This window comes from Apteryx mantelli, chromosome 3 (genome assembly GCF_036417845.1).
Source record: "Apteryx mantelli isolate bAptMan1 chromosome 3, bAptMan1.hap1, whole genome shotgun sequence".
In the NCBI taxonomy this organism is placed as follows: Eukaryota; Metazoa; Chordata; class Aves; order Apterygiformes; family Apterygidae; genus Apteryx; species Apteryx mantelli.
Genome location: NC_089980.1, coordinates 33188694 through 33332872, shown reverse-complemented (window position 1 = coordinate 33332872; position 144179 = coordinate 33188694). Strand labels below are relative to the sequence as shown.

Below are 144179 nucleotides of genomic sequence, written 5' to 3'. Positions count from 1 at the left end.
GCTCTAAACAATCTGTTCCTATAAACCAAATCACAGTAGGAGCCCAGTTACCTGTAAGTCAGTGGAAGAACTATACAGTTCACAGCAGCTTTGAAGTACATTGTCCTTTCGAGTAGTTTGGGTACAAAATTAAACAGATTCAGCTTTTAGCAGTGAATCTCTCCACTTTTTACAGAAATGATTGGGAATACTTCTGTTTACTCCTTCTTCTGTCTTCTGGGCAAAGACTGTAATAAGTTTTGGATTATGATCTGGAAGTATCTGATGCCCTCTGTTTAAGTGCAGTGGAGAACATTTTGGTATTTTGGACACTGAATGTTAGTATGAATTTAGCAGATCAGTTCTCTTTTATCTTTCAGACCATTGAATCTGACATATGTACTCCATGGGAAATAGAAATCATTTTGTTCCTCATGCTTGTGAAGTCATTAGACAGGCTGAGGTACATCTGTAATGGCTGTCCATTAATATAATCATTACATTTAATAAAGGGCAACTTACAAACTTGGATTTCCTTAACACTGTTATTGAGGAAAACTACTAGCCTTAGTCATTCTGAAGGACTATAGAGCTTTTGCCTTCCTTCAGATGCAGGCAACAGGAGATATCATGACACCCATACCACCTGAAGTACACCCCGCAGTGGCACTGGAAGTGAAATGTAACTATTAGACTAGCTGTTGGTGCAACCCATTCATGTGTTGATGTTTCTTGGGTAAGATTCCTTACCTCTCCATAATAACAATGTAGATATGAGTCTTAAGACAGAAATGGTGAGTGGGTGGTGGGGATATGAGCAAATTATGAAGCCAGTTCTGCTCCAGAGATGCTACCCGGATGGCAGTCAGAAAGGCTCATTATCACTTCCTAATGTCACATTCCTATCATCAAGCAAAACAGCTTAATCTAATGTGAACAACAGGTACAAGATGTTTGAGTGTCTGGTGTCACGCATTTGATTTATAAATATTTAAAAATTAACTTATGGGATATTGTTTTTCAAAAATGCAGTTCTGTGTTTTTCTAAGATACACGAGCTATCCATCTGCCTCAAGTATATATAAGCACTCATAATTTCTAAAACTGGTGTGTTCACATATAATCAAAAGAAGTTCTAGCTCATTTCTGAAAAGTGACTATAAATAACTCAGCTAATTTTCATGCTAGGGATACTGAGCGATGCTGTCTCCAGTGACACAGTCTCACAGTCTTCAAATTAATCCTGTCTATAGAGACCTATTGACCACAGTGAGTTACTGCAGCTCTAGCAGCAGACAGCATGCAGCTGATTCTGTTGATTCAAGAGGAACAGAATCCAGCTCTTAAAATCCTCCTTTGGCTGCACTGGCTGTATTGAAGTTGGCAGTTTGCAAGTGTGTATGAAAAGAATGGCTGCTTAAGGAAAGACTGTTTTTATGTTCTTCAGAGTAGGATGATCTTATTAAAAAAAAAAAGATTAAATACAGTACACAGCTGTAAGCTGCTATGCCTGACTAAGACAGGACGGACTGGAGTCAACGGTGTCCCAAATTTCTCTCCTTTTATGCTCCATTCTTTCCTCCAAATTGTCAGCTGTTTTCATGAACAGTCATTCCTTCCCGTAGCTGTTGGCTAAGAGGCTATTTCTAAGACTGATGCAATATCATTCAAGACAAGAGTGCTTTTCTTAGAAATATAAGTTGTTGTCATTTTCCTATCCTTTACCCTAGAATCTAAATACATCTGTATGCCACACGGTTCCCTGTAAAATGGTCGTAATAGTTCATTTTTCCTTCCCAGACTTTTTTGTAGCCACAGCATAAATGTTATTTTAACATGAACTTTGTGACTGCCAATATAGTTACCTCACAGTTGTGTAGATTTTCCACGAAGACATGGGGCATCCTTTCCTTGGGGTGAACACCACCTTAGCAAGGTAAGACTGCCTTACAACTAAAACTGTGCTAAACTACCTTATTACCTTATACTTCAGCCTCTTCTGAATCATCTCTTATTTGTTCTCTTTGCCTCATGAAGTAATGAACCTGTACTTCCTTTGTTTTTCACTTAATTCTGAAGTATTAATAGAATCTTTTCTTGTTGCTTTTATAATCTTTACTTTTAAAACTCATTTTGCTTCATAGCCTTTCTGACTTTGTCATTCTATTCTTCTGATGTTTCTTTACACTCATCCTTAATCTTGTGGAGTTTCCACACTTTTTATATGATTTCTCATCTTCAGTACTAATAAGGGGAAATTTGTTTAAGAACTGATACAAATTATTTCATTTCTCCTTATGTAACTTATGTAACAAGTACATCATTCTGGATATTCTTATAAAAATATTCACATAAATGTCTAAAAACCCTTTGGATCTTGTACAGTCTTGTCACCCTGAATGAAAAGTATTTTCTCTTCAGTTTTGAGTTCTATACCTTTTACTTTCACTGAAGCTGTGGTTGTGTGTCCATGTAGTATGATATTCCTACTGTGTAAAAATGTTCTTGTGCTAATGCATGTACATACATATCTGTGCCTTTAAAATATATTTTCCATCTAAAATCCACAATTCATTTGCTGTGGAGCTGTTTTCCCACATTTCTTAGATGAAAACAAAGTCATCATCATAAATAGCTCATTGTATCTGGAGTCACTGGTGCTATTAACTTAAACTGGTATGGTTATGCCTGTGATGCTGTTCAAGGTACGTGCATGCAAACCTTTGCCTTCCAACAGTATCAGTAGATAAGCCTTTTCTAGGCATTGCATGAGTTTTCCATAATTGATATGTAACTTAGGAACTGAAGTACAGAGCAGGAGGAGTTTTATTCCTATTTCTTCCAGTTCTGGCAGTCTTAGTATCTGCATCTGTAGAATGGGTTAGAATCGGTCTTGTCGTAATCAAATGATGTGAGATTGAATAAAGGCATTACGGAAACTGTAAAGAATACAGAATACTCGTTAGGTGAAATTTCTATGTCTTTTAAAGAGACAAATTTTTTTGTTAGAAAAAGAGTGTTTATTTCTAACTCTTACTAAGTTTTGTATGGGAAACTTTTCCAAATGATGTTTTGCTATTGTTTTCAAAAGGTATGGAATTAGTCTGTTATGAAGATTTTTTTATTATTATTTTTTTTTTAGAAAATACTTATTTTGAATATTTTTCTGATGACATAGTGATGCCACTCTTTCACTTTTTCTTTGTCTCTATATACGGCATAGCTGGTTTAGATATATAAAACATGACACTTTTAAGAAATTTACATCTTTGCAAGGCAAGGGAGCTGATGCCTTTAGTTAAGGAAAGCATTCAGGTTTAAATATTCTCAGATTCAGTCAAAGAGTACTTGGTTTATTTACCCAAGCTCAGTAAGCGCTTGCTTACTTACATGCTGAATTTGCATCTGCACTTCATGGGTTAGCATGTTTACAGTCTATAGCACTATTGTCAGGCATTGTGTCTGAAATGAGAACTGATAACTAAAAATTAAGAGGTAATAAGCAACAGTTTTTAACAGCTGATTCACTGTAAGTCAGTGTACGAGCGCTCCTCCATCTGTTTCAGTACAAAGTCAGACAGTTGAGGTAATATCAACTCCAGCGCTGCCAAAACTTGCCTGTTTGATTTTGTGTCAAAGCAGAAAATGGGCACACCTTCAGGTGCAACCAAGATGCTGTAAGAAGCTGCTGCATCTTAGCTGAGGACAGATTATTATTTTTTTCTCCAAAGTGGATTAGCAGCATTGACAGGATGAAGCAGGCAGATTTCAATAGATGCTGAAGCTGGGGAGCAGTTCCTAGGCAGGCTCCTGGTGTTGCTGCTCCGGTGAGAGCCCTGGTGCACGTGCTCCAGGGAGAGCGGTGGCTGCTGCACTGGGAGGCTCAAGTGCGCCCCGGCCACCAGCGGCCCTTGTCTCTGCGCCCGGGCACACTGGAAGCTCAGGGCCAGAGCCAAGCAGCCACAGTTGACCTCAAGGGAACTTTGTCCCCGCAGGAGATTTGAACCTGGGCGACATTTGGACATGGGCCACGTTCTCAGGTACTGGGAATTGAGGCCCATTACTCCAGCTGCGGAAGTAGGTGGATGTGTTCAGCCCAGCATCTATAGTAACTCGCTGGTGTTCATTGTCTTGTGATGTGAGAAGGGGCAGGCATGTGCTTTCTACTCCTATTTTTTGGTAGTTTGCCATGGCTTAGGTGTGAGACAAAGATCTGAACTCTGAGCTTTGTAAACAGGAAATTACTACCTTCTTCAGAGAGGGGCAATTTGAGTAATTTGTTTTATTTGTTATAAACTGTCAACGGGTTTATGTTTGAGGGTAGAACACCAAAAAGGCATTTGAAACTTTGGATGTTTTCTTATGCTGTCTTCTATCAGCTAGTGTAGCGCAATAAAAACTTCTCTGATGGCAGGCTGGCAACTGCTATTAGGGAAAATGCTTCTGGGGTCTATTCTGAGGTCAGGCGTATATTGCTACTATGCTTGAATACATAGATTTCTAATGTATCAGGCAATGCATATAAGAGATGTGTTTGTGGTAAACCATCCAAATTAACTATATTTTCATAATTTAAAATTCAATCAAAAAGAGAAACTTGGAATTGATTGAGTGTTTTGATGGAAAGGGAAAAAAAAGGTAGTGACATTTTGAGGGTTTAAGAGTGTTGTTAAACTGTATTCAAATAAATAATTCAGACCTTTGGAGAATACATTCACAACTGCAAATTGCAAACACACAGGGAAAAAACACAGGTAGGTGGTCTAAACATGGAATCAAGCAAAAAATATACCCAAACCATTTCATAAAGCAAGATAAACTTATGGAACTAGTTATTATTATTTTTAAATCAAAAATGGTCCTGTCTGATACAGACCTTCTGGGCCAGCTGATATAAATGTATTCTAAAGCAGAGTCTGAAGAGGTGCTGAAAAACATTTTTGGGGACAGGGTTGGAGATAAGAGGGTAAGGAAAAGAAAAGAGAGAAATAGCGAGGACAAAATAAAAATTAGAATAATATCTACTAGCTGTAATATTTTTTCAGTTTCTAGAAAATTTAAGTGACTAAAGGTTGCAGATTGTGAGAGACATGATATGAGAGTTTTGGATGTCTTGGACTACAAGTGAGATTTGCATTGTTTTGTCAAAGAAAACAATTTGATATGTCCTGTTTCTCAGTGGCTAACCCAAGCAGAATTCCTCTTCATCTAGGAATTTCAAGAAAACCTGTTCATTAGTCTCTGAATCACAGAGCCTGAATCTTTCCTCATGCTGGATTTAAACTAGAAGAGCTTCACTATCTGCAATGGACTCGTATTAAGTGGATTCATTTAATACATTCCTAATTATTGTCAGTACTCAGGTGCAGGCGCACTAGATTTACATAAAGAGTTGTGGCAATTGCTTGCAGAAAGGAATTATACAATTTACAGAAATGAGAACAGGCAATTTGTGTGCTTGTGTAATAACCAAATAATTAAAAAATGACTAAATAGAGAGAACTGATCATCTGAAAGTGTTTTCCTAGACATGCACACCAGGAAAATGTTTTCACTTGGAAAAAAAAAAAAAGAAGCCAAGTAACCAAAACAGAATTAGAGCAGAAACACATGGTATATGGAAAATCTCTCCTGATAATTTATGCTTTCAGATCACAGTGTCGGGCTTGTTTTGACCATCTGTGATGCTTCTTATGGTTCCAATAACTTCTAACCTTATTTTTGACTTAAAATTCCTGGTGCTTGGCTTTCTGTGGGATAGATTCTTGTTACTTCTTTAGTGGCAGCTTTTAAATGTTTGTTTTTCACAGAGAGACAGAAAGCTGGATCAAAAGATCTGTATCACTTCAAACTAAGTGGGAGCATAGGAGCATTGTGTATCAGATCTGTTACATAAAATGGTAGTTGCTTTCAGGGAAGTTGGGATCTTGTACTTTAAATACACAGAAATAAAAAACTTTTATGCCTCTGATGTCTCTAAATGTCTCCAATTTACAGAGCTCCTTACACTAATGACATATTAGCAAATAACAAATAGCTGTAGCAATAGTCTTGCTACAAGACAGATTTTCCTATAAAATGTAAGTATATCTACATCTTCAACTTAGCTGTTCAAAAGCTTAGCTGTCAGATTCCTGGTAAGTATAAAGTCTAACAGTTAATCAGAAATACTATCAGGATCTTGTTTTATTTCATCTTTGTCAGTTACAATTCACATTTCCAGCTCTGCACTGCTACCAAAAGGTCAAGAAATCAAAGAAAAAAGCCTGAGGTTCCAAAATCTTTCTCTGACTTTAGACATCAGGGCTTTAAGCAAAATATTAAATATTTTAGAGCTCCTGATGGAAAGTTGTGAGAGCTGGTTATGTGAAACTATGGAAGTATCTACCACAGTGACTCAGATAAAGCACATCTCCATAAAAAGAGGTTTTATGAAGATCTTAAAAAATGAACTCAAATTGCTGGCCATAAGCACTGTAATTGCTTTAATGCTATCACATATGGGTCTGTTTCCAGATACTGGGACCAGCTTACCAACCTGTGAAATGAAAAACATTCCCTTTTAAGAGTGGGATTGAGATCTCTGTAACACATCCTTCAGAGGAAGTGCTTTCAGATAGCTTTCTCTTTGTCTACAGGAGTTCATCAATTGGCCGTAAAAGATACAGAATTCTAAGTAGTGAATCAGAAATCAAGTGTGCAGAAATGTGTGGCTACAAGTCAGAGTCCCAAGGGTCAAGCCAGGTTTTCCTTTACTGAACATAACATTCCTTTGTTTGCAGATAGGTATCTATATTTACAAGTGGATTACAGCACAATGTTTAATGGATATAGTTACATTCATTATCCTAAAAAAGACCATATATTCAAATGTTTAATATTATATATCAAAAATTACAGAATAAGATTATATGACTGTTGTATCACTACATTACTTAAAGTAGTATTATGTGGCTGCATTTTGTTGGGTGACTATTATGACAATTACATTTTCACAAGTATTATGACAGACCAGTTTCTGCAGATTCAGCATAGTCTAACATTGAAACAATTTGCTGTTTAAACTGTAGATGAACATCAACAACAGTGTCGTGTAAGATTCCTACGCGATATGACTTTCCAGAATATGAAATAACTGTATGACCTATATATATTTTTCAGAGGAATTTAAGAAAAATAAAAATAGAGTATGCCTCAGATCACTGACATCTGAGTGCAACTGAAGCTAGGGAATAACCTGGGGTTCTTTTTAAAAGTTTATAATTGAAATAATCATAGTATCGGGACCCATGAGGAAGAAGAATGGATAGGGGAGATATCAAGAATTAATTTTTAAAAAGGTTACGGAAAATAAAATCAAACACTGTAAAGACCATAATACTCTCTCTCTCCCCTAATCAATGACTATTGACAGAGTTGAGAAAAGATGCTTAAAAGCTTGGTTTGTGCCTGCTACTTAGGAATTTCATAATTTAAAAAATAAATTGTAGCAATGTAAGCCTTCCTTGTTTAAAGAATGGAACACATGATATACTTTGAGGCACACCTGACTAAAGTATAATAGGAATCGTTCAGCAGCAACTAGACTGCATGCTGCATATGCATGTTTCATGTGAATGATACTTAGGAAGAATTAATGGGAACACTGATTTTGATCTGTTCATTCATAGTAAAGAGCTGTGGTCTTTTAAAGCCTTCTAGAACATTTGAGATACAATTATCCAATCTTTTAAAGGACTCATGGTAATTTTGGTTCAGGTTTCTAAGTGTTTTCTAACCTGTTCAATCAGCTGTCATTTGTAAAGTACTTTGAAGATATAAAGCATGATATAAATGCTGTGTTTCATAACTAGTAACTCACTGGTTTACTTTTATGTGTACATTGAGTATTTTGGACAGGAAATACAGAAACAGAACATACATGTACTTCGAAAGAGAATCTGTTATGACGAAATGACTTCTTCAGAAGATTACTTAGAGAGAGCCATAAAGGAAATGCTTTATCTAAGAACAAAAGCATGGTGACTTCTGAATATTACATCACCAAATGAGGAACCCACAAGCAAGACATAATTTCTACTGTAAGTACACTATTATAGACAAATATTCAAAATTTTATTTAATTTAGTTGAACTTTATAATTTGTAATCAGTTTTTGTGGCTTGAGATGGTGGACTAGAATGTAAAATTACATTAGTTGATTAATAATTAACTGAGAGAAAATGCCTCAATGACATACATATCAATTTTAAATATAAATGTCTTAATTTAGTTAATCGCCTTTCTTTTGAAATGTTTACCTCGTATTAAGATCTATTTAAACACAAAGCATGTGTCTGGATGACATAATTTACACAAAATTCATCAGTTATCCAGTATGTCATTACTGAGAATGCTTAGTTGGAAAGTTGAAGATGTCCTTAACTTTGATCTGATCACAGATACAACTGAAATACTGTGCATATTTATTTACATATAACAATGTGATGATTAATTTGGAGCCTGGGGATTGGGAAACTGTTGAGTAGTCTGATCTTTATCCAGTAAACCACTTAACACATGCCTTCACTTAAACATGTTAGTGTAAATAGACCTGCTGTAGTCAAATATTAGAGATGCTTGTGTTTTTCTTTGGGAAATTATCACGTATGTAAGTTTTTACTGGAAAGTTTTCTCAGGCCCTGAAGGAAAATCATAGCCAAAATTTGAGAAAGAAAAAAACCGCTACTCTAGTGCTTAGACCACATGTGACAGGAGAATCTGTTTTCAGAGATCTGTTCTGCTTGATTCAGACTGGGGACTTGGACCCTAGGTTTCTGAATCAGAAATGAGTCTTCCAACCACCACAAAATCAGCTATTCTGGGTTTAGGGTATTTCTTTTTGCTTTTCTGGGCATTTTTTTTGTTCTGTTTCGTGTCTTTTTGTGCAAAACTTTAGAAAATCTCTGCTTCTTTCCAGTATGATGTATGAGTGGTTTTTGTTTCTGAGCAAGGAAATTTTCTGTTGCTGCTTGGTTGTCTGTAGTCCTCACTGAGCATAAAGCTAAACATAATCTTGAGTAATTTTGTTGGACTGAGGATAAACTACTTAAGACCTTCACAATGGAACTTTTAGTGCCATGTAATGGATCTCTATTCTTTAATGCAGTTGTTGTTTACAGAGTTATGTCTCTCCATTGGATCACTGTTTACTGTTTAACATATCTGAAATTGTGCTAAAATTTATCTTTATTCTGAATGCTTAATTATGCTCAAATTATACTATCCAAAATACTTAACGCTTTTTACTGAAGTACCACATTTTCTTGAATTAATTGAATCCTTTATCACATATTCCTTTTACTGTTTTAAGACATGTAATATCAATGTAAATGTTCAGACTGGAATTACTGATTAAAAAGTCCAGCCTACGGTGATTTCTCCTTGTTTTACTTTCTTTCCTTCTTTGCCCTCTCAGAATATCAGTAATTACATACTTTCCTGTAGTATTATTTTAACATTGCTTTCTGAAACAACATCGGAGGCTTTAAATAATCTGGCAATTGTTAGCTCTACAGCTGAAGAATGAGTAGTTTTGAATCTTTAGGAAACTAACAAACTCAAACATTTAATTTTAAATATTGAAACAAACAAAAACCCACCTATTTTTATCAACTTTTATTGTGTGGTCCTGAAGAGTTTGGAAAGCAACCGAGGTAAGTTATACAGAGGTACCAAGATTGCTGTAGCACCCAAATGCACAGGAAGTGTGGCAGCTGTTCCGTAGTCTTCAGCAACACTACAAACTGCCCGTGACAAATGAGGAATACGTTTGTAAAGTTAGAAGGACACCTTAGGCAGGCAGAATGTAATTACGCAATGAGAATGTAAGTAAAGCCCCAGGATGACCTGGGAAGGAAGGTATTGCTTGCTGTGAGTAGGGTGCCAGCCTGTAAATGTTCTTAGAATATTTACTACACTGAGTAACCTGCAGTACAGTCATAATTTGAAATGATAGAACAATAAAGAGAAAAATGTACAGTGTCAGTAATTTTCAACGTAGTAATGAACCATAATGGAACAGAACCATCATGCTATATTGTACAATCTACATTTTATAAAATGTATGAATACAACTTCAGAGAAGATATTTGCTGTCTTTTGGGTGAAATCTCACCAACTTTAATATTTTTAAAAAAGGACTTTTCAAAAGAAGGAAGTAGCTGCTTCAGTCCTCTCTGAAATAGAAATTTCACACATGGACTTGGATTAACAGGATACAGTCCTTTTCTGTATCTGTGGCATTAAATCTGATGGGTATATTAGAGTACATCTTAGCAGACAATTGGTGCACCACATGTAAGAGAAATGTGGAAGTGAATATTGAATTTGGGCTGTAGCCCAAAACCTTGTCATATGAAAAATAAATTCTAATACTTATGAGCCAACCAGATCAGACATGATTTACTTTGAAGATGCCTCTAATAGACTTCTAATATGTATGTCTTTAGGGTTATTGATCCTGTTTCTGTTTGCAAGACAGGTGTTGTCAGGAAAGGCATAATCTAAAATGAGAGAGATGAGGTTAATAGCAGAAATAACGGAAAATCATGACAGTCTGATACCGCAAACAGCACCTCAACTTTGTTTTCTGAGGATATTGGAGAGGCTGAGGTGAAAGTCTGTTAGGAGAGCAGAAAAGAGAAAGTAACATATTTCTGCTATTTCTGAATGCCTTGGAAATAGGTATTATGTTGGAAATTGAAGGAAGAAAAGTAGAAGGCTGTCCCAGAGCTAGCACCAGTTGTTTGACCAACTGTCTGCTTTGCAAATATTTTTGGTACTGCCTAGATCATACTCCTGCCAAGTGGAAGATGTTATATTCTTGTAGCTTTTGTTCCATTATGCTACTGTTCTTCAAACTTTCTAAAGTGCTTCAGATTAGCCAAGGAGCTGCATCAATAAATATAGCCAGGCATTTGTCAGCCCCCTGCAGCTGTAAGGACTTAGTTTGCAGAGACTATTTAAATTTATGTATGCTTAGTATGCATGTTTTGTGTTTCTTCTGGCCTTTGGTGAGAATTCTACTCTGGTCAAGATTTTAAAATTGGAAGTGTACCAAGTGCAGGACAGAGGTAAGCTGAAAATTGGGAGAAGAGGATGAGACAGGGATTGAAGAAGTGTGAGCAAAAAAATAGATGGAAATTAATTCTTAATAACTGTAAAGTATGATGTCTAAAAGATAAACAGTACTGACTAAGCATGTGGGAGAAGTAGAGAGGCATCATATCGAGGTGAAATCGATTTTTCATATTCTTCTCATATTTTAATGCGATTGATTGCCATAAATGAAATAGTAGCTTAATTTCTTCATACATATAACCACTTCCCCTCTTAATTATTTTGTATTGAAAAGAGAAGATTTACTTCCTACTTCCTCTCTGGAAGAGAGGGGAACTGGTCTATGCTGGCAGGCAAATTCATATAACATTCAACATGGTGTAATGCTGAATCTTCAGTATGATGTGGTAAAGCACAAAATAACATGAAGACAAATACCTTTTTTTGGCATCCTTCCACTGTATTATTTATTGCATCTTTCTTTATTTTTGACTAACGGAGAGGAAAAAATACATGATTTAATGTAGTCTTGACCACTTACTAGCAATTTAGTGTTTTGAAACAATACTTACTACACAGAACATTATAGTAAATACATAGAATTTTCTATGCCTGAGTTTTGAGTTACTCTGTGTATAGCCATATGTATGTTTGAGAACATACCTTTCTTATGGGAGGCCAGAGTGGGCTGGGAGAGGGATGATTTTATTCATGTCATGTTTCATATAAAGATAAAATGCAGGTTAACATCAAGAAGTAATTCAGCAAATAGACCATAGCCCAGGATTCCACAAGTCTAGCATACATTTGCATTTTTTTTTTCTTCCTCCTCTTTCTCATCCCCATGAGTTTAGGCCAAGATCTAAAAATTCTTTTCCCAGCAGATCTCTCTGCACACTTTCACTAAAATAAAACTCAGTATACTATAGAGATGGATAGAGTAGCTAGAAATGCATCTTTGCAGGTGGACACTGATCTCCAGCTGTGCAAGTCATTTAATTTCTGTTGCTCAGTACTCAGTGTATAAAATGGGATCATGATGGCAACACTTGTTTTCTCTTGCCCTTTTTCTTGTTTATCTAGCTAGACTGCAAAGTCCCCATTGTTTCTCGATACATATTTAAGAAATAAAAGGGCTTTTCAGCTAGTCGAGACCCCCAGGTGCTAATATTCAAAGGCAAAGACCTACAAATAGATTAGAGAAAACCAAATTCAGCAACGTACTTCATTCTGCCAATCAACCTTACCACTGCAGCTATGAGTGAGAGTCTATGCCTCTGTGTCCATGCTGTGGTCCTTGAGATATGTGTGGCCCCTGTTCCTTGATGGTATTGCAAGAGCAGAAGTGAGGATGTGCTGGAGGGTGGGCGGACGGCACTGGTGGCCTTGAAGCCCAGCTGTGCACTCATCCCAGTCCTTCTCTGAAACAAGAGGGAGGCCCTGGAAAGCCACTGTCCTTTCCCTCCTGTGCTCTCTTCCCAGAGCTCCTACTCTTGCTTAATCTCTGATCAGTGTCTTGTCTTCTCAGCCATATAAAAATTTTGGTATCTGGTTTGTAGGGTCAGCTACAAACAGAGCTTGGTTTAGCTAACCAAGCTCTGTGCTGGGGCTCTAAGAGAGACAACGCAAAAGTCACACCTCAGAAGGCATGAAGTGGTTTTATTTTCAACTTTCCTCATCCTGGACTGCTCTGGGGATGCCGATATTTGGGACTGTCCACTCGCAGTCAACTTACATGGAATCCATAAGGTCTTGGCAGGTTCTAGTTCCTGTCAATACAATCAATCCCAAATGTTCAGGCAGAAGAATCGACTGTGATTTTTCTGAATAAAAACTGAGTAAAAATAGCTACAACTTTGAGTTTTGGCCTCCTGAAGCACTCTCACAATAGCAGTCTCCAAAATCAGTGGCAAAAGCTGCAGAGCATCAGGCTGTCTTCATTGTTCAGCTGCTGTTCGTTAGTGTTTTGGAAGGAGATGGAGATCAGCTTTCTTCGGTCAATATTAATTCCATGAAAAGGCACTTAGTAGATAAAGCAGGTAGCTCAAGTTCACTGTAATTTCTGTAACTGATAGGTGAAATGCTACTATGCAACAGTGCAGGGTTATGCTGCTGCAGCAAGGGGTTTTAGTCACAAGACCAGTGGCTGAGAGCTGGCAGTGATGAAGCTCTGCAGTGCTGAAGGAAAGAAAAGGCCATACAGCAATCAGCCTGGATGGATTGGGGCAGGGGAGAAAGTAACCAAGTACTGATCCAGGCAAGAGAGGCACAGTTCTCCAGCAGAGGGTATCTGGTGATAGAGCTTTTTGCAGAGAACTATTTAACTGTCACCTCTATCCAACTAGATCAAATTAACTTTAATGCAACTCTGTAACTTTTCATTCCTGTATGCATCAAAGGTTTTCTTATTTACCTAAAGGTACTGCACTTCAGTAAAATAAAAGAGAGAAAACTCTGACAGATTGGGTACTAGATTGCTCTGTAAATACAGGAATTATTTGCATTTCAGCAAAAGGATTAAAGCAACAGAGTTAAGAGTCAGTTTTGTCTTTATAAAACTTTGGTAAAATCAACCCTCGAAAAGGAAGAATGTCTTTTAATTCTTGAAATAAATCCATTGCATTGTAGAGACACTTAACTAAGTAATCAATATTTTTTATTTTATTTTTTTAAAAAGGGCTCATGCAGTCTATCTCTTATTAAACACTTCGAGGAAGATGAAAAAATCACTTTCTAAAATATACTTTACATGCATTCTGCAAGAATGTTCATTCACAGATCTATAAAAACATTCTGTTCTTAGGCATAAAAACAGAATTCCTTTGGCAATCCATAATGTTTTAAGCAGAAGCCTATTCTAACTACTACTTTTATTTCAGAAAAATATGAAATTAAAAACAAAACTTGGAATGTGCTAACCCACATGAGACAGCAAAAGCATTAAAATGCCAACCAGTGAGCTTGAAGCATAAAATTTTGCAAATTTCTAATTAGAAATAGGTAGAAAGACAATCAGGGCATTATTATAAAGAGCGAGCTTCATCTCTTTGTCCCATAACATCTAAAATGTTTTAACTAATGCCTAAATTAAAATGAAGGTGTTTTCTCCCATATTCTGGGGTGGGTAGTAAATATCAAGTTGGACAGAGTACCTCTGCCTTTTTTTTCTTAAATTATGACTAAGACTGTTGACCTTAGCTCTTTTCCTGGATGAATAGTCCTGTTGTAGCAGATAACTGTGCTTGTGGCCAGGGACCAGATAGTGGAGCTCGGAGGCATCTTTTCAGTTTTACCTTTGGAGCTACATCTTTGATTCTGGCAGGTGAAATGGATTTACAAACATACAAACAAAACCGACCAACCAACCAACCACCAACAACAATCTAGCTTGAAAGTCTGCTTCCAGCAGGCAGGAAACTGCATTCTAGAAATGTGTTGTCTATGTCGGTGTTTGTAAGAGTGTGAGACCACAGCGCTGATAACACTCCTGCGCGGGAAGGAGGAAGCAGGAAAAGGTGCCTGTGTGTGAGATAGGTGCATGCACTCTACCTGTTTTGAGTAAAGACAGGGATATTTTTAAGGAACTATTGATTTTAACAGACAATTCAATACATTTATAGATCCATGAACAGCACTTTTCCTTTGAATGAAAAAAAAATGTGTTAAAAATTAACTATTATGAAGAATGAAGGGTTGTTTTCCTTACTGCAGGATTTTTATTCTTGGAATTAATAGCCAAAGGAATTGTTATTCCTAAAAATGAAATATATGGCATTGGAGTGACAGTCATTGAAAAATTCAAATTTGATTCCCGAGTCAAATTAAAAGCTACTAACATCACCTGGAGTGTCTTCTTACTTCCATGGATTTTTGGGAAGACCAATATATCCCATATGAGTTATTTAAATGTTAAGATGACTCCTGTTAGCAGAAGAATGTCTGTTTCTGGCTGCAGATTACAAAAAAACTGTCACTTCTTTTTAATTTTGAATGTGCATGTGTAGCAATTTAAAATTCTAAAATATATCCTAATTATTTCTAATATGGATCTGTGTTAAAATTTTTTTCTTAGTCTTGGACTCTTTACAAGTTAGAGTATTCACTTATTTAAAAACTTGGTGAAATTAACTGATTCAAAATACATAAACTTAATTAGGAAACTACTATATTTATTCCAGGATCAGTTAAGACTGACTATAATACTTCTTTGCTGATGATAAATATGGGGTGTGGGGAGAAGCCAAGAGAAGAATAACATTTTTTCTGCAAAATGAATTAGCAGTTTTGAAAGTTGTAATGGAACAATATATTGGGTGCATGTAGATCAGCTAGGAAGTAATAGCTAGAAAGCAAATTAAAGGAGCTTATAACCTCACTTTTGCTTGCTGCCTGATAAGCGTATGAGTCTGCATAAATGAAATCTGAAGGATTCTGTACAGGTATAGCAATCCACTTAGAATTGATTGACATACAGAAGAAACACTGCCAGCCCTATGTTCCAAGCCAAATATGTTGCTTGTTTCTGTATTTTACATGGACTGAGCCTTGCACCAAAGCTGAAAAAAATTATTTTGGTTTCATAAGTTCCTACTAAAAACGTTATACATATAGGTTTTTTAGGGGGAAAATGGTTTTGATTCCTTCTCTTCCTCCAAGATTTGAGGTAGCGTAGGCTGTATCATATTATAACCTGAGAGTCCGTTAATAAAAAAAGATCTTTCTTAACAAACAGTCACTTGAATGATGGAGTGGTGGTTACTGAACTGTTCATTTGAAAACTCACTGAGTTGCACAGTAGTCACGGAACCTCCAGCTTTATTATCCTTTATACCATTAAGAAATGCCTGCTGTTTTGTTGTTTTGTTTTCATCGTATTCCAAACCAGAAATGTGTCATTGTCCAAAAATGTGGTGGTAGATAATTGAGAGAGGCAAGTGAAAGGTCAAATCTTTTGCAAACTGGTAAAACCACATAACTTAAATTTAAAAAGAAACCACAGTATATGATCAGAGATAAGCAACTTATGGGTTGTAGTATAATTTATAAAATAAAGAACATTGGCATTAAGGGCGCCTGGAACTGTAGCACTGAAGAATAAGGCAGAATTCCCTTTGACTTGCCTTCAGATGTGTGCAGGGTTCTCATTTGGTTGAGGTAGGGGCATTTGTTTGGACTTTCTCTGTTGCATCTAATAACCCTTTTATTTCTTCCCACTCTTCACAAAAACGTGTAGGAAACAAGAACTCCTCAGCGGGAAATGTGCCTACATAACGATTTTTTCTTGGTAATATTGCCATTATTCCCCCAAATAGCTCTTTCAATTTTGCCACCTACCATTTGCTTTACGTTTGCTTACAAAACAACCTGGTGCACCGTGTGCACTTTTGTACACACAGGAAAATTAGTAGAATGCTAAAAACAGTGCTGACACCTTGCTCTGCTTTCTCAGACTTGTAATTTTACCTCCAGAGGACTCTAAGAGGTTGCTTCAGGATCCTCTCAAAGTCTTGTTCTGATCCCACTCCTTGGCTGATGAGAATAACCTCAGAGATGTTACCGCAACACCAGAAGTGGTGGGAGGGATACGGAGGCTATAAACAGAGAACAAGAGTTCAGATCACATCCCTACCTATGACTGCCTGACCTGAGGCTGTGCAGCCTCAATACTTCTGAGAGCCAAATCTTCATCCCCTTTTTGGAGTCCTCTCACAGTGTAAGTTAATGGGCCATGGTGGCTGTTGTGGCAGTATGTGCTGAACCATGCATATGCTGGAAGGGATCTGTCCTCAGTCTCACCATTCCTATCACATGGAGAAAGTGGAGCCTTGAACACCTGGTTACACACTGATATAACAGATTGTATTGACTATTACAGTGCCAATGCTTCCCAAACCACTGCTCTACAACTGTCCTGTAGAAAGCGAGGCAGACCAGCAGGGCAGATCTGCAGTGTGCACATGTCGCCAGCTGTCTTGCATATGTAGTCTGATCTCCCAAGCAAATAAACATTTGTGTCCAAAGAAGTCCAGGCAGGCAGAAGTCAAACACTGGAGCTGAGTGCAGTATTTTGAAAATCATGATGAACTTGTATTATATACTTATTCTAAAGGTATGTTACTTCTAGTATAACCTCGGCTATTACTTGCAAAGAACCAAATCAAATATTGAAACTGTATCCACTACAAATGGAGTAAAGGTTTCTGTATTTTGTTTCTTCAGGCCTTTTCTAAAATATTTTGGTGTTTCATATGAGACACTGACTACTTTCAACTCTCGTTGTAATTATTCTTCAACAAGGAATTTTGAAAACCATTGATCAAGAAAAGCAGAAACATCACAGATGTAGAAATAATCTGGTCTGGGACTGAAGTGCACTGTAGAAAGCTTGCATAGCCCCTATTACTGTTTTTGCTATATATGCAGAAAAAAACCTCTTGAAAAGTGATACGTATCATTTTTGCTTTTGATTTGGAAAATCCCCGTAAAAAAATAAAGGAGACAGAAAGTGAAACCCTCCTAATGGATGAGTCATTTGGGTTTGATGACTTTTGGAATGCAATTTTGTGTGAATAGAGCAGTCACAAGAAAACAGCAGAGAAGAGCCTGACTGAAGAGCTCTTTTGACGTACCTCAGCCCTGTTGTAGTCAGTATTTCAGAATATGAACTGCTTTGAGCCATCTGTCTCCTGAGCTACCGGTGTCTCCCCTCATATTGTCAGCAATCATAGAGGCAAGACACTCGGAAGACGTTGCACTCTACAGCTCCTCTTGTTCTTTGTGTGTGCTGCTTGGGGTTGAGTCTGTTTTGAGACTGTGGCAATTACCATTTAATGTGACAGCAATGGCATTATGGTGGTTCTGTGTTTTACTGAGCAATGGCCAGGTCTTGGCTTGTTCAGCAAAAGCTACTGAACAATAGCAGAAGGTAACAGCACTTGTTCATGTCAAGGTTGGACATAATTCTTGCAGAGTGTATATGACAAAAGTAATTTCAGAAAATTAAGGGTAAAATTCCATTGAAATCAATACTGAAACTCAGTGAAACCAACATTTCACTGCAGATATTTAACTAGACAGTTTTTCTTCATTGTTGCCTAGGTACTGCACGTGAGCTGTGTTGCTATTCTGTATAACAAGTGTTCTGGAAATCTTTTCTTTAGCTACTTAGAGTTGTTGTGAGGGCATTGGTTCTCTCTCATTCTACATAAATGCAACCTAATATTAAAAAATCCCAAAGAAACTGAAATATAGCCTGTGCCTTTCTACTAAGGGCAAAAAGATTAATTCTATGAAAACCTCAGAGCAAGGATTTGGTAGGAATGGTATACTTCTGGTGTTCTTAAAACACATATATTAAAAATCGCATCTGAAAAGCCTGTCCTTGATGAATATAGGGGCAAAAAACTGTTTTATCATAACTAAAATCTTCATCAGAGAGAAGAAACCATGTGTTACTGACCTTGCAAAAATACACATTCTTCTGGCCATTTGTATGCTTCATTCCATTAATCCTCATACAGACTGTAAGGAGGCTGGGATACTTACATTCAAGAACCTGCTTCAGAATTCTGTATGCATTTCTGTTCAACTGTGATAAATATCAAGCAGAAGAAAACACCACCATGAAGATCTAACCTAGATTGCTACAGTATGGTAAAAAGAAGGCACAATGATCGGGAATGTAATTTTGTACAGAAGCCTTCTGTAAGATGAGTTACAGATGCTATTGCTTCCATGGAGAATTGAACGCTTATGCAAGAAGAACAACATCTTCACAATGCAAACATGTTTAACACTTGCATAAATGTAAAGACAAGGAGTAGGGTTGTTTAAAAGGTCAAACTGAAAACTGGTGGATTGGAAGTACAAAATGTCTCTCAACAGAGATGTAATGACAGGAAAGAGAAATGTAACTATATGCAGGAAACACTTCAGCAGGCTTTGCAAAAATGTTTGGGATTTCTAGTAAAATACAAGAAACACTGCTTTTCCACTGCAGAAATCCTGGTTTTAGCTCTGTGGGTGCAGAGCATCTTCTTTGGAAAGCACAAGTATGTTTAAAGCTATGGAGAGGCAGGACTGTAAGAGGACTGTGATGACAGAACTGTGGATGCCTCCAGCTATTTAATTTGAGAATATACAGTAAGCCAGCCTGTATGACAAATCTCTAGACAGAAAACTGTCAGCCATTATGCAAAGGGTCTATCCTGGCAGAGGCTGGCAGTCTTCAAAAGTAAGAAGGGATGGAAGTCTACTGTGATCTCTACTGAATTATCAACCATCCTTTCTAAATTCTCCAAATAGGTAGGGGGTTGTTTAGGAACCTCTGTGTTGACTTCTCCAAAATGTACTCACTGATCCACTGGGCATTGTACAATTTTCATTTTAAACTAACCCTAAAATGTGCATCAGACCTGTTTTCTATAGTCTATCAGAAAATTGTTAGGGTGGGAACTCATGTGCAGTTTGTTTTTACAAAGTTTATTCAATACTGCATATTGCCTTAGATATGCACAGCTTTTGTGTATGGATGTAATTATACCCTGTACTCTAGCTATGGGTGTCTCTTTGCATCACTGCAAAGTTAGCATATAGTAATGGGGATGGAGGAGGCTCATGGAGGACTAATGCCCTCATCCATATTGGTGGCAGACAGAACTAGACAGCAGGAACGCACATCTGGCACAGTAGGGACAAGGCTGTGTTGCTGTACTGTGCTGCCATGAATTGGAGCTAATGAAATGTTTTGTTTGAGGTGTAGTAAAATGTCTTTGATGACAGAAGCCAGTTTTTCAAGAATAAAACTCTCACAGGAAAGCACTGGTCTAATTGAAACTTCCCATGGGAACCTTCATTCTAGCTCCACCATGGACACAGTAGTGCAGCTAGCCTACTTGGTACTGCTAGGCTAACCAGGGCTCCCAATCAGGCAGATTAATGACTGGCTCGTGAGTCTTCATATACCAGGTAAGGGTACTGACCTACAGTCTAACTTCTGTTTTGGTACATGTGATGGTCTTTTCCTTGGTACGTCACACACACAAACACACACATACACACACAAAAACACACACACAAGTTTAAAAAGTCTTCATTCTTACAGTATGTGGAAGAGGACATTAGCATGTGTGGGGAGATCCAGCCCCTGACTACCTGTATTGTCAGTGCACACGCTGCCCACTTGGTTTAGCTCATGGAACTACCTGGCTCCTCAGATCATCCTCAACAGCCAAGAAGTCATATCACCCTCTGACACCCCTTAAACAGAGCAAGAAAGGTTTTTATTTACCCAAAGTAAGAATAATTCTGAACACCAAAGAAAACTGAAAAATACTGAAAAGAAAACATGTAAATAACCAAAACCCCACAATGAGCCCATGCCTACTCTTCTGCTTCATTTTCCTATATCTATCCACAAACACATATTTTGTTCCCTGTGACTGCAGTTCTAGCCCCAGAAAAGGTTGTCCTCTTTTTCACTATGACATTTCTTTTTCACATGGGAACAACCACAGCCTCTTCTGCAATTTCCAAGCACCTATTATAAACAAAAGTGTATGGTAGGGGAAAATAACCTTGCTAACCTATGCAAAAAGCAGAGAAAAGAGCATGGGGATTATATTAGAAAGGGTAAAAAAGGGTTGGTAATAGGAAGAAAGGGAAGAAGCAAAAAAAGGGTGTCCCCGGTGCTTTTTAAATCTGTCTTTAAATTATTTATTTGGCACTTTGACAGCCCACGATTTTAATTTTTTCATTCATCTTAATATTTAATGACAATTTTTAATTATACTAGTAACTTGAGGCTATCTCTTAACTCAGCAGTAACTTCATCTTCTATTAATAAATGGCACGTATTCTCAACTTTTACACTTACTTGGTGTGAGTGTTTTGGCTTTGGTAGAACATACAATTCAGGACACCATTATTGCCTTTGAAATCTTAAATATTCTCAAGTTAGTACAATTTTTTGCTCTGATGATGTGTTATCACTGTGTTTCTCACTGTTACTATTGTTAAAAATACAGGAAATAAGAGAAAAATCCCTTTAAAAAAATCTTATTTTAAAAGAAATTCTTACTCCAGAAGATTTTTCTTCTCCTTAGTCTGGAAGAGGAACAGCCTGATATTTGAGAGCTGTGGGGCACAAGAATATTACATCTCAGGATCTATGACTGAGAGGGTTTGGGATGAAGATTTTGGATTTCTTGAGCTGCATGCCAAATTAGCTCCCATGCTGGGGTTACAGCGCTTAAATAACAGTGGGCTGTGTTGGTGTGGAGGCTGCTGGGGAACGGGAGCCAATGTGCATGACTTTGTCTGGAATGCAGAGGCCATCCAGCCCAAATCCACGAGGGAGCAGTAAAAGGTCTGGGGACTTGCTGAGCTGTCCACTCTCCCCACAGCTCTCCAAAGCGTCTGGTCTGTGTGGCTCTGTGAAGATTGCAGAATGTGGCTTGTGGGGCAGGAAGGGTGGCCATCTCTCTGTTGAGGTCTGAGACCAATCTCCTGTTTTTGCAGGCAGCATGTCAGATAAACATTTTTTGTAAATTGACCAGCCTCTATTTTACAACGTTAGGCTTTTGTTCTCATCCTCCCTATTGAGAGATTGTTCCAAAATCTGGCATTTCTCATGCTTTTTCTGATTTCCAGCCTAAGTTTATTTATGGCATGGTTTTGATTTTGTGCCAACATGGTCCAATAGCTCAAAAAAGTCTCTTTGATATATCCATACACAGCAGTGTGAACTCTTCTCAGCCTTCATTTTGCCAGAATAAGTGAGCCAAGCTGTTCTAGTTTCTTCTGACACAATCCACCTAGAAGCTCCTATGTGCTCCACTTTGGGTTAATTTTTGTGGAGCAACAATGAGGAGAATTAAGTGCACTGTTCCCCCTGATGTTTCACCAGGTCCTGTGGGATAGCATGCAGAGTTCTGATAACACTTGCTGGCCACACCTCACCTCATATATATTGTTGATGTTAGCAAAAAATAATCAATACAAACAAGATGATGGATTTAGCAGGACACCTAATAAAATTGGTTAAAATAGACTAGAAGTGGCCCAGGTTACTATGTGGCACTTCTTTGTAGTCGTACAGTAATAACCTCAGGATCAGGAACCAGAACACACTGGCCTACATGGATAGTGCTTTTTGTTGGTAGGTCTGAAAGAATCAGTACCCTGAATGTGTGATGTTTGGTGGCTTTCTGCTCAGTTGTTACACACTTTGGATTTCTTTCTGGAGGGGCTAACTCTCCCAAGTCACTTACAGGAGACCTAACGTTCATAAGAATCTCACTCTTGTGAGATTCACAAAGCTTATTAGACTCAAGTTGAAGCAAGATTTTAAGTATAACTGGACCTTGGGTAGTCTCAGGCAGTCGTGTAACATTCCCTGTAATATTTTATTTTGAACCAGAACAGCTTGACAGAGAGAGAAAGAGGAAGACAAGGGTTAGTTTCCTTCCCTCATCAGCTTGCTCCTGTGTTATCTATGCTTGTTATATTTCTGTTAGTTTACCTGTTATTATTAGAAAGACTCATCATAGTTACAAGATCCAACCTGGGCATTTGCATCATTTACTGTCAAAGAGCACTACCTGAAGAAGGGACAGAAAAAAGAAACGTGCATCCAGTGTCAGAAAAGTAGAAGAAAAAGTGAGGAATGAAAAACATGAAAGAACAGCTAAGCACCACAGCTACTGCAGCTGGAATTCTCTAGAAATGCATTAGGTAGAGGGATTAAATGAAAATTTGTCTTTTCAAAAGGAAAAGTTTCTAAAAAGAAAGGTGGACAAAAGCTAGCTACTTCTTTTTCCAGTAATCTTGGGCCAGCAGTGGATATTGTTTAATAATGTACCATTAAAGAAGAGCAATCTAGTTACCAGTTTGCGCTAAAAAAAAGACAAGACAGATAACAGTCTTTGAAAGAACGAAATTCTGAGATATGAATTCTGTGTGAAATACCAAAGAGAGAAATTTATTTAATATTTGCAATAAACTCATGATTTTTTCATTGTTTATGGAATCCCTATTTTGAAATCAGATTGCAGTGGTGTCTGGAGACCAACACTGAGGAAGAAACATCATAGAAGATTCTGATTTAAATTTAGAAAAAGCAGTTTTAGTTTGCCAGGCTGCAGAACATTCTTGGACCAGAATGCAAGCTTTGGAAAGAAAAAAGGTGATGGCACAGTAGTTTGGGCTGACAAGTCTTCATAAAAAAAAAATGTAGGGATAAAGTAAAAAACTTCAACAGTTCATGTCATATGGAATGAATTTGCAAGAAGTAATGTGAAAGTTTACACTTGAAGGAAAAAAATGAGGAACTAAACAATGTCTGGCCTTTGGGCAGAGCTACTATTTTGGCGAGAAACAAACCTATTTGTGGAAAGTTGTACCTAAAAGGAAATGAAGTATAAGTGTTCTGCACAGTAAAGATTGTTCTGTGGAAATTGCTCAGAGAGCTATTTCAGATGACTGAAATGACCCCTTGAACATGAATGGAATTGTTGTTGCTTATAAATTGAATATTGATACACAGGTCAATATGAAATCTTAAGCCAATTTGAATACAAACAATAAAGGCCAAATCATGCAGTGGCAAAGTCAATTCCATAATAGCTGTCTACAAACTCAATGTAATTACAAAGAACAGTGTTGAAAATACAAAATTCTGCTCATTATTGAAGGAGACAGAGGCTGGAATTTTGTGTGGTACTTCATCTTACTGGGAGAATGTATAAGCTAAAAGGCCAAAAGCACTTAAAGATAAAAGGAGAAATGTACATTGAAAGAAAGTAGAACTGAATGAAGATGTAGACAGCAAAGAAAAAAAATTATAAGCAAAAGGCAACTGTTGTTACAGTTGTAAAAGTATATTAAAGAAAAGGTAAAACAAAGATCAGATGTTGTTACACATGTATGCATGATTGAGGAAGCTTTCTATCCGTCATCTGAAGTCGGCAGTGTTTTTCTTATATGATAGAAAGAATTGCATATTGACTTGGGACTGTTATTCTCACTGCCATTATAGCAGGGTGGCTAGAAGCACTCAGCATGTATATCCTCATGTCTCCAAGGTCCAAGGTGGAACAGGCTCAAGAAAAGACTGGATTGGATGGGAAGGTTATTCACTGGGGATCTTTGAGAGTAGCTTAGCCAAACAGTGTCAGGAATGATTTAGATATCATTGATCCTGCTTTGGGGCAGGACATTGGTTAGATGATCTCTTGAGAGCCTTTCTGGCCCTATTTTATATTAATGTCTAAGCAGGCACTGACCTTTATGCATCAGGGAATGTTTGTAGCAGGTTCAGTGAAAGATTTAAATTACTCAAAGGTGCAAGAGAGCTTTTTTGATTTTCATAGTGTTGAGACACGAATTTCCCAAGATATGTTTTGGAGATTTTAAAAACAAATGTCCATTACAGAGGAGAAGTGATCCAGTTGTTTGAGTGCACATTGACAACTGAGTAGACAAAGAGTGGAACCCGAACCTATTAAAAATTTCTTGTCTATAGGAAATTCCCTACATAATTTTGTCAAGTCACTATTTTCTGGGTCCCATTGATGAAAATGGACATAACAGCACTTCTCTACCTCAAAGGAGTAGTGAAATAAAGAACACTTGACAATGTTTAACATATATATACTATGGTAATAAGGCTAGTACACATACCTTAGCTAGCTAGACTTAGCAAGTGAGAAAATTTCCTGTAAAGACTAAAGGATAAAGCCTCTTTGAATAACTGACATGCTCCCCATTGTGAACTGTAAATTAATGGGTGACTGTGGTTAGGCTTGGTCCATACTGGCATACCTAGGAGATATTGCGGGTTTGGTTCCAGACCACTGCAATAAAGCGAATATCACAATAAAGCGAGTCACAAATTTTTTTATTTCCAAGTGCATATAAAAGTTATGTTTACACTATACTGTAGTCTATTAAGTGTGCAATAGCATCATGTCTAAAAAAAACAATGTACATACCTTAATTAAAAAATACTTTATTGCTAAAAAGTGCTAACTATCATCTGAGCCTTCAGAGAATCGTAATCTTTTTGGTGATGGAGAGTCTTGCCTTGATGTTGATGGCTGCTTACTGGTCAGGGTGGTGGTTGCTGAAAGCTGGGGTGGCTATGACAATTTCTTAAAATAAGACAGCAATGAAGTTTGCCACATCGATTGACTCTTCCTTTCACAAAGGATTTCTCTGGAGCATGTGATGCTGTTTGATAGCATTTTACCCACAATAGAACTTCTTTCAAAATTGGAGTCAAGCCTCTCAAACCCTGCCACTGCTTTATCAACTAAGTTTATGTAATATTCTAAATCCTTTGTTGTCATTTCAACAATGTTCACAGCATCTTCACCAGGAGGAGATTCCATCTCAAGAAACCACTTTCTTTGCTCATCCAGAAGAAGCAAGTCCTCATCCGTTAAAGTTTTATCATGAGATTGCAGCAATTCAGTCACATCTTCAGGCTCCACTTCTAATTCTAGTTCTCTTGCTGTCAGTTCTAGTTCTCTTGCTGTCAGCCTGTCCTTTGAAGCTTTGAAGCCAGGCATTGACTTCTCCTCTCTAGCTATGAAAGTCCTACATGGCATCTTCTTCCAATATAAGGCTGTTTCATCTCCATTGAAAATCTGTTGTTTAGTATAGCCACCTTCATCAATTATCTTAGCTAGATTTTCTGGATAACTTGCTGCAGCTTCTACATCAGCACTTGCTGCTTCACCTCGCACTTTTATGTTATGGAGATGGCTTCTTTCCTTAAGCCTCATGAACTAACCTCTGCTAGCTTCAAAATTTTCTTCTGCAGCTTCCTCACCTCTCTCAGCCTTCATAGAATTGAAGGGAGTTAGGGCCTTGCTCTGGATGAAGCTTTGGCTTAAGGGAATGTTGTGGCTGGTTTGATCTTCTATCCAGACCACTAAAACCTTCTCCATATCAGCAATAAGGCTGTTTTCGCTTGCTGATCATTCATGTGTTCACTGGAGTAGCATTTTGAATTTCCTTTAAGAACTTTTCCTTTGCATTCACAACTTGGCTAACTGGCACAAGTGGCTGAGCTTTCAGCCTGTCTCGGCTTTTGACATGCCTTCCTCGCTAAGCTTCATCATTTCTAGCTTTTGATTTCGAGTGAGAGATGTGCGACTCTTCCCTTCACTTGAACACTTAGAGGCCATTGTAGGGTTATTAATTGCCCTAATTTCAATATTGTTGTGTCTCAGGGAATAGGGAGGCCCAAGGAGAGGGAGAGGGATGGGGGAACAGCCGGTCGGTGGAGCAGTCACAACACACACAACATTCATTGATTAAGTTCACTGTCTTATATGGGCACGGTTCGTGGTGCCTCAAAACAATTACAATAGTAACATCAAAGATCACTGATCACAGATGACCACAACAGATGTAATAATAATGAAAAAGTTTGAAATATTGTGAGAATTACCAAAATGTGACACAGAGACACAAAGTGAGGACGTGCTGTTAGAAAAATGGCACCGATAGACTTGCTCGATGCAGGGTTGCCACAAACCTTCAATCTGTAAAAAAACGCAATATCTGTGAAGCTCAATAAAGCGAAGCGCAATAAAATGAGGTATGCCTGTACACTGACTTTTAATATTATGGATAAGTGTTTTTTTAGCATAGTTCAATTTCATCCAAAACCAAGCTGTGTAATGTAGCACAGATGCTTTGTTTTCAGGTATACCTTTTCACTGTTGCCATTTGTGCTTTCATGCAGTTAGGAATATTTTCCAAGAGGTGTGCTCTGTTGAACATCCATGGAAACTTTGTAATGTAGGCTACTTCTGTGTCATGGTACATGGGAGCCCATTTTCCTGGGCTCAGGAGCTGGCTGCATGCCAGTTCTGTACAGGGGCAAGACCCAGGCATGCGCCAATCCCTTGTCCCCACACCGCTTTGACCCAGTTCCCATGCAAAGGAAAGCTCAAGCCCACAGCCTGAGCATGAGCCATGGCATGTTCCAGGCAGGCGTTGGTCTGAACCATCTGTAGAGCAGGACCCTGGAGCGTGCCAAGGCATGCTTGAGAACATAAATATAGACATAGCCATAGATGATGTGAGAACTGATTGCCTCTAAGTTTTTAGTCTTCCTTTGAAGTTGATGGGAATTTGCCTGAATAAAGCATGTGTAAAAATTGAATAAAAGTGTTTAGATTTGGCTTGTTAGGACATGGGTGCCAATAGTTTTATTCCGTAAATCATCAGCAGCCAAAAATTTGGGGATTAAGAATACTCCACCCAATTGCTTGCTGGTTAAGGCATTCACAGGGAGGTAGAAGATGTAAGCACAAATCTCTCCTGTCTCCTGGGTGAATGCTTCAGCTACCAAGTTACACTGAATGGTGCCTCTTAGCTCTTTGGTTTCTCCTTTTCCTCCTTCCCTTCCCACTTTTTTACTCTGTCCCTGTCAAATACCTTAAAAAACCCTACCAAAACAATATCTGGAATCCAAAGTGTGGACAGATCCTCCCTTGAGTGATTTAAATCCCGGAGTGGGACAGGGTTTAGTACAGTTCTTTTTCTGTAGTGTTGCTTAGTGGCTAGTTCATGGCAGTCCCCGGAAGGCCATTGTGAGTTCCTCTCTTAGGTGACTGACTTTCCCTATATGTTATATGGGGAACTCAGGCTCTAACTTGGGACCACATCTGCTGCTAATGTGAAAGGTGAGTTAAGGTAGGTGCTTCGGCGCAGAGCGTGGTGACTAAAATCTTTGCATTAACTAAGCCCAAAGCCTGTAAGAGCAGAGGTAAAATCACAGAAGATGATGACCAAAGCTCAGCTGACTTCATTTACACTAATAATATAATTTTTATATATATATAATGTAACTCAGTGGGATTGCACCAATATGCAGGTGCTGAGAGGAGATGCGGATCTGGACTGGAAGAGAGCCTGGGTCACTTACCCTTGTCCTCTGCTATTGCATGCAATCATACCGTGTAACTCTTCACAAACAGGTTAGCCTTTAGCCATCAGCTTGACATTATAAATTTTGTAGCATTAAACAAATATGAAGCTAAGGAGCATAAAGGTGCTGACTTTACTACTGTAACATCTTGTATGTCAGTAGGTCTATAGCAAGGGGCCTTAGGGAAGACTTACAATAAGATATGGAGCCCTTTCCATTAGGTCAGAAATTCACACAGGCGAACATCGGTTTTCTGTTCAGCTAAGTGACAGCTCTGATCTTTGTTTGCATTACAGGAGTGTCTACACAAGGTCACTAAGCTACTAATATTTATTTATTTCATTATTTATAAACTGTTGATGTTATAGTAATATAAACTTTTTATATTATAATAATAATTAGAGCTTATGGCTGGTGTATAGATAATGTGTAGATAATCTAGATGTATACTTATCTATAGTGTACAAGTAATATATTGAAGTCTGTGTTGCTGCTAATTCATCAGTAAATGTTTTACAATGCTTTAATGTTACTATAAGAGAAACATGGTTGGGTATGACACTTTCAAATATAAAAAGTGTTTTTCCATCTACAGCTTTTTGTTAAATATTCTACACAGCAGCTAGCTTATGTTCTTCCGTAAGTGGTCATTTTGAATGACTAGTAAAGTATTTCAGCAGTTATTGACAGGTTGCTTTCTGGTCTAAAAATAGAGGAATGTGTGGAGCCTTGTACACAGCGGGTATTCAAGTAATAATGAAAGTGACTGATGATGAAAAGATTTCTTTCTACTTTTCTGTCATCAACAACCTATTGGGATCAAGAGAACACTGGGATATAAATTAATCTTCTAAACAGTCAACTGATGGGAGATTTCTTTGATCTCATTCAGTTGAAATTGATTAATTCTGTTAATTACTCTGTTTGAACTGAGTTAGCAGGAATTTTCTGCATGTTGCAGCATCCTTGATGGTTTGTCTTCTTGCATGCCAAACAAGTAAACTTGGTAAAGAATTCAAAGGGAGGTAGCATCAGTGTAGTGTTTGCTGACTGAGACTGATGATGACTATCAGTGATAAATATCTGTAGAAGTGATCAGATGTAGTTAGTTTCTGTGCTTTGATTTTTCATTGAAACTGTCATTACATAAAATGCATAAACAGTCCTTGGAGCAGGAACTGGAGCTCATGTCTTCCTCGCCCAAGTGAATACATAATCACTAAGCTAGAAAATGTTTTTTCTCTCTTTCTCTCTCTCTCTCCTTTTCCCACATCATGAATCTTTTATTCTATGGGAAGGACTGGGATTGTGCTAGAATTGTTTATGCCTGCTGGATTACAGCATTGTCATAAATCCAGGAGGTTCCCTTGAATCTCATGCCATTTCCTTACTACTGTGATGCCTGCTGAAGAGGTTCTGATTAACACTCATGGTGGGGGATTCATCTCCTACCAAGAGTCTGATTTTTTCAGTCACCAGACTGAATCTTACAAGCTAGAGGAGAAACCTGGGGTGCCTGGGTATTAAGAATAATACACTGAAGGATTTGCCACATGCTGAGGAACTAGCTACTTAAGGTTTGCTCGCCATCCTGAAATCCATCTTAGCTCAAGACTAACTTTGAGGTAAAAATAAAATGAATCTATTTTAATACAATGTTAAAATTAAAAAAAAAAATCAGTGACTATATCTGGAGCAAGGTATGAGAAATGAAACTATAAAACGTGTTGTAGCTACATGTCATTCTAGTTAGGCTTCAAAGTGATTTTTCTTTTCCATGCAGCTAGCAGGCACTCAAGTCAAAATAATTCCCCAAACAATTTCCGCAGCACTCTCGTGCTGGAATCCAGTCCTCCTGCATGCAGCCTGCCACAGTTTAGTTTTTGCTCTGTAAAGATGCCTTTGGAATGCCCTTCTGTGGCATATACCCTCAGCTTGAAGTCAGCAGCTCACTGACTCTGAAGAAACCTTTTATTCAATAAGGCAGCAAAACATAATGACAAGCTCAGTACTTTGTCTGGGTGTAAACAAATCATTTACCTATTTTGAGTAAAATTCTTTCTGATGATGGCAAGGGAGGTTAAACTTTCTAAGCAACCATGTAAGTGTATTACAATTTATAGCATCAGAGCATAAACCTTATTTTGCACAAGTATGTAAGTGAGAACAACAAATGCAGCTCAGTAATATTTCCTAGTGATCAGACACCATCACAGACCAACACTCTTGGGTACACTGATGTGTCTCTAAGTGTTGCTTGCTGGAATAAGGGGAGTCCCAGTGACAGGCTCTCTCGAGAAAGAAGGAAGATATGGATTTAAATTCCTTTATGCAGAAGAAACAACTGGAGCCCATTTCCCCTATATCTTGAAAGAGCTCTACAATGATTACACTATTGCATAAAAGCTGGTGGGGGAGTTTCTTTTATTTATGTTTTAAAAGAAAGTGGCAGCTGTTCTTAAGTTTTACATAAAGTTTGTTCTGCTAGGCTTTCAGAAAAGCCTACCAGATAAAATCCTCTGAGGAGATAAGTAAGGAAGGCTTATTTTTCTGGATCAATGGACATAAGAATGATGTTAGTGTTGAGCAGCATGGTGGGAAGTGTATTTGTGCCTAGAAGTAGAAAGCCTGATAAAGAACACTGGTGGAGAAAACTGAGGCACGTAGAAGCTATACAAGAAATAGAGTTTTTCAGGATCATTGTTTTGCATGTAGGCACCTCTGTCCCAAGTCAGATGGCATCTCTGTGTCTTTCACAATGGCACAGAAAAAACAAAAGTAGCTGAGATAGAGGTAACTCCAGAACAAGAGGCAACATAGGCATGCCTGCCATTGAACTGCTGTGTTTGAGCTAATTTGCCATGCTGGGGGTCAGACTAACAGTTCAAGTGTGTTGCTGTGAAGACCAAACCTACCCTACCTTCAGGACCTGACAGTATTTTTGTGTTGTGCTGCACAAATTTATGCCTGCAGTGGATTGCTCAGAATTCCCACAAGGCTCCTTGTGCAGGGTTCTGTTGTGAAGTATAGGTACATCCAAAATCCTTCATATCTGGCTTATATGCATTTCTGAAGATTTGCTGGCAGGATGTAGAACCTACTCCCTGTGACAGCGTAAGTTAGGATAAGAGAGATTTTTCCCACAAAAGTCTAGTAGTTGCAATATTGTGGTCATAGCTGACTTTCCAAAATATTCTATTTTTTTATAAGTAACAGAAATCATCACATCTTCCCTCTAAAATCAAGAAGGAAATTACCAATGAGTCCCCAAGAATATAGTATAATTGTTCAGCCTGAGGCTGCCTCACAGGCTGCTTTTGTTGTATTTCTTCCATTGAGATATTCTTACTGGATAAAGCCTTACATAAATTTTTCAAGTAGTAATCTCCTTAATATATAAAGTTGTTATGAGAGAGAACATGAAAAGCTAGGAACACAATAATTTCAGGAACTGATTTCTTTATGGTTCTTACATTAACTTCTCTTGGCAATCATGCTTCTTAAATTGGTATATTCCCATATTTTAACAAAAATATTAAAGAAAGTTTAAATATATTGTTACAGTAGGTCATTTGTGTTCTATCTATTGCCAATATACAATAATTTAGAAATAAGTAGTTTTTAGGAAAGAATATCTTTTACACTAGGATAGCTAATATTGCAAAATCTTACTTTCCCATTTATGTGATAGGGCAAGTGATCTCTTTGGGCAAGTGATTTTAAAAATATTAAGATATTGAGGATTTTAGAAAAAGAAAATCCTTCATGTGCAAGCTACTAAAATGTCATGGAAATTTCATAACATTCATATTATCTGTTTTATGTGAAGAGGTCATATAAAGTAACTTTCTCAGTGGTCACAGTCCTAAGTCCATTTGGTGCTAGTATATTTACATCTGGGGTATATTTTTATCTGCTATGCAAAGAGGAGAATGTGGGCCAGTCATTTCCTCAGAGCAATTTATAATGTTCACTGTAACAACTGAAAATAAAATATGAATCTGTACAAAATAATGGATATATTTCTCATGTTTAACATCGGTAGCACTACACAATTGAAAGACCTTATTTCTAACACAAATGTGAAGAGAGATTTGTAAGTATGAAAAAGCTGAAAAGATGAGTACAAACCTGTAATCTGACCATAGGTGCCAGCCCAAGATTCAACAACAAATCCAAAATTTGGAGGTCTATGCTTTAAAGAAAATGGAGAAAATGTGTTCAAGGATGGAAGTATTAAACAATGCCAGTGCACAGGGTATCTGAATAGCAGCAATTTATGCTTTTTGCTATCCAAGCACCTTATGAAATCTGTGCTCTGTTCACCCAGGCTGTGGCCTGCATTGTGCTAGTGGCCTCTTTGGCACAGTGGAAAGATTCAGTCACTGGAAAGGGCAGGTGATACTTTGCAGATAGAGCCATGAAGGTACTCGGGCAATTGTAACACTCTGATTCTCAGAGTCAGGCTTCTAATATAAAATATTTAATATTACCTCTTCACCTCTGTTTAGGTGCCTAAATGGGAGTCTAGGAGTTATTCTTTTGCTTTAGAGTTTTTGAATTCTATGCAACTTTAAATTAAATAACCATTACTTACAACTGCCATATTTTGACATTGGCATTAGTGCACAGCTTAGTTTCAGAGTGTGATCTGTGAGCTCTGTGCATGGCATGAGGGGAGCAGAAAATGACAAAATAATTGAGAAGAGATAAAATAAGAGGTCTATGCTTAGAACAAGCTATCAAATTAAAAAAATGACTACCATATCTGTCTTTCTATAAAAAATACATAGCATCTTTTCCAGACAGATCTCCATTCAGCAAAGCACTCAGAGACTGACAAAAACCAAGTCTCTTGTGTACATTTGAATATAATTCATATATTTCATTGCACTTTCTCTTATGGCTACTGCTGCGTGGAATAGGTCTGGTGCTTTTTAAAACATAGATGATACTTAATGTTCTCCTTTTTCATCTGTTCATTTGCGTTCTTTATTTCTGCTAGCAAGTTGTTTCATTATCCCTGCATGATACTTATCTAATACTGCTTGGACTATTTTCTCTTCTCTTACATTTGTTTGGGGCTTTTTGTTTCTTCTAAATTTTATTTGTGGATTACTATGCAAGAAAAGCACTAATACTATTTCAGGTGATTTCCAGTGTCTTCTGTCTGTATTTTATTTTATTTACAGATTGTTGTGCCATAGGACTATGTAACTATTTCCAGAGTGCCGTTAAATGTGCTTGTGCTACTATACAAATACAAAGATCAAATTCTGAGCTTCTCAAGGCATGGTTTAAAAGTAAGTGCCTGCTTCCTTACTCAAGGAAAACTACCCTTAGAGTTAACAAGAATTTGGCTATTCTCTTGTCAGGCCTAATGTGTGTAGTCTTATATGTAAGTTCTTTTTTTGTATGAGAATATTCCATGCTTTTCCAGTCTGCAGAGAGAATATAGAGATTAGGTTTCCACGTCATAAGTCATCCAGTAGTGCCATGAAAATCTATGAGGACAGTTGCATGATTTGTACTAATGGGTGTGGACAGCCAGATATAAAATCTAGATATGCCCGTTGTCAGTCTCCTATTTTGAACAGAGACCATAATTAGCAAAAATGAAAAATAAATTACAAAACAGCAATGGTAAAATATTTTGTAATCATCCCAGAGCAACACTAGCTTTCGCTCAAGGAGATTACTAATTCAAAGTAATAGTAAATTTTTCCTGTGCATAAGTAATCCATAATAAAGGTGACATATGGCAATCCCCATTTATCATTGATGAGAATGGCACTGAAAAATTAGTTATAATTGTCATTTCTGAAACTGTCCAAGCATAACAGATTTGTGAAAGCAAATACAAAAATACAGTGGCAGAACATGGGACAAATAAATCCCATTAGACCTGGTAACATGACAGAGACAGGCAGGAAACCCACTGGGAGATTTGCAAGCCAGTAAAGAAAAATACACATTCACAATATGAATTACAAGAGTGAATACTTTATGGATTCTAAAACAACTTCCCACTTGCTGCACTTGGATAAATAGATAAGAATTACTAGTGATGGAAAGAATTAGAGCCTAATTAAAACTGACAACTGAGCTGTATGAAAATAGATGGGCACATATAAACATTTTTTCTATGAATTGATGAAGTGAGAAACAATGGCTTTTCTGCTGAACAAATAATTTATCATACTGTAAAACAGACATTCAGGGTGGGTGTAATAGCTTTCTAGTGAGGTAAAACTCATTAATACATATAAAATTTGTACCACACAATGTTTAACTCATTTAAAAATGTCAATTAAAATGATCATATATATTTTTAAATGTTGGAGACTGATGGATGCAGTAGTAGTACAAGAAGTTTCTTACCGTGTAATTAGTAGTCTTACCAAAGGTTCATTCTTGTTTGTTTATGTGTGTGTGAGAAGGGGGAAGAGTTAAGGGAATGAAGCATTAAAAGATGCAAAATGAGTATAAAGTGTTAGGCCAGCCAAGATCTGACCAGCACTATTCACCAGTCATGTAGGCTGAGAGTGGGATTGGGAAATTCCCTGTATTCTGACTACCCTACAGTTTTCAGAGGTAAATGAAGGCTGAATATCACCTTGCAGTGCATGCCTCCTGCCCATTGCCTTCTCCCTGGCCGCCTGCGCTAGGGCTGGGAGGGGAGAGCACAGTTTGACCAGTTTGAGCATGATCGCCCTGAACAGCGCTGTGTCCTCAGTGCCGCTGACACTTCTGCGCATGGTCTGTCTTCTCATATGCTCAAAGGAGAAGCAAGCTGTATGCCATTAGTTTCCCATTTAGTGTAAATTCCCATAGCAGGATATGACTAATGGTTTAATGGCAGAATACAGTAACATGGCATGGCCTTAATGTCATAATTTTCCATAAAGAACTGACAGAGGTCTTTTAATGTCTCCAAAGAAGTCAAGAGAGTCATTTGTAAGTCCAGCGTATAAGTAAAATGAGCCTTAAAATTAACTTAGTAAATAAGTCCAGTAGTATTTCTGCTGAACTCTGTAGTAATGAAACTTAACTATAGTGAAGGTTTAATCCTTGACATTAACAGGGCCAATGATTTGGTCCATTTGAAGAGAGCCAGGCTGTGTTTCAAAGGTTTTGTGCTCTCATGTCACACACAAGTATCATTACCTTTATAGGGAAGGAAGGTGTCTCTGCAACAAGACCAAAGCCTCTAGCAGTACGTTGCTTGATCAAAGGCTCTGGTTCCCCGAGGCACTTTAAGTAGGTGCACATCTGAAGAGTGTGAATAGTCCATTGAAGTCAATGAGGTACTTGCATGCTCGAGTGTATTCAGGAAAGCCAGATGCAGATCTTCTGTACACTGCAGAAGGGTGGTAGAGTCCCCCATTCCCACAGCATCTAAGGGAGGAAAATAGGGCCTAAATAACTACACATGTGACCAAGCATACCCTGATCCTTAACTGACTCTTTGCCCATTTTTCCTTTCCTGGGTGCAGCAGTTATGGGGAGCAGTGCTTCTGTGAGGAAACCCAGATTTTGCCTTGCTTTGGGAATAAGTAGGGAGGGAAAAGTCCTCACTGGCAGCCCTGCCATAACAGTTTCTTGAGAGTGTAGAAATTAGTGGCAACTAAATAAGAATAAAGAAAGCTGGATGCTGTTGTGCCTTCTATTATGTAGCTGGGTGAGGGAGAAAAGAATTAACTGCACCCGGTGATGGGGAGGCTGAGCAAGTACCTTACTCCAGTCACGAAGAAAGTGCTCTTCATGGCCTTTCTGGGAGGAGATGGCTCCCGCAACCGAAAAGAGGAAAAGAAAGTGTTAGTGACATATAAAGATATTTTTTTCATAGGTCTTGTTCAAGTAGTCTTTCTAGGGCAATATTTTTCTGGAATAACCTCTTCTTTACAAGTGTCCTCCTGTGCTATCAAATCTATGTTTAGATCATCTACAGCTGTTAAGTGCATGAATATGTGATTGCTATGTTTATTGTGTAACTTTGACTTCTTCCTCTGCATCTGTGTGCCTGTCTCTCTCTGCTGGGCCTACTTTTAACATTTCAAAGAGCTGAGCAGCTTCCAGCAGCCACTGTCTGTGAGTAATGTGGCCATCACAAACTAATGCCAATTCATTTTTAGACAGCATTTGGCGGTCCTGTACTTTATGAGTTTTTCTCTCTTTTGTTAGTATGAAATAAACAAACCTGTATATACTTATTTCTTGTCTTATTATAAGCATTTAAGATTTTTTTTTTTTTGGTTTGTTCAGATTCCCTTTGGCTCAGCAGCAAGCCCATTTGCTTGGAAGGTTGAAGCTCTGTGCTGTAACCCCTCTTATTACTTAATCCTGTCCATGTTGGTTGGTGGTATGTTTTGTCAGTGATAGGTTGCATTTGAGTGTGTTTGTTTAGTAAAGTTCAGGACTGTTACAGTCCTGACACTTCAAACTGTTCAAATGTCAGTTCCAAATTTGAGGGCAAAATGGTCACACACAATATTCAAACAATGTGTGGTGTACATTACAATAAAAGTATTGGAGGGCATGACTTTATGGAATAAATGCTGGTGCTATATAAGGCCTCAAGAAAATATGAGCTGCTATACACAATAGTTTTTGTTGTACACCACAAAAAGAAACATTTTCCTCACTGGATTTCAAGATGGCTATCATTAAACATAGCATATCCGGAGTGTTTATATCTGTGTTAAAAGTGACAATGCATAGCTAAAATCCATTTTAAGTACACAATAAGCTCCAGATGAGAATTGTATCTGTGATCACAATAGGTGGAAAATACCAGCCAATTAAAAGTAGAATTTTTTATGTTACTTACTAGATAAGTAATGAGATAATTAATTTCACAGAGATGGCTTTTCAGCTCTTAGAGTAAGGCAACCAATGCAGTCATCCCTAGAGTAGGTCTCTTCCATTGCTCAAAATGGAGCCTACCTGTTTTATGGAACACTTAAATTCAGGGCCAGATCCAAACCCTGCTGAAGCTATTGGAAGGCTTCCCAATGATTTCAAATCGCAGGCAATAAGCCTGACACTTTTTCAGCATTTAATAATAATTCCTCCGCTCAAGAAAAAACAAAATCATATTCCAAATATTTAGATTGCTAAGAAAGGCATGTAGTACTATTTTCCACAACATTTTATACAGACACAGCTCAGCAAGGAAGAAAATTGTCATGCTCATTTTCCCATAGGATATTGGAAGAAATTGTATGAAATGATTCTTTTCCATGAGATAGGAGTAGACTGTTTACATAGGCTTATGAGTAACAAACTTTTGGGGGAGAAAGATGGTGGTCTTTTATGTATAACATGTTCCAGGCTTGAGAATCTTTTTCTTCAGGTATCACAGGGCCTGCTCCTGCCACTGCTTGAGCAAGGGAGTATCAGGTCACAGGAGTGAGCATGTCATTTCTTGTCGTTGTTTGAGGATAGGGACTACCTCAATGAAGTTGACCATATGACTGGAAGACTACTTGCAAAAGGATTTGTTGGACTGGGCCCAGCATCTCTTGTTACTCAACAACTGCTCTGGTGGTTCGCAGTGATGGGGAGTGATAGGCTAGAGCTCAAACTGAAATAGTAGATGAGGCTTACTGCCATACTCTAAGCCTTGTAGAGACATGAACACACTAAAGATTGGCATGATTGATGTTGCTGAAATAGGCGTCTGAAGGAACTCGGTATCACACTCATTTGTATTATGTCACACTGATATGGAGAAGTGTTAAAATAAGTGATTTCTAAAGTGTTTGCTGAGAGTGTTGCTGATTTGAGCAGGATTATAGCCCATTAAACATCCCAAGAATGACTGGCTTTGGCTATTTTACAGATACAGCCTCTGGTTTTAAATACTTGTGACTGATACCCATTTATTACGATGATTAATTTTTAATGTGTTTGCTGAGACTTTTTAGAGAGTGGTGGAAACAGGTTTTGGATTCTGTTGGTAAACACTTTTCTATCTCTTAGGCGACTGTAGATGTTAACCACTTCAGTGTGAACAACTGACCCATGGATAATGTCACATGTGGTAGATGACCGGGAAATCAAGGATTTAGCCAGTGGCAGAAATAGCAAAAATAATTTCAGGCTTCTTGGTGGGAGAACCCACAGTTTAAGCAGCGTTTCTGATGTATCTATCGGACTAAAATGGAAGGAGGCAGTACGTGATAGGAGAGCGGCTGCCATCCCTGACTCCTAGATCCCACCTAGTTAACTCCTTGCAGCAAAACACCGGATTCGGAGCAGACGGGTTAAAAACCAGGCAGCAGCCGGGAAGGACGAGGCAGGGTTGCTCTCCGGCCCCGTGTGCCGCCGCCCTGGCGGGGCTGCGCTGCGCGGCCCCCGAGCGAGGGCCGAGGTCTCCCCGCGTATCTCGGTGCTGCGGCGGGGACATTTCGCCTAGTTCAAAAGTTCACCGGGAGGCTCTGGCGAGGCGACCGCGCTCGGCGCCGCAGCGAAGACCGCCGGCAGGTCCCGCCTCGCCGGCGGGGCGGCCGGTGCCTTGCCCTCCCTCCTGCCGCCCTCCGCGGTGCTTCCTAGGAGAGACCTTTCTCTCTGCAGGTACCTGCCCGACTCCCCCCGGCCCCCTCCGTTTTTTTTCCCGGCGCCCCCGCGACATCTGCCCGCCGCCCGGCGCGGCCGCCCCGCGGAGGGGCGCGCAGCGCCGCCGGGCGGCCCGGGCGGCGGCGGCGGGGCGGGGCGGGGGGGCTGCCGCCCGCCGCCCCAGAAGAGGGATCGCGGGGCTCGGGCTGCTCCGCACGCCCCGCGCAGCGGCGCGGGCACGGGCACGGGCGCGCACACACACACACACACACACACGCACACGCGCGGCGATGTGCGATGCGCGATGTGAGGCACCTCGCACGCCCCGGGGCCGGGGGGAGCCCGCGGGATCCGCGCCGCCAGCCCCTGCCTCTCCCTCTCCCTCCCCACCAGACCCATCCATCAGTCTCTGCCTCTCTGTCTTTTTCTTTTTTTTTTTTTAATCTGGTCAAACCGTATCTACCCAAGCCCTGAAAAAATGCCTGCCCGTGGAGCGAGGAGAGGGCACCGGGCCGGTAAATAAGAAGTGAGTACGAGCACAATGGCGCGGCTCCCCGCCTTGCTGAATGCTGCATGCTCCGCGCTTCCCCCGCGCCTCGCCGCCGCGGCCCCGCGGGCTGTTCCGCGCGCGGGGGCGGCCCAGGCTCTCTGCGCGCCTCCCGCGCCGCCGCCCCGGCCGCCGCATCGCGCATCGCGCATCCCGCCGGCGCTGCCCGCCGCAGCGGTCCGGCCCCGGCGCCTTGCACCGGCCGCTGCCCGGCGCGGTGGGGGCGGCGGGGGCGCCGGTGCCCGGTGCCCGCTCCTTTGTTCGCCGCCGGCAGCCGCGGCGGGGCCGGCGCTGCCCGCCCGGGCCGGCGGGCGGCGCCCTCGGCGGGGCCGGGCCGGGCCGGGCCGTGGGGCCCCCGCGCCGCCGACACCATGTTTGGGGGCTCGGCGGGCCGCCGGGGAGGCAGCGGGGGCGCCCGGCGCCCCGCCAGGGCCCCGCCGCCCCGGGGGTCTCAGCCCTGGCTGGAGCACGGCCGGGGGGCGCCTGTCCGCGGCGGGGGGCGCGGCGGCCTGGCCGGGGGCGCGGGGGGCGCGACGATGGGACGTGTGGGGGTGCGCTGCTCGGCCCCCCAGAGGGGAGCGGGGTGTGGGGTGCGAGGCATGTGGGGTGCGCAGTGCCCAGCCCCTCGGGTGCGAGCGGGGGCAGGGAGTGTGCATGTGAGACTTGTGGGGTGTGTGGGGGGTGCCTGGCCCCTGCAGTGTGATCGTGGTGTGGGGTGAGCGTGGGGATGTGTGGGGTGCCTGGCCCGGAGGTGTGAGCATGGTGTGGGGTGAACGTGGGGGATGTGTGGGGTGCCCGGCCCTGGAGGTGTGAGCGTGGTGTGGGGTGAACGTGGGGGACATGTGGGGTGCCTGTCCCCTGAGGTGTGAGTGGGGTGGGGGGTGAGCGTGTGGGACATGTGGGGTGCCCGGCCCTGAGGTGTGATCGGGGTGGGGAGTGAGCCTGGGGATGTGTGGGGTGCCTGGCCCGGAGGTGTGAGCGGGGTGTGAGGTGAGCGTAGGCGACATGTGGGGTGCCCGGCCCCGGAGGTGTGAGCATGGTGTGGGGTGAACGTGGGGGATGTGTGGGGTGCCCGACCCTGGAGGTGTGAGCGTGGTGTGGGGTGAACGTGGGGGATGTGTGGGGTGCCCGGCCCTGGAGGTGTGAGCGTGGTGTGGGGTGAACGTGGGGGACATGTGGGGTGCCTGTCCCCTGAGGTGTGAGTGGGGTGGGGGGTGAGCGTGTGGGACATGTGGGGTGCCCGGCCCTGAGGTGTGATCGGGGTGGGGAGTGAGCCTAGGGATGTGTGGGGTGCCCGGCCCGGAGGTGTGAGCAGGGTGTGGGGTGAGCATGGGGGTTGTATGGGGTGCCCGGCCCCGGAGGTGTGAGCGGGGTGTGGGGTGAGCATGGGGGTTGTATGGGGTGCCCGGCCCCGGAGGTGTGAGCGGGGTGTGGGGTGAGCGTGGGGGATGTGTGGGGTGTCTTGCCCCTTGGAATGGCAGTGCCGGACGCCCGCGTGCCGCGCTCGCCTGCTGGTTCCCCTTTCCCGCGCTGGCTCCTGCCCCCGGGGATCGGGGCGGCAGGTGCCCCGGAGGCAGCTGTGCCGGGTGGAAATGCCATCGCCACCCTCACCATGGGGCATGTCCTGCCGCCCCGATCCAGGGGCCACTTTCATCTGCATTTAGACGCGGGCTTTTCCCACCAACAGCTGAGAGCAGTGTTGTGACCATTCAAAATATACTCGTAATTCCAAACAATTTATATATAGCTGGTATGGTCACCGCTGTGGCCGTCTTCCCACAGGAGACCTTTACCTGCACCTGATGTGGTGGATTCTTTTTTAGTACCTGTGTAGTTGCTGGTAATCACATGAGTTATTGAGATACTTGATAACACACTCAGCTGCTCTTTTCCTAACCTTGTGGGTTTTTGTCGCTGTAAATAAAAATACATGCTTTAACAAATAGGTGACTTTTCCAGTAAGCACACATATGTTTTAGTGGTGTTTTCTGAAAGATTAAATCAATATGCAGTTTAAGCTGGTATGATGAAGAATGTATGTTTTTATGGTTGCGCATGGGGAATTTGGAAGTGATCATGTAACTGTTCTAAGGGAACGTTTGTCAGAGTATGGGACACAAAATAGGTGAGAGAAAGAAAGATTTGTGGTTTTCTGCTACGTGGGTAATGCTGAGGTAAAATACAGCAGGAAAGCTGCTTAACAGTGCTTAAGACAGCAGAGGATGTAAAGAATCTCTGCAGCAAAATGCCACCTTATACTCATTCAAAGAAATGCAACAGCATGGGGGAAATCCTGCGTTTTGGAAGTGCTGGAGTATAAGGGGACAAACATTTTCTATAAATGTTGCAAGTGTGTGTGTGTGTGTATATTTATATATATTTACATATGTATATATATATATGAAATTAAAAAAAAGGGTAATACTACTCAGCAGTTTTGTTGTAACATAGCATGGGATATACGTGAAAGGTTCAACTATTTAAGAGTTCTAGTTTGAAGTAATAGAATTTCTTTAATCGTCTGGCAAGAAGAAAGTTCTGAAGAAATTGACCAGCACTATAAAAATTAACTTTCTTTTTCTGTTTTATTAGTGGCGGCACCTGACTTGCTGGATCCCAAATCGGCCACTCAAAACTCCAAACCACGACTGTCATTTTCTACCAAGCCTACCGTGCTTTCTTCACGGGAGGAAAGTGATTCAGCTATTAATGTTATGAAATGGAAGACAGTCTCAACAATTTTTCTGGTGGTAGTTGTGTATTTAATAATTGGAGCAACGGTATTTAAAGCCCTGGAGCAGCCTCATGAAACCTCCCAGAGAACCACCATTGTGATTCAGAAGCAGACATTTGTGTCTCAGCATTCCTGTGTGAATGCAACAGAGCTTGATGAACTCATTCAGGTAATCCGCACAAAAACGTACCTTGTCACCATGCCTTAAAGGACCGAATTATATATGGCAACGCTGCTGTGATAAAGGGGACAATCCTGTATTAGCAAAGCTCTGTGTTGGCCAACCAATACAGTGTTGCCTTAAGACCAGAAGCTGAGCCATAGCATTTTCATACAAAGCCTCAGGGTTGGAAAGCAATTGCTATTTTTAGGTCCAGTACACTCAATAGACAGTCTTTTCATTGAAGCCTCCCATTATGCTAATTAAGTGATTATTCATCAGCAATATATATAATTAATAGTTCACAAAGGAACTGATATATTGATTGTGCCTTACCAGGCTTGTCAATATTTGAAAAGCCTGATTCTGAAGAAGAAAATACACCATCCCTTGCCTTAAAGGAGTTCTAATTTACAGTGATTGTATCAAGCTAGCTTTCCTTCCAGTTGTATGTTTCTTTCTATTGATTTTGTTTTATGTACAGGACAGTACTGTGCACTTACTATTTTGATGTTAAATCTCAATTTTCCCCAGTTCTCAAAGGCACATCCACAACTCCTGTGAATCAGTGTGCTGCTATGAACATGACTTTATGCTTTGCAGATCGTCTGGCTCAGAACCGTAGGAAATATTTATCTGCAGTAGCACAGAGCTGGATGCAGAGCCTTATGAGGCCCTTTCAGGCTTAAATCCTGTGTTCCTGTGCTCTTACAGCTATCCGGTGGCTCTGCAGTGAACAGCAAGGTGCTGCCAGAACAAGGTCAATTCTGGGGAGAAGACCATGAAATGGGAGGTGGGAATGAACAGCCAAGAGCTGGCAAGGATCAGTCCCTTCGTTCAAGGGAGTGATGGGGCCATCTGGGTCAGCTGAGCCTGGTATGGGAAGGGGGAGAGGAGGGGGGTGTCCACACACCCATGTGGGGTGGCCCCTGGAGAGGCGCCAGTTGCAGTGGGCAGCGGAGCTTTCTGGAGGTGGTTTTTAATAGCAGATCTGCCTGAGGACTTAGAAGTTGTTTTTATCTGGGTAGAGCAATCTTGCCTTGAGCATGGCATTGGCGAGGACACTTGTTTTGTTACAGTTTTAAATACAGAGCTCTGATTTACCAAGTTATCTTCATGGCACACTACTTCTGAAATTTAAAAGTAAACCAGGGAAATTTCTTGCAGCTTGTGAATTTCTTTTTTTGCTAAAAAGTGTTCTGAAAGTGGCAACCTTTAAATGACAATTAGGCAATTCCTATCTGCGTGTGTCCTGACTAGGCAAGTGTGAGGAAGTGTTGTTGCTATGAACTGTTTTGATGCTGTGTAATAGATGTTTCAGTGGTTTTACCAACAGAATGTGAGGTAAACTTTCAAAGAAATATATACACACATTCTGATTAAAATAGTCTCTTGTATCTAGTATGAATTTCACCACATAAAAGTTTTAGGTCAGATCGTGAACTTGTGAATATCAAAATAGAATTATTGAAGCGATATTATCTTACATCTTCTATGAAATGGTCCTTAAGGCAGAAACTGTTGAAATTTGCTCTGGAGTACTTAGATATTTTAGTGTTTATGATTCTCTACCCAGAAGCACAGATTGGTAATAAAAAAACACTTCATCAGCATTCAGTGCCCATTTGATGGTCTGTGTAAAAGAAATGACAGTTTCAGTACAATTAGCAGTGCACAGATACCCGTATCAAAATTAGTTCTCTTCTTTGCTAGCTCCCTTGGCATGACCAGAAAGACAAAGGGTTTATAAAGCACAGGGGTGACACAGTCTCTTGCAGCACGTCACTGAGAGATGACAGTTGTGGGAAGAATTTGCTGTGCTTGCTGCTGGAATCAATGAAAAACTGAATTTCTCCTTGTTCCGTTCCGCTTCTCGCGGTGCTTCTCAGCACCTGCCTCAGCACAGTGAGCACCACCACATGCAGGTAGAAAGGTGCTGTTATCCTCCTTTTATGGATGGAGGACTGAGGCATACAGAGGCCAAGGCCTGGTCCTGCAAGTGCATTTTGGTGCCTTTCTTCTACCTGAATAAGTTACAATGCATGACATCAAGTTGTTTAAAGATCTGGAATTAAGCGACTGGCCCAAAGTAAAATGGGAAATCTGTGGTAAAGCAGACTCTTGAATCCACTTTTCCAAGTCTAGTCTGCTGCCCTAACCACTGGGTCGTATTTCTTCTCTACTTAGTACTTTGTCCCAGAAGCTAAATTATTGGAGGACATTTTGTCTCGCTGGGTTTATGTCTGACTGTTAGTACAATATAATCCAGTGTTTCTTCAGTTTTGATTGAATGCCTGTATGAATAGAAATAAATACTGTGTGTAAGGAAAAAAGTAAATGAAATTTAAAAATTCACCGAAATATATAAAGCTGAAAATTAGTATGTACTTGAGTACTAGGAAGCTGGAATGATTAGTGCGTATGAAGAAAATTACAGAGCTTACAGACTACAATTTCCTCTTTAATCAGGTGTTTACCTTGAGTCAAATTATAATGAAATTCATTATAAACCTTTCCTTTTGAACTTAGTGTTCTGGGAATTCAGAAGCTGTTTGGCTCTGGGTTGTACTAGTCATTGCTCGAGCTGCTTATAGTGCAAGGCTCTTTCAGTCTTCATAAATTTTAAAGGCCATTTAACCTTTACTCTCAAGCAGTCTTGAGCATCCAAAACTGTTAACTGACAATACAGTGTGCGATGGCTTAGTCAGGTGAACAAATTAGGAAGACTATTTTGAAAGCATAAATTCAACTTAAAAAAAGTTGTAAAAGTGAAATGAACGTCCAATTCACTAGCCCACAGAGGCCATATAGTTTACATTTTCTTTGCTAAAATCTTCCCTATGCCACAGAGCTGATTACAATGTACAAAATTGTCAGCTGCTATAAATGCACATGTGGGAATTTTCTCTTCTCATCTTCTCCATCCTTCTTTTCTCTCATCAATAACCAGAAACCTTCCTGGCATGACAATATATACTTCTGCCAACTTTTCAGCACACAGAGTTTTATGTTTGGCTTTTGGATTCCTGAAACCATATGTTTTCACATTGTCATGTGAACATGTGGCTCCTCTAGGTGTACTTAGTGGCAAATGTATTATACTTTTATATACTTCATATTCTATGTACATAAGAAACATGGGGCAATGGAGAGCTTCCATGCAGTATAGAAGCATACATAGTTAATGAAATAGAGCACTCTGCTGATGGCAGCCAAGTAGCCTCAGCTGCCTCAGAGCAATGACCTGGGTTTTCCTTATAACTTTTGGGAGATCGGCCCAGTCCAGCAGCATTTCTCGTGTGCTGACAAAGAGATGGTTTCTTCATGACCTTCTGCATCTCTGACTTCCGTGGTTCAGTGCTACAGATCTCTTTCGGTGCAAACCACTTCAGTTACTTTTCTTTTTTTTACGATAAAATATGCCTGGAATGAACAGCAGCAGTGTGTGACCCTGAGACCTGATTACAGATACATCATTTTTTGATATTTCATGAGCACTTCTGTTTAGTACTCTACTTAAAAATGTGCACAAGGCATGCACAGGGTATCTGTACACCCAAGAGGCCATTTTTAAGGCAATTTCAACTCCTTTTGCTGTAGCCTGAAGCCAATATTAGCAACACTATTAACTGGATCAGTGTGCTGTCCACAGCAATGCTGAGGTCGGCAGTGCACAGCAATAAGTGGTGGCGTACCTACAATCTATAACTAAGTGAATTTCCCAGGAGGGAAGCTTATGATCATGTAAATACTACCATGGAGAGTCTAATGAGGATACAACAGACCAGCAAGCCGTGCATGGTCTGATGTTAAACTCAGATTTTTAAAGTTTCAATTGGAAGGTCTTAAAAGGATCTCAGTTTTATTGACAGATGAGAAAGCAGTGGTTTGGTGGAGGATGAATAGGCCAGTGTATGGGGGTAAGGGGATGTGACCAGAGACTTTGCTACTATTTCTTCTTTTGGTTGAAGAAGAACTCTTGGCAGTTTATTGTAGATGTTTTTTGGTTTCTCTCTCTGTGCTTGCTCTCAACTTGGCCCTGCCATGCAACACAAAGAAATTGCCAGATGACAAACTGAAAGAGTAAATGTAGTTCAGTGTGGATCTTATGTGTATGAGAAAAATTATAAACCTGATCCTCATTTACACTTCTTTACCTCTCCTGTGGAACAGTTTTTTTCCTCACCACTGAGCTTTTTGTTGGCAGAAGCTGGTAGAAACCTGGGATTAATCTAGCTATACATACACAAATAACAAGCATTAGAGAATGAAAAAAATCTCTAATTAGAGAACTTGTATCTCTGATTATTTCAGTCTAGTTCTAGTTACCTTTTGGTGTGTGATTGTTCCCTGTAGTAAACTTGTTGCCAAACATTTGAAGGTGGTGGAGACAATTTCCAAACTCAGATGCACAAAGTGTATTGCAGAGTACCTAGAAAAATCCCTTGCTGCCTATGCACCTGTGCCTAGTAGCAAATGTTAGGAGACCTTAGGATACATTGCTAACGTTCAGGTTGCATGTACATACTCATGCAATGCTGCACAACCATGAAATATGTGTATGTACATGCGGAGTTCATGACACACCTTGGGGTTAAGGGTTTGTCTCTGGGGACAGGTGAGCCTGACTGAATATGATATCCAGCTTGGTAAAATTGTTGTTATTGTTGTTTTATACACCACATTCCTTCTGTAGGAGGAAAATGAGTTTCCTTTCCCCCACAGAACTCATATTCTTCTTAGGAGTTAAGGATGTCATGAGGGATGTTGGGATATCTGAATAGTGCACAATTTGGCAATGAAAGACAAATGTTTGTCTTCCTGCCAAACAGAAAACTGATTAAAAGAAGAGAAGAACTTTTTATTTAAACATCACCTAATTAGGCATGGCTCAGCAGTTATCTATTTTAATGTTGACCTTTATAAACCAAAATGAAAAAAAAATCCTTTTAATCCTCAAGAAGAAAGTAATTTAATGTAGCACCATAAAATGTTGGAAATAAGAGAAATTTCAGTTAAAGTATTTAAAATATCTAGAGTGCCCCAGCAAGCTGGTGAGAATTATTTTTGTTATTTTAGTGAGTTAAATCTGAAATCTAATAAAGACATTTAAAGCAAAGATAAGCTGAAACTTAATACATATCTCATCTCTGGTTCTTTTAGCACAAATGTCTTTCAAATATGTTTATCCTGAAAAGCCTAACAAGTGGGAAAAATAATATCAAAACAAACAGCACAAGCTTTTAACATGTTCAAAGTGCTGTTTGTGGTAACTTTTGTCTTATAAAACCTTCGTTTTGAAAGTTAAATGAATTTTCAGGCTGCTGCACCAAGCTGTCTCAGCAACAAAGGACTTTGTAGAATTTTAAGTCCGGCCCCTTTCAGAGTATGTGGCTTCTTCTGAAAACTGAACGCCCACAGAAATGTGCTTACGTTTAAAACAAAAAAAGAATTAATGAACCACCAGGATTAGCTAAATTGATCTTGATCCCACAAGTTGATCTCCTTGGGTTCTGCGTGGGCTTTGGGGTTACCATGAGAAGAATGGCTTGCAGTGCTGGGGTCCACGTACCTATATCCCATGTCTGTTTTCATCTTACATTTGCATTGGTTGCATTCTTCCTTGTCTGTCCATTCATCTTTTAGACTATGAATGAGACTGAAATTTGTTTTTTTCTTTGTCTCTTGAGGAAAACCTGACACAGTTATGGATGACATGGGAACAGCATTTCTTTCATCAAACTTACAGCTCCAGAATGTCATCATGACTTCTTATATGATTAATTTGTTGTTTAAAATATTTGACTTTAATTTGACTTTCTATATTTAGAGGGAGTGAGAATATATTTTACATTATGCTGCACCTCTGCCACTATTTGATTTTACATCTTTTTTATAAGATTTTTTGCAGCATGCGTCTTAGTGCCAAGAAATGAATTTTGCTGCATCCTCAGAAGTTTGTTGTTTTATTTTAGCCAGGTAAGCTCCTTGAGCTGAAACCTCTCAGAGTATGCAAGAAAACTGTTAAAATAAAGAAGTGTGAATCCTTCTTTCTCTCCCAGAGACTGGAAGCTTTTTGAGCTTGATGTATTGTCTTTGGACATAATAAATCACAGACTGAAGCAGAAGTTTTGTCCAGGTTGAGACAAATCTGAAATTTATTTATACAAATTTGAAATTTATTAGCTAAGCTTATTAAACTTAGATCAAATTTTATTTATTTTTTGAATCACAACAATTACAGGCATTCTCAGTCCTGTGAGCGGTAGTCTACAGATCCTCTGAGCAGGAACTTTTTTAAAGGAGTTTGACATGCATCAATTTTGACCCTAAATATTATTAGTCTCTCCCTTTTGCAATTCCTGCTAGCCTCCCCAAAACCCAGCAAAAAGCATCCCATGTTTATCTGGATCCTAGCCTGCAAACAGCAGGTGTTTATGCTTCATAAGCCTTAAAGCCTTGAAAAGAATGACAGATCAGCATAAAAGAAATTGATACTACAGCATATTTTATTTATTTATCTGGAGATCCAAAATGCCATTGCATCAGTTTTTTAACATTCAAAGCCATGCTGCTGCACTTCAGACATGAAGCTTATAAGAAATTGCAAATATCAGTAGTAGAGCTGCCTGTTGATTGTGGTTTGGAAACCACATGAAGTGAGTGATATTTGAAGTAATTAAAATGTGAAGTGCAGGAACTGTAGTTTGGGTTGTTACCCTACGCATATGTCTATCCTTAGTAAGGTGTCTGTCCATCAAAGCACTAGATATTCTTATCTTTAAGTATATAGATAGTCCTAACCTGTAAAATAAGATCCTGTTTCTCTTTTCCTCTTGTTGCTTCTGTAAGTATAGTATTCATCCTAGTATTTCCTGTGTGCTTCACTTTTGTCAAAAGTAACCATTCAGAAGCTGCTGTCTCATTCCACAGTAAAGTCTCCTAAGTTCTGCCTGTATCCCCCACTCATAGCACTGTAAGGTAGAGGAATATTTATTAAATAGAAGACCTCTCTAAAAGGCCTCAGTCATAAACTTACCCAGTCCTGTCCTCCACACAGATAACAACCTGTTGTGATTGACTTACTAAAACCCGGATGGGCTGCTGAAGCCTCTGGATTGTGTGTATTCCTCACTTTGGGTTGCTCTGGTTCCTGCTGTCCTCGTACAGCCAGATTCGGCCGTTCGGGCTCTACACCTGGCGCCTGGAGGAAGGACTGTTGTCAATCTCCCTCTCGCCCGGGAACATCCCCTTCACTGCACACTGGCTGATGAGAACTCTTTTCTATGGTTGTTTTCTTCACAGCAGCTAAACCAAAGGGAATTTCTCAAGCACACGCTCTTTACTCTTCATGAGCATAAGGACAATACGGATTTTTGGAAGAATAATAAATACATCCTGCAACTATCATTGTCATTTCTGTGTCCAAGCAGCGTGGATTTTAACTCTTTTTGCTGCTACTGGTGCTTGGGCTCTTGCAGGATATATTTAGTTCAGATGAACCCTTCTGTAGGACCTAGAACCTAGCTAGCTTGAATGTATCTGAATGACAGCTTTTGTTTTTGGAAGGGTGGTAGATATGGCTCATTGGTAAGTCAATCTTCCTGAGCAGCTGTCTGAATAATTCTTCCTGTCTTAGATCTCAAGAAGCAAAGAAAGGGCCTCTTCCCTAAATGTGTATACATATATATATAAATGTATACACACACACATAAAATGTATATGTGTAGCCTGTTTGTAATGCATATTAGAAATATAAATGCATTTCAGTATGTTTCTATATGCTTCTCATTCAAGCAGATTATGAACATAGGGTGAAAAGAGTTTTTCGACATATTGGGTACTAGTTTCCAGTGCAGATTACAATTGTAAGTGATACAAACTAAAAAGAAACGGGTGGGTTCACAGAATTATAATACAAACATCATTGCAGTCCCTTTCAACAGTAAGTTTCAAAAGCGTGGGCTCTTGGAGGCTTGAAAGTAGTTTGCTTTAGTGTTAAAAGCATCCCAGTGTGCCTTGTACAAAGAGCTAGGATTTCCTCCCTTGTAAACCACAGCTGAAATAGAAAGGCAGGATTCACGCAGTAGCTGTGCAATAAGAGACATATCATGACATATCATTACACTTGGAGGTGGAAGGAGAGAGTGCTCCTGCAAAGTGGCAGCAGAAGAGCAAAGAAAAAAATCCAGGCTGAGTACTGAGCTTCCAAAAAGTTGAGGCATATCTGACTTTTTGACATCGCTTGTTAGCGTATTGCCAGGAAAGACAAGCTAACTCCTGACAAGCTGGGTAACAGGAGAATACACATTCTATATTTTACCAGAAGCATAATTTGAAATGATTCTATTTTAATCTTTGGGTAGAATAGCTGAGAGTAATGAAATCTTGTGTTACATCATCTCATAAAAGTGAAGTGACTGCAGCCGACAACAAGGTACAAAAGCAAATATTTAGAGCCTCATGTGGAACAAGGTGAGGAGGATGAGAATGACTGGTTCAACATCTGCTCAGTTCTGCCCCTGTTCTCTGTATCATGCAGTGGTTGACCACCAGAGGCTACTCTTTTTCAGTTTATAAACCTCTCCATATTTCTCTGGTGGAGTTGTGAACCCCTGCTTAGTGAAAGGAGCTCTACTGCCAGTAGGCTTGCTTTTATCAGTCATCCTCATTGACTCCTCGCAGGTCCAGAGGACCAGAGATTGAGATCCCTGACCTAAGAGGATTGTCTTGTGTTTTCACAAAATAACTTTGCTGTTTTGAAAGGCTGTATTATCTCTTATTTTGGCAGTAGAGTCACACAATTTTGTGTACTAAGCTGTTAGGATAGCCCAGCATGGCCTCTGTGTACAGATATCTGTTTGAACACAGGCAGGTGATACTACAAAGCTGATGACTGTGTAATGTATTTACCAGAAAGTGTTTCTAAATTATATAGGAAATGAAAAGCTGGCGCTCAATTAAAATGAGGTTTTATATTGTCACTCCTGTGTTCCCAGTGTTCTGATTTCAAGCAAAAAATTACGACATGAATGCAGTGCTTATGTGTCTTTGACAGCTCAGGTCCTGGTTTTGAAAGTAGCACAGGTGATGCCTGGCCTAGCCACACTGGGCTCAAGTGTCTCTGCCCCTCTTCTCCAAAGCTTTCCTAAGGCTTATTCCTGAATACAGGTGTAGATCCAGGTAGCTTGGATGTAAGGCAAGTTAGGACCTGAACACGGCTCACACCCATGCCAAAGACCTAACCAAAGTATCCACATAACTTAAAAAAATGGGAATTAAGTTCCTAAAATTTTTAGATATTTGAAAACTTTATCTCAGTTCTCTGTACAGTCAGAAGAAGCCCCAAATTTATCCATTGGAAGGATAATTAAAGAAGAGCAAATGGTGAAAAACCTATTATTTTTATTGTAATCATGTAATACTATTATTTAAATTATTGCACATAGAGGCCTTGAAGGGGCTGCCACGTGCTGGTGACCCCTCCTCTGCTCAGTCCTCAGTCATCTCATTACCAAACAACTAGCAGACAGATATACAGGGAGAAGATAAGGCAAGTAGTGAAATGATCTAGACAGTGTAAGATTTGAAGCTGTCCACATCCCTATTCTAATGCTGATTGGTCCTGTATTGCTGAAGTGAATCTGATTTTTAACTATATGTATATGGATTAAAAAAAAAATTGCCACAAAGGCTATCACTCATCTTTCTTACTGTAAAATAAGTTTTTAAAAAATCAAGAAATTTCCATATTAAAATTATGTGAGGCATTTATAGGGTAACATGTGACTCAATGTTAATAAATGTACAGATTACACAGAGTTTTTGTGATTCTAACTTTCAGGATTAAGAATGCAGAGTTTTTAATGCTATTGTATAAGTTAGGATATGCCAAAGGGCTCAGACAACAGAAAAAAATTGCAAAGAATTAAAGAATGTCATGCCAAACTTGTGACAAATGAAATGGTTGTATTTGTTCTGATAGTAAAGCATCAGTTAAGAAAAAAGCCTGAAGACTGAGAAATAAAGCGACAGAGAAAACGGAATCTAACTAAGCACTGACAGTGAATAACATGCTGTTTAAACACTGAGGGTGAGATCCTGGCCCTCAGTGAAGTTAGTGGAAACCAGTTGTGTGAGCCCGAGGTTTTATTGCAAGTTAAGGAAATGTTAATATCCAGTATTTGAGGTACTTCTGTGCAGTGGTTGTAGTCAAAAAAGAGATGCTGCCCTGAAATTATTGCACTGAAATGTACATATGATAGGAATTGCATTGTGTATTATTTTGTTCTATTATTATGCTTAGGAATAGTCTTAGATGAGGATCTGATTATAGGCACTGACCAAACTTGGAAAAAAAGATGGCCTCTAATCCAAAGATTTTAAAATATAGCTACCCCCTGCAAAATCCCCAGGCAACATTGAAGGACTTTATGACATGGTATTATCGATTTCACTATACCAGCAACCTTACTGCTTTCAGATCTCTTGTCCATGTTGGTAGGGAAGACTTGCAGAAGAATTTGAAGGAATATAATGTGGCAGCTTTGTTGATGTTTAAGGGCAGCTCCTCCCAAGCATGGCATGGCACAAGAGAAAGCATGTTATTGCATGCTGGGAAGCTTAATAACCAAATGGTGAAGAAGGCATCATCTGGCCATTTATGACTAAAACTATGTTTAAAATAAAAATGTATTGAAATCAGTAAAGGTACAAAGAAAGTCGACAAGAAATACTGGCAATAAGGAATTGTTTATGTACAATATTCAATAGATTTATTTAAATAGATAAAGATATTTATTATTTATTAAATAAGACTCCTTAGTTTGGAAATGAGACAGCTGATGGGGTCATGAATCTACTGGAGTACATGAATAAGGAATGACTATTGAAAGATTTCTCATAAGAAAGGGACTCTATAAAATTACCATGAAGGACATGAAAAGCTCAGAAAAAAAGTGCTTTTTCACACAATCCCAAATTAAATTGGAGAACTCGTTGCCGCAGAATGATTTGGGTCCCAAAATACGAGTGGGTGTACTGAGAAGCTTGTTAAGACTGCCCATCCACTGCAAAATACTGAGTGCATTACTTCACATTTTGGAACCTCTTTCTCACTGTGTGAAAAGTATTTAGACAAATTTGTGGTAAAATGATCCACCAAAAACAAGATTAACACCATGATGCAGATGCAACCTCCCACTCAGAAAGTCCCTAAAACTGTGATTGTCAGACGCTAGGAGGGTGTGTGAAGAGAAGGCATCGCTTTCATACTTGCCCTGATATATAGTCCTTTCCTAACTAGCTGTTGGTTACTAGCAGAGGCATAATAATAGCTAATTGTCTTTTGTAGCCATCTGCTGCATTTTGGTTGGTCTGACCCAACAGAGCAGATTTGGGTTAAGTTGTATCTTTTTTCTCAAGTCTGAAGTTATAGTATCCTGTAGTTATGAAGTGCATAGCTGTAGTGGATCTTTGAACAGTTTAGGTTAACACACCCTTCATATAAAAGACATTGAGGTAGCATGGCTTGAAAAATTTGCAGTGATGATATAAAGCTCTGAAAACATTTTACATCTGGATCTGTATAAAAATTGGTCTTGTTAGACTGCCTAAACGGATGTGTTGCTCTGTATAGTGCATTCATGCAATACAATAAACTATAATAAAACGTGAATGGTCCCATAATATTATACTGATCCAATGCTTTGCCATAGGATGTTCTCACTAGGGAGCATGTTCCCATTTGCAGGTACAAGGATTTCTGATGAAAATTCTTAGTCCATTGAAATGAAACAATCCTCAAAATGTATTCAGTACTCTTTATAGTGCAGCACACTATGTTTTACAAGTCAAAGGAGTATCTGTAGTGTGTAAATAATAAAATTAATACAAGGGGTGATTTTCACATGCTGCTTAGTCTGATGAGTCCCTTCCTACACTGATGTACACAGTTGTCAGTATCGGCGCAGCTGTACTCGCTGTTGCCAAGTGGCACAGAATATACAAATGCAGAAAAAGTGTTAGTCCTCAAATCGAAAGCCAAGCTAAGCTCTCTTCCCCTTCCTTGCCCTTCTTCTTCCCCGGCAAGATTGAAAATTTCAGATCTTCGATGTCTGATTTTACAGTATTTTGAAACAAGTGAAAATTAAAACAGTTAAAGGTATAGAACATAAGACAGTGTAAAATCTATGTAAAGATACCCAAGCTGGCTTTATGTTGACAACTCTGGGTGTTGTAAATGGTTTAAGTGCGGCAGCAACGAGCTCTGTGGCTGCAGAGATGCAGCTGTGGACTTTAAAATGGCTACTTTGTGCATCTGAGCTTTGAAAATGGCAAACTGAAAATGGGGCACTAAAGATCTAATCAGGAAAAATTGATGGCCCAGTTATTTCAGCACTGCTATTTTTGTCATTTCTACCCAGATCAACTGACTTCCATGGATGCTGTTTGGAAACAAGGATTGTTTCAGTTTCAGATTAACACCGTATTTTGTAATTGCAAAAATCGTTGCTCTTGTGAAACACCATTACTCTGAAACAGACTGCCCACACAGAAAACCGTTCTGGGCTGCCCTATTGCTGAATACCTTTATCTGCATAATCATCGCTGGACAACTTTGCCAAGCAGAAAGCTATTAGTTAAATGTTCATTTTAGCATTGTACTATTGCTTCCTCTGTTGTTCTTTTCTTAAACACTAATTATCATTATAATGATTCTGATTATGAAATAAGTTCTGCTTTAAAGTTTCAGAATGAAATTATGATTTACATTCTGTAAAGTATTTATTGCAAGTTTAAAAATAATACTCTTTCTTGAGTAATAGCAGTTAACTCAAATGCTGGTATATATGTGCAATGGAGATAACTACACAGGAATAGTCTTGTCATAGTAATTTGCAGTAAGTGATACAGCTGAAATAGGAAACGTTCCAAATTTTTCAAGACTATGAAAATGTCACAAATGTCTCATGTGTTCATTTTATTTGGTAGAACTGAAGAGCTCAAGAACTACAAAGTATATAGTTTTGTAAACTTAGAGGTACACTTAATATGCATGTGTGTTTGATATCAACTCTGAATTTGTTATTAAAATAATGAAAGTTTCATGACCATAGATGTAATTGTAAATAATTATTGACTTGTCTTCTCTCCAAAAATGTTTTAATTAATTGGGGTTCATTTGATCCAAAATAATGCGTGGACATTTTTTCCTGGAAATTTAAATGACTGTGTTTTAAAAAATACATTTGCTTGCCTAACTCAATAGAGCTAAAGTGAGCAATATTTTGGGAAACTCTAATTTTAAATCTTTTTCTAATGCATATTTCTCCTCGACAAAATAGTTACAATGTTAAAAATAATTATTTGTCATCCAACTAAGATGTGTTTGTTACTGACTTTGTAGATTTTGCATTTTTCTTAGTTATCTAGAGTTTACAGCTCTACAGCTTGCTGAAATAGTCCTCTGTGTTTAGGGTATATTCTGAAGGTTAAATTCAAACCTGACTGAATGATCAAACTTGAATAGATCAACACTGATTCTTTTCTGTTTTATTGCTTGAATTTAATAAGTGACTTAATCTGTTTACTGTATAATGTATATTTTTATCATTGCTTCATGAATATTGACAAAAATCTTTTTGAACTTGCAGCAAGTAGTGGCAGCAATAAATGCAGGAATCATACCTTTAGGAAACACAACTACTCAGATCAGTCACTGGGACTTGGGAAGTTCCTTCTTCTTTGCTGGCACTGTTATTACCACCATAGGTAGGACACAGCTTATTATCTTTTTATAGTTTATGAGCTGAAACTCTTTTGATTTCAAATGTGTGCGTATATTTGTTAATGGTAAATCTTCCAAATCTGCTGGTTTAAAGTAGAGAGTTGTTATGTAGTTGTAGGGACAGAAGTGACAGTTGTCTTTAAGGTTCCCTAGATGAATTAATAATTCTTCAATAGAAGGAAAATGTTGCTGTAGATTTCTGTGAGGTGACTATAAGAGGCTGTGGAAATAATTTATGAGGAGAATTTGGTCAGCTGTGTAATCATGAATGTTAAATAGGGCATGATTTAAAACATATGTGCATTAAAACTTGACTGAGATGCACAGAATTTCAAATCTGTATAATCACGTTCTATCTTCTTGTTTTCTCTAAATTCCGAATGAGAACATTGTAAAGATTCAGTTCGGTTTAATTAAATCAGTTCAAAGTGTTGTATCGATAGGCAGATTCACACTCGAAGGCTTACTCTGAGCAAGCTTCTGTTGCATGGAGAAAAGTCCAAAGCCGTTGGGTGCTTCGTCCACGGTTTCATGCCCTGGGTCCTTTCTGCGCTGAAGGGCCTCAGTCCCTCTGAGCAGGTGTAACCAGGAGCAGTACTCGATCTTTTAGTTCCCTCCCTTTGGCTACAAGATCGTGCACTATTCAGAGATGTGGTGCAACTCTCAGAATTATCATCCGGTCATAGGAGGGGCATCCGCAGAGCTGTTTGGGAATTTGAATGAGATATCAGATGAGGAAAAGTGAGACCTACATTATGAGAGCAATGTGTAAGGAACTGTAGCACTGTTACAATGGTTACCTTTATGTAATATTTATATGCTTATTGTTAAGGAAGGGGATGTTCTCTTCAAGTGTTTTATGTACCTTTGTTCTTTCTTTAGGTAGTGTGTGCTATATTTATTTTTTGTGTGTTTGTGTATACACAGGTCTATTTATATGTGTAAATACTGTGTCTTTGTGCAATATTTCTTTCACATCTAGAGTGACTAAAATGCAGGTTTAGTGAAAACAAAAAGTGAAACTCTGACCTCACAACAAACTCATATTGATTTCACACCATCAGACCCACAAGGTAATAAAAAACAAGTATTGAAAAACGTAAATTTTTATCAGATTAGGCCAACAAAAACAACAGCCTTGAAAGGAGAGCTAGTTAGCCTTACATTATCCTCCTCTGATAGCTTAAACTTTACATCGTAAATTTAACTTCTATTCTAAAGATACATATTTATTAAAACTGATCAATATCTTTTGCAGTAGACTATGTTTTGTTTCTAAATTATGTATTTCTTACATTTTAGAATAACTTAATCAAAGCATATTATTGAAAATAAGTAAATATCCACAGTCTTGTGGAGAATGACTGTATTTCAGCATTTGTTTCAGTTCCAAATAAGGATAAAAAGTTAAACTATGAAATATGTTCAGGGAATTAAATGATTCAAAAAATTATTTTAAAACAATGGAACATTTTGTTTCATTATTTCATTTCTAGAAAAAATTTCAAGGCTTTTCTAATCAAAAAGTTTCCTGATTTAGGTTAGCGACCTGATTCTAGTGAAACATGTGTGAATCCTGCTTAGAGGAGAGAAGGGGATCTGTAAAGGGATCCAGGCCTCAGATCCACTCTTCATGAGAGGCAAGAAAACCCGGTAGGAAATATATTTGAAAATTAACCTTTCAGGTCATTTCTGCAAACTATAGTAGTCAGAGTCAGATCACCATAGACCACTCTAAATTCTATGTCAGATTTCATGACAGAAAACTGGGAAAATCTAGAGGTAGAAAATCTGTAAAATATTTTGGCTTTGGAATACTGTGTTTTTCATCAGAGAACGTTTCCGATGGGAAACTCCTAGCAGGTTACAGTTTGGAGCTTTGTTTGTTAGGACCCCAGGACTGCCGGCATACATCGATGCTTTAATATGTTTGACATTGTCTTACCTGTATAAGCCATCTTCCTGATGGTTCACAGTGCTTGCAGTATGTCAGGAAGCGGAGCTGTCGTGAAAACCCTTCAGAATTGTGACTGCCCCAGGAAAATGGTGATGAGCAGAACTGTTGGGTGTGTTTTCTCTTATTCTTTATATAATTACATATCATCAAGTGGTTTTGTGTTTTGAAACTACACTGTAATATCTGTTCTCTTCGTATATGAGTAACCTTTAGATAATGAAGGCATTCCTTCCAATCTGAGGGCATATGGCTGCCATATAACTTGATATTTTAAATTGTCAAGAGACTAAAAATGCAGATTATGAGCATCTCCAGAGAGTTTTCATAAGTCTCAGTCAAACACTACAGATATTCTCTATGGACCAAGACATGACCTTATAAATATATAAAAATGACTTTATGGAAGTAATTTGTAAAACTGATTTTATAAATATGAATAAAATTTATAAATATTTTGTCCTTGAGACTATATACCTCAAATAAGTCCTTGAATAGAGGAAAACAGAATTATTACCATTTACAGAAAATGATAGCTTTCCAGTGTTGCAGCAGATTCTCTACCTTTCCAAACCTCTTATGAGAATAATTTTACTGTGTCCTTTACCCCACACTCCTGGTGATATCTCAGAATGCAAGAAATTCAATTGGAACCAATAGTTTGTCTATGGATAGTGTTTCCCAAACCTTTCTTTAATGATAGTTCCACTTGAAATTTTTTCAAAAAAAACAACCCCATGGATTATCTTGCATCTCAGAAATATTTGGTCCCTGGTGAGAAGGAATAATAAATATAGCAATTAGTATTGTATTTGCCTAAGCAAAAAGTTATTTTTTTTACAATGTCATCATTTTATTGCAATACCTGTAAGCATTTTAGTGAAAAATATTGATCGTGTATTTTGGTAGCTATTGGCTGCAGTCAAGAACCATCTCTAGTTTTACTGACAGCTTTCTTGTTGTACTGGACCTCATGTAGGCTGATGAAAGGCTGTCTGACGGGGACATGCAGATTTATTGAGTTAGAAGCCAGTTACCAAAAGCAAAGGTAACACTAGAGAAAGCATGATTTGGCATTTATGTAACAACTTTTTTTTTATTCTCTTATAGTCCTTAATGTTAGACAATAAATGATATGTATTATAAAATTAATAAACTCTGTTTTAACAGAACATAGTCTGTCATACTGCTGTTAGATCTTTCCTGAGAAGTGGATTTAGTTGAGAGATCAGGGTCAAACAATTTCACAAGATTCTGTGTAGAAAAGATCCTTTGTAGCTTTTTTTGTTATATCTGAGTGGGTTGGCTTTTGCTTTGCATTTATTACGGTACAACAAAATAAAACTTGGTTCAAGAAGGAACCTTGACAGTTTTGGATTTGGCTTGCTTAGGTGTTCTCATTTGTGGATATGCTTTTAGAACAAATATGGCTCATCTCAGCAAAGATGTGTTACCCTGTACACATGGAACACAGTTTCAGATAATCCTTGAGAGGGAAAAGGGATAAGAGGTGGAGATGGAAGTACTAAAATTGCTTATAACAAATATTGTTGCAGTACTGTGGATGCTGCAAAACACAAAGGATCCTCTTTTTGCTACCTGACAATGCCATTTTTCAGTTAGTTCTATTCCAAGACCACATGCCAAAAGAAAAGAAAAAAGAGGGTTGAAAAGTTTGGAAGGAAAGCAAGAAAAAATGGAAACTCAATCATAAAGCTGGAGACGGTGCTGAGGAAGAGGTAGATAATCCTTTTTTCACCTCTTTTTATTCTGAAGTTTCATTGTTGCCTCTCCACATATGTTTTTATCCTTTAGGTCATTCCTTCAGTAAGAAGTTTAACTCAGAAGTGGGCAGATAGCCACAGCCCACGCCTCCCTGCCCCCAGCAGCTTATATTCTAGGTCTTGGGAAAATTTCCTATTGGCAAGAGAGTACGAAAGGAGACCTCTCTTGCTCCAAGCTTGAGCTTGCATCCAGGAAAATGAAAAAAAGAGGTAGACCTTCAGCTTAGTGGTCTTTTTCCTAAATGACTGCTGTCTCAGCACATAAATATGTCAGAAACAGTGTCATGAAAACCTCCACTAGATTCCTATAGGTCTTCCTCTCAATAATAGCTGTATTATTTCTGCTGTTATTCCAGCCAGTCTGCAGTGGCTTTTTCAAGCATCACAATTAGACAAATAGTAGAAATAATATTTAACAATGGCACATATAGGTTTAAATGCAATTTCACTGTGAGGAATACTTTTCTGCCCTTTTCCCACTGCCTGAACACAGGCTTTTCTTGTGCAGTCAGGACATTTTAAAAAGTCTTATTACATTGCTTACTCATTTGACTCAATAAGAAAATCCTCCTGCTAAATCTGTCCAAATCTGTCTCTTTTGGCACAATTTCACTGCATTTCTGAGATATGAAGTAACATAATAATGTGTTGATAACTAGAATGCACAAAATGTATGTTTGCTGTTATAAAAGTATTGTAGATAACCAAATGTATTATCTATTATATCAGATAATCATTATAAAGATAAAAGATTACAAATGATGTTAAAAAGTTTGTTTCCTTAGCTCAGATAAGTAAGAAGTATCACAAACTTGTGATACCATTGTTTTCTTTTTCTTGCATCTTTTTGTGCCACAAAATAACAAAGAGTTTGGCTCAGCTTTTCTTGTGCTTCTTCACATAATTTTCAGTAAAACAGAAACAGTAACAACCTTCTTAAAAAATTCAACTTTACATCCTCAAGTTTTCCCCCAAACTTCCCCCCAACAAAAGAAGACATTCATATTATCTAGAATACTGTTTGTAACCTTTTTTCAATTAGCAGGCCCCTAAAATTTTGCAGGGGAGTTAGGGACTCCTATGCTGAGAACTTAGGCCTTTATTAATCACCTTTTGTGGTTTCCATAGAAGTAACCCACATACACCAAAGGGTCCATGGACCACTGGAGCAAAAAATGTTCTGGAAGGCAGTTTACCTTTGTTCGGTGTAGAGGCATTCAAGGATGAACATAAAAGTGGAAGCAGTTAAGGCTGAACATAAAAAATTCATTTCAAAAGATTGCTGCAATTTGCCTACCTGAATATAGATGCTGGGATTTTTGTAGCTTGTATGTTTGAAAGGGAGGAGAGAAAAGCAAGCAAATGCACAGGTGACTGAGGAAGGGGTTGGTGAAAATCTCCTAAAAATAAATAGCATAAAATATATTTGGCTAAAGAATATTCTGATATGTTATTTTTCCCATCAAATTGTCATTGAAATCTGCATGGGCCTATTACTTAAACAGTATTGGTTACATGGTGGACATTGGAGTACATGGCTTTTGAGGACCTGTTTTTCCAAAGGCTCCTCAACTCAAAATAATCTTCCTTGGTTCCCTTTCCAAAGCAACAGGTAAGGTATCATTAAGGCAGAGTCATGGATCATATCCTCCACTAACAGCTGGGGTGTGTATCCAGATTTCATATAGCTTCCCATATGGGTATTTCTGGGGGAAAGCTGAAGATAACCAGTTGATAAGACCAGCTGCAGAGCACTGCAGAGACAATGTGGCTAAGAGTTAAGATTTGTGAAAATGTGATAATGAGAGACACGTTAATAAGATCACTAGGTAATGGGGTGGAAATGTTCCTTCCATCTCTTACTTTGTAGAGGACTCCACAAAAACCTTCTGTTTGTCTTACAGTGATTTCATATCATCCCTCAAAATGTGTTATGTTTTTAAATATGTATATCTCATCTGATCAAATGTCAACAGAAAGAACTATTTTCTAAAAAAACCCCAAAAACTGAGATTTCTTCAGAATTCAATCCTTCCTCTAGGTCAGTGTTATGCTTACCTTCCCATCTCCACACTGCAGTTCTTACAGAAGACATGAGAGTTAAAATAGCGTTTTAGTCTCTCTTTTTTCCATTTTAGTTTTTCTCCTTTGCTTTTTATTGCTCCTTTAAAAAAGTGTCTGAATTTGACCCAGTTATTAGCAATTGACAAATAGGGGTTCACTCATGCTCTGCAGAGACCTGTTAGGATTTGGCAACTGAATTCTCCAAATATTTCATCTGTACTGAGTATGTTCTCTCCCAGGACAATGGAGACTAAGCAAGATTTCCTCTGCACTTATTTCTCCCAGGACCAGTGAGTAAAGAGTATATTGCCCTCTATTTTCTCCTCTATTTGTTCAGGCAATATGAAACAGGGCTTATCTGACTTGAATGCTGAGGAAACAACTATTGGACTGTTCAGGCTTCAAAAGTAATAGATTGGGATAAGACTGCCGGCAGGTAGAGAACCTGGAACCGTGGTCTGGTGGAGGAAGGACTATGGTGAAAAGCTGAAAGGAAATGATACCAGCTGAAGAGTTCAGATACAGGGAATGAGAGCTTGTATATCAGAAAAAACGTGAATTGAATAGGCAAATCAGAGAAAAGAAATTGAGCCTCCCCAATCAAAAAGACTGAGACTAAGAGAAGGAGAGGGCCAGGTTTTGCCAGGACATGCCCAGAATACTTAAGGTTAAGGTTTCCCCTGAAAGTTGAGAAATACAAGATTCCTTGTGCTGCCCAAAGTCAAGCCACTTGTGAGTTTATTTGGTGATACACAGCTCAGCTTTAATTACATAGATATGTGCTAATTTTTTCTACCAGCCCCTTTTTGATACGCAAGCACCTGGTAAAGCACAAGCACTTGTATGTTCTGTGGGCCACACTCATAATAGAAAGGATGAGCTATTTCAGGTGGTATTGTAACTTTAAATTGTTAGCTATATTAGAAAAGCTTAGGGTGATGTAGCCTCTTAGTAGTGTGAATGTACAAAGGAATTCTTGTTGACCTGATGAATTCTGTATTCTGGAGAGGAAACTTTGTTATAAAGGGATGTTGCCTCTTCAGGGAAGGTGGTAGCATCAATGACATTTCGTATCACTTATCGTATCTTTTTTTGCACTGATCTTTTTCACACATTTTGGTTCTTTTAGTCCTGATTCAGAGCAATATTAAGTATTTACATTTCTTGTAAAACTGAGTTTCCAAATAAGTTTATGTTCTGGAATATTTTTCCAGCCATCTGGAATGTTTTTCAACATGGATGTGATTTCATTAAAAATTGTTTTTTTCAAAATATCCTTTTGTTTTCATTGATAAACTTCTGGGCAGCTCTGATAGTGTTATGCTGGTGTGGTGTTTATTGATGATTGAACCTTGCAAAGGGAGGAGGAGGAAGACGGACCATTTTTGCACTTTGATGTGCTTGCACATTCTGACTTTTTAATCTTTTCTTTTCTCCTCAGAATTAGCAAAAAGTTGTGTTAAAACTGATTGCTAGGTATGCAGCTTTCCATCATTCTTCTGCACCTTCCATAATTTCCTAAACAACAGACTATGCAGAGCACAGTTCTGCAGAAGTCTTGCTGTGGAGTGAAAAATGTCAAATTGTCAATTGTGACACATTCTCCAATTTACACTGCAAATGAGCACTGAAATTTTCACAGCTTACTCTGTTAATGCTCGTGTGCTAATGGAACTGGATTTTGTTTTCTTTATTTAGATTTCTTGCCACCAGCTAATCAGTCTAGAGTTTCTGAGCCTCTTTGTCATGTCCAGTTTAATTCCAAGTTGCAAGAGCTTGTTTATATCAACAAAGGAAAGGCTACTGGGAAGAACTGCTGAATATAGTTACATTGTTTGCAGACCGCTTGTAGGAGTGAAATTATTTCCTGCTTCCCTTTTTGTTTATTTTAGTAATTGCATGAGGAGTGGTGCAACTAACCATGAGAATCTCAAATCCTGTAAACAAACAGAGACAAAGGATTTGGGATCTTCAAAGAAAATTCAGAAAAAAAGCAAATGTTTTGTGCTTTATTTCTAGTAAGCAAATAACAAAATTGGAGCCTTTGAGTCACTGTGTGTGCGTAGGGTTTAGAGGTCAAAACAAAAGCACCTGTACATAGTATCTCTCTCCCCCCAGGACGATCTATTGGTAAGTTCCCCTTTGACCATGTTAAACTGTTTACCATCCTGGCTGCTTTATTCACAGCTGTTTGCACTTACTGTTTAGTTGAGTTGCTAAACAGGACCAGCTTTTAAAAAGAGAATGGCAGCCCTAATCAAAGCCAGACTTTTGGGAAGCTAACAAAATAATGTCAGTGTCTTGGGCAGTAGCCTCTTCTGAAAATGAAGCTGTCTCAACTGGAGTTCCTGCCTACTGATCACCTTTGACAGTAAGGCCCTTACTTAGATGCCTTTAGCACAAGTCCTGGGCTCTGAAAAACTGAGAATCTCCTACTGAGCAGTTTTACAAGTCTGGTGAAGTCTGGCCAATGCCATATTGGTTTATGAGCAATGAGAGCCTGCCTAATGTAATCCCTATACGTGTAGGGCAGTGGCTAGTGCTCACAGAGAATAGCTGGGTCTGGATTGTCCAGCATGGTACCGAATTGGAGATCTAGGACCTGCTGAAGCAAAGGCCCACTGGGTCAGCATAGCTCCCTCTTTGCTCAGGTGTGTGTTTGCAAGCTGGCTGTAACATCCCTAGTAGCTGTCACCTAAGTCCTGAGCTGGCTTTACACAGTGTCCTTGCCAAATGGACCACAAAAGTAGGAGATTCTTAGGCTGCGTCTGGGTTGGGAAGGTACCTGCATCAGAGAAATGTTTAAAAAGATGTGCAAGGAACTGGACAATAAATAAGGGTATAATTCTAATGTATATTTTATCAATTTGTTGCTCATTTGGAAGTGAGGATTACCTCAGGCTTGAGGCTGCTTGTTTTAGGTCAACATGATACTAAAATGCAAGTTCAGTTTCACTGCATTTCTCCATGATGTGTGGCAACCTCTTGAATGCATAAAACAGTACAAAGAACACCTGTTTTCTTTGTTATTTTTTATTTTAGTGATGTAGCTGGGGAAGCACAGGACAGAACTTAGTTCTGTGAAGTTACAAAAATGCTTTTCAGTCGCTGTTTCAAAGACACACATGGCATCAAAAATGTCAAGCTTATACAACCTGATATGAAATAGTACTTCTTAAGCTGATGGATTCTATTTCAATGATATTTAAAAGATAACTACAGTTTTTGCAAAGAATATGAAGAGTAAGTCAGATTGACAGCCTAGAAGGGCTTAAAGATTTCTTGAAGAAAAATCATCTGCTGGTAGTATAAAATCTGATGTGTTGTGCCACCAGCATTATGAAATAAAATAGCATTAAAGTATCACTATAGTACATTAGCATTTTATAAAAGTATTTCTTTTTTATACACTGAGAGCTCTATTTTATAGTTCTCACATTATTGCCAGCAGCTTGGTTCCATTAAAAAAACAACTGAAAAAATCAAAGGGGAAGCTGGGTAGAAATAAAGGCAAAGGGGAAATTAACAAAATCCATTAACTTTTTTCAGTGAGTCTTTTGCTGTCTTGAATCCTCTGGTGCTTTGGAAAAATCTCACCTTCTAGTGTTATCCTTTTTGCAAGTTCTGCGTCAATAGGTCTGATAGTAAGCAAAGATCTAGGTAGCTGAAGGCTTGATTTGCTCAGATCTCAGTGTGGGATAGAAATCCAGATTTTCTGGTAGAAAAGTTTATTTGTACAGTAAAATACAGATAATTTGCATATGCAATGCTTCAAGTGAAGACAGAAAAATTTTTAAAAACTACGAGTTGGACTGCTAATGCAAGTGAAATCGTTGGGTACCAAAGTGTACCGAACTGTTGGGTATTCTGATGACTTCAGTTTTTCACTTGGGAGTAAAGGAGACATTTGCAGAACACACTTGTGAATTGATAGTTGGTGGTAAAAAAAGACTCATGAAACACAAAGCTTAGGTGATAGCACAGAAAAATCTCGTATTTGCATTATCTGCCCTTTTCTGGTCATGCTGAAGTTGACCAATGAAGACACCTTTCCAGGTGTGTGTGGGGAATATAGGAAAGACAAGTGCCTGCTACACAGTAGCTAAAAATAAATATGTGGGATAATAAAACAGCCTGTAAAACTGTACATGATGAGTTGCTCTTTTTCTCTAAGTACTCTTGTATAGAGTACTATTAGTTAAAATTTTAGCCTGGACTAGTGCAGGAGGAGGATGAAAAATAACATCTTTTTCCTTCTAGCCATTTTACTTTCTGAAAGTCATCCTATTCTTGCTAAGGCAATCTCAGATTGAATTTTATTAAGAGAGGTAATTAGAAATACTCTTTGATATTACTAAGAGGTTAGCATTTATCTTTTGCTTTTATTAAGGCTCTGTGTGGGGACAAATCTCCAAGTAGTGTTACTGTTGGAACTTCACTAGAGACGTGCTTTCTCTCTTTTCCAGCGCTGGTGTGGAATTCTGATGTTTTTTTGCTGTTCTGGTAACCAGGGCCTGGAGAATGCCAAGTACTGCACAGTTGAAGAAAAGACATTGCTATGAAACATTTACAGTAAAGATGCCCGTATGAAGTAACCATACAAACTGTAAATTCAAGCCTCACTTGGCAGACAAGAATATGATGGGTAATCATAGACCCAGTTAGATCTCCGTCACCTGCAGTGATCCTTACTCAAAGTCAGACATTCCACCTGAAATCAGTGTAATTCAGTATGCTCAGATACAGTGGATATGTAAGTATTACTTTAATATTTAGATGAATAAGCAAGAAGTATCAAGCAGTCTGAGCAAGAAAAAGCATTCCAGTTCTGAGAATTAAAATACCATAGAAAATCCACCAAGGCTAAATTTTTTTTAGTTTGATTATTCTTTTTTTTCCTGCTTTGAATGTAACTGCATTTTTTCATTCCACAGCACTTGCTATTCTTTTCTGTTTGAGATACTCTAGTGAGATTCTCAGTTTAAATGTATATTTAAATTCTAGTAACCAATATTAAGACTGTATCTGGCTAAGGATGATGATATTGGAAAACATTGAAGGTGGTTCTTATCTCCAAAAATGTCACAAAGGTGACTGAAAGTGTAACCAAATGGAAGAATTAGGCACTTCACTCTGTGGTCTGCTCTCAGCTCTGATAGCCAGACTCCAGCTTTAACTTGGATAATTGCTGTCATCAACTCCTGCTTTATAGATTTTCCTTCTTACTTCATTTATCCAGATATATAATCTGAATTAAATACTTCTCAGGAATGTCTTGACAATATTTGCCACTTGGGGAGCTAGCAAATAAACTCTTTTCTGTCCCTGATGTTAGTTGTACAACTTACTTTAGTTCAAAAAAGTTTTCTTTTGGTAAAGATAAACACTTGCAGGACTAGATCCTTTGTATTACATTCTAGTATTTTGTTAATCCATGAAAACTTCTCACCATCTTGGGAGACTGGATAGAAAGGAGATATGCTCCTCTTACCTACACTTGCTGTTTCTTCTTGTCCAAAATCAGACTATTTTAGTTGTCCCGCCCCCCCCCCCAACCCCTAGGATTAGTCATAGTGAGAGCTATTGGTCAACCTGTAGTTTTTTGCAGACTTTCATTCTTAAATTACGTCCATTGGGCTATATATTACTAATGACTTGCTCGGTTTACCTGCATTTTCTGGGTAGTATGGCACAAAATACTTAACAGAAAAAACATGGATGGATGACTTCAGTTCACAGGCCTTTGAGGCTTTTTGCTGTGTGATACATCACAGCAAATGATTGTGGGACCAGCATGGTGCTTGCCATTCAATGCTGTGCTCATTTTGCTGCTGTGTTCTTTTGTCTGTCTTACTTTAAAGAATTTTTGATCTAAATAAACAAGTATTTTGGGTCATAGAGGTAACAACATGATCAAGTATCCCAAGTGTCTGTATTGTTCACTTTAACTGATGACACATTAAGGAAATATTTTACAATATACAGCTAAAATTGCTAATTTTTATTTCCTAGTGTGGAACCAGGAAATAATTCCTACATCAGTGTTCCCAGAGATTAAGGATTAATACTTCTTCCAATTTATGTAGTGTAAATTTTACATGATATTTGAACACTAATTAAAAAAAACCCCTAATATTCAAGAAGACTGAAACATTATTTTCAATGTAATGGTTGATCATTTTATTTCACTTTATAATATTTTAGTTAAATAAGATATAGTAATGGCAGAGGCTATTAGAGCCATTAGAACTTCGCCTTTTAAGTAGATAACATTTGCATGGTATTTGAGGTATTCCCTGTGGAAAATAAATAACTTCCGTAGTTTTAATAGCTTAAAATGGTCTTTGATTACATATTGTTGTTACCCACTCTAAAATCATATCAGTTTGACCTGCTGGCAGTTTGAGGGTAGTCGTAGATTTGGGCGTCAATATGCTGGAATGCATTCAGTGTCAGCAATGCATCACTGCTGGGTTACGACTTTTCTTCTCTTGAAGCTGACCTGGAGGTTTTAATTCATTCTTTTATTGCACCACAGTTTGACAAACTTTGCTCTAATCAGAAAAGCACAGATTATTTGCAAAAATCAGCATTCAGGCTCTTGATGAAGAACCATGAGAGCTGCTTGGAAGAATGGGTACAGGGGACTACATTTGCTAGAATTCAGGCAGTGTTAGTGGACCCGGAGCTGTTGAGGTGCTCTTGGAGACAAACTTTTGCTCTCTGGCTTGCTCTGTTCTTTCCCTGATACAAAAAGAATGGTGCATGTGAAAGGAGATACACTAGGAGCTGGAAACACTTCTCCATGTTGGACTGTAAAAGCCTGAGAAAGGAGAACTTCTCTGACCATATGTCTGTCTAGTGTCTGGTTAAGCACTGGTCAGAGAAAATGTGCTTACCAGAACCAGAGTCCATTATCTGATTCACTGTTCCATTATGGACCATCAAGACTGAAGAATTTTTAATTTTTTTGTGTCTCATTAGGGGATTTATTGGGCTTCAACTAAGCCCTGAAGTGATATTTTCTTAGGCTACATAAAAATGTAATTTAGTTTTGCATTTGCCTGAAATACCTTATTTTGCTGTGAGATGCTTCGTAGATCATCTGTATGAAGAGAGATCTATAAATTGGTAATGACTCATGACAGATTCTTATTAATATATTGTTCTTAGTAAATAGCTTTTGAATCTGCTCTTGCAAGGACCACATGCAAAATAATTGTTCCCTCTCTCAACTTTCCACTGCTAATTAGTCATTGCTGTTAAATTGTTCAAAATTTCTATGTCTACATACAAATATGAAATACAGATTTAATGTTCAGCTAAACTTGTAATCACTTTTATCCACTATAGGTCAGTGAAATTTTGGAGGATTCATTATTCTGTACTCTTGTTCTGTGTTTTTGTTTTGCAATGTTAAATCTATGTTTTTTATGATTGGTGAAAGGAACAGTAGCCAGCATGGTTCTGCAGCCATAAGTGGAGAGGAAATGAGTCAGAAATGCACACGCTCTATAACTGAGCAGTTGGAACTAGTAGGATATTAATCTCAACATAGTTTTAGATATGAATTAGGATACTGAAATGCAAGGATTAAAGGTTTCACTGCTAGATCTCTTGTTAAATAGATAGATTTATAGGTGTCTCTGAAGCTGCTGTATTACCAATAGAGTGTTTTTTGTAGCACTGGCAGAAAGAGGAAAAAAAAATTCTGTATCCTTCTACTAAACCAGTTGACTTCAGATTAGTATATGGGGCAAGATACCAACATTTTTTTATTTTCATTCACATATTTGTGGGAACAACAAGTGGTCTCATGGACTGCTTCAGTGGGAGAGTGAGAGAAAACTGAATCTCATGCACCACTATCAATTTGTCTGAGACTTTGTGCAGTAGATCTCTTTAGTACAAAAGAACAAAGGGTGTTGCAGAGATCATGCTTTATTTAGAAGGGTGAAATTGCAGGAGTTGCAGATGGCCGTCTTGGAACTTGATGTTTTAGCGTTTATACCAGAAATGATAATTTAAAATTGTAAATTCGGCCTTTTTGTTTCATTAAAAAATGATGCAAAGAACAGGCAGGAGTATAGTTCCTTTAAGTTTAAATGGCACAATAAGAGAAGTGCATTATGTCATGTCATGTTCTGCCATCCTTTGAAGTAACCAGCGCTGACAATTGCCCCCAGCAGTACTGAACTTGACCCTACAAGGTAATGTGGTATGACAGGTACTCTACCCTCTCCCTTAAAGAGCTTTACAGAGTTAAAAAAAAAAAAAAAAAAAAAAAAAGTATTAAGAGCAGTAATAGGGAAGGAGAAGTAGATGTGGACAGGAAAGAAACTGGGTAGTTCTTAAATTAATTTAAATTTAAATTTGTTTAAATTCAATTCTCAGATCATTCTAGTGAAGGCAGTTCATATACCAGAGAGTGGTTGTACGAAGCAATAGACAGTAGTAGTTTGAGGAAATATTGCTAACAGTATTTCTTGGTGATCTGTTAAAAAGCTTGAAGAGTATGTGTTATCTGCATTCTAGGGATTTCTTCTTTAATGAGTAAGTCTTATCACATAGTGATAAAACCACAGCATTTTATTATGGAGAGAAATGACTATAATGAATAGAATTCTATAAAGGGTGATTACTTTTTTTTGTAAAAGGAGGCAAGATTTGAAGGGAAAGGCAGTATCTTTTACTAAAGCAACTCAAACAGTTGGAAGAATGGATAAGCTTTTGGGGCCCAGTTGAGTAAGGCCTCATTTACCCCAAATACTATTGTTTTTCTATTTATATCACGTGCTCTAATAAAAAATATTACCTCACTCTATTGTCTTACCCCACTTATATTCTTGCACAATCTTGACTATAGCAGCACTATTATTATGCCCTTCTATGAAATGTTTGAACCATGTTGCAGATGATCAGAGACTTATGTCCCTGCTCTTGTAGTAGTCCTTTTAAAATGTTCATTGTTCTCAGTTAATTTTTAAAATGAGATTTCCATAATGATCTGCTGCTGAATGATCTTACAAATATCAGGTACAGCACTGACAGTGGAAATGTAGACACCCATCTGTGCCACTCATTTCTTTTTTTCACCATGTTTCTCATTTCTTTTTTTCACCATGTTTCATGTTTGATATTTAGAACACCTCAGTAGCTGTGGTTCTCCAATGTTTCTCCGTGAGTAGTAACTTGTAAAGACAGATTAGAAATAAGCATTCTTCCCGCATTATGCTGAAAACAAGAAGTGAGGTTTAGAATAAATTTAGAGGTATAATTCATGAAAGGTAACAAAGCAGTTAAAATTACTTATCAATCAAGAAAATATTTTGTATTACGTCAGCTTCCGCTTTAGAGACTGACAGGCTGTCCTGTGCTCTGCAGCCAAGATAGGGAATAGAGGCAGGGAGCAGAGAAAGGAACATGAGGGCTCGCTCCTATAACTAACAATGAAACAGGGATTGGGGACAGGATGAGTTTTCATCTCTCATCGGCATCAAGAAGTTTTGTATTTGACTTCAGCAGTAACTGACCTATAATGTTTAAGTCGGTAGCTTTACACTGTGATGCTTTGTCCGCCCTATATTTGATGTGTATGTGTATATAGATATATCTATGTATGTATAATGTTATCCATCATTAAGGTAGCTTGCCCACTTTAGGCATGTGTGAGTTCCCTGCCAGCCAGGATCTATGCACCAGTTCACATGCACCTTTGCATGCCATGAAGGGATGTACCTTTTTTGAGACTACATACTGTGATGTGGTTTAGAAACGCAGTACATATATTATGGCAGCTTGCCCTTGGTCATCCACGCCTGCAATCATAAGATGGTTCGTATGTTGGATGTAAAGATAGAACTTCATTCTCATCCTCATATGCTTCCAGAAAGTTCAGGATTTCGCAAAAGATAAATTCCTCTGATCTACTTAAAGCACCTATCTCTAATGATGGGATAGAGAAATTAAGGCTGTTGGAAGATGTGAAAGACTACCAGATGCTTGTTAGAACAGCATGTTGCTAAGCAGTCACACAGAGACAGAACGGGAAAGTTCAACTGCCATCCTCCTGCTCCATGAAAATGCTCCCACAGAAATCTGCTTATTAACTAACACCAGAAACATGGTAGGAGAAGATGAAAAACCAGCTAGGATAGTGAATGCTTTACTGAGGGACCACTGGACACAGAATGGAGTCGAGTATATTCCAGCTCTAGGGATGTGTTATGCCTCTTCCTGGCTTGTAGCCTTTGGGAGGAATTGCAAAGAGGAGATACCTACCACAAGGATCAAATCTGGGGTGTTCCTCTAAGCTGTCCAGAAATCCAAGGGACATTCTTCATCCTGTGCTGGCTGGCTGTTTGCTCCAGCACTTTCTCTCCTTTTCTCCTCATCTTTTTCTTACAACCTTTTCATCTCAGCTTCATCTACACATGCCTTTCTTGCTTCCATCTCCACCTGTCCCTCTCTGAACTCACCTGGAAAAATAACCGCCAAACCAACAGAGCACCTTGGAAGGGAAAGCTGCAGTCTGAATCTCAGTGAGGGAGGGGCTTTGAGACAGCATGTGATGCCATTTGAAGCTGTTGTCTTTTTGTCATGAAGCATTTTGAAATTATTTAGTTCTGCTGATATTGGGCCAGGCTAAGATATCCTGTGTGTAGTGTGCTAAGGGCTGAGCTCTGTGCTAAGGACTGAGTTACTAAAAGGGGGGGGAAAAAGGGAAGAAAATAAAAGAAATTAACAGAGCTAACTTGTTTTAAATGCATTGTTTTTATAGATGTGCAGTATTCATTGTACAGTGGTTACTTGTAAGTTCATTCAACATCTTTTTTGGATCTCATGAAGTTGTCCTGGGTGAGCCTACTGGAAAACTTGCTACTTGAAGTGGTTCCAGATTACATTTTTTTTCTGGCCCTGGTGTATATAGTAACTATAAAGGACAATTAGAAAGGTGACTTGGCACCTTGTCCCTTGAGTAAATAAGAACAGAGGTATCTGTTTTCCTTACCAAGATTGTCAAATACATCATAGCAAAAGCCATCAATATTGGTTAGCCCAGTTGTGAACCACTAGTAGCGAATATGTCATATATAATGTTTCTCATACGGCATTATCATTATGTCTAAATACTAAAGCGCAAAGAAATTTCAAGTGACATTAAAATCAGAAGGTGCCAGACAAAATAGATTTGATAGCATTAGACAGCACAGCTATTGTATTATATGTATGAATACGTATATGACTATTAAATCTATACAGTAGTTGGATGCAATGTTATCCATCCAGGAATGTTTAAAAATAATGCATGTGTGAAACGTGATGTAGTTAAAATGTTTGGTCCTGAGCTTAAAAATACCTATGCAGATGCCTAACTTCAAGAATGTGAGGAAATTCTTTGAATGTCAGGACCTTGGAGAACACTTGCAAAAAATCAGTAATTTTGAGAATGAGAGGACAAGATGTGCCTGGTGTTATTAATGGATTCAGTATTTGCTAGTCCAGTGAGGTCTAACCCCAACTTTTTCCACTTTCAGTTTTCTTTCTGTGGTAGTAGCATATGCTTCTACAATCTTTTTGTACTCATTACATTCTGTGTTCCCTGTGAGGCACTCTGATAATATTAATATAAATGAACTTAAATACATTGGAAAAAATATGTATTTTTTTTTCCTTCAATGGGGTGAATGCCACCAGGGTCCATTTTAAAGGTAATTTTCCTGAAACTATGTAATTTCTAGGTTACTTGGCTACAAAGTCTTTAATATTTCTTTATACCATTTAACCAAAAATTATAGTTTTCTCTCTCTTAGACTCATCAGAATCTAGTATCTATCTTGATACTGTCCTCTTTGACGCTCCTTCTCTTTTCATTTATGTGTCAAATTTCTGTTTTTCACAGAAATTGAATGTTTTTATTGACTTACAGACTTTCAATCTCCTTAAAGCATGCAAGTCCAACAATTAGCTGTTATGTACTTCCACTGCACCTACACTCATATTCTGGACACTTTTCAGTAAATCACTGCTCAAAACTGATGACTTGCCACAGTGCACAGATGTGGAGTTCAGACCTCTGCTGCTTTTTGAGTGCTGTATATACTATGCCAGCTAACAGTGCAGACAGGTTTCAGAGCCCAACCTACAAAGGTACTTCTGCACTGATAGGTTTCAGGGATTTTCTCTCGCTTGTTCTGAAATGGAACAATTTAATTCCTGGTAGCTATGGTGTAGGGCCGCCACAGTGTTCCCATAACTTACCTGACCTTGCTCAGAGCTAGTGGGGGTTAAAAGGACTTCATTGAAGCAGAATAAAACCTCCAGAAGGATAAGCCTTGTCGTATGTGAGGATGTGAAGACTTCTTGATATTTCACTACAATATCACGACTCATCCATGTGCTGCAAAGAATTGTATAAGAAAAACTGTATGCCATTAACTACTTCTGTTCTCTAAATGCACAAATAACATATGTATGTGTGGATATGAACGTATGTTTACACATATGTATTTGCATCACGGTCATTTAAATATCTGGCATCTCTACAAGCAGTATGTGGCTGTACTTTTCAATATTCCCTTACTGTTCCCACCTCCTGACAAGTAAACATATGTTCACATTTTTTTGCTTATGAAGAGATTTATATTTAAATTAATTCAAATAGAGCTGACCAGCTCTGAGAAGTCAGATCTGTCATATGTAAATTGTGTATGTAAGATCTCCTTCTGGTTGTTGTTTGAGCGTTACTTCTAATACAGGTGATATACCTTGGTTACTGTGGTATGATGTCCATTGAATATATATGTCTCTCTGGGATGCAAAGATATGAATGGTCCCTTCAGCTGGTGTATGAACAGACACTGAGTTATAACCTCAGGTAGCTGTAGTTCCAGTCTGAACTGGGATAATGGATGGTTTCACAGCCAAATAGCTGCGCCAGGACTCTGCAACCCAGAAGCTCATGGTGTTTTAGTGGTGCTAATGTGATGACCCCTTTGGTCCTCCTCCTCTTTGCCCTGATCCGTCCCCATCTGGTGTAAGGAAGTCCTGTGGCACTCTGTGTTCTGCAGTTTTGTTCTTTTTTACCATAGCATGCAAGCTGATGGCAATAAGGAGATCTGTGTGTTTGCAAATCAGCTTGAGAGCAGTAGGGGGTAAAATGAGGGAGACTAATAGAAGACAGCTCCTGACTGACAGGTATGCTTGACTGTCTGGGAAGACTTTTGGTTTGAGTGATACTAGAAGTCATCTGGGACGTATATTAAGTTTTCAATCCCCTTGAGCATGGTGTGGTCTTATGTAACATCTCTCAGGGATTTTTTCGGGAGGTTTTGGAGCCCTGAGCAGAGTTGTAGCTTATACAGGGCAAATCTCTGATGGAAAAACTAAATACATCCAGCTTTCATAAGACATTGTCTTAGGAGCTTTGAGAGGCTCTGTTCTGTGGTCCAAGCCTCCAGGTTAGCACTGAACGCTGAGCTCATTTTTTGTGGTCACAGAGGTTTTAATGGAGCTAAATTTCCCCAGGGCTCACTAATTTGTCACACTTCTCTGAAGAGGCTGTTGTAAAGGAAGTGTAGAAGCAAATAAAAGAAGCTAAGTCAGTTAGCTTGGGAGAAAAACTTCTGCTTTTTTTTTTTTCTCCTCTCTGTTGTTGACATTCTCCCTCATTTCAAGCCTCCTCAGCTAGGACATCCCCTGTCACTTGGCTATGAGATCCAGTTACCTCCATCACAGAATCACAGAATGGTTGAGGTTGGAAGGGACCATCATGTCAGAAGGTAAGAAGTAGCACAGAGAGTAGTAGAAGTTGAAGCCAGAAATAATTATATTGATGGTAAAATCAGGGGAGGTGAGTTATCCAGGTCTAGCCTGTCTGCTTAGAAATAAGGGGGTAAAAAAGATGCAGTTTGTGAGAAGGACCCTCACTTGGGCCTCCCTGAAGAAGAGGAATGGAGTTAGCAGAGCGTCTGGTTTTCTTGAGCATGGATAACATGGAGGAAACTTAAATAGCTGATTTTGCTCATCATAGAGCTCTTAAGGGTAGAGGTTGTGTTATCCTTTATATTCTTAATTAATCTTATTACAGGACTGTCCAGAGGCCAAGAGTATCTATGCAGCTTAGAGGTCTGAACTATACAAACATATGCAAAGTGATGCAAATGTATGGCAATAATTCTGTAAGGAGTATGTTTGCAAATCAGCTTGAGAGCAGTAGAGGGTAAAATGAGGGAGATGGTAAAAGAGAAATATTAGTTACTTTGAGAAATGTTCAACTTTGTTTTTGTCTGATCTTAAAAACTTGGTTTAGGATTTCTTCACTCTTCTCTACTTGCCCAGTTTCTCTAACCTAGTCTTCCACCATAGTTACAAGCAGGCCTACATCCTAAAATACTCTAAAATGCCCTGATGAGCAAACTCATTTCTCTTCATTCTTGTTGGCTAAATGCTGTAGTGTGCGAATAGGACACACTGGACGAAATTTCTGGTTTTGAGGACATTTAAATGTGGAACTGGTTAGCTTCCTGTATCTTCTGGAGTAAATTGTTCAACTGAGTGTTCAGTTTGTGTGGCAGTTTCTAGATTCTCAGGTCATCAGAATGATGGACAGTTGCTGTAGGAAAAACTGGCCTTGTGCCAGAAGTTTATTAGAGCTCCACAATGTTTTTTAAGAGTTTATGAGTACGGAGTTGTATGACATAGCTGAGGCACACACTGGTTTTTGACGGAAGATAGAGGTTGCACTAAAAAACTCCGTGCCAGCATCTCTTAAGCACAGTTTGGATTCTTCCAGTGCAGGCATCAGATTTAGAATTCATTTCTTCAAAAATCTTCTGCTATGTGAAATGAGCATCTGTAGGCTCTTCTTCAGGATGGAAGAGGTAGCATCATGTGGCCTTAGTCATATGCAGTTGTTTTTTTTTTTAAAGTAGTACAGGGAAAGAATATGTATGATATGTAGAAGCAGCTCTTCTACTCTGTAATATTCAGTACCATTATTTGCAGCTCACAGTATGTTGTGTGCTAGGAGAATTGGGAGGGGCATCACCTCCTCAGTTATCTTATGAATCAATATAATTTGTTAAATGTGTAGTGAAAATGATCCTAACTTTACTTATGTATCAATTCACATATCTGAAAAATATACCTATCTCCAGAAAAATAATTTACCTTTGAGATTATCTGAGAAAAACTGTGATGTTCATGTTTGAAGTGTTTGAACCTTAGGCTTGATATCTTTTGGAAAGGCTCTTTTTCCTTACCTAAATAAATATACCAATATGCATGCATAAAAATAACTGTTAATGTTTTTCTGGAGCACTTTGATTTAGTATGAGCTTGTGTCTAGGGCAATTTTCTTGAAGTGAGTAACAGGAAGGGAAGGCACATGTGTTTTACCTAATTAATCTCTTTGTGTGTGTATGTTACATGAATGGAATAAAATACATGGAAGCAATAGGTTGCTATTATGTAGAATCTCTGTGTATTCTCTGTTTTCTGAAGCTGACTTCATGTGATTCCTAAGCCTGTTTGTTTTCATCATGGCTATTCCAGTTAAAGGTAGCATTGGATCATTCAACTTTACTTTTGTGCTTTCAACTAGAAGGCATATGCAAGCATTTTATTCTATTAGAAGAGCGCATTTGGGAGTGGTATTTCTTTTGAGAATGAGTTTCATCCATAGGCATTTCACTGATTTTCAACAGATTTATTTATGTTCAGTATTTTTTACCTCTTTTGACCATTCTGAACATACTGCTTTAGAACTGAGTGCAAGTTAAATTTACATAGAAATATTTGGAAAAAACTTCTAGTCTGAATATTTACCATTTTAATGCATTTTAATGTATGTATCACTGTAGTATCTAGCTACCAAATAAATAATCTAAAATGCCCACAGTTCCTTCTGGGAGAACTGTTATTGCCATTCATTCATTTATAATTCTTGCTGTAAGGGGGTGTTCCCATTTTTTGCATGATGGCTTGCACAGAAGAATGCATTTTATATTATGCTCTGAATGCTAAGGTACTTCTTTATATTGATTTCAGGAACTATAGTAGGGAAAGCTGATAAGTCCCAGAGTTTTATCCTTTTGATTGGAACTGATGTATGTTGGACTACAGACGCAGCTAATTTTGTGGCCCAATTCAGGGAAAAAAATTACCATGTGCTTCAGTTCTTTTGACTTCAACTTAAACACCTGGGATTCAGTAGAGATTTCATTTGTGCATTATTAGCCAGTTGAGTGTTTTAAAGGTTTTCGGTGTGGAAAAATTCAGAATGTCAGGTGATAAATATCATAAGTCATACATAATCACTTAAAGAAGGGAATCAAAAGACTTACACTAATGAATCCCACCGAGTCTTTGGAAATATGAATAGGCATATGATAGTTTAGCTTTCATCTATTCATGGGCTGTTTGTATGTTTTTTGTTTTTTGTTTTTTTTTAAAAAAAAGACTTCATCTAGTGGTTCTTTTTCTACCAAAAGTCACAAAGCTAAGCTGAAAAAACAAAATAACAACAAACAAATTGTTTTCCATTTTTGTATCTACAATGAAACTGTGAGATATCCAACTGACAGAGATTGGTCTTGCATGTATTTCTGGCCCCAGAAAGGAAGCCGTGGTTAAAATCAAGATAAAAATCTTTAGATTTTAGTTTGCAAGAACTTAATTACTTGCTACAAAATTAATTATGTTACAACCAGAGCTTTATGGCGTTCTCTTGAATGAATGGTGTCCGGTGGCATCCAACAATTACAGTGTCAGCAAATGAATTTAGATTTTTTGGGTAGGTTTTTTAAAAATGTTCACTGTTCTCCCAGTTTTGGTCCCAATTAGATTCCATTCTGGTGGCTCTAGAAAATCAGATCCTGTAAGCAAAAAAGGCTGGAGTTAGGAAATGTCTTATGAGTAGTAATCTTTTCCATGATACTTCCATATGAATTAAATAGGAGAAATAGTATTTTGTTTACATATTTGGATAAAAACTAGCTGCTCATTTTACCTTGTTCAAACTGAGTGAAAAGAAAGCAATACAGATGTCTTGTTCTGATATTTAGAAGAGTGCTTTTTAAAAGTCATTAAGGTTTACTGTCCTTAGATTGCATAACTACCGCACTGTCCATATCTCTGTATGCTTTAACGTTTCATAGGAGAAACACAATATCATTTTATTCAGGAAATGTTTTTTCTTGTCTTTCTGTTCAAAGAGATATCATGCTTTTGATGAAATGGGAGAAGCTTCTTTTTTAAGGTTTACTGACAAAGCTATGTTTACGGAGTCAGATGGATTGGTTTACACTAACTAGCTCTTCATGTTCAAAGGCAAGGTTTTTTGGAGGATAGGGTATTCAAAAATATTTGAAAAATATTTTTACATATGGTTCATTTTGTATACATATTCATTTTATTTATTTTCCCTCTGTGAACTGATATGCAGGACTACATAAATTTAAGTCCTTTAACTGAAAGACTTGTTCTGTCTCATGAAATGTTTTGTCCCATTTTGCGTTTTTTCTATGTGCAGGTTAGATAAGTTTTCCAAAAGATTCTCCCTATTTTGTTCAAGAAAAATCACAACCTATGTATTTAAAAGTGAAGTGTTGTGGAGAAAATGCTTGTTCTTGTTTTTTTTTTACTTGCTGAAATTTGTGTCCACTGTCAATCATATTGGCTTTTTTCAAAAGCAAGATGGCATGTAAAACCAAAGTATTTTAGCATACTAAAACCACAAACTTGGGAGTTTGTTTTGCACTACTGGATGCTAATCTTCTTATTGGTTTTCATCATGCACAGGGTGACAATTTTATATTCAATTACTCTTCTGTTAGGAACTTTAGGTTAGAAGCACAAACCTTTAAGAAATTTATTCCTTTCCAAATATCCCCATCTTTGGACTTTTGTCTTTGCCAAAGAATTAAGTGGGAATCTCCACTGTGAACTCAGATGCTCGGTTTGTCAAGGGGTTTGGATGAAAACAAGCAGCTGTATGGAGTGACCCCCACTGCTGTAGAAGGCTGATGAGCAGTACGGCGGTCAGATTGCACTGCCTTCAATTGAAGCTAGACTACTGCAGAGATAAAAACCCATATGTCTATGTAATTTTAAGCCACTAAAAATTGCAATCTAGGGAAGCAGAAAAATAATTATTGCTTCTTTGAAGGATTTTAAATATATTTGCAGTCCTTTAATTGCACTTTGTTCACTTGCTTAGATAAGACCGTTATAACAGAAGATATTTCTGACATACAGTGTGAAGTTCTGTTTTAACTTACAGCATCTGAGAGCATGATTTCCAGGACTGACATCTGCTACATCGCAACACTTGAAAATCAGTAGAAAATCTATTTAGAATTTCATTTGGCAAAATTTGTATGTGTTTTTTCATCTTTGCAGGTGTATATATTAACAGTATGTGTATGTTTTCAGGTACTTAAATACTTGCTGAATAGAGATGAATTTAAACATTTGAAGTTGAGCATATACTTATTTGCTTTGTTGAATCAGGGATACAACGCATAAGTAGCTAGAAGCCAACTATGAAGTCAGTAAAAGTTATTTATGTATGGTGGATCATTTTTTCCCTGTTTAGGATCCCAGTATTAGTCTTAATTGTAAAGATTGCTTGTACCTGCAAAGAAATTAAAAATGAAAAATAGGTGACTGACCTCATCCTTCCAGATATTTGGTGGTGAGTCTCGCTAAGAAAAACTTCTTTCCTTTGTCTTTTTAAAGAAAATAATTCTATGAATAAAAATCCTTAGAACCTTTTCTTTTAGAAATTTGGTAGTTGTTTCTAACCTTAACTCCTTCAAGGAAATAGTGTTTGTTAATGTTCAGGTGTATGATAGTGCTAGCTAATTTGGGAGGCATTTTTATGAATAATAAAATAATCAAGTAATTGACATTACATGAAAAATAACCTGCTTTACATACACATATCTATAAGCACTTAGATATTCTCTTGAAAACTCTCCTTCCTATCTGCCTTACTAAGATTAAACAATTCTGTAGTTGAATATGTCTGCAATATACGAGGGTCTCTTTCCTAATGGCTTTCTCACCTCCCATCTCCCCTGCCCTGTTCATTCTCCTTCAGAATTCCTCTGGTTACCCCTGATTCTGGGAAAAATTATCTGGCTATATGGGTTATGTATGTGTGGTTTATAAGCGGAAAAAAATAGGACAAACTGTTTTATTTCAGTTAACCTGACAGAAAAAAATCATGAGGTGAAATATTTTCACTGTTGGACACTGAACTGGTGACAGTTCTGTAACAGTGAAATAGGGTGTCTGAAGAAGTTGTTCGAAGCTACAGAGAAAGACATAACTCACCTAGCAAGTCAGGGTATCTGCATTCATTTTGGCCAGTTGTACCAGTGTAAGAGGAGCTGAGCTGAGAGTATCCTGACTGTAGCGTTATGTGGTTTTAGTTTCTGTCTTGAATGTGACTTCACTGAAATTAGTTTACAGAATGTCTAAGTTCACAGTTTGCAGAATATCTAAGCTGAAAACTGTGGTTGCCAAGGACATATTTCGTGGAAGAGGCTGGATGTTCTTACCTCTGCAAATAGTAATGCTGCTAGAGAGAAAGGGCAAGTGGTGGAGACTAAGTATTTTACCTGTGAATTTCTCATTTGTTGCTGTAAGTCTGCCATAGTCCTTAATTTACTAACATTTTTGCCACATTTTATTGTTTGTAAGAAAGACAGAAACATGTACAGGCTGCGTATAGTTTGACTTGGCTGGAAAGCAAACGTATTATTTTGTACTTAGAACAGAGAGGTCAGCAAGAGCTTTCTTTAGCTGGCACTAAAAACTGCTTTATTTGTAAACAATACCCAAATGAATCTGTGTCTTCAGTTACTTACAAGGAATAAAAAAGAAAGGCATTAAAGAAAAGAAAACTCAGAAACCCTAGAAACAAACTTTCAAATCTCTAGTAAAGTTGCAGTGTCAGAAATTTACTCACGTCCGTGTGTTGTTTTTGTCAGTAAGTCTAAAACTCGATTTTTTTTTTCCATGGACCATCTGTGTCAATGTATTTTATCTATATGCTAAGATTGTTGATGACTTTGCAGAATGAGTGCCATTTTGTTATATTTGGTATGTGTTTACACTTGATAAGAATATATAGGTAGTAAAAGTTTCATCATATTCTGAACTATTAACTTTTTTCTTAAGTACATTTGGTTTTTACTAGCTGTGTTAGCCAAGCACGTTATTCCCAAGTACCAATCTTAGTTATGGGAAAAAAAATGGTGAGTGTTTTGGGGTTTTGGAGCTGATTCCATTCTGCTAGAATTAGAGCTAAAATAAATCCATCTTATAATAACAAAAACAGCAGGAAAGAAATAACTGAAAAAGGGACAAAGTCCCAACTACTGGTGGGAAGTAGTTATTCTTCACTGGGCAAAGTGACAGCTGAATGAAATGAAGAACCTGTACCAAGAGGCAGAGCTATCTGAATTGATGGTTAAGCTTTTAAAAGGCTTTTAACAATTATTATCCAGTTCCTTCAGAAACTGCCTTGGCAACTGAATGTGAGTTACTGAATACTGCAATGGCTTCTGGACCCATACAGAGACGTTTTCCTTAAAATACTCCTTCACCTCTGTAGCGTAGCACTTTGACTCAAAGGAAATTTACTTTCTATGAATATTTATATCCTGTTCTTTTAAAAAGTTGTTTTGATTTGATTACTGCTCCCACACAACACAAATGAAAAGAAGCTACTGAAAGCAGATCAGACCTCTGTTTTGTCAATTCTTGAATACTACATATTTTATTGATATTAATCTATGTTTCCACTTGTGGTTGAAAAGTAGAATAGGAGAAAGTTGCACCTTTTGGCAATGAAGAGCTTTATTATAAAATGCCTTTTTTCAAGCTTGAGCCAGAGCATCATAACCTTCAAAATAACATACTGGCGTTGTTCTGACACTGAATTGTGCAGTAGTGCTAACAAAAGCCAGAATTTTGTAGGTTGGAATCCATATCATACCAAAGGCAGAGCTGTGCTCAGCAATGAACTTCCATTAATAGCAGTATTATATGACAACATGTTTCCTAAAACTCTTAGAAGAATTCACTGGCTTCTAGAAGCCAGTGACTAGTAAGGAAATTATACCCAACTTTTATAAGACAGATTTTCAAACTGTTTCATAACAGACCGCAGTTTAAAACAGAGGTATCCTGACCTCATTGTCATTGCACAGGGCACTTCCTTCAGCAAGGTCCCTCCAGCAATTTCATCAGCTGTGCGTATAGAGAAGTATTTAATTTTTCCTAGCTGTACTTTCACTTTTGTAAACGTGAGGAATTAACTTGTAAAAGGATGCCCATAACAAAATCCATGGGCATCAGCTTATGAACAATGGCTGTAAAAATCATGAAAATGGCTGTAAAAATGGCTTGTATGTGCAGGTGTGATAGGATTTATGTATATATGTAACACAGAACTATCATGTGCTCTACTGCAACGGTACTTCAGTTCATTCAGGTATTCAGATTTACAAATAGTCTTCCTTATTTGGCCTTTAAATTCTGTTGCACTGTATGCCTGAATATGTGTGCATACGTACGTGCATGTGTATGTGCCCTGACAGAAAGGAGAGTCCATTGATACAAGTATTTACTAGCAATTTCAGTGGGGCCTTGGACAAGTTAGTTTGGCTAAGGTTCTCTGAGGAATTCAGATGACAAAATTTCACTAGTTAAGGGTAGTTATAATCTAATTGCATAGTCCTTGACCACAGATTCAGTGTGAGTTAGAGGCTGAAATGCTGTGGAGAGTTTTGGACTTTCCTTCCTTCTGCTTCGGTTACCCATTTGTAAAAAGGGGCAGTAAGAGTTTTCTAGCTACTGAGCAATGTTGGGAGAATAAGCACACAGAAGACTGAAAATGCCCTTATGCAATACTAACCAAGGCCATATAAAAACCTGAAGTATTTGTTTGTAAATACATATGTATATGATACAGGAGCACAGAAGCATATCACATTTTGATGTGTAGGACAGAGTGGAGCAAGGGAAAAGGGATCAGTGTAAAAACAGTCATTTCTGCCCAGTGAACATGAACATGCAAGTTTTTGAATTTCTACAGTGCATGCAGAGATTTGCACACAGCCAGTACGGGTACATACACTGCCTTTTTGCTTGATGATTGTGCCCGGACCATTATGTATGCTAAAATGAGTATAAGAATTTATCTATGAATGAGTATGTATCTTTGTCTTGGCACTGATGCGCAAGCATATATTTAAATGCTAATCTCTTGAGCCCAAACAGTGTTCAAAAGGGGAAAAAATATCTTGGCTACCAGAAGTACAGCCAGGTACCTTTCATAAAGATTTGATCATATAGTTCCTTGGGGCCTGGAGAAAACGTCTTTTGATCTCTTCAGATCAATATGACATTCAGTATCAAAACACACACATGCCCTTTGGAAAGGGTAATCACTGTAATTGAGCCGCGTAGTCGGGATGGATATGAACCTGCGGCAATATCGCCACCAGCTGCACATAACCCAGGCACAGCCGTGCGGTGGCTCAGGATGAGGCATGGGCAGCCGGTCCCCTGGCTCCAGCCTCGTGGCTCCAGAAGCAGCAAGGAGCTCAGTGTTTCTTCTGTTTCGATGCAACCTTGTCAGTGTCAAGTTTCTGTAATCCATTTCACGCATTTTTGAGTAATTAAGGATGTGCATGTTCACCAAATATTTATCCTTTAGTATTAAACTGCTGCATAAATTGCCTACGTATCCACACCTACGGCTTCTATTAGTTTCTCATATCTCAAAATATATGATGTTATTTTTGTATAACTTTCACTTTGCTACCTGATGAATGATGTCTTATGTGATCTGAGATACGTCAAAAACCGTAAGAAAACATTTACTGGCATCTGAATTTACATTTTCTTGTTTGGAAAGAAAATGTTCAAAACCCTCCCCAGACCTTTCAATCCCACTGGAGCTGTTTGCTATAAATGAATCATAAGTGGTGGCACCCTTTTCCAGTCAGTTTGCAAGTAAAATCTAGTCCTAGAACTCTCAAAAGTTCCTGTAATCTCTTGTATGAGAAATACTTAATTGCAGCCAGCTAGTTTCAGTAGATGCCCTGCTTTGTCTAGGAATCTTCCATTAAAATATATTCATTTGGAGTCTCTATTCTTCTAACTCTGCTTTGAAAATGTGGATCTAAAAGACCTTTCTGAAAGACTGAGATACCAGCTAACCAGAAAGCAAAAAGCATCTTTACTTGCAAAAGAAATCAGATTTTTTTGAAATTAATTGCTAATCTTTTTTTATGAAGGCTTGAATGCAGACAGTTTTATTTTTCTAGACCTGAACAAAAGTGAGTTTTGTCAATACTATGAGAATTTCTGGCATTTCAAAATTTTCATATTTACAATATAAAATATTGTTTGTTATAGGAAAAAACAACTAGAAATTGAAACTTGAAACATTTTCTGCTTTGCTCAAAACCAGTAATATGTTTGCAGTCAATACAAAGTTACTTATTTCTGCTCAATAGTGGCCTATTTCAGATGGAAATGTTAGACATTTTCATCCTCAAATAAATATATCAAAGAAACAGGAGAAGTAAAAATCAAAAATAATTCATATACAATCTCTTGTTTATTTTTTCATTTAGCTTACCCTTGCTTCAGCCCATATAGCCAACCCAAGGGGTGACTGAGGTTCCTGTAAGAAAAGTGTAGTTTGAATCTTGGAGGCTGTAAGGGGTTTGGAGCTGAAGCCATGAGTATATTATTCTGTTGAATGGAGCAAAATTATTTACAATATATTTATAGGGATCTTTTATTCTTAATTCATTCAGGAATTGCTGGAAGCTCCTTTTTAAAATATATTTCTTGTCCACAGCTGCCTGTCAGAGACAACATATTCTAAATGCACAAAATCCTTTGGGTATTAAAGGCATGCTAAGCATTCAGTAGGACATGAAAGGGATTTGGTGAAAGTAGGAGGCAAATTGTGCTGCCAGTGATGAAAGTGAAGTGAGAGAGGGCATTGGGGATGGAGAGTCTGAAAATGGCCCTGGCCTTATCTTGGGTGAAACCAGCCTATTTCTGGAAGTAAAATCTTGTATTCCGTAAACTGTTCGTTGCAGATAGGGTTGGTTAAAAGCTCTTTGAGGGAAACTTTCCAATATATTTAGCAAGTTTAAATCAAGTACTTTGTTCATTTCCGTGTACAAAAGCAAGTATGTTGGTTCCAGTGGTGAACCGATTGGTTCTAGGAGCTGCCCATTTCATAGAGCCGGGGAAGGGAAAAGCTGCCCGGGACAGAAGTGACGAGGAATAACTGAGCTCCTGCGGCCGCTTGCGCTCGGGGAGTATGTGCCTGCACAAATAGCCTCCACCCATCCCCTGGGGGCAAGCAGTTCGGAGGGAGCGAGGAGTAGGAGGAAGAGGAAGAGCAGAGTGGGGCTGTGGCTGATTCCCAGAGGTTTCTCGGTGAACAGGAGCGCCCTGCACAGACTTTGTGTTGGCTGCTGGAGCAGCAGTGGGAACTGTGGCGTGGCAGCATCGCGCTAGGGAGCAACTCCAGCAGCGCTGCGTGCTGCCGCCCGGCGAGCCCAGAGGAGCCGTGCGGTCCTCGGAGAGGTGTAAATGGAGTTCCCGTGGCCTCGAGCTCTTGTCAAGACTTCTGCTGGTTTCCTAAGGAAGGAATAATGCTTTTCTTAGATGAAACCCTCAGGACTTAAATCAACTGTATGAAATATAAATACATTTCCTCTCCCATTCCATAAATGATGCACTAGCTTATCGCTGGAGAAACCAAGAGATGGGATGCAGGGACAATGTGCGAAACTCAGTATAGGCTGTGGTGCCCAGCAGCAGACTGTTATGAAACATGACACCGTAGGAAATACAATTCATGTCTGACAGAAACCACTGGTAGATCAGTTCACTAAAGCACATGTTATATCATGAAAAAGTCATGGTTTGAATTAAGTGAATTGAGCATCTGGAGAGAGAAACAGTTCTGCTTGTTCTTTTTTCCAGTAATGTGTACATGAGTTTTCTTTAAAGGGTAATTAATATTACAAGACCACCTCTGTCATTTATGGAAGAAAAGTATTTGTCATTTTTCAGGATGAAAAGCAACAATTTGCAATGATAAAAGTGAAGAGAAGTATCATCCTTTTCTTGAGCAAAATATGACTCTAATTTAGAGATGCGGATACATCGAGCTGAACATGGACTTCGTGTTCTCTTAATGATTAGTAGCAGATAAGAAGTATGCCACAGCAACAATTGTCTTTGTAATAGCTGTGGGATGCAAGAAAATGTCAGTCTGCTTTATAAAGTTAAACAAGTAAAATTGACTTGTGCTTGGTTGGACTGGTATTTTGTCACCATTAAGAGACACCATCTTTTTTTTTTTTTTTAATTAAAAGGAAAAAAAAAGAGCTATTTCCAAAACTCATAGTTTGAGTTTTATAAATCTGATATATCCATACTGCTGATTCTGAATTGCATTAAGACCCCACAAGAATTATGCTCTGGCAACTGTTCAAACTCCTGTTGTTGCATACACAGGCAAATTTATGAAAACAGAGTAGCTTGGATCTGTTTGTCCCTTTTTGTTTTGTGATGAGTTAACAGAAGCTAATTCTATTTTAAAACTCAAGGGTCTTTTTTGCTTGGCACATGAAGGCACAGAGTGAACTCAGTGGAGTTGAAATTTCCTGAATCATAATCATCAATAATTTTAGCCCTGGCTCTAGGAAAAATACTATGTTATACTAAAGGTGTTGTAACTGTATTCCACTTTACTGAGTCACACTTTTTTTTTTAAATGATATTACTGCAGAGAGGATGCATAAAGTTGGAGGACTCCAGGACCTGTATGTGGTGATGTTCCTTGTAATTTTGTCCTTTATGTTTAATTTGGGAAGGCTTATTGGTCATGATTTTGGGGAAATTTTAATATCAACATCATATTTTTTTTACCTAGCTGAACTCTATCGTACCATTGCTTTTATTGTTTGCATAACTATTATCTGGAAGCAGCAGATATTGGGGCAAAATATCTAGGAGTGAAATGCATTCCCAATGTGATTTCTTTTTTCTTTAATGAAGTTGAGTGAGGGACAGTTTCGTCTCCTGAGTACTGAAAGTAAAAAGTAGTTTTGACACAGAGCTTTGGTTGTGGCTTACCTGCATGAGAGCAGAACCAAAAATTAAGATCTTATGTTTCAGGAAGAAAATCTATATTTGTACGAAACCAATATGCTCCAAATAGCGAAACAAAAATTCAGATAAATAGGTAAGACATTCATTAAATGTGCTTTGTATTGTGGAAGGCTACAGTTGTCAGTCTGCATAAATACTAAGCTATTTTTAGAGGAAAACTGACATGGCAAGTTGTCAATAGAGCTGATAAAATTTGCGCACTTAAGCTCTTTTTCAGTGGAAAATTGGATTTTCATTGAATGATTTTTGTGTGTATATGGAAAGCATCTATCTTTTATTCAAAATTTTCATATTTAAGACAAACAAACCAAATTGTCACAACTGCTTGCTAAAATATTTTGCTCTTTTATTTACAAGTTAATAAGTTAATTTTTTCTACACAAATGTTGTTAATTTTTTTAAAGGCTTTTATTTGATTTATCCATGGAAAATAAACCTTTTTCTGACAAGCTTTCCCTCTGACCTCCCTGGAAGTGCACGTCAGTGTGCTGAAAAGTGAAATAATGTTGAAAACACTGGGGTGTTACTATTACTCCCCCTGCTACTGCACCCTCAGAACGTGAGTGATTCTTGGGAGGAGAAAACCTTTTGAATTAAAAGAACTGATGCTCATGAAACTTGTTTGTGGGGTTTGCCCCATCTTTCCTGTGCAACATTGGACAAATCACTGAAATACCAGTCCTGGGAGATGCATTTGAGGGCATTTCACAGATGTGAAATAAAGAGCCTGTGCTCTTTAGGTTTCAGTTTCTCCATTTTAAAAGGAACAGCAACAATCAAGGTATTTTAGGCTTACCCAAAGTGTTTTTTTAGAGAACAGTTAGTGATAAAATGATTCATGTTTTCAAATGGACAGAGCCATGAACTATAAGTTATTTTTCTAAACTTTGTCTGCAATACTGAAAGAACCTAAGAGATCCCCATTTTGCTCATCCAGATGGCTTATTTCAGATTGCTTCCCTTGAAAAAGCAGCCCGTCTGAAAGAAAATTGCACCGTGTTTCCAAGTACTGCAGCTTGCAGATTATAAGTCCGGTAAGACACATTTCCAGGTAGCAAAAGCTAAGGCAGATCTTAACCAATTGGTATTAACTACATGTAATAGATGTGGAAAATTGTCATTTCTAGGAAGTTAAAGATTATTTCTATAGTGAAGATAATCTAATGACAAAGTTTTCCTTCTCCTCAGTATAATATACAGTATTGGAAAAAAAAAAACTGGTGAATTGTGCAATACTTTAATTTTACTTGAAAGAGGATAATATGACATACACTTTCATTTACTTTTCACAATGTTCGTTGTATCACATGGTTAACCAAGAAGGACCTGTTTGCAACTGTTCTGTTCCTGCACTCCTCTTAAAATGTATACTTTAATATATGTAACTTCTTTTTAAACATCTCAAGTTGTTTGTAATTTAGGCTTTGGAAACATCTCACCACGCACACAAGGTGGAAAGATATTCTGTATCATCTATGCCTTACTGGGAATTCCTCTGTTTGGTTTTCTGTTGGCTGGTGTTGGAGATCAACTAGGAACAATCTTTGGAAAAGGAATTGCCAAAGTAGAAGATACCTTTGTTGTGAGTATGCTGCCTGCGTTGTTCTTCATGTTACTTGTTCTAAATTTAACAAATTAGTTGAAAAATACAGCAAATGGCATAGCTCATCATTATAACCAGATATCTAGCAAAAGATAGGAAGAACTTTAAAAGATCTGAGCATGTTATTGAACATTGTTAATTGAGAATTGTGTGAAGTTCAACATGTTAGAAATTCACGGGTTATTTTCTTCAGTAATTACGATTAGGAAGAGCAGCAAGATCCAGAACAGTTAGTTCATTTCTGCTTTGCTCTTAAAATACTCCTAAGCTTGCTACAATGTTTGCCTTTAAAGGTTGTAATATAGACTGTAAAAGGAAATCACTGACAGAGAGAGGGAAGAGTGGAGCTGCAGGAATGACATATGGAAATCATTGCTGCTGCTGCTTTGAGTTGGTTCACAGAAGGTCTTTGGTGTCTGAATCTAAAATCACAATTCTCAAAATCCCTACTCAGATGCCATCTTACCTGGGGAAATGCCTATAGTCTGTAGGACCTACGTTTCCAGGTTTAGAGTTCTGCAGGGGATTAAAGCTTTGACCATTCATGGAGGCAGGACAGCCTGCAGAGCCTGTTGGTGCTTCCACAACCCCGGACTCCTACCCATGTTCTCCTCACGAGGCTGTAGGACAATCTGGAGTTGAAAGTGGTGTCATCCTCTCTGGCTCTTCCATTTGGCTGAGCCTAGAGTTTCATGCTCTTTTATTTTTCTCTGGCCTATGGATCTTAAATTGTTCCATGTGAAGTGGCACAGCTTCAGTGCCACTGAAGAGAAAGAGACCCATCGAAGACTATAGGCTTGTGCAGATATCAGTAAGGTTAAGCCATAGCCAGTCCTTAATGACCAAATACCTTGAGTAGCAGAGGTGCTTCATTACTTTACTTGCAATCTCTTAGTTTCACTAGCACTAGTTCGAGTTCAGCATCAGAAAAGCTTATTAAGATTGTGTTTTGCTAATAGTTATTAAAAATGTATTTACTGAGTTTTTTGAAATATAGTGGAATAAATGACGCAGTTTAATAAAATTAATTATTGAAATGCTTTAGTAACCTGTAATAAAAGATTGTAGGTTTAACTATTACCTAATGTTCAAAGCATGTATGAAATAGCATTTGTCTTTTGATGTGTAAAGTATCTCTCCTATGACATTTTCACGGAATAGTGAGTAAGCAGCCTGAATTTGTAGCTGTTTGCATCAGCACTGCAAGTTTTAGAAGGGTTACTTTTCTGCAACAAGCAGTAATGTGTAACATGCAGGACACTGTTTTTCTATATAGGAAGGGTCTGCCATGGCTTTATTTTGATGCAAAGCAAGCTGGGGCTGTGCTGAGTAGTCTTATTCAGTAGATAAAATACAAGCATTAAAGATGTTAAGAAGGCACAAGTCTCTGGCTCAGAGACATCAGTTCAAATCCAGACAAGTTATTGGTGAATAACATCCATTTGCACTGAGAATTGGCTAAAAAGGCAAGAACATTTCATGAGAACATTTCATTTTTATCCTTTCTGCTTTTCTATTCTAACTACCTTTTATATTTCCTTTAAAATTGCAAAAGGTTTGAGACCAATTATTTGCATTGCTTAGCCCACTGTTCATAGGGATGATGGTTCTTTTTTTTTTTTTCTTTTAATGGACATATCCATACAACAAAACCCCCAACATAAAAAACAGCAGCTTGCCCTTGCCCCCTTATTGCCAATCTCTGTATGAAAATGCTGATCTATATGTTTAAATCTGAAATACTCCCTTGTTCTGTTTACTAGTTCCTCAAAAAAGGGACTGGGAGACACTGATAGGTCAGGGTAGGGAATCTCATGTTGCCATAACCTGAGCTACTACTGTGATTTGGGTTACAAGAGCTGGACTTTGGTCTTGCTGACCTTAAAACGGTTTTCATTGGCACTAAAATACAATAAAATATATATCATGAACAGTCAAACACTTTTCTGATTTCATTTTTGATCTGCTTTTATGGAAGCTTCCAGTTTTGTGCAATTCCTTGCTTCCTTTAATTTGAACTAATGTGCTTGGATGGATGGAAAACTCTTTGGAAAACTGTACAATTTGGAAATTTTCAGTGTTTCATTGTCAAACTGGAAGGGCATGTCAAGTAGGATTTTGCAGTGGTCTATTCTAGTGTTGGTATGGTTAAAATTTTCATTAATACTTTAGACAACAGATAAAGCTTTTTGTTCATTAAATCTGCAAATGATCTCAAGCCGAGGAAAACTAAAGATTGGAGAACTAGAGTTAGAATTCAAAATGATCTTGGAAAATTTGAAAAGCAGTCTGAATATTTAGGTTTCAATTCAAGAAGGGCAAGTTTGAAGTACTATATGTTGGTATAATAAAATATTCCCTTACATGTCAGGAAAGAGTTGATTAGGTACAATTTTGTAGAAATGTTCTGAGGAATCTAGGGGCTCTTAAGCTAATATGGGTCAATGTCATACTGCTGTGAAAAAGCATACATCATAGTTAGAAGTATAAATAGGAGTGTAAAGAAATAAACAGGTAAAACACATGAAAGGATCCTTTCATTATATTTTGCTCTAGGATGTCTTCAGTTTTATGTCTAGTTCTGAACACCACACCTAAAGAAATGTGTGGATTTCTTGGGTGGAGCAACAAGAATGGACAGGTGAAGAAAGGAAAATCTGAAAGACACATCTTTATTTGGTCTCAAGAACAGATGTCTGAAAGAAGAGCAAAATAGTGAATTACTCCCTCTGTCTGCCTTGGATAAGACCATAAATAGTAGACTCAGATTACAGCAGATGAGATCTAGGTTAGGCATTAGGAAAACTTTCTGATGAGGAGGAGAGTTGAGCATGATCGCATATTGCCTGGAGGCATCCATCAATCTGTATCATTGGAGACTTTAAAGAGTCTGGACAGTAATGTGTCTGGAATGGCTTAGGTGGAGTTGATTCTGTCTTGAGGCAGGTTTGGAAGAGATGATCTCTTCAGGTCCCTTCTAGCTCTATTTTCTGTGGTTCTGTTTAGCCAGTTATCTAATTAGAGAGAACTGTATGGTCAAAATTCAACAATTTTGCTCAGTTATCTGCGGATGCAAAAAAGCAGAGACGTGACAGGTGCAAACACTACTTGAAGCCCACTCAAATGTAGCCCAGCAAGCCAAACTTTAGAATGATCAACTGTTAATATTTATGAATGTTGCACATGCCATTCACTCAGACCGCAAATCCAGCCACAGTGAAGAGGCCAGCACTGCCCTGCACTTCTTGCTAGCATATGTTTGCTTGGATAGACACGCTTGCTTTGAAAACCCTTTCAAAATCAAATCTTGCTTTGATTTTCCTGATTGTCTGGGAATTGTAATGCACTGTTCTCTTGAGCAACCATAATGGTCGTTGCTGTGTGTGATAGGTGCTTATGCACGACGGCGCAATTTTATTAACGGTGGGTTTCCTCTCTTTCCCCTTCCCTCTCTCTTTCTTTCATAGAAATGGAATGTGAGTCAGACAAAGATTCGCATAATTTCAACAATAATATTCATACTGTTTGGCTGTGTGCTGTTTGTTGCACTTCCTGCAGTTATATTCAAGCACATAGAAGGCTGGAGCACACTAGATGCAATTTATTTTGTGGTTATCACTTTAACTACCATTGGATTTGGTGACTATGTTGCAGGTAAGGTTTTCTCATAACTCATGATATTTTTCACAGGGATACATGGTTTGCATTTTTATTTGTTTTGGGGTGGACACAACTCTGATGTATGTTGTGGTGGAGGAGTTCGTGCCTCTCTCTCCCCATTTTACCCTTTATCATTCTTGTGTCAGGGCACATGTGATGACCCATCTCCACATTGGATCATGTGGCAGTGCAGAGACAGGAGGTGGGACAATGAAATACATGGTTTCTGATTCTGCCTACTTAATTTTTTCTCTCTTGTACCCTTTCAAAGATGCTTTACTTAATCTTAGGTAGATTTTTTTTTTGGCCTTACAGATTGAGAGAAATGTAAGAATAAGTACAGTATTTTAGTCTGCTGAATATTTATTGCTTTTACTGAGAGTCACCTAAAGAAAGGTCTCATATTGATGAGTTATATGACATAAGTTTTGTGTGTAGCTCTTACTTTTGAATATTGTTCCAGAGTTGTGCTTCTGCTGTTGCAACCTCTCTGGTGGTGTCCTCTCTTTCTGTGCTTTTTCTTTTGTTTGCTTTGTGTGCATTGTCCATGTGTATTTTATAGTGTAAGCAGAAGGTTTAGCTTAACACATAGATACTGTGTCCAACACTTATCATTCTATTAGCCTGGATTAGATTGGTTGAATATAACTTTGAGAAACCTTGCTAAGAAATGCTTGTGCCAGTTGTCTGCATAAAGTTGGTTGGTTGGTGATTTTTTTTTTTTTGGGGGGGGGGTGGGGAGGAGAAAAATAAAGAATCTTGTTCTGAGGAGGGTCCTGTTCTCCCTGTTCTCAGGCCAGAAATGAGTAAGTAAGCATGTGTTGTCTGTGTTGAGAAGGTGTGTTGACCCCAGGCAGTGAAATGAGGGACAGAAGTTTGAAGCTTCATGCTGTGTGTCTGAGACTTGCTCTCCTGGGCCTGATCTCATGCTCCCTCTGCCCCAGTACTGTCATCTCTCCCTCTTGTGAGAGATGCCTCTCTCCCACGCCTGGACTCTGTGTACCAGGCGGAGGTGACTGAGAAATCAGCTTGCTCTGCCTGCAACCTGCAGTGGGAGAGAGGGACAGCAGTGCTGAGCCGCAGTCAGTGAACTCTTCTGCTGGAGGGAAGAGCAGACTGCTACACAATCCGGTGCACAGCTGCCCCATGGCCCAGCATGTGGGTCTCGCAGGTTGAGTAGCTCCTCCTAGTAACTTGCAGGCCTGAAGTTTGCCTTGATGACAGAAATGTGATTGGTCCTGTTGCTGTCAAACATTTTTCAGGTTTGGGAAGTCCTGCAGAGACCTCCGTTTTTTGGCATATTCATAAATGATGTGGGTAAAATGTGCAGAAATTGAACTAAAGTGTGGATGACATTAAGTTATTCAAGCTGTTTAAAAAAAAAAAAAAGACATGAGAAGAGTTGCCTAAGGTTCTTATAAATTACAGGACTGAGCTATAAAACAGCAAATGAAATTCATTTTGATAGCTGCAAATAAATGTACCCCCCTCCCCCCCGGTCTTCATGTGCAAAGTGAGGAGCTCTAAATTTGAACTTACCATTCAGGAAAGAAAGGCGCTGGATGACTGACTCCATGACAGCATCCATTCAGTGCTGGGGTGGCCAGCTAGGCAAATGCAGTATCAGGAACGGCTATGCAAAAAATAGCGCACAAACCAGAAAAAGTATTTATGCTCCCTTAAAAATTGATAGCTTTGTGTACCTCTTGAATACCATTTGAAGTTCTTCTTCCTGCATCTCAGAAATGATACAGTAAAAGTAGAAAAGATACAAAGAAGGGTATCAAGAATGATCAGGAGTATAGGATGTTGCTTGTATGAAGAATGACTAAACAGCTTAATACTCTTCAGCCTTGGAAAGGAGGTGAGCCTGAAGGACACCTTTAGACCTTTAGTGGTCTAAACAAGGTATGAAGGGAACAATTGTTCGTACTTCTCACAATGCAAAAGAGCATTGAATAAAATTATGTGGAGCCCAATTAAAAACGGACAAGAATAATTGTTACATACAACTTCATGTTAAACTGTGGGATTCACTGTCACAGGATATTGTGAGTGCCAAAAAGTCCACAGGTGTGATTGAGAGATTAATGGTGAAGTCCGTCAGAAACTATTAAACAGAACTGCATCTTTCTCTCAGAGCCCCTGAGCATTCTTCTCTAGGCAGCTGATGTTAGCCCTATTGGTGAGAGGTATGGGTCGAGCTGGCACTTTGTTGTGACTCAGTGCAGCTATATTATTATGTAGCATTCCAGGAGGGGGAAGGAAAAAAATGTACATTTTCATTTTCTGGTTTTTACTTGCATAATGTGGAAAGAAAACAGTTTGCTCAAGGAACCTTAATTCTGTCTTTTTTTTTTTTTGAGGTCTAATGTCCTTTGTAATATTTTTACATAGTTTTAGGGAATATGTAATGTCTCTGTATTTCTTTTGAATGTGTCTGACTTTTCCCTTTCCCTTTTCCTTCTCCTTTCCCAGATTGCTGTTCTTGCTTCCATTTTTGTCTTCAGGAATTTGTGATTCTGATCAGATTCTGACTAACACCAAATCAAAAATTTATGCTGTTTCAAAGCCAAAAGTCTGGGTGTTTTATACTTGCTTTCTTTTTTTTTGAGAAGTATGTGTGTGGCAGGGAATAAAAATAGTAGTGTATAAAGGCCTGGTTGTATTTACTGTAAGACATTATGTGAAATGGCCCACTTGGCTCTAACTGGAACACTGAGTACATCCATCATTACTCTCATTATGAATTTCTGCAGAATTTTCTATTTGTAGACCACTTGATATAATAATTTGTTCCTACAGGATGTCCCTTTAAAATTTTACTGTGAAACACATTCTCTTTCTACAGAATGTCCTTGAATTGTGGTGTTCTATAGCTTACAGCCTTTTATGGTTCACTTCATATATATTGATAAATTTAAAATTCCACTGTACATGTGGGCATGATGTCAAAATGGCATGAAAGTTTTTATTTTCTTTTAGAGTAACATGCACAAGAGTTGTATTCATACTGTAATATATTATTGACTTTGAGAGTTTCATTGTGTAGGAACTGGATTTGTACTTGCAGTAATGATGCTCAAGAGAACAGGGCCTGTGCTTTTTGGGAAACTGGATTAGACTGCTAATGCCATCAAAATGGTGAAGTTTAAAATGGCCATCAGACAGCATTTTGTCAGAGATGAAGTTGACAAAAAGTTGATTCATCATTGTCTTCCTTGGGTGAACACACACATACTCAGTTGATGGCAGAAATTTGAAGGATTTTTCAAATAGCTTGTTTTTTCTTGTCATTCCAATAGTTAATTGTCTTAAGGCCTAGGTTTCCTTGTTATGAGAAAGTGTGCAGAATCTTTGGAAGTTAATGACTTAGTTGTCTTCATGATTTTTGGTTTGCTCATTTTTCTTTTAGATTATTCAGAACTGGCTTACAGACACTAAGTGCCATTGATATACTTCACCTGTAACTTGTAGGAGAGAGTGCTTTGGAACAACTGACTGCTATAAACAGAGCTGGAACAAGAATTTAGGCTTAAGGCATGTATTTGTGTTTAAGGATGTAGTAGAGGTTGTCATGATAAGAGTATTTCATCTGATGGAAGCATCTTAAATTGTTGTACCTCTACAACATGACATTTCTGGGGTGTGACTTGTCACAGTGAGTCATGCAGCATGCAGAAAGGAGCATTAGTCCACTTCTCAGTGTCTAGGTGGCAGTGCATTTGGGGGAGGGAAAAAAAAACAAAAAAACCTCACACTGGCACTAATTTATTCCCTTTTCTGATTTTTCTTGGCAGAAGGGCATGCTCCTTAAATTATATTTAGAGTATAAATTTCCTTCTTCCACGCAGAATTGTAGTTAGAACTAAAGCAGAGTGGTGGGCAGTGGTTCTTCAATTTGCAATTATAGCTGAGTGAGCTCTTTTGCCAAATATTTTTTTGGCCAATTCTTGTAGCATACTGGAGCTCTGTGGGATATTTCATGATTCTGTGTCAATTTTGGCTCAGAAGGTTCCCTCAAAAACCGAAGTATTCAGTACTAGCTTTAAAAGATTAAATATTCCATTCCAAAAATGTTTGTCTTAAAGTACTTCCATTATGTGTTATTTTATTCTTAATCCTGGAAAATAATATAAAATGTTCTGTATCAACTAAAGCAAAATGTTTCATTTGATGCAATATCAAATTTTTTGCTGAAAATTTCAAAATACTTTATTCTGAATTATTTTTCTGGGAAATGTCATCCCAGAGAAGAAAAATTATATTTACAAGCCTTATATGCAAATCTAATGCTCATGATAACATGTGTATTGGGGATAGAAAATTTTTTTTTTTTTTTTACAATATGTTGTCATTTTTCACTAGCATGGAACTCGCTATGTTTTGTTACCACTGGACTTAAAAGCTGAACAGAAGCCCTGAAGAACTTTTTGGGAGGTAAAGAGGAGAGTGTTTCAAAATAGTTGTTCCAAAAGGGAGTCAACAGAAGAACTTAGGCTTAAGGAATGGTGTTAAAGGCTGTAGTGTGGGTTGTCACAATAGAAATTCTTGTCAATTCTTCAGAATTTTTCTACTAGTTTATCTGTACTGGAGAACCACTGTTTTGTTCCCAGGAACCAGCAGGCTAAAACCCCCTTTTGTATTTAGAATCTAGGTTGTCATTTGGATCCTATGGAAATGTTAACTGCAGTTTCCACCAGCAAGAGAAATCTTAAGGCAAATATAGAAGACTGTAATCATTCAAGGTGCATGCAAGGAAGGCAAAGATGAAGAGACCTTGCATTGCAAGTGCAAGAAAATAAGTGTACAGTATTCCAAAAAACAAAGTTACATTTGTCTTGTGAAAGGGATTTTTTTTTTGGTGCCCTAATGGGGAAATAAATCACTTTTGTAAATGAAGAAAGTGTACTACTGCAGTTTTTTTGCAAAGAAAATGAAGTAAGAAACTGTATTAAAGGATTAGTCACCATCATCTTTTGAAAATCAGGACAGACATATTGTGTCAAACATCCCTTCTCTTACTTTGAAGTGAAACCATTGACTTTAATACTACAGAACAATTCAAGCCAATATTATAAGTGTTCTATGAAAGAGAAAAGCAAGAAAACTTTGTGTCAAATGTGTCATTTTTCATGTAATGAAAGATATTCTTGGGCACTAAAGTTAGCATCAAGGCCAAAATATGTATAACATGAGAATATATTTCTCATATGCGCAGATAACTGCATTGTTAATTGCAGCACAGATTGGAAAGTATTGTCAAATTTCTGAGGGAGATAAGCTAGCAGGTATCAAATATAAATTAGATTAGATGTCCAAAATGACTAAATTAGGTGGAGGTTGGAAATGTTAATAGCATATCAGTAGTCTGTTTCACAGCGGGCATAATGACATTAGAAGCTTACATTGCAATCAATCCAATTTAATAAATTGTGGAATTTTGCAAGTCTCCACTTTGAAAATGTATTCGAGGTTTTTCTCCTATTTCATCTTTGTTTTTTAGCTATTACTTCTTCACTGGTTTTGGCTGTAAATGAATCTGGTGTATTGCCATTTTAATTCAGATATTTGGGTCTGCACTGATCAGAAATGGTTCAAGAAACTAAGATATGTATTTAAAGGTAGTGCACAAGAGTCAAATTGCTTGGCCTGAGATCCAATTTGAATAGTCCTGATAGATTATGGTCTCATTTAAAGTCACAAAACTGGAACTCTCTACCTCTGCTGGCCATAGTGGTCCAGCTGATCTTCTCTCACCGTGTGATATTGCTTACCTCACAGAAAGGGCTCTGCAGAGGGGAAATGCAGTCGTGCAGAGCAAGAGGTGCGCGTTGAGCATCATGTAAGAGCGCCGCATGCTTCCTCCAGCAGGTTTTGCACCTTTTTGGTGTCCTAAAGTGCTTTTCATCACCTCAGGCCTTCACTTCTCTCATAAGTGGTGTGAACCATGTAGGCTACTTTAAACTTAAGTTAGTGTATGGTGTCTCACTCCATTTCTGTATGGAAGAGTGTTTTATAGCTGTGCTTTGTATTTTGAAGTAGCTCTCCATTTTCCACGGAGTGGAGTCAAGTAACCTGTATGGCCTACTTCTTATTATATTCTCTCTCACTGATAATATAATATTATCTTGTCCCAAGCATGCCACTTTTCCAAGTTCTGCCTAAGCTAGCCTTTCAGCATCCCTTTTTGCAGTCCTCTGAGATAGTTCTTGTCACGTTGCAGGGCCAAAACTCTGTGTCTCTTTGGAGTGGGACAGAGGAAGTTTCTTGATTAAGCCAGTTGCCAGTAGTGCCAGGTTTGAGTGATGGACAGCTACTTGTTAAACTGCCATTAAAACAGTTTGGATTTAATCATGTCTATACTCAGAATAATTTATGTTGTTGATTAAAAATAATACAGATAATCCCTGGCTTGAAGGTAAGCTTCTGAATAAATTAGAAGCTTGTGCTGATATGGAATTGAGATGCTCAACACTGATAGGACTTTCTGTTCTCTACTTCTACTTCTGAAGCAAAAATGCACACAAAAAGTGACAACCTCACAGAAATAATTGTATTTTTTTTTATTTTAAGTCAAAGCTGGCTATAGTAAAGATGGGGGGGGAGTGCCAACAATAAAGAAAATTATTTACTTAAAATGTAATTGTTTATATAAAAATGTACTTTAAAGCCCAACCCTCTACCTGATAAACGGAATCTGTCCTAATGCATGCCTGAAATCTTCTCTAGTGCCATCCTTCACTAAAGCACAGAGCTTTTCACTTTGGTAAGGAATAAGTGATTAGGCCAAAAAAATCTATGCCTTCCAATGTCTTTGTTGTCAATGGAAAACCCCACGTCATTTAAAAGTGTAAGAATAGTGGCAGCAGCAAAAAGATAGAATCTGTGCTGAAGATGGATGGGAAAGCCCTTTGATTTCTGAGTTCAAGAGTGCAAAGAGTCAGTGCACTCCAGTAGACCAAATCTCTGAAAAAGGAGCTATGTTTCTTCTCTGTGGGTTTTATAAGCCATTGCAGGCAGATGTGGAACACAGCTGGACAAAAGTTTTGTTTATTGGCCCACAAAACTAAATTTGCCAAACAACAAAATGCAGCTTCTTGCTTCTCAACATTTTGCCTCCTAAGTGGCTATATAAAATACTCTGCTTTGCAAAATGAAGATGACAGCATTATTAAGAAAAAAATTATGCTATGTAAAATCAATGTAGATGTATCATATGTTGATATGCTTTTTACAATGTATTCTGGTAAATTCATTTGCTGAATTATCTCATCCATTTCAGTACAAATACTTTCAAAGCCATTTATGTGAATTGTAATTCAGCAGTGATTGAATTCCATTTAAATTCAGTGCATTTGGTTTCAGTCCTGTTTTCCTATCTGTGGAATCTTATTTAATGACATTCCCCACAAACTGCGTTATAGCGCTCCATGATGTTTAACCACGTGCGCTGAAAGCTTCCAACAGTCACAGGAGACAGCAGTGGATTTCAGGGCAAACCTTTTTCTCCCTGCTGTTGCACTAAATTCAGCCCTCATCGAGGACTCCCTGAAATTCATAAACCCGATAGCTAATAAAGATTTTATCAGTTAACCCTTTTCCTGGAGGGTTCTTGACTGCCCCTTTCTGACTTCAGAAAAGCTGAAGTCCTTTGGGCATGGCTAGGTGGAGCCACCTCCTGGCCAGACGGTAAACAAAACTGCTAATGGAATATGAGTACGTGCAAACCCCTGGCCCGGTAAGTAACCTTGCTGTAGTGATTATTATGTAATTATCGTGTAATTATGTATGCACTGTGAAGGAAATGCTCCCTGCAGACTGACAGAGATAGGTTCCAATTTCGGCATATAAGCTTTACACACCAAGAATCATAAATCAGGCAAGCAGATACTTTCTGTAGTACTCTATACCAGCATATGAAGAATAGCAATGCATGTGGCTCACTACTAGCTCCTGAGAGAGCTAAGACATGGTGATAATCAACATCTTTTGTATGGCAGTAAGTTTTGGGCAGCTGTCCTCAGCACGATCCCTAAATCCTATTTTACTGGATTGGGGGATGCCATGACATTAATAAATTGGTTTGTCTCTGATATTTTGTTTGTCTTGGGGTGTGACAATCTCGGCCTTTTGGTGGTTAGCTGACTTCTATTCCAGACAGAGTCCTAGCTTGTACCGTACTTGGGACTGTACAGATGTCAATGTGTCCATTTTTGCATCATGGATTCAGCTCTTTGGAAGCCAAACAAACCATTACAGCTCAAGGGTTTTTATTGATAAAATGGCTTATTGACATGAGAATGACAAAACATCCCTCTATGAGGGCTGCCACACAAAAATAACCATCAGTAAAACTGTGTTCTGTTGGTTATTTGTATGTAACCCATGGAATGATTAGATAATAACTAGGAAAAACATTTCTCTTTATGAGAGTTAATCTTGGCAGTATAACAAGGTGCTTTATATTTTGGGAACAAAGAACATTTTCCTTTGGTTGTTTCAATACAGGATGCAGATAAATAAAGCAAAATATTAGGTACCTGTACCTACTTAAATGTTCCTGAAATGTTTTTAATGTAGTCTTTCAGTTAAAGGGAGATATGTAAATCAAACTTATACTTGCAGAGACCCAAAGTAGGAGCCTGATTTTATTTATCATGGCATAGCTGAATTGCTGCGTTTAAGGCTTATGTTTTGCTGTTCTGCAGGATGTGAAATAAAGTTATTTTGTGTTGTCTGAGAGCTCTTGATGAACTTTTTTTTTCTTTTTTTTGGTGGAAATGAGGCATCTGTTCTTTATAGCTGTATTGGAGCTAAAAGCTCAGTACAGGCATCTCTCAGATTTATCCTGGTTTACTTTAACATGTGAAAGGAGGGAAGTGTCTTGTTCTTAGAGCAGTGGGATTCAGCAGAGCTGCCAGCTATTCTGTCCACATCTTTGAATATGATCAGTTCAGCTCATGTCCCTGTACCCTGCTTTCCTCCTCTGTAAAATGGACATGATAATGTTTGCCTGGCCAACAGGCCTAGCTGTTAATGCAGGTGCTATTCTTTGTTGCTAAGGTGGGATTAGCACCATTAGTGTTGCTAATGTGGGATCCCATACTGAAGGGATTCATTTAAGTATTAAGATGTGTTCGAAATCCTTGCAAAATCAGATTTCTCAGGATATGGACATACTGCTTCTGACACTTAAATTTGCACAGCATAATTATTTGAATCAGTTGGGAAGTCCTTTTGTTGAAGCTCTCCTGTACAACCTTTGAATCAGTTTGTGTTCATTTTTAATTATTATGAATGATTAGCAATCATTATTTAAAATTTATACCTTACGTAGTAGCAGTGATCTCAAAACTGTTTTTTCAACAATGGACGAATTTAGATCATGACGACTTATTTGAATTCAACAAAATATTTAGCTGTCTGTTTTTGCATGGATAAGAAAATAGAAGAAGTCATAAGAAATATAACTGCTATTTTAGGAAAAACTCATTTACAAACAATTTTGTGCCTATGCCTATTAAGTCCTCTTTATTTTTAACTTCATTGTTTTTCAGGGGGATCAGATATTGAGTACCTAGATTTTTACAAACCAGTGGTGTGGTTCTGGATCCTTGTTGGGCTTGCTTACTTTGCAGCTGTCCTCAGCATGATTGGAGACTGGCTAAGAGTCATATCAAAAAAGACAAAGGAAGAGGTAAGAACATTTTAAAGGAGAAGAAATGCTCCTCTTTAAAAATTCTGGTTAGAAGTAAGGTGAGCATGTAACTGCATGCTCTTTGGGCTTGTGTCAAAGCTATTTAGGTGTGAAGTATATCATGGGGCTCAAACAGAACTGTGTAGCTGTCTGGTCAAACATACAGTGCTTTTTACATGACTGCATATTAATTTAGGTAAAATGCATTGTTAATATAAGTGTGTGTGTGTGCATGTTTGCACCTGACTTGCAGGAAAAATTTCTCTACAGGAATTATTCTAGATAGTATAATGAAGTCCTTAATTTTTGAGGCAAAAAACATTCTGCTTCAATTGTTTCTATATAGGATGCAGATAAACCAAAAATATTACATCATTAAATAGTTATATTTAAGATACCTTTGATCGTCTTATAATGATAAGAGAATAAATGTCTCTCATGTAGTGCAAGGTATTGGAATAAACTATTCAAATATGCCTGGGTGTATTTTACCATAATGTCTTCAGCTGCATGCATCGTTATTTGTATTCAGGTGCACTGCTTTCAGTTCAAATATATTTCTCCTTGTAAATGTGCATCTATCATTCTAATGATGATACAGTATTTTACTTTGAATTTGTCATTTAACAAAATATTGCGCTTTTGGAAAATGTTAGAGGATAAATAAAATTTTCTTTGATTGCAGTTAGCACTGCATATTAATTCCCTCTATTTTAACTTCAGTTCATTTATGCATATCAGTTCATTTGCATTACTCAAATATAAAGAATCAAATTTCTTTTCAGTGGAATGAAAATTTCTCTGTTTACTGAGTGTCAGACCACTTGCATGGTGTCTTAAATTGTTGTACCAGCTGTAGGGCATGGCATCAATGCCCAGGGGTAACTTGGCAATCCTCAAGTTCCCAGAGCTTGCCACTATATACCTTCACTCATTACAGTCTCCTCAGGTCCCTCAGAGCCTCTTCCTTTTCTGGAGCAGAGGGCAGCAGTGATGGTGACCGCAGGCAGAGGAGAGAGCGCTGGGGGAGGGCACTTGGGCAGGAGGATTATCTTGTGAGGCACGTGAGGCAGGCAGCCCTTTTACATTGCCCGTGCTATTCTCGTAGTTCTTTATAGTTAGTGGTAGCATTGTGGCAGGCTGCTACAAGTATATTTTTGCACTTATTCAGATAAAAGAATTAGCAGCTAACCAATAAGAGGATGTATATCTGAAATGGAGGACAATATTTATTTGTTCAGTTTTAGTTGAAGAGTAAGGGAATTTTGTCTTGCCCCTGCCCTGCACATTTCATATGATATTTAAAGTTTACTCACACAACTAACTTTACTAGTATTCCTCACAGAAATGGAGCAGGAGGCATCATGCAGGTGTTCTCGTTTGCAAGTCCCCATCTTGTGTTCTGGGAAAGTGCTGGAGGGATCTGTAACACCTAACCTGCGAGACTTGCACTGGCTGCAGGAAAACCAACAGGTCACTTCAAATGCTGTGAATCTGCATTGTTTTTGTGTATTCTCTTTGAACGTAAGAATTGTGATACTAGTTCAGAACAAAGGTGTATCTAGCCCATTAATCCCTCTGCCTTGAGAGAAAGTAAGGACTGGGCAAGCACACATGATGCTTCACCAGTGCACTCTCTCAGGCAATAACTGTTCTCAGCTTGAGGCATTTCCTAAACTGAATTTAGTTTCCCTGGGTTTCTTGTTTCTGGATTCTTGAAAGAAAGTGGTGGTATGACTGAGGTGCTATGACTTGGGAGTATGCAAAAATCAGGAATCCCTTGGTTTTGCTGCATGTTCTCACAGAACAATTTGGTTCTCCTTCACACTGCTTCCTAGAATTAATCTGGCCCTTACTCTCTCTTTTTTCACACTCTTTTATTAGACTGTAAGATCACTGGATAAGGTGCTTTTTACTGCATAAGTGTACATAGCAGAAGTCCTAGCACACAGAGAGCTTAATCTTGTTTGGAGTGTCTCATGATCCATGTTATTCCAGTGACGGTAATGTATTACAAATGTTTGAATTTTGTAATACCTTGCTTTTATTTTATACTGAAGCCATTTCAGTGTAGACTTCTTTAAAGATTTAAAGAAGCATGAATTGAATAGACTTATGGATCCCGTTAGCCATTAAGTATTTTATTTTTATTAAGCAGAACTCCATTCTCCAGGTGGTGCAGCACAGCACTATGCCAAACACTCTCTGCTGAGGCACCAGGCAGGAATGCATACCCTATTTCCTTTTTCCATTCCTTCTCACCTTTGTAGCCTAAATAATCATATTCATTTGTCTACAGAAGAAAAACCAACTCATTCTTCAGGTATAGCCAAGTTCTCTTGGCTGACACTGGTATTCAGGATTTTGCTGTATACAAACATTTCATGTGTTTTTAGGTCAGATTAAAGACAGACATAACATTCATACCATTTGTTCAATTAATCATACCCCTGATGTTCTGAAATGTTCCCCCATTTTTTTTAACTCATTGCTCAGTCATGTCTGAGAACATCCATAGCAGACATAATGTTTTATCAATAGCTGCTATAGTGTCAGAAATGACTTGGGACCAATTTGAGAAAACTGAATTATGGCATAGCACAAATTGTGCGCTAGTTATAAAACATGAAAAATTGTGTGTTCTGTTCTAATGACATTTTGTAGGAAGAAAGTTGTATATGGTTATATCATGTTTTCTGTTAGATTAACTGCATTTGACTGAACAGAAGCATTGTGCAAATATTCACTTTATAGGTAGCATTATATAATAAAAACAGCTTCTCTCAGCTCATCTGGAAGCTGTCTTTGCTATCTGCCTAGGAAAATTTGAGTGAAAAAGCTGAGGGAGTTCAGTGGAACTGTAATCGTCAAGTCTCCTCTCTGCCAGCAGAAGCCAGAGGAGACTCCTGAATGGTAGTAGCCAAGTCAACTAACCTGTACTAGAGGCCAGGGCTAAGACAGAGAGGATGCAAGTATTGAAAAGCCCCTCTCTTCCTTTCCACCTCAAAAACTAAAACCATATTTCAGCTGAGGTGTTTGATCATCTCCTTTTTGCCTTTTCCACTATCTGAAGTAAAACACAGTTTATCATTGCATGTTTAGGCTGTATATTGTGAAAGAAAACCTCAGCATTCCAGAAAGTGTATGTTTGTAGCAAATATTATGTATATCTGTAGTCCTGTTAACTTTTTTCTTTACTGATGCAATTGCATTTTACTTGAAAGCACTTTACATAAGACTTGGAGGGAATAATGCATTTCACTGTTTCAACAAAATGTCTATTTTTTTTTTTGAGGTACCACAGGAGAGTTTGTTATATGCAAGTGGAATTGAGACAAAAATCTGTACGTTATTTTTTGTTTTAAAGCACACTGTCAGTATCCAGAATTATTTTGATGAAATATTATTTCACCACTGACAATTTTAAATCACTGATACTCAATAACACTGTATTTTAATAATAAAATCTGATAACCAGAAAGTCTATGACTTGTTCAGGTGGCCTATGTCTCCTGAAATGCACTTGAGTTCTGATTGCATCAAATGGAGAGGAAAGTGAAAGACAAGTAGAGACAGAGGTGGGAGTTTTAGAAAGATAGATCTGTTGCTAGAAGCAGTTCATACAGTAAGATAGATGAAGTGTCAGAAAGTCATTGGAACATGCTGTGTGCTATAATCTTAAGTAGGCGATCTGTCTCTGAAGTTCAGCTTCAGCTGTGCTAGCTTGCCTTAAACTCCCTCCTCCTCATTATTCTCTGTACTCTGATTACTCAGAGCACTTACAAAGTCTTCTGATTTTAGTCTCTTTGAAAGGTAAAATTTCAGCAGGATTTTTTCCTTATCTCGCTCACTTTTACCTCAGTTTGCAGCTGCTTCTGAATTGCAGTGTTTTCTGCAAAAATACCTGCCCAACCAAGAATCTTAGTCATTTAGGCTATAAATTTCCAATTCATGTTTGTAAAATGAAGTGCGTACGTCCTTTGGCCTCACAATATATTTTAGTAGAGCCAACAATCTTATATACAGAAATTAAAAGGGTAGGTCAGAGCGCCTTGGTGGTAGCCTGTTCCTATAGAAAACACTGAAGCAGAGAAGGATTTGTGGGAGGGAGTCTTAGTGGAAAAGTAGTTGCATGTGAAGTCCTTTTGCAAGGCAATAGTTAATAGGGGTGACACAATTTTAGGATGTGCAAGCAGGGGAATGTTGAATAGCTGTAGGAAAATGGTGTTATTGCTACATATGTTATTAGAAGGACTGTTCCAGAATATAGTTCATAGCTCTGTGGCCTAAACTTCAGAAAGAATGCAAAGGGCTATAAAAAATGGCAAAAGAGCTGTTTGAAGACACCACCTCCTAGCTAAGAGTTTTTCCAGTCCATCCAAGATATACAGAAAAGTGTATGTGAGAAGGAAGTATCCCATTCAAAAAGGTGGTTGTTTCTAAGAATTTCTGTCAGATGGGGAGAGATATAAAATACTACTCAGCTCATAAAATATTTCTACAGTAAATACAGCCATAGGTCTCTAGTCAAACTAGACCAGAAACAGCACAAAGCTACTACCAAAACCAAAATGGGAAGGTATAGTCCCTCCCTAACTTTTGCAAGTCTCTGAGAAATATAGAGAGTGCCGTTGGTGTAAAGACAAGGGAGAAATGGCCAAACTGATTTTGAATGAAATTTGATCTCTTCCCTTCACAAAAAATCACGAGTGTGAGTTATACTAGTGTTGTTTTAGGTTCTGCCCTACCAACAGTCCATAATTCTGAGTTTCTGTATTGATCACCCTTTTACAAGTACACTCTAGTATTAAGTGCAGTAATGAACATGAAAGTACATGCTGTTCAGATATTCCCGGGAAAACCAATCTGCTGAATTTTTTTTTTGGCACTTTTCTTTTTGAGATTTCTTTCATCATAATTTTATGTACTCTGGACACATGATGCCTACCTAACTTTTTAGCTTCAGATTGACCGCATACACTTAAAGATAACAGCTACAATATTTTGGTGTGATTTTTATTTATGCCCCATCTCTTAGCTGGGCATATTAAATCCCTTTAGAGACAACTCTTTTATTATTGTATAGGAAGTACCAGGTCCCCAAGTGATGCTCATACCTACTGGTCTGGGATTACGAGAGACATACCTTTTTTTTCCCTTTTTTTTTTTTCTTTCTTTTTTCCCCTCTCTATTGGCAGCCCTGCCTGCTGTGCCTGCCAAGGGAAGGTGGGTAGCACACTTGGCGTGCTGCCAGCTGGCCCCTGGCACTTGGCCCTGTTCTTTGAAATTGCTCCCAGTTGCCTCACCGTGCTGACTGGACAGTTCAGTGGAGATAAAATGTCTCCAGCTCAGGCTTATGGTTCTGCATATAACCAGATAGTGGTGGTGATCTATTGAATCTGCAAAAATAAGGCAAAGCAAATTACTAAAACTTCATAGTAGGACAGAAACTGATCAAAATGAATTCAGTTATAGCAATGACTTTTCTCAGAGTTATTTGCCCATGAAGATTCCCTGAATGGCCATTATCATGGCTAACATTAGGGAATCTTGCTTTATTTATTTATTTATTTATTTTGGAACAAGATGTAAGCGGTTCTTTAAGTTACTGAGGCAAATTTATCTGTGATTTAATTCTATTGACAAAAAGATACTTAATCTGGAATTTGTTCAGCCCACATCTCCATCTTTTAACATTCCTGAAGACTTTACTTTTTTCTAGTTAATTTCAGAGCTTGAATATTGTTAGGAAAAGATACCAAAACACATTATTAATAATGACTGTGTGTGTATTTGATACCTTTCTTGTGGAAGGGTCCCCAGACAAAGCCAGTTCAGCAGAATACCCTTGCAGCTTCAAGAGGCTGTGTTGACAGTGAGGAAACTGTTTCGCAATAACAGATAAGAGGGACTGAGGAAAATTTGGAATACTTTTCTTTCAAGAGATCAGTGGAGTTGCAATACTCGTGTAGAACAACTAAAATGGGGCCTTAATATTTTGTACAAAAATGTCTCCAGATATTGACATTGGAAAGTCAAAGAATTAAACAATTTTTACTAGGACTTGTCCATTTGGTTACAATAACCATTCTCTGCTCAATGCTGTGTCAAAATTAAGTCTTTCTAAATTGTTCTCTTTAGCATATCTTTAAGCAGAAAAGACCAATGAGTTCATAAAACAGTCATTGTCTTTTTCCTGTAGGAGGAAATTGAGACGCATGTCCTTCAACTATTTGTGCCTTGGGTTTCATTATACTTCTAGTGTAATTCTTAAAATATGTGCCATTTCTGGCTGCAGCAAAGTTATTGGCTCTATAGTATTGACAATAAATACATGTTTTTCTCCTGAATTACCTTAAGCTCCACTGACAGAACATTATGCAAACCCGTATAGCAGTTTCTTCTGGTTAATACAGGTAGATAGATGTCATTTACTCACATCAGGTTGTAAGAGAGTTTGGAATGGCTCTCTGAGGTAGATAAAATGGTTAAATAGAACAACTGATTTTGACAGGAAAATGTAAGCACCTTTTTTGTTTTCCTCTGAAGCTATCAATAAAGCCAAACATTAGGGAAGAAGCAAATCAGGCCAATAGTTTGTGTACAGTATTGAGGCATACACATGCAGCTGATTGCAAAGACATGTCTGTGCAATTTTCAAGAGTAGCTCCTAGGAGATACCTAACACTAGAACAGGAGTGTTTATATTTCTGGAAAATAGAGGTAAAACAGAATAGAGAATTTCAGTGTCTGTAAGTATGTTTCACTCTGTCTTTATAGAGGCAATTTTTAAAATTTTGTAGGCTACCTGCTTTTATTTTGTTGAATCAGACCCTGATATAGCGAAACTGCCATCTCTACATCTGCCATCTGTCACATCTCTACAAAACATACTCCCACAGCTGCCAGCATAGATGGTCCTCCACACCAGAATAATCAAAATTCATGGGCTGTGTGCATTCCAGTTGAAGAATGTGGTTGATTTTCATCCAGGGCATCTGATGTGCTCATGGAAATTATGTGGGTGAAACCAAACAGTTATTGCTCACTGGAATGAGGTAACAAACATTATTTATTAAAGGACTGAATAACCTAATTACCATGGGAGAGCATTGTTCCCAAAACACTGCTGACCACCATGGCTACAAAAATACTACTCTCAATGTAAATGTTACTCCAGGAGATGGCTGTTTGGCAAAATAAATTCCTTTCCCCTGGGATAATTGTCTTAAAGATAGAGGGACACATTTGCCAGTCAGGGGAACCCAAAGAGAGATCAGTTGTTGCTTTATCTGAACCATTCAATGTCAAGTTCAGTGGCTTAAAGACCTAGTGTGGAAGAGCTCTCAGCTACGGAGCTGAAGTCCTGAAAGACTGAAGGAACAGAATATAGTGGTTAGGCTCCTAGAAAAGCTCAGCATAGTATCTCAGTAGTGCCTGTGGCCTTTCCTCTCTGTGTTGCCTTCTGCTACTGTCTTATTTTACCTTTAAAGACAATGGAGCACTGTCTTCTGTAAGTATGTATTCACAGGCTGTAGCACAGTAGGGGGTTTGGATACTCTCTAATAATGCTATAACTACAATAATAATGCTATAACTACAGATATACTGAGCGCCAAATGCTGGGAGTGGGACTATAAATAGGATCCTCTTAGTATGCAGGAAATACATGGGCTTCAATAAAAGTGTCTGTGAAGCCTGCCTTTTCTTCTTCTGTACTCCGGTAATCTCTAGCTGATAGAGAACCAATCTAGTTACTGTAAATTTGTGGCTAGCATAGCTTGGGCAGGAAGAGATGGCATGTGCTTGCCCGTAACTGCAGGAGAGTGAGACTTCAGATAGACAAACCCTCCTGCCCGCGCGGAGAATCAACCCACCCAGCAATTGCATTGTTAAATCCATCAAGCCTTAGCTGTACCCATATTCTTTTATTTCAAATTTTAAATGGAGATCTTCTGATAATTTCTGAGAACACTGGATGAGTTTCTTGAAAACTAAGACAAAAAGTTATGTCTTAGTTAGCAGCAGAGGATCTGCTGCTTGGATAATGTGACATGTGCATGCTCTTTCTAGTTATCTCTTTGAGTAGCATACCATGGAGAGATTAATTGGATGTGTTATTTTTAAGTAACAGAAAAGTACGTTGGAGAGGAAAAATGAAACTGCTAAACTTTGGAGAATGCATTACTGACAATTGCTATAAATTATATACTATGGGGCATGTAGAGCTTTAAGAATATCTGTAAAGAAGGCCACGTTTAATTTTCTAAAAGGCAGTCAGATATTTCCAGCTCATCTGCTTGCTATTTAATCCATTTTTTTGGCTTTGCACTAACATTAGGGCCATTGTAAAATGACTGAGCCCTGTATGCCAGAGAAAATATCGTAAAGGTGAACCATAAAGTTTCTCTTATCAAAGAGAAACTAGACAAATTATTTAGAAATATGTTATTCTCATTTTCCTGCATGACATATGATGTCTATTTTCTTTCTTATCTGGCAGTTATTGGTGTACCTCCTCCCAAGCATATCATATCTTTCATGTTGCATATCTGATCTTCCAAGCAATTATATCCATCTTCCCTCTCTGTAAACAGAAGTAAATTGATTGGTTATCCTGTAATATTGGGATTTTTAAAAAGTGACTGTGAGAGAGAAGGGCCAAGCTAAGGAAAGTTAAGTTAAAGAAGTGTGTATTCACTTCAGTGTACTTAAGAAGGTCCTTATTTATGCTTGTTTTTTTTTTCCTGTTAGGAAGTTTTAAAACCTTTTTCATTGCTTATGCTCAGAGCTTTGTGTTCATCAGTTTCATGTTTTCAGTTTTACTGAAGTGTTATTAGAGGTTCTGTTGAAAAAAGATGACTTCCACGGACGGACAGTGGTGTATGTCACAAAGGTTTTAAATTGATTTTCGTATATGGGGAGCCAGCCGAAAGAGAACATCCTGGCCCAGTGCTCGCAATAACCTGTGCTGCTAAGCAGATGGATAAGTGTTCTAGCAGTTGGGGTTTAATTCTCAGCACTGATTACTCATATGTAAATGTTATTGCTATGTGGCTTGTGCTGTCCAGAGCATACTTAACAGAATGAGTGGTCTTCCTGCATGATGGGCGGTTTTTTGGTGTAGTTACTTAGGTATCTGTTGTGAAAGGAGTGTTCAGAAAGGCCCCCAAACTCCTCATAAATGAGGAATTAGAGAAAATGTAGTCAAGAATGAAGCAGGTGCAGAGAGATAATATCTTCAGATACTTGTTTCTCTTAACAGTAGCTTCTCCTTGGACTTGCCTGTGTTCTGGGTTAGGCAATTGGCCTCTATCCAAGTGCTGTTCTTAGCAAGACGGTGAGAAAGCTAAAATGCGGTGATGAAAATTGATGGAGAGGGTTTTGGTCTCACCAGTGATACTGATTGAGAGAGGCTTCTCCCATACCAGTGTTAGGTAGATATTAATTCAGATGCTTTTTGGCAGGAGCAGGTGAAGGAAATGGGTGCTTAAGGTCCATGTTTTTTCTTAGTCCTGTCAAATTCTGCATGTCTATCTTTATATGATATTGATAGCTATGTGCACAGCCTGGGAACTATTTGATCATTCAGGAAGTTCAGGAAGTTTACACTTTTGATGTAAAATTAAAAAAAAAAAGTGACTTTAATTGTTATTGTTAGGCACATTTCAAAATGGTTCAGAAGCTATTTTTCATCATACTCTAATAAAATAAATGTGATATTTCTACTACAGGTAGACAGAGATGCCTAAATATAGACAGTTAGAGATGTCACTAGAGATGTCCTGCTGTATTTGAGACATCCCCATGGAGCTGTCAGATGTAGCACAGAACGTATGGGAAATGCTTGCTCGTCTGCAGTGGTAGCTGGGGGCCAGGCAGCGTGCACTAGGCAATGAATTGAGCCAATGGTGTTTCTTTGAGAGAAAAGTATCTAGTCTTTCCTGGTGAAGTGTGCAATGTGGGATACTGAGTTATCTATACCATTAGCATATTTCTTGAGAATTTGTCATTGAAATCTTTATGGAGGGACCTGCAGAACTGTGGCTTTTTGTGAAAACAGACATTTCCAAGGCCCATGCCAGCAGAGTCCAAACAAAGAACTAGGATAACATGCCTTAAACTGAACAAAAAATAAATATTTACATGATTTTTGTTATTCCTAGCCCTTAAAAGTTCTCAACTTGCTGCTGTCTCTGTAACCTACATCCTTGATCACTGACCGGACTCGCAAGGCATTAGGATATTGCATCCTAAGTATCTAATAAAGTTACTAGATGCTAATGTTGAAAGTATAATGCTAACGTATTAGAGCTAATATGCCCCTGAAATCACTGGAGCTGCCAAAACACATTGCAGTCTAATTTAGACTTTGATGTAGAGGAAATCAAACCTGGAACTGGAAAAGATGCTGCCTCCCCATTACTTGTGGTATTCCTGTTTCCTGCAGGGAAGGAGTGAGCAACATCACCAGACTAGTGCTACTTATTATATGGCTGACTCCTGTGCTATCACTGTGGCATGTTTTTCCTGTTACTTCAGAAATATTTTGTGTCATTCAGCCTTAGGTAAAGCACCTGTCAATCATTTCTGTGACTAAGAGGCCTCATCCTTGTATCATGTTGCCCCCAGTTATGGCAGCTACAAAGTCTACAAATAATGAGACAAGAGAATTTGAGAAAAGTAAACAAATGTGATGGTAGGTGTCTATCTTCAGATTTTTTTGAGCAGCATAGGCAACTGGCATTTCAGTCACTTTGCATAAGATATTTTGTGACTATCAGCCCCCAAATGAAGTGAAGCTATAATGCAATATGAAAAAATGCCATACCTTAGGGACAGACAGAGCCTGAGCATATACTGAAATGTCCCTATGGATAAAGGAGGGATCAAATTACAAGAGCAGGTTGCTTATGTACTCTGGCAGCTAAAAACTGCACATTTCTTTTTCTATAACCTTTTGTATTTGAGTCTGTAAGTGCAATGGAATTAAGAGAATTTTATTCTGAAAAGATAACATTTTTGAGTGCATTTAAGTTCACACAAAAGCTAGGGGCTAAAAGCAGTAATTTGGGGCATGCATAGTTCACACAGCACTGAACTTATAGCTTTCCTGCTGTGCCAATTACCCCTGTTTAACTGCTAATGCATTTCAATTTTGCCTAGCAATAGCACTGCATTTTTCAATTTTTTTCTCTGATTTTAATATGAAACTAAAATTGTGCCAAGCTGTATGTTAGCTCAGATATACGGGCAGAGAGTATTAAGACCACCATGTTCATGTTCTGTATCACCTTAACTGGAACATGAACCTGTCTCCAAAAGGCATATTTAGTGATCTTCAGCTAGCTGCATCTTGCTTCCCAAAAGAAATCTAGTTAAAACATAGTAATCAGATATCCTAACAACTGCAATGTAAAAATCCTCCCAAATAACTTACATGTGTAAGAGTTAAAATATAGCAGCTTGCCCTGTGCAAGACAGCGCCATCATCAACATGTAGCGAGGTAGATTGTCCAGGCAATTCTGAGCATGTCACTGGGGTTAAATATACTTGCTTTTGCCAGGAGCATGACCAGGTGTTTTTTCTTAGCTGAGAAAACACAAGGGAAATGGGAACTGAAACTTCCAGTAAAAGGAAGGTTAAAAAGGATATGGGGAGATGGTTCAAGATTGGTTGTGATTTTCAGTAGCCTGAATTGTGCCTGCCAAGGCACAATTTTAAAACTACAAGTTTGATAACATCCCTTGAATGTGACTATATGCAATGCCATTGCTGAGTGAAATAAGTGAACTGATGAAAGCTGACACAGCTGATGAAGGGTACAAATGTGTGGGGTAAAATAGGAACTCTTTTACTGTCTCTTTGCCCCCCCCCCCCCCTGACAGTAGTATGACCCAGAACTTGAGCTGCCTGCTGCCTTTGGTAAAGCTTTGGAGCAGGACAGAACTGCCCCAGGGCATGTCTTGATACTGCCTGTCGTATTTTTATTACTTGTTTACTACAAATAAAAATATTGTAACAGCTGAAATGTTTCAGCAGTACAGATTTTATTATTTTCAGATCTGAAGTGCAGTATGTCTGATCCAAATTGCACAATTTAAATACTAATAATCATTCAGCTAGGCGAGTCCTCTGTGTATTACAGAAAATATTTCTTGTTTTCAAAAATATACATAATGGGTCCACATTAGTCATCTGTATAATTCAGTGAAGCTGAGACAAATGTAATAAAATGACCCCTGGGTAAAGAGAGCTTTTTGGTTTCTTTCTGGGAGGGGGAAAGTTTTCCTGAAACCCTGACACTCCTTGGCAGGCTGATCATTTTTTACTTTCATTATGTTCCTGTTTTCCACTGCACTGCAAAGCATAAATAAGCCTGTGGCCACTTGTCTCTAATGCTTTGCCCCCATATTTCTTTGTGTTAATTTTTATTTGATTTCTGTGCTCACTGATTCCTAGCTTGCTTGCCAATGATTGAAATTCTGGACTGAGCAGTACCAATTAGACTAATTTATTTAATTGGGTTAATTCTTCTGAAATGCTTCACTTTGGAGTTACATTTATCAGCAGTCTATCTTTGCCTTGCTAAACCTTTCAACTGTTAAGCTGCCTACAAAGCAGAGATTTAAAGATAAAAAAACTGAAAATATTTCCTTTGCACTTAAAATGGGATTATCTCCTCCGAAGATGCCTCCTTTAATATGCCTTATATAATTTATTTAGTTAATGATATTAACAGTGGTCTGTTGGCTCAAAATAGAAGAGCAAATATATAACACACAAATTACAAGTCCATAGTTGATCCCTGTTATATGGGTAAGCTGCCAAGTCTACCTCATACAGTATCTCTCAAAAATAAGGATAATTTGGGTTTCTGTGCCAGCAGCTGCCTTCCTTACCCTCATAGGGTGGGCTCATAGGATGTTTCAGCTTTGCTGATACTGAAACAGAGTGGAAAGAAAGCTTAAAGGGTAAAAACTATGGTAGTTTTACTCTAAATGAAGGTGGATCTGCCTCTAGGTTGTTGGCAAAGACATGCAGAGTTAGAGAACAGGAACTAACTGGACAGTGGGGATTTACACACACTTATGAAATAGTAGTGATAGTGGAAGCTGGCACCTTGCAGCAGGTCTGACTGGAGATCTGCATATAAAAAGCGAAAACTCACCCTACAGCTGTATGATAATTGTGCAGCAGCCTGGTGCTCTGACAGGCAGGCTGCATTTCCTTGGGTATAATTGGTAGCAGCTCAAGGAACCCCCCACTGCAGTTATGTTCATGTTGCTTTTTGATATATCACTTCAGTGGAGTCAGGGTGACAAGCAGACGTGTTGCTGACATGACTGAACCTGTTACTGCATTGGTGCTAGGTTTGAAAAAGCACAAGAAAGAGAATACAAGCAGCTGACATTTTCCTTTAAAAAGGCTTTTCTGTCTAAATTTAGAAATTTGCTGCCAAGTCTCATAGGGATCTTTCCACAGACAGTGAAAGTGCTCATAAATAACCCTGCACCCTAGTAACAATACATAACACAGCCTGGATTGCTGGGATTCCAGCATCCCCTGACCAGCTGGGTGCGTTGCAGCTGTCGGGGCTCTGTTCTTTACTGGAGCTTCCCTGTATTGGTGACTGCCTCTAATTCAAAAAACTCCCCCCAACTTCTAGCAGAAAATGTTTTTCTTCTGTTTTTAGAATCATTGTAAACTCTTACTAGTGTGACATTTCTTCCTCTTGGACACCAGTTTGGTTATTTATTGATAAAACATTGAGTCTGAGGCATGAGAAATCTGTGCCAGCAGCAGCTCTTTGCCAGCCCAAAGCCACACTGCTTCCTCACTGGGCTCTCGAGCCTAGACAGCCTTTAAAGGCCTCAGGCATGTTATGTTTCTTTTTTCTCATTCTTGCTGCAGGTAGGGGAATTCAGAGCCCATGCTGCAGAATGGACGGCCAACGTCACAGCAGAGTTCAAAGAAACACGAAGGCGTCTAAGTGTGGAGATCTACGACAAGTTTCAGCGGGCTACCTCCATCAAAAGAAAGCTCTCTGCAGAACTGGCAGTCAACCACAATCAAGACCTGACTCCTTGCAAGAGAACCCTGTCAGTCAACCATCTAACCAGTGAGAAGGACATCTTGCCAGCTCTAACAAAGACAGACAGCATTTATATGAATGGTTTGACACCTCACTGTGCAGCAGAAGAGATAGCTGTTATTGAAAATATTAAGTAGTTGTGACTTGGGATCACAGTCCTTGAGAAGCTCTTGGCTTAGACTAGCCATATACCTTTTTTTCTCCACCCCGTCAATGATCAATGCTAATAGCATTTTATATGTGTGCATGAGTTCCACAGAAACTGCAGTCCAGAGTTACCATCACATCTCTTCAAAGACTCAAGATGAATGGCGCTTCTGTTATTGAAAGATGCTGGAACAAGCAACGTCTTCTGCCTTTATCTGCCCAGACTGTTTTTCATTTCTCCTAATGTGCCATATGGCCTCAAGAATGAATCACAGGTGTTATGGTAACAATGTAGCTTTGAGGGATCAGTCCTTAAAATTTCAGGGTCTACCTTACTGAGCCTAGGAATGGACCATTTATGGACTACAACACATTTGTAAATGGCAAGAAATTCTTATGCAGCCTTTTACCTAAGAAATTTTTGTCAGTGCCTTATCTTTTGAAGAACCAGAACCTCTACAATTCCTATATGGTTTTTGTTTGTTTGTTTTTTTGCATGAGTAATGTATTTCATTTGAGCTTTCATTCTTCTTGAAACGATGGTGTTTTAAAGGTGTCTGTAGTGAAGATACCAAGCAGCATGAATGAATGCCAGAACTCAACAATCATCAAATCAATGTCCTTAGCTCTAAATTTAAAGGCACTGCAGTTTCAAAAGTTGTGAAAATATCCCCCAGAAGCATTTGTTTTACTCAGGTCCAGCTGATACTTGTTCACACTGACTTGTAGAATTTGCAGACCCACTTCAGGTTGTATTTTTCAAGCAGTGTTCAGCAGTTTTTTTCTCTGCATCAGATGTACCAAAAAAAAAATCTGCAGCTTATCTAGCACTAAATTATTTGGTAGATGACAAGAACAAATAAAAATTACCATTATGAGGATAGGCAGGAGAGGGTTTTAGTTGGTGCATTCTGATAACCATACTCAGAAAACAAGGCAGAAAAATACAGTAGTTTGTCATGAGCATAAGCCTTCTGCCAGACATTTGCTCTATGAAAGGGATTCTTAAGTTCCTCTTTCAGTCCAGTCACACCAGACGCCATATGCTATTTTACGCAGGGATCCTGCTTGAGTGCTTTCCTGAATGTCCCGCTGCACAGTGGCTGCCTATGCTGGAGCTGTGACTAATGTGGGAATGCAATTGCAACTGGTATCACTGTGACTTTGTACACTTCAAAGACAGACGTGCCTGAATACAAGTGCAGGCATGGAGGAGAGCTGATAAATAGCACAATCTGAATACTGATGATTGTTCAGACAGGATAGGCTGATGATAAGCAGGTCTAAACTGTACCATGGGTTTTCTTTATTGGTTTTAAGAAAACACATTGACTATAATTTTGTGTCCTGTTTTGCTTATAGGTATATGTGAGATTCAGAAGAAACACAGGATGGAATGGATAATTTTGTCTTTTTACATTTTTTTCTTATGTTAGTCTATTGTAACCTGGCTGTACATAAAATGAATAGAACAGGCCTTAAAGAATAATTTAGGCTCTGTGTAAATTAAAGAAGAATGAGACTTTGCTGATTGGGCATGATTCAAGTGGCAAATCTACAGCATCTCTGACCATTAGATAACATGCAAGATATGAATGTTAATGTTTTTGGATGCTTAGCTTGTTTTCTAATAAATATAAGTTAATATGTAAATTCAGTCAATTCAGTGTAAATATCAGTCAATTAACATTTACAGAGAGTACGCTTTTAAAATGAAGAAAGTTCCATAAAACAGCACGGAGCAAATGCTCTTATAAAAGACCCTTGTCTCCCCAGCACAGTGTTCTGAATGTCCACGTGGTGAGAATTCTTCTCACCACGTATAAACTGTGAATTGTAATGAAAAATAAAGTTTTTAATTAAAATAAGCTTTTTCTCAATCTCCTGCTTGGTACAACTACAATGCTAAGAAATAATTTGCGAAATTGATTTTGTGTTTGCATTGGTTGCAGAGTATAGCAGTTTGCTGCCTGCTTTAATTTCAGCTGGGTTAAGCCATAAAGGCTTGACTCATCCAGCACAGAAATATTTTTTTCTTGATATTAAAAATAATGCTCTTTGGTTGCTGTACCCTAAATTGTGTGTTTTGCTATTTCGTTTCAAAAAATTGGCAGGGCAGAATTTCTTCTGCCGTGTGCTACAGAGTTGATGTCACTCTATCTGCTTTTGCCCTGGCGGAGGCGAGGGGAGCTCTCACCTGCTGTCCTGCCAGCTCTGCTCCGTGGGTGGGAACCTTCCGCGGAAGTGTGTGAACAAACAGCTGTAGGGGTAGCAACCTTTCAAACCAGTACAGTCATTTCTGCAGTGAATATTTTACTATGGCCTCTTTAATTATTTAAAATCCCAGCTAAGGGAACAGTAGCTCTCAACAGTGTGGTGGTAAGTAAATACTGAAGAGTATTTTTTTTCTTCAGTCATTCCAGTCTGATTTGCCTGGGATGCTTCTCAGTCCCTTTTGGATCTGACTTTCAAAAAGGGACTGATAATGTTTTAATGTTTCTTGTCTTTGAAAATCAGAGTTGCGATATCTTAGGTTGAATGTTTGGATCATTCCAACTAGATAGTTCATTTCCACTTACCAACTTATAAGAGTGTCTGTGTGGTTTCTTTCAATGTAAAGAAACTTTCAGTCATCTTAGAACCTGCTGAGAAATGTAAATTGTTTTGAGGCCCTAGGAGAATGTTTGTGATATTAGTATAGATATTTGTTACATTTATTTACCTTGATTTTGGATATGATCTGTGGGAAAAGAACCCCTGTTAATTCATATATAAAAGTTATTGTTTCATTTTTTGTGTTGTAATAGATCTAAAATATCTTAACAAAACAAACTAGACAAGATTTGGCTGTTTGAAACAAAACTAACAATAAAATCCTTTATTTATAGGTTTAATGACTGAAGAAGAAGAAAAGGTGCAACAGTCCAGATGGCATAAGTAGGTAGAGCTACTATGATCCAAATGTGGCTAGTAACAATGTTATTGGAAAATCTTTTTCTCCCCCTCCATGTACAGCAATAGATCACAAATGCTGAGGAGGGCTAAGTGCATTTTAAAACTTGATGAAATCTATAAAGGCTTTTTCTTTGCTGTAAAAATAAACTTCTGTATTAAAACCCCATGTCTGTCTTGCCTCTGGAAATCTTGCTTAGCTCACTTTTCCCTTCTAATTATGGAGCTACAAAAGCATTAATTAAGACTTCAGAAAATCACATTTGTAACCTCCTTCCTCTCACACATAGATGAAGATGTTTCCACACTAGTAGTATACTTGCTACTTAATCAAGTTTTTGAAAAATGTATTTCAGCTTGGTAAAGGGTATTTTCACTTGTACTGCCAATCAACACAATCAAGTTGCATTAAAAAAGAGACTGACAAAAAGTTCTGAATGAGAGACAAGTTCTAGCACATAAGGATCTGTAAAGGCACACAAAATAATCTGTTTCTCAGTGTTAGAGAATAAAAATGATCTGAAATCCATTAGAGAAGTAGCTAGAGATAATCTGTACCGTTTGCTGTTGCCTATATTCTGTCTGGTCTAACAGTCTTGCATTCTTTTGCTTTCTCTGGCGTACTACGTACGTTTGGCGATTGAAAGCGACTATGGTCAAAGCCGAGATTTCGGATAGCCCTGCACGGGAGTTGGGGAGACTGGTCACAGGAGCTTGTTCCTTGTTCCACTCTTGCTCGAGTGTCATGGGGAAGAGCTTACTTTTGCATCCCCTCCTTGTCTTGTGGCTCCAGGCTGGCTTTTTCCTCTTTTTCCCCACTTTTAAGCAGCCTTGAGGTGCTACTGTTGGTATTGAATTGTGAACAGCCTGAAAGGGGCAAACCCAGAAGCTCCCTGAATCTCCTGAACATCCCAGCTGTGCTCTCCTTTCTTCATCCCTTCCTGAATTGCTTTTTGATACAACAGCAGGAATACCGGAGAGTAACATAGAAACCCACAAAGTGCTAAACCTCTAAAGGGATCACCCTTGAACTGAAATGGGACCTTAGGTCACTAAACCAACTGTAAGACCAGGACAGCAGAAGGGAGAAAATCTGGCCTGCATGCTTCCTTTGAGTTTTTCTCCTCTGGCATTATTTCTGCATCAATGACCTCTAAAAAGAAACACAACATGCCTGGTAGAACAAGAAATGGAAAGCAGTGCTGCTTACAGTTGACCCTACATACTCATCACAATTCTACATATGTATGTAATTTTATTTCTTGTGAATATGAACACTTTGTCAAGGAAACTACATATAGTGTCAGAACACAGCAGTAGCAGTAATACTTCTAATAAACTGCTGTCATATGCTTATGTGTTAATTACCTCTTCTTTCCTACTTTGCAATATTGTTTGAAAGGTAAGGATTTTATATATTAAAAAATATACATTTTAAATTAATTTGTCAGACTTAAAGTAATTATTTTGTCACAGAAGCACGCATAAGATTTTTGGTTTGTGTTGCCCTGCAGGTTTAACTGAACAATGTAACCTTCCCAAGAACACTGTGTTCCATTGGGGAAAAATGGAGAAAATTCTGATTTATTGTTATTAGAAATAAAAAGCTGTTGAGCTCATAGAGATATTAAAAAGTGTAGCTTTTTTTTAATATATTTGAACAAGCATTCTCTGCTTTGTCAGATTATTGTTACAATTGCAAAGTGCCTGTGAAGTTTAACTCTGAAGATCAACTGTAATAAGTTTATTACAGTTGAAAACTTGAATGTTTCAATGTTAGGCCATTGCTTGTCTTGCATTCATGAGGATTCAGAGAAATATGTTGAATAAATTTATAAACATGTACATTATTTATTGTTGAACAAATTCCTTTTACACTTTATATATAACAGCTAATACAGTAGCTTATGCAGCTTTTTATTCTGGACCCAGGTGCCTTCAATATGTATTGACATTATTATATAATCTTAAATCGAGTAAAAAATCTGCTCTGGTAAATTTAAGAACATTTCATGTTAGATTAGTGATTTGATAATATAGCTCAATTTAAAATGAGTATTTTAAAAAATTAATGGACTTCACAACTTTTTATGAATTATAGCAGTCTCTTTCCTCCAGTAATGACAGGTATTACTTTATATAATAAATCTTCTGTTATCTTTTGACTGTTTTAGCTGTTTTTGAATGTTTAGCTAGTTTTCTAGTTTACTTGTTGTTGACAGATAATTGCAGAGAAAGCAACTCACCTTTCTATGCTTTGTAAATAATACATCATGACTAGACTACAGATCCTGGAATTCTTTGTGATTGAAATTGGTGTAATACATTATGTTTTGTCTGCACTGTTGCAAGTCATTATTAGTAGTATTCATTAAACACTTTAGGTGCACTGCTGTTTCTGTGAATGTCACAGGAGTGTTTATATAAACATCTTTAGTTCGACTTTCGCAAATGAATGTCCTCAGTGAGAAACTCCTAAGAAGGATTTACTTTATTAACCTGACTGTTAATTCTAGCTAATCCTAGAGAATAAATACATGTAGTCAGATCTTCCTCTGCCAGATAAAGGCATACATTATATAGAGAGCCTTATGGGAATATGCTCTTTGTCATTAGTAATAAATAACAATATTTTCCAGAAGATGAACAGCAGTCTGAAAAGTTTTCTTAAATATAGTTTAGTGATAACTCTTATTTTTGTACTGTTAATTTGATCCTACAAATTAGTGAGAAAAGTCTGAGAAGTTTTTATTCTGGGAAGATATATGCATCTTTCACAGTAAGTTTATTTTAGTCTAGTTTGGCTCAGGGGAGAGAGAGAGAGAGACTAACTTTACTAGATGACTAGGAATATAAATCTATTAGTATGTATTTTAAAAAAATTTTCTCATAGGAACATTCACATCAGAATAGGTTATTAAATCCAGTGGGGTTGAAAAGAAGGAGAAAAAAAACAAGTAATCACTGCGTAATACAGGCCAGATCTTCAGATATACTGATACAGTATTGGTGCTGACTTTTATACCAGCCCCAAATCTGCTCCTCTGTTTTTTGACTTTTGCCTTTTCCCCCAAAATAATGGAATTTAGAGAGAAAGACCTATGAATGGCAAAGTAGTGTGAATGAAAGCAGTTTCTAATTTTTTTTTTCCCAAGATCATAGTTTTGTCCAAAGTTTCACTTTTATTTTCTACTGTGCATGAATTTCCTGGCATTTGAGTGTTACTTGAAGTTGATACTTTTGAAGAAGGCGAATATAGGAGGTGCCCATGCAAGGTAGAGTGCATCACTGCAGGGGGCTATTCCTGGTTCAAGTCCACTAGATCTGACTGCAAACATGATCAAGAGAGGTTGTGCTTTCACTAGCACAGCCATACTTTCCATATCCTTCTCTGCAATCTATAGAGCAGTTGGAATAATTTGTCATGTTTCCTTGTTCTGTAGCAGAAGAGAGGAAATTTTACAGATTCAAAGGCTCTATATTGCACAGTTGTCCAGAGTATTAGTCCAATAGTCACAGTCTAGGCCCTCCTGGACTGTAAAATTAAGAGTCATAAAGCCTGAATGGCTTTTTTAATAGATAATACCTTAGTGGTTTGTAGCAAAAAGGAGGTTAAAAAATTAAGCTCCACTGTGAAAAGTGGAAATGGGAGCAATATGCCATATGCTATTGTGCATTTTCTAAAGTGGAGGTGTAACAGGCACAAAGACCTTTTCATTTCTTGGTGTCCTTAGAGACCGTTCAGAAGAGAAATTTCATTATATCAGAGTACTCTTGCTCTTTTGCAATGCTTTTGCAGGCTCTGAATGTGCACTAACTATAAATGTATGTTATCTTTCTGGGTGCAAGGTGGCTAACAAAGACTGGGTAGCTTGAAAAGGGACAAACTTATTCTCTATTGCTTGTTTTGCATAGATGGAGTAAGAGGAGCTAGGTTTGGGTTTTGTAGCCTTGGAGCCGCCTTTGGGAATAGGCAGTCTGCAGGATAATGCTGGATGAAATTGGCTTTTTCAACATGAAGTCCTTAGAACAGTGTTTTATGTAGAGAAAGAGTTCTGAAAAATGTATTCCCATCTGCTCTATCAAGCCCCGAGTGGCGGCTGCAGTGTTGTTTTATCACTGCAGCTGTGTGCTGCTTGTGAGCTTGGTCTGTCTTTTAATGAGCAATACTTCAGTTCAACTTTGTCACTGGAAGGCTTATGTGGTTTCTACTTGCATGGCCTGAAAAATATAAGAAAACACTTCCTTGGAATTTAGTAAAGAGAAAATTCCTCTAAAATCTTGCTGCTGGTTGGTGATCATGGAAGCCAGGTTTAGACCAGAAATTAGTTTTCATTGTCAGAGCACAAGGGATGCATTCTCATATCAGGTTAAGTCCACTAACCTCAGTAAAGTTGCTCCATACTCACCGTGACTTTCAAAGTAGGCTCTTAGCCTACTGCTCCAAAGTAAAGGATTACAATGGAAAATACGCAGAACCCTTAACACCAGAGCATACCATAAAGCTTTCCTTTTTTCATTACAAATCCAAACCCAATTACTCAGTATTGAAAAACTGTATACAGAAATGTAAAACTAGCTACAAAGACAAGTCAGGATATCTTTCTCTCTTTCGCTCTCTCTTTTTTTGGTTGCTGTTTCAGTCTGTAGGCTATAGTTAAATGACTCCATGCATTTTTATGTTTTTAGTGACATCTTGCATAATAAATATAACTCATTTAAACAAATTTATGTGCTGCATGCCTCTGGGTTGAATGTTTTTGGTCCCATTAGAAATGAATAACACAATCTCAATGCAGGTGGAAAGTGTTATTTGTGAAAAAATACATGAGGAAGGTAAAGATGGACTAAGCATCTGATTAGTGTATTCTTGTTTAATATGCCAGAAATTTTGAAAATATATGTTGCCGTGGAGATTGTGGCATGACATGGCATATGGGGAGGACAATATGACATCATGCACAGACCCCCACGAGTTGTCATTTCCCACAGTGCTTAAGACAGCTATCAGAATTGCATTCAACCAAAATAAAGCTGTTTTCCTATCATATTCCAGCTTTCCTATTTGTCTGCCTGTCATTTTGGTAATTCTGCAGTAAGAAGAACTTTGAAGCAAGCTGGAAGAACAGAAAGTCAAGGAAAACTGACCTGAAGGGATGTGGGGGCAGGGGGTTGGAATGATTAAATCAAGTGTTTTTTCTCCACCTGTGCAATTTAGGACCTGTGTGAGACAAGTAGCTTGACAACTGAAGTGACATTTCCTCACCGCAGTTACATAGCCTGGGGTTGTAGCTGCCTGTGTGCCTCCTCTAAATCTTAGTCTAGCCAAGGGAAATAAACGAAAAAATGAATTCAAAGTATCAATGGCAGTTCTCATAGTAAGTATTTAAGGAGCTTTTGATGGTCAGTCTGTATTTGAACCATATCTGAAGCAAGTGAGCCTTAATGAAAGTCCAGAGCATTCCAAGTCAGGCCTTTAAACCTGACTTTGTATTCCACCAACATCCTGCAGATGATGATAAAAGCCAGAACTAAAAATCATTAGCCACAAAATCAGTCCAATAGTTCAGCAGGATTCCTTCTTTCCCCAGTATTCTTGAGCAATATCGCCCACAGTGATAATGCTTGTTCTTTTTTTCCCCCCCTCATGTTTTTTGTGTTGCACAGCAGGTAGAAAAGGGGCCATAAGTTAGGTTTATGTGCTCTATTCCAGTTTGTGGCTGATTCAGAGAGCCACAATAAGAACGTCTTTAATATAGTTAAGGGTATTGGGACATGTCTTTAAAAAGAAAACATATTTTGAATCCTTCACATGCAAAGTTTCTGGAATTGCTTCTTTTTTTTTTTTTTACTATTGCTGTTAGTGCCGTGTTTATAGCACATGCTTCCCCTCATGCTCAAGAGACACTCTCTGCGAATGTTTTGTGTTATTACCTTTTCTTCAATCCCTCAAAGAAATTCTCTTTTGCTGTGATAAAAAGATGGAATACTGTTGGCTGCTGTTGTGCTCAGAGCAAGTTTGTTGTGCTCTTTCATTTTGTCTCACTGTTTTCTTTAAATACTCTACATGTCTGTCTGTTTGTAACCCTCTGCTTTCTCTTGTCCTATGCTTATCTTGTAACCTTTGGAGACAAGGAGCACCTCTTCATTCTCTGCTGTGTTCTCTGCCTTGTGCGGCTGGGGTCTCTGTTTCTGACTGGTAGGTATTATAGTAATACAGATTCACTGTGTCAGTGACTGATCAACCAGTTGTGTCTTTTCCTGGGGCTAGATACCAAAATCCCTAATTTCTTCCTCCTGACGCAGGCAAGGAAAATGCCCGAGTCTTCTCAAATACCTGACTCACGTAGATTATCAGGAACTTCTCATACTATGTGGTTACCTTGGCCACCAAAGGTTGCCTTCTCACCTTGGGGAACAGTAAAGTGCAGGATAATTTCAAAGAATGTAAAAATCTACACAGAGAAGTCTTTTTCTTTTGGGGTATTAAGAAATTCCTCTGAATTTGTGGAAATAGGATGATACTTCATTAACCAATGAAGTTTAGTGAGAATGGTTTTTAGCTATGTAATGAATAAGTAGGACCATCACAGGAAAAGTACGGGAACCACAGATAATATGCTAATTTTGTTTGCCATATTCTTTTAAGAGCACTCTGAACATCTGTCAAGTCACTGTAATGACAGTCATGTAAAAACAAAACCAGTTCCTGGGATCTGGCCTTCTCCCCAGAACAGAATTGCTGGCTCACTGAAACTTCTCTAGTGTTAGGTTACAAAGCAGTACTCATTAAATGCCATAATTCTGTAAAAATAGGCAACCCTTAGAGTACAGACCGTTGAAAGAGTTTAAATGGGAATAGAGTTTGGCCCTACAGGTCAAGCTGTAGCAATGGTTACCTCCATGCTCCCTTTCATGGGAGATGACAGGAATTATTAATTTACTAAAAGCTGTCCTGACAAACTGCAGTAAAACACCAGGCATCAAGCTGCTTTGATAAATGAGGTAGCCAGATTGCTAGAATGCTTCAGAGGAGCTACTCATGAAAAATCCAAGTCCAGTGGCAGGTACATGAAAAGAAAAAATACAGGAGAAAATATAAAAGGAAAGCTTTGCTTTGAGTACTGCTATCAAGAAACAAAAACCCGGGAGGCAGAGTCCTGTTTTTTAAGTCAAATAAACTGTCACTAAAGGCAGTGTAAATAATTCTACTTCTCCTGAGAAGGCTATTGAAGGGATGCCTTTCTGTCTGTGCAGAATATCAGGCCATATCCTCATCTTCATTCTCTTTGAGTAACTCTGTCCTCCAGCCTCCCAGAATGTTGTAAAAGAGAACATTTTCCACCCTTGGGAACTGAACAATTGGGCTAGAAAATAGAAAAGTGATGTTTGTGGAGATAATTTTAATCTCGTGTACTTCCCTAGGGTTGTAAAGTGTGGGCAAAGTGTATAGCTGTTGGCTTTTCTAACACTTTTTTTTAACTCCATTCAAGAAATTATGCTTTAGTCTAGTTCTTGAGTAGGGGGTCACAAAAAATGTTTCCCTGTAGTTTCTTCTCATTCACTTGTGCAGTTGAACCTCACATGTAACTATCACAACTGCTTCTGCTCCTACAACCCACAGGGTAAAGTTATCTTTAGAAGAAGTGGGAGAATCAGGACATTGCAGGAAAAGGTTTGCTTTAAATCAACCACAAGTCTTAGTATTTGCAAAAGAACAATTTATGCAGTGAGGGGGAGCTTAATAAAAGTGCAATTAACTGTAATGATGTTGCTAATATGCCTGAATGTTCATTCATCTTAGCACTTAAAGTTACAAAATCAATAGTCACCCACATTGAGTGTACATCTATTGACAGTAGCTACATGCTCAGCAATAACTAACACGGTCGTGGGAATTGAGTGCACCAGCACTGACGTAAAATTAAAATGGACACCTGTTTGTATAAGATGTATTGTTCTTCTAACATACTCAAAAAGGACTCAACTTTTTTTCACATGACATAGTAGGTATTTCCTCAAAATTGAGAGAGCGACAGCGACAGCAACAGCCCAGCACTTTCTACAGCACCACTTCCAGGCCTGCTGGGGACTGCAGCCAGAGAACCAGAGCACAGCAATGACATCTGCTCTCTGTCACTGCAGCTGAGTTGCAGAAAAAGGGAAAAAAGGTGCTATAGCTACCTTACAGCTGATCCTAGGCTGACAAGGTGGGCTAAACTAGAGCTGCTCAGGGCTGTGCTCCCTCCAGATGTTTTCTGCTGGCCCTTTATAGGAAGGATGTGTTAGGCTTGCGTACTGGAGTGAAATACAGTGACTGCACTAGCTCTACAACTGGAAGCAGAATAATCACATCAGTGTGGCACTCAAATCATGTGGCATTCAGTGTGGCATTCAAATCACCTAGGCTTTTGAGAGATTTTATTGGTATGCAGTAACATGCCAGCTCAGCAATTTTGCTTTCTGAACGAGTGCTAGCACCTGTGCTGAGCTGTGCAGAGGTGTGAGGTTGGTCAGAGCTACCTCAAAGGTCCTTTAACTTCCCCATTCTGCAGAACAGCCGAACCTTCTGGATCTGCTTTTTGCACCTTACAGATTACTCGTCCCATCTTTGTCAGTCTCAGTTTATTGCATGTGTTGGAGGACAGAAAGGCTGGCAGAGGATGTTACAACTGGATTTATTTATTTGTTTGTTTATTTTAAGAAACAAGCTAGGAAAAGGAAGTAGATGAAGAGGCAGAACTCAGCTTCACCTTCATCCTCCTGCAATGTCACTATTCAGGTTGTCTGAAGATCTTCTTGTGGCCTTCAAGCCACTGGAGAAAAACCAGACTAGAGGTCATGGTATCACTAGTGTACTAGTACCTAGTATCACTAGGAAAAAAAGTAATGAAAGAACACCTTTTAAGGCAATCTTTATCCATATATGATACATAAAGGGCACAAATATACCTAAATTTTGCTTTGCAAATCACATACAAATTACATGAATATAAAAGATGAGGCTGGAATATCATGGAGTGAAACCGATCCATTTTATCTCACCGCATTTCTGAGTGACCTCCAAGCAACTGAATTCTTATTATATTTAAAAGCTCCTATCAACTGCCATTATTTTTTTGCTGTAGAATAAAATAAAAAGTTAATTAACATGAATTTAAATAATTTCTAGCTCTCATTTTTATTACATATTTATTACAGCCCATTTTCTTTCTTATTCATAAGCCCCCAAGTTTAAAAGATCAGACTTAGCATCAGAATATCTGAAACAGCAGAGAAATAGGAAACAGAGACTTCTGATCAAATGAGGGAACACTGAGCTTTTCAACTAACATGAAAGATGAAACACTAATTACTGAGGTGATGGTTAATAATTGATGCCTTTGTTCAGCATAGCCCTGAGATTTAGGTCCAATAAGGAATTTATGTACCTAAAAATAGTCAACATGGAGCATAATTTTTCAGCATTTGGTCCCCAGACAAGACGCCAGAACCCCGCGCCGGTCAGCAAGGCCTGGTGCAGCACAGTGCCCGAGGACGTTCCTCAGCTCAGCAGGCGGAGGCTAAGGTTAGCATGCTCAGCTTGCTGGTAATTAGCAGGGCTGGATGTGACTGCGATAATGATGCAGGGGATGCGGTGGCGGAGCTGAGAAGTGATTGAGCTCTCTTCCGCCATCTGATAGAAAGCACCGGGGTCTGCTAACACATTAGTTGCAGTTTCCTTAGGCTCTCTATTAAATCTCCCTGTCTAGATCCAGTTAAAAGAGGAAATGCTGAAAATAGAGGCAGGTGCTATGTTCAAGATTTATCTGAGGATGCTGAGATGTGCCTCTTCCCAGTCCTTGATCTAATCTATTGCTGAAATTTTTCCTCCCAAAGCACTTAACAGGGTCTTTTAATGAGTAGTCAGAGAAGGTGAACTAGTTCTGCTCCTGTCTCTTTTTCTACACTAGCCCTTACCCAGCAGCCTTCTGGGAGACTGAATTTCCTTAGCTTGAGAGGATGAATTCATGCATCCCTGAAGAGTGATTGAGCTGTGGGGTAACAGGTCAGGCTGTCGAGACAGGACTTCCGCTTCTCCTGTTTGAACCTGTAGCAGTGTGCAGCAAGTCACGGAGGCTTAGGGGATGAAAACACCACAGCTCAGGTGCAAATTCATTAGTCGTTAACAGCCAAGCCCTGAGTTTGGGTCCTTGCTCCCAGCATACTTCTGTTTGTTAATGTGCTGACCCTGCAAAGCAAAGTCCTCCAAGAAAATGCAGTGCTCTTGCTGCCCCAGCCTGTGGGAGGTGGCCGGGGCCTTGTTAGTCTCTGCCTCCTACAACGATGGCGGCAACAGTGGTGGCTGCAAAGCCTCTCTGGGAAACAGGCTGCCTGGGGGCTGTGCCCCACGGTGAGCAAGCCATGGTGATTGCTTTGGCTGCAGCTGTTGGTGACGGCTCTGGCCCCCTTGGGGGGGGACCTGTGTAACAGCCACCCTCCCTCCTGCATGGACAACACCTAGTGGGTGAGTGAGTGGGTGTTTTATTTTGATTTTTCCCAAGTTGTTTTTTCATTTTTCCTCTTTAAATAAGACAGGGTGAGTTTTAGGCAATTAGATTTACTGTATCTGATTGGGAATTGCCATTAATTGTGAGCAGGAAAATAATACTGCTGGGTTTTCCTGTTGCTAGGGGGGATCTTAAGTTATCATTGTCTCAGTGGTGTCTTGTGGTCTGCAGGAAAATGGCCTTCCTTGTGTTGCTAGGCATTAACTGGTAGTGGAGTTATGTCTGTTCTGGTGGTTAAAACTCTCTACTGGGAGCAAGAAACGCGAGCGTGAATCCCTTCTGTTTGAGAAGACTATTGAGCCCAGCTGTTTGTTCTGCTTTGCAGCAGGGTATTGAAAGTGCTCGTCTTGTATACAGAGGAAAAAAAAAAAGGTATATATTGCATCCTGTTTTACTGGCTGAGCTTGTGAATGAAAGCAACTTGTTGCTGTGCTTTGTGTTGACTTAGGTTCTCTCTTGGGCAGAGTTGCCCCGCTGTTCTGCAGGGCTGGAGGGAACACAGGTCTACGCGTGGGGCTGGCAAGTAAGGGTGGGCTTGGTGGAGGTGAACTCAGCCACATGGTACTGTGGGGACATGATACTGTCCTAGAGCTGCAGAATCTAATCTTTTTAATGCATTGTTTTTCTTCTTTTCTGTCATCCTGGAAGCGAGGATTTCTTTAGTTCTGAGGCCGGCTTGAGCTGAGATAGTAGTGTCTGTTGTACAAAATATTGTAATATTTAGGGTTGGCAAGTGGGACTGACAAGTAACTATTCTTCCTGCAGTTGTGACATTCCTGGAGAGATGTAGGAAATGTCCCAATGTCATTAAGTAAGCAAGATGGTAAGGAATTCTGTTGCAAACATGCTGCAGGGAGAGAAATCAAGCAGCAATAATGCATTAATCAAATGCATAGAAGGAAAGAAAATGTGCTATGCAAAATTAGATGAGTTGCCTGTTCTACTGCTTCACATTTGTTACATTCATAGCTCACTGAAAAAAATGCTTTGTCAAGTTTATTGCTGAAGATTACTTAACAAATATGAGTTTTTGTCCAAATATAATGAAAAGGACAAAACAATTATCAGTGTGTTCAGCTGGCCTCTGTCTTTCAGAAGATCAGTCAAGCAAACCTATGTTTGAACACAGAAGAAAGGAGAGGTGCATGCAAGCTAGCTTTTTGTCAAATTTTCTCTCTCTTTTCTGGCCCTTAGTTTTCTATTCTCTTTTGTCTTTGATTCATGAAGATAGGCTGTTCTGAACTGATGCAGCATAACAGAGTGATACGTGAAGATGCACAATCATTCACAGACAGTCTTGGTTTGCATGATTCATTTCTTTTTTTTCTTTTTGCTTTATTTAAAAAAATGGGGTTGCCAGGTGATTTTTACTAATCAGAAATTGCTAAACATGAATTTGAAAAAATTGGTATTAGATCTGGGTATAGGTACAAGACTGAAACAATTGGAAGAAGATTACAGTCAACAGAAAAATTGTATGGCCACGTGACTCTAGCTCTGAAAAAACCACAAGCCTGCCGTTTCGGTCCTAATTAACAAATACGTAGGTTTAGTTTTAGAGCCTTCCCTCAAACAACTGTTGTTTATTGCTTTTATTTTATTTTATTTTTTCTGTGTTGACTTACTCACTTGGTCCTGTTCTGATCCCTCTGAAAGAGGCTGTTTTCTCTCCTCTTCTCACTCTGAGCACTTCTCACTACTCCTGTTTGTGAGAAGTTTCATGCCCTGGCCTTGAACTGACCTGCCCCGTGCTGATGACACCAGTCCATAATACTGGTCCATAGAAAGCCTTACGCAGGAGAGTGTGGTGCCTGCAATCAAGGGCATCGGGATAGAGACGTCAGTTAGGTATTGTGGACAAATGCAGTTTGAAATGATTTATTTGTTCTTCCCAGAAAGAAATGGATCAAAAAGCATGCATTGCTAGGTTCTGGTTTGCGTGTGCCAGATGCTCATGTGCTTGCTATAATGTCTTCCTGTTTGTATACAAGAAGTAACACCCCCCCTTTCTCTGCCTTCTTCCATTTACGCTGCTTCTCTGTTTGTACTGACTAGAGGGTGGTTTGTCTTTGTCTTGGGAGCCGCTTTTGTGAATTCCCCTCTCTGGCCCAGCGCAGATCTCCCCATAAGAGCCTTACTCTGTGCAAAGTAGTCTGCTTGGGCATACAGATTGCTAAGTTTATCCACTGCCATCCCTGGCATGACCTGAGGTAGGCCATGAGTTGTGGGAACTGCAGAGAGCACGTGGACAGGCTGTGAATTGCTCGTTCACTTCAAATTTAGATCATTGTGCAAAATATTTCTGTGTGGGGATCACTCTTTGCTGATTGTCTGACCTTATTCTTAGCTCTGACTGCAGAGCTTTATAACAAATACTAAGATTGGTATGAAAGAAATATGAATGGGAATGCGTCTATGAAAGCACTGGAAAAAACATCAGAACAAGCGTAAAAAGAAAGGCCTCTACTGCTAATGAAGGACACTGCTTCCAGGACACTGTTTCTAGAAGTAAAATTGAGAAATGTATTATTTACGTCAAGACCACAGGCCTGCGCTCTGGTCGGACAGCAGCACAGAGGAGACTGCGGTAGAAGATGCTGCAGCCTAACAACAGGGAGACAACAACAGGGCTACGTGTATCATGTGTGCCACTCCTTTGCTTGTTAGCCCACCAGGAAGACAGGCATATTTTCGAACAAACAAGGAAAAACAGTGAATAGCAGCTTTGCCTAAGGCTTAAGGAGACTGACGTAAGCAAGACTTTGAAGGAAAGGATAACAACTATTGACTCCCATGGGTATAAAAGATCTGTCCAAATGCTAGTTTGTCACCAGTCAAAAGAAACCCAGAAATATGATAGAGACTTGATAGCTGGTGTCCCTGTCCTCTGTTGTGGGCAAATGATCCTGGCCAGACTACTTGGTCATAGGTGTCTCTGGGCTTGTGAGAATATGAGTGTGAATGAAGGAAATCTATGACAAAGTGTGAGTGGGCAAGATCTACTTAGAAATTTGGTAAATAAATATCATCTTCCCTTTCCATGAAATCTCATAATGAGTTATGTTACATTAACATTCCTGTCTAGCTAATATGCTCTCAAGTAAATGCAAGATAAATTGTATACTAGTGTGTACTAACTAATCAATTTAGAATTTCCTCCTACATTCTACCTGTTTATACATTCTCGAATAAAAGCTGCTGTGTCTTCACTGAGTTGTAGGCAGTGTTCATTAGCCTGAAATAGCTAGTGTGGTATAACATCACTTCTTTGAAATGTTAGCTTTGTGGAATGTTACTTCAGTAAGAAATCGACTGGGGCAAAGCCTGGAAAAAACAATTTAGAGCATCTAAAAGATGCTCTGAAAAGCTTCTATATATCAGTGCTTAATACTGGGAAAACTGGCAAGTGTACCAACCTAAGTAGCTAGTTAGTGAGGTGACACGGTGTGACTGGGACTCTGTAATGGGTTGCAAAGGTTTAGAAGGCACTGAGATAAAGCTGTGCAAGCTGTTGATAAATGACAGCTGTCTGGTTCTCGTCAGAACAAAGGCAAAGCTCTGCACACAACTGAGGAGACTGAATCACCTGGCTGGCAGCCTCTGGAGAAAGCAGGAGGAGTGTGGTGGGGTGCCCTGCTCTCCTTACACAGGTGACCACTCCTGGGCAGATATCAGATGCCCGGCTGCACCACTGAGCCACTGTCATATGCTGAGTCTTTCCCACATGGGACTGAAGGCTTTTTAAGCTAGACTCTTACATCAGCAATCAACAATCTCTTCCTAAAATATTTAGAAATCTAACAGTTGTGTATACACTTATTATTCTGTTAATTTTTAAAAGATCTGAGGTTTTTTTCAAAGGTAACCTTTGGATAGCTGGTCTTGTTCTGCACACCTACTTCATACAATTTTTTATTCCAGATATATTATATATAATGTATATTCAAAACCACTTAATATATAATCAAACCACCAGTGAACAGGCCTTTAAGACTGTTTAGAACAGGAGATAGAGGGTTGCACTCTTTAAAGAAATCAAGACGTATATTAATTCTGGCCTTCTGTAGTGATGCCTGAGGAAATCACCACCTTCAGCTACCCTGCTGTCCATAATAGTTTTTTTTTCTTCTTATCAATCTCCCCAAGACTTAAATTCCTTAGTATTTGGTCATACAGAGCTTAGTTGTGGAGTTCAGTGAATTTCACTCCTGCGTACTATTTGCATACTCATTGGCAAATCCTGCAGTAGGGTCAGGTTAAAAAGAAAAACCGAATTCTGGAAATCGGTGACTTGGTCTGTGAGGTTCTACTTTACATGTAGCATTTCTTGGTAGTGAACAACTTTATGAACATTGTGGGAGCACATGCATCTGCATCCTGTTTGTAAGTTTAAAATCAACTAGGTACTTAGATTGAGACCTTGACATTATGCTTCATGAAAAAAGACAGCTGACAGGTATTGGCTTTGTCAGCAACTCCAAGCAAGAGGTAACATTATAGAAATAAAAAGTGGAATACTAACAGCAGAAATATGTGTGTAACACATGTAACAAGTCTGCATTGCTTATTTTCAAACTGACCTCCTCTGTCATCTTGCTATTAATGAAGAAAAAAAAAGGGGGAAGGGTGAATTTACTAACATTTTCCTTTGAAATACCTGTGTTCTGTTCCCAGTTTCTTACTTTCGGTTATTTGTGAGATTGTTAGCATCTCAGGGGATAAAAATAAACCAATGTCCAGGCTAGCTCTGAGGAGGGTTAGCACATTAAAGATAATTTATTTTGTCAAGAGGAGAGGAAAAAAGAGGAAAAAACACCAGCATAATGGCCATATGGTCTCAATAACAGTACAGCTCCAAAAGGAACTACAGCTGTTTTAAAGTGTATCTGCTGTTGCAAAGTGTATCTGCTGTTGACAAATACTAATGTTAACTAGAAATTAATGTAACTGAATCACCAAGAGAGGGTAATTGCAGTTTAATATGAAAAATGCAACGGTATGATAACAGACCAGGAACTGAAGGAAGCATTAGATTTCCAGCAAACAGCAAGTCTCCATAAAATGTTTTACTTTGCACAGTTCCATTTCTACCAATAGTGAAGGGGGTATTAAGGCATGAAATTACTGAAGTTTCTAGTAAATGCCAACCTCTTCGATCTGTTCACTTTCAAAACTGCAGTCAAATTATTCTTTATTTATATAACCTACAGCTCAGAAGAATTTCACCAAACCTTAATGATTCTTTCAAACCATGGAATAATTTTTTCTGCTAGGCCCACTACAAGTAAAAATAAAAATTAAGAACATATTCAGTTTGCTGATATCCTGGCCATGTTTTGCTTAGTGAGTCTAGTTTCCAAATTCTGTTTTTATTAGCTCAGACAGACAAAATCGGTAGGAATTAAATGTGCGATCAGTTACATACTGTATTTCTTGGTATTCAGAAGTGCTGATAAAGCTCATTATGGATTGTCTGGATTAAATATTGTTAGGTGCCAGACGTCTTTGACATCTGTGAACTTTACCTCAATCTTCTGGCAATGCCTTTGAGAGCTCTATACTTTCATTCAAAGTTACCTTTGGGTTAACTAATACCAGAAGAGGATTCCCTTGAAAAGAGGCAGGCCCTTAGTGCTTCAGGAAGACCAATAACCTACCCAGATGAGGGACTTGTATTCGAATCTTACCTTTGTGCGCCCACTTTCATCAAACCAAAAAGGAATGTGAACATTGAACTGCATGCTAACTGGAGAGGTATCTGATCCTTTCAGCCTACCATTATAGATTAGACAAAATGAAACCTAAACCATGGTTAAAAATCAGCACTTCTCTCTTCACCTAACCTTGGTTCTGTTGTTTCTGAATGATGTGAAAATACCTAGGTACCCTCGGTCATTTTTATGGGGAAAAGTCGTGGCTGCACTGAAGTCAGCTGGCCTCAGGAGCCCATTTATACTTTTCTTGTCTAGTCAGAGCCAGAAACTATTGGGGCTAGAAAAGAGAGTGATTCTGTACATGTGAAGTCCAAGGCCCATTCAAAGAGAATCAGTTAAACTTTACTGGGTTTCTTAGTTTTCTTAGAGCTGTCTTCAACAAATAAGGCAAGCACCCTGAAATACAGCTCACTGATTACAACAGAAGTCAAACTGCTGTATTTTTGTTTTTCTCCTTAAAGCCTTGCCTATTCCCTTTTAAAAACTAAGAGCCAGGCAGAAAAAGGAAAGCCTTATAGCACAGAGGTTTTGAGGATATCAGACATTTCAGGCAAAGGCTTTAAACCTCTGAAACAAACATCAAAAGTTCTCTTAGTGGCGTGATTGACAGTAAATCCTGGGTGTTTTCCTTGCTCAATCATTTGTTTCCTTTTAGCTAAGAGAAGAGTCTCAAGTCAGAAAAGACAAAGACATTGCTGTTCAGGATTAACAGTACTGTTTCATGATTTACTATCATCTGCGCTTCTCTGTAACTGAATGATATATTATTTTTAGCAATATTGTTTATTGAGTGCAGAAGATCCATCAGTGAGGGTAGAAGATGGAGTTTGTAACCTGTTGGCATTAATAAGCAATGCAGATTTTTTCAAGGTTGTTTCTCATCTTTGTATTTTCTGAACAGTAAGACAACGTGGGGTATTTCCAAAACCACTGTCTGTGCTTTAATACAAAGAGGGTTTTAGCTCTGTGACTGTTTGTGAAGCATCTTCTACAATGGTATCAAAACCACACACATTGTTCAAACAATCAGTGGGCTTTTTTTTTTTGCTTTTTTTTTTCCTTTTTTTGAATCTGTTGAGTTCTAGTGCTTCTGGATGTAGCCAGCTTGAGAGTCATTTTTTTCTCTTTGCAAAAACTGGGCTTATTTGAAGCAGTGCAAAGGATCCTTTAATGAAAAAGTAGAAATTTAAACAACAATTTTTTGTTTTGTTTTATCACTGCTTCTTAGGATCTTTACAAAGTCCCATCTTCAAACTGGCAGTGTTTCAGTCATTTGTAGTAGCATTTAGTTTACTGTTGTAGTAGTGAAGAATGTTTCTGAGTCATCAACGCTTTGTGTTGCATTTTGGAGGCGTCTTTTTGGAGTTTGGCCTCAGCCAACCAAACTCTTCTTAGCTTAGAATCACTGCATCTAAGCACTCATGAATATTCAAGCTGAAGTGACTTTTGTTGTTGTTGACTGTTTTTGATTTTATATTGAAATTACTAATGTCAAGATACTATCCTCTGAACCAAAGAGTTAGAAGTTCAGCTGAGTATACGTACTTCTCTGTGGTGCATGTATGGCATGTCTGATCTAATCAAGGATAAAAAACAAACATATATGGTTCTTTAAGAAGGTTAAAAGAGTTTTCATGCCTGGATTTTTTGTTGTTTTAGAGGGATATTTTCTTACCAAATTTAAAAAAGGGTTTGGAATACATGTTTCTGTTTCTGCTGCTATAGGAATTAATTCACTGTTTCCTAATGTTCGTCTCTGACTAAACTCAGGGATTTAACTATGTTGACGTTATTGGATATACTAGTTCAGTGTCTGATTCTGCTCTGAATTTTGCTTCAGGGACAAACAGTAAAGTTTAACTCCTGTTTTTGATTTTTATATTTATAGTTGGTAATCTTAAGAGCTGGACTCTCCAAGGCTATTCAGGATTTTTCCTCAAGCTTTGAAGTCTAAATTTAATTACTGCGCAAATAAGTCTTGAATGGGTATCAACAACTTGATAAGAATGCCTTGTTTTTTCTGTTGGCTTTCGTAAGTAGCCAGTAGCATAATTGATGTTTGTTTGTTAAAAAGAATGTTGAGTTCTAGCTGTGTGCCCTGGAGATACCCATTTTGGTTGAAATGTGTCCTTTCTTTTTTTTTCAAGTAAGGAAACATTTTTTGCTTCACCTTGCAAAGAAATCAAATTATTGCAGTCATTTTCAGAAATGGTAGATGATCAAAACTTTCTAAATCAGTGGTAGGGTGCCTAGATATGTATTTTAGTTCATGGTAGAAATCATTTTAAGCAAGTATTCCTTTAGCTACTTATTTCTGAAAATTAAAGTTTACTTAGTGAAATTTGTGGGTCTTGGAAATTATAGTCTGGACCTTGCTGTTCAGGATTAACTAACATGGTATAAAATTAGAAAACAGATGCATAAAATCAAACATCCTGACCATGTGAGATTTCAGAGGAAGATGAAGACTACCCAAGATGCAAATGTCCCACTATGTTAGAAATTAGAGCTTTTCTTGACATCTGAGAGACACTTAGACTTCAAAGTCTTTGTCACAGTTACAATATTTCACTTAACCTTTCCTAAAAATCAATGTACATTCGTAAAGCATAGACCGTCATGTGTTTCTACATGTGTCCTGACCAGTTGCATGTGTTAATGATGTAAGGGCAGACCATGAGAGAAGCTGCATAAATCAACTGGTGTTTCATAGGTTTGCCTAAAGAGTTTTGCAGGTTCCACTGCAAATGAAAAATGAGTTTCTGGTAGCAATAAGCAGTGTATGTCCAGATTGCTAAGCCTATTCCTAGTATTACTTTATTGCATGTGCTGTGGACCTCATAGTTGGACGTATGCCCTACATGGGACTTTATTCTGGGCATGCAGTTTTCCAGAAATTTTCTAAAAGAAGATTGAGGCTCATCTAATAGTAAATGAGGGTAGAGTAACATTCTTAAATGTAAGTCCTACTAAAATTTATTTTTTTTAAAGCCTTATTGTATATTTCTGGAGTAAGGAATAAAAAATACTCTTGTGCCCTTCCTCATAGAAAGAAGGGAAACAGAAAGAAAATTGAAAAAAATTCTCGGAAAAACACTGTTGGTGATTGGGCCTCTATTTATCATATCAGGTAGAGTTTACCTCACTTAGTGTCAGTCATCTAAAAGTTAGTTGCTTAGGTTCTCTTTGTAGTTGCTGGAGAGGAGAGACTTATTTTGAATTATCCATCAAATTGACTTGGGAACAAATTTTATCTAAACCCTTTTATATGCTGTAATTGATTTTTTTTTTTTTTTAATGGGATGATATATACACAATATACAATAAAATATATAATATAGAATTTGTAATGCTATTTTAATGTGCATGAAAAGAAAGTACAATACAATATATTTTGCTTCTCTCCCCTTCATTCAGTTAAAACTCCTGATTCTTCACAAGCTGCTCTGTAGGAAGAAAAAAGATCATGGTTTATTTAAATATTTAAACTGCCTGATTCTGTTTGGTTTCACATTTGAATTCTCCCAGACTTTGAAAGTGTACAAATATCTTTTTTTTTTCAGATCCAGCTCTAGAGTTTTCTTTGAAATCCAGAGCAATTTTCAAAGCCTACCTGACTGTTTCTAACTAAAGCATTTTTAATGATGGTGCCTGGGTTGTTGCTGGTACTTTTTTAATAAAGTAGTATTTTTTAAGATCCTTTCAGTGAAGACCATTTAATCAGGTTAGTTATTTCCCTGGTGGAATTCCCCCCCAAAACAATTTTCTAGCTTTGTTGCTGACAACTCATTTGTAAGTTAGTATGCCTTGCTCTTTTGCTAGTAAGCCTTCTGTAGAGTCAACTGTAACTTCTGCTAGCTAATTAACATGATATGAAAAACTAAACGTACAATGACCTGTTTGGATATGAAAGATATAAATAATGCCAGAGATCAGAGCACATCATCCTTTCTCCCTTATTTATATTACCATGTTCTTCAATAATTAAGAACAGACTTAATCAAAGGCGTTCTGACCTAGCTTGTTATACTAGATTAGCTGTGAGCCAGGATTGCATGGAGCTCTGTCTTTTATATTTTTCTGTCCAGTTTTGTGGGTTTTTTTGTTTTTAATGAATAAAAGGCTTTATGTTCAGGTTTTCTAATATTCAGTCAAGATCAAAACATGAAAATACCACTAGGACGATCCTCACATGGTTGCTTGAGGGTCACTACAACATTTATTATTTTTCCCCCTAACCCTGAAAAGAAAAAATGGTGGAGAAGGGTTAATTGTTTCTGAAAGCTGATTGTTTATAAAAAATATTTACAGCATTTTCCATCTGGATATCTAAAGACATTTTGTAGCGGTGAATGATATTTTCCTTAGGGGTAAAGAAGTTAAGGTGCAATTTCAGCCAACCCTCTTGGCATTTTGCAGTCCGTACAGTCACTTGTAGATGAATGTTCTGGCCAGGGTAACAACATAGAAACCTGAATTTAAGTAGTTAGTCCAAGGCCATGTAAAAAAAACAAAACAAAACAAACAAACAAACAAAAAAAGGTGGATGGTTTGGAACTGTCATTTAGGTTTCTCATTTGAACTTTCACCAGTAGTCTGTTTTCTAAAAGAACCTTGTTTATTGAGGTTTGCTTTGCATTTTGCATGAAGGTTTATAATTAGAATAATTTTTACTTCTCCACATCTGTATTTTGGCCTGGGTAGTCTTCAGGTGGAAGCAAGAAGCCTTCCAGTTATTAAAACCTGAGCTGATCAGAAAGACTTGCCTACCCGATCTTGTCTGTCTGTGAAAACATCTCTTCCTATGTCCTCATTCCAAACATGTCTTAAATAATCAGAAAATAGTATTATTGAACTGTCTTCCTGTGCTACTTGAATGCTAAGCCTGCAAAACTAGCTCAATGAAAAACTAGCATATCTTTCTTTTTATTGGTTAGATATCCTTCAGGTCGAAACAAGCAGCCTCACAGCTAATAAAAGCTGAGTTAGTCAGGAAGAGTGTCTACCACAATCCTGCACTGATACTCCATGAATATCACTGCTTGATTCTGTGAAGAATATGCTTGATGTTAATTAAGTATAAGAAGTATAGCACTTATTAGCCTGAAGTATTGACTGTCCTGAAAAAACAAGAAAAAAATGTCGTCAACCCAAGCACTATAAACAGTTTCTGGTCACTCCCATTACAGAGACTCCCTTCTCAGGATTTCTGCTGCATCCAGGCAGGTGTAGACAGAGGCACTGATCTGTGGGTCAGCTTTGCTGGAGACCTCAGAATTGGTCATGGTGCTGTGCAGCTCTTAGAGAGGGATCAGCTGTACTGTGCACAGGAGCCTGCCCTAGCTGTTCAGTTTTCTTGCTGTATCATTACCCCAAGTAGTTTTTTGTTATTAATGGGTAATAAATATAGTTGTATGCATGACAGGTTCTGTGCTATTCTTTATACATTTGTAGCATTTGAAAGTTGGCCATTACTCATCAACCTTTTCCTTAAGCTTCAAATAACTTTGGGTAAAAAAAACATTTCTTTTATGCTGGCCTGACTCATAATATATGGGCAGCAGCATTTTGTCGTAGAGAACCCAGAAAACAGCAAGGGGGATTTCTCTCTAATTAGGTGCACTCATTTCAAAACATATTGTAACTAGGAAAAAGTACACAAAAATTCCAAGTATCTAATATGTTGTGTAAACTGAGTGGTTATTCAATACTCACTATTTGTCATCAGAAAGAGGAAGTAAGATGAACTTCTTTTTTAAAGCAGTCCTATATATTTACAAGGACTGCAGACAAATTTCCCTTTCCCTCAACAGACAGGGTTCAGAGAGGCGTGTTTGTTTTGAGTCTTTGAGGTTGCTTTTGGTTTTTTATTTCAAACCTCATTGTAGTGAGCACTGCTCAAAAACACATGCAAAAGCATGCATACTTATATATAAATGTATATATGATTATTTGTTTTTCTTAGTCAAAAAATTCAAAATCAGGTGCTAAGTCTAAGCTTGGTATTTCTATTTTAGTCCTGAAATCCTTGCCTTTGCTCTTTTTTCTTTTTTTCCCCCTTAAGTTTTGGAGACTAATACCCTAGTACTGAACTCTTTGTGGAAGATTCCACATTTCATTTCTTTAATCCTGTCTGAATTAGTACATAGATAATCCTTAAAGTAACTGACCCAGGCATTATATGTTGGTATTTGTTACATGTTAATTGCTTTGTAATAAGGTTATACAATCCTGAAAAACTCATGCTCTATATCAACTCTCATCATAGTATCAGATGTTTATTAAATTACATGGATAATCTCTGAAATGTGATTCAGACTCCTTGCTCTCATTCCCAGTGACAGCAAAGATTTTCAGCTCAGTGTAGTAATGTTTCTCCACCAGGAATCAAGTAATTTTGAGGGGTCTTAATAAATAATTTTTAAATAAGTGAGGTGTTCTTGAATTTTGTTTTTTCCTTCTAACCCAGAATAGTACAACCAGGCCCCTAAAAGGGAAAGAAAGATTGTACTTTCCTTCCAAGAAGGAAAGAGGAGGGAGGGAAGAGTCAGTGTAGGAGGGGAAGGGCTTGGAAGCTGTCTAGAAGGGGAGAGCCCCAAAAAGGATAATAAGAAAATAGAGAAGACCAAACAACAGCTATCTTTAAGAGAAGATTTTCTACCATTCAGTTTCCCTTTCTTTTTGTAGGCTCAAAAGCATTGTCAGTAATCACTGTACCTGTGCCGTGTATTTATTGTCCCTAGCAAAGAGCAGAATCAGAGCTGTGGTGACTGGATAGTTTGAAATGGTTAATTGGAAATACTCAATGTTTTGTTGCATAAGAATAAAGAAAAAGGGATATACATTTTTGGGAGAATATTTTTATTTTTAATTAAAAAAGCAACATATTTCTGAAGTGATGATTCCTGAAATAAATGGCTGTAAGAACCACAGCTGTAAAACACCCCCATTTTTTTCCATGCAGCTCTAACACCACAATGTTCAGAGGATCTGCCAGTCTCTAATGCTAAGAGTCCACTGTGGTTACCTGTGAGCTATATCTCACTTGGAGAAAATGCTGATAATGCCTTTTAAATTGGTTTAAATGGTTCAAAATAAGGGTCTGTGTTTTGTGTGCAAAAGGCCTTCTCTGGAGATATCAAAATCTTATGAAATAAAAATGCTTAGTTTTCATTCAGCTATTTTAGCTATAAAATGTAAAGTTTCCGAGTCTGAACTGCTACCCCTACACTACCTTCTAGGGGTGAAGCAGGGAAGGTCATGAAGATGAATAAATGCAGATGGAAAACTATGAACTGGGTAGACCTTTCTACAGAATCAGTTTTCCAGTCCCTTTCTCAGGATCTTTTCCATTGTGCATCAACATAAGTCACACAGGAGTCGTAAAAGTTAATTTAAGAAGTTTGTAAACTGCACAGAAATTTCACTACTCTGGAAGACAATTGGTTGCTGTGTGGGAATAGCACAAGAAGGGGTTGTGAAGGGTTGGAGCATGCTCAGCTGCTTTTTTAGTCTAATGCATGTGTCAACTTAGCTGTCAGGGTCCAGCAAGTCTCTACTAAGTACATGCAAACAGATGATTCTCAAAGGTACATTTCACAGGGTCTAGAGGAAGCTGTATCCTTGGCACAAAATCCATTAAATGATTAGGGTTTTGCAAAGACCCAACTAACCGAAAATAGGGTCTTTAAGTTCCCTGACAGTATCCATTATAATAGATAGAACTATACAATTTTGTGAGAAATTAGGGTAAGGAGGGCTTTAAACTAGGAAAGACAGGGGAAGGGGAAAGTTATAGTGCTCGGGTAGTTGGCAAAAGACAGCTCAAGTCGGGACGCCTCCAGCAGGTGAATGCAGCCAGAGAAGCGCGCATGGGATGTGGCTATGGAGGATCCTCTTTTACCCCTCCTGG

General features: G+C 38.5%; 1 protein-coding gene across 1 annotated transcript; it reads left to right on the top strand.

The window, feature by feature from the left end:
* Positions 1 to 38569: 38569 nt before the first annotated feature.
* On the top strand, positions 38570 to 117414 carry KCNK2 (potassium two pore domain channel subfamily K member 2). The gene is made up of 8 exons (XM_067294696.1): positions 38570 to 38602; positions 39053 to 39110; positions 41724 to 42034; positions 55681 to 55798; positions 89267 to 89427; positions 92916 to 93102; positions 102669 to 102808; positions 116724 to 117414. Coding segments are annotated over exons 2-8 (1236 nt in total). The 5' UTR covers positions 38570 to 38602; positions 39053 to 39109; the 3' UTR covers positions 117042 to 117414.
* The last annotated feature ends 26765 nt before the right edge of the window (positions 117415 to 144179 follow it).

Excerpts from the sequence above, each read along its gene's own strand:
- KCNK2 (XM_067294696.1), top strand. Across the intron at positions 93,103-102,668 it reads ATTTGGTGACTATGTTGCAG|GGGGATCAGATATTGAGTAC; the intron begins GTAAGGTTTTCT and ends ATTGTTTTTCAG. Across the intron at positions 102,809-116,723 it reads CAAAAAAGACAAAGGAAGAG|GTAGGGGAATTCAGAGCCCA; the intron begins GTAAGAACATTT and ends TTCTTGCTGCAG.